The sequence below is a fragment of the Cuculus canorus genome, chromosome 3, assembly GCF_017976375.1.
Source record: "Cuculus canorus isolate bCucCan1 chromosome 3, bCucCan1.pri, whole genome shotgun sequence".
Classification (NCBI taxonomy): domain Eukaryota; kingdom Metazoa; phylum Chordata; class Aves; order Cuculiformes; family Cuculidae; genus Cuculus; species Cuculus canorus.
In genome coordinates this window covers 20,886,905-21,027,500 of record NC_071403.1, presented here as the reverse complement: position 1 = coordinate 21,027,500, position 140,596 = coordinate 20,886,905, and the positions used below count along the sequence as shown (strand labels likewise).

The 140,596-nt window shown below is 40.2% G+C and overlaps 3 protein-coding genes across 9 annotated transcripts in view; 2 read left to right on the top strand and 1 right to left on the bottom strand.

The window, feature by feature from the left end:
* The window catches only part of SYNCRIP (synaptotagmin binding cytoplasmic RNA interacting protein), a 26,105-nt gene extending 24,379 nt beyond the window's left edge, over nt 1–1,726 (top strand). For 2 of the 4 annotated variants that reach the window (XM_054061519.1, XM_054061518.1), the window contains exon 12: nt 1–1,726. This exon is cut by the window's left edge. The gene's annotated coding sequence lies outside the window, so the exon portion shown is untranslated. The other 2 variants (XM_054061521.1, XM_054061520.1) reach the window with 2 other exon arrangements.
* A 17,535-nt stretch (nt 1,727–19,261) lies between these two features.
* SNX14 (sorting nexin 14) lies at nt 19,262–72,752 on the top strand. Of its 4 annotated transcripts, none has more exons than XM_054061512.1 (29): nt 19,262–19,459; nt 19,553–19,673; nt 21,112–21,185; nt 21,298–21,376; nt 27,457–27,500; nt 32,282–32,369; nt 35,117–35,201; nt 37,012–37,168; nt 37,459–37,534; nt 38,307–38,351; nt 38,443–38,523; nt 38,665–38,779; nt 40,669–40,824; nt 41,113–41,237; nt 42,307–42,365; nt 46,288–46,314; nt 49,908–50,040; nt 54,846–55,047; nt 55,991–56,074; nt 56,211–56,311; nt 56,564–56,675; nt 59,553–59,593; nt 59,747–59,866; nt 67,548–67,671; nt 68,165–68,329; nt 69,392–69,487; nt 70,152–70,243; nt 70,386–70,442; nt 71,452–72,752. In XM_054061512.1, exons 1-29 carry the CDS (start codon nt 19,320–19,322, stop codon nt 71,488–71,490), a joined length of 2,838 nt encoding a protein of 945 aa, XP_053917487.1. In that variant the 5' UTR covers nt 19,262–19,319; the 3' UTR covers nt 71,491–72,752. The 4 variants fall into 4 exon arrangements, with proteins under 4 accessions (XP_053917487.1, XP_009563081.2, XP_053917489.1 ...); XM_009564786.2 differs by having other exon boundaries at nt 21,109–21,185; XM_054061514.1 differs by lacking the exon at nt 46,288–46,314.
* Nucleotides 72,753–72,899: 147 nt separating this feature from the next.
* On the bottom strand, nt 72,900–99,004 carry NT5E (5'-nucleotidase ecto). Its single transcript, XM_009564785.2, has 9 exons — nt 98,225–99,004; nt 92,544–92,766; nt 87,457–87,645; nt 84,121–84,318; nt 80,908–81,059; nt 78,969–79,077; nt 78,020–78,169; nt 76,237–76,437; nt 72,900–74,286 (listed from the first exon to the last, which is right to left on the bottom strand). Exons 1-9 carry the CDS (start codon nt 98,525–98,527, stop codon nt 74,129–74,131), a joined length of 1,683 nt encoding a protein of 560 aa, XP_009563080.2. The 5' UTR covers nt 98,528–99,004; the 3' UTR covers nt 72,900–74,128.
* Nucleotides 99,005–140,596: the final 41,592 nt, after the last annotated feature.

The window sequence follows — 140,596 nt, the reverse complement described above, 5'->3', positions numbered from 1 at the left end:
TGGAGGCGAGTGTAACTTATTTTTGTAATAAAGTTTTTATTTTTTTTATGTGTCATTAATATAAATGTGTGTTAGTACAGAGATCTTCTGGTTAAAAACTTAGAATCGCACACATTTCAGTATGTTTACTTGTATTTACATAATTTTTAGAATAGTGGTTGCCAATAGCCTGTATGTTTCACATTAATTGATTTTTTTTTTTGTTACCTTAATAAACCATTTTAGTATGTTGTATGTCAATTACTGGGATAGCTGGGACATGAAGTGTAATTTAAAATTGTCAAGTATTCATTGGAATATGTAAATGTGCCTTGCCAGTTTTGAACTTTAAGACAAAGTAAGTGAATGATGGTGAAATGAGTAGTCAATGCGTAAGAGACATTTGCTACCACAGTTTCATATACTGCCCTTGCTAAAGAAAAAGTAACTTTTTCCTCAAATTTAAGCATAAAAGTATACAGTTGCATTAGCTTCTGAATTTTTCAATTCTAGTGATAGAATTTTAGGCTTACAGAAAGTGGGTTTGCTAATTGTAGCCTTAAGTATAATTTTGAATTTCAATGTAATCCTTGGTGCTGGCATTCCCAGTGCCAAGGAGTTTAAATGCTCCCTTCAAAGAGGTTGCCATGCCTACTGGCACTTTTACTGTCATATGGTTTTATAAGGAACACTGTCAAGATGTGGAAACCAATTTTGAACTTGCTATGAAATGAATATGCTGGGGGCTTAAGGAGAGGGGAAGTCCTCAGTTTTCCTAATTTTGAAATCTCTCCATTGCTGAAAAATTAAAACACTTGTGGGATCACAAGTGCTAGTGATGGGGTCTTAGTCTGGAAATATGTTGGGGGAGGATAATATATTTATGGAATTTTAGCAGTTGATGGAAGTACATAGAAACATTGCCGTTGAGGCACTACGTGTGTTGAAATTGTGGATCATATCCTTAATTTCAGCTCAGCTAAAAGCATGGGTGACTATTTTTAAAAAAGATTTACAAAAAAAAAAAGGCAAAATTGACAGGGAAGTGTTTGTTTTTAATGGAATGCAAGCAATGGTGAGTAAGCAAAATATCGAGATCTTGACAGTGTTCCCTCTAATTATGAACTCAAGCCATTATAACTTTTAAAATTAAATATGATTTGCACTGTTCTGATATTGGTGCAGTTTTTTAGCAAAATGATCAGAAAACTAAATTGCATGTGGTGATTAATATTGTGGAAAAGAACTAAAATCAAAAAATGTTATTTTCAAGGCTTTAAATTTGATTGTGTAAAGAAAAAACGTTCATTATTAAGTGGAACTACTGATGAGAATGGGCAAGTGCATATATACAACATCAGATGGGTTGCACTTGGGTGTTGGTAAACTTGAAATGTTCTACAGCAATAATGCATCTCATATGGGGTGCTTTGGTGACAAATGGACATATAACACACAGTTCTTCTTGGCATGTTGAAGGCAAGTGTTCAAATAATGTGTTATGCTGCCTCTGTTTATTCTTATAAGAGGCTTTCTTTACTGAAACACCTGCAAAGGTTTGAGTGTAAGCTAGCATAGTTTCACATTGGTTTGTAATGTGTTCCTAAATTTGAAGCCTAGTTGACTTTAATAAGAAATTGGAAACTGCGGCTGCTGCTTAACACTTCTGGTTTATAAACACTCCAATACACATTTTTTTAAAGTATACTCTTGTTCTAATATTCTTTTTTGCTTGAAGGGTTTCAGGTAGAACATACAGCTGTGGGTTTGGTTTTTTTTGTGGTGGTTGTTACCTTTTAAAGGAGATTTTTTATTGCCCAGAACTTAAGTTTGTGGTTTTAGTGTTTGGAGGAAGGCTGTTTAACTAGAGATACTAAGACCACTTTCTGAATTTCTGCATTGTACAACTCCTACCTACATGATGTCTTAAAATCTAAAATAAGGAATACTATTTCTGTTCCTCTTTGGAGTGAGGGGTATGACATAGTCTAAAATAACTTAACCTCCTCTTAAGACAGGATTCCCAACTTAATATGTCAGCATAGAAATGTTTTGCATGGCTGCAACTTATTTTTCCCTGTGCCGTTGATAATTCTTCAGAGGCTTAACTCCTCTGTTCAGCCTAGCAGCTATTTTGATGGTTCCATGCATCAGTGAGGGGAGACTTTGTTTTTTGTTTCTCTTGTTTTAAAACAACCTGAAAGGCAACATGACATAAACACACAACACTTTCTGAAAAGAGTGAGTTGAAATTGATGGATTTCACAAAATTAAGACTTTTTCCCTCACTTGTATTACTTAGACTTAGTAGGAAATGTTACTTGTTTAAAATGCAGTAGCAAGAGTTGGAAGTAGGCAATGAACTTTACGGAGATGTATACTGAGAACTGAAATTGGTAAAGTTGGAGCTTGAGTTTGTGTTCACAGCCCGAAGCTTATGAATCCCAACGTTGTGACTGGCTATGATGGACTTAAACTCTGTCATTGCCAAGTGTCTTGCTGAAATAATTCCAGCACCAGTACATGACATCTCTTGGCTAGGGCTGGCTAGTTGCATTAGTTGGGCAGAGGAGACACCAGATTGTACATTGTCATTTACTTTGTCAGATAAAAATGGTATGTGGTGACAGGAGAGGAAGTAGAGCTGAAGATACCCTAATATGGGTAGTGGTGGGATAAGGAATAAATTGTTGTTACTTTACAGCTTCCTAGAAGTTCTGATGTTAAACTTTTTTCTGGGAGACCAGCTTTCACATAGCCATGTGGTCAAAACTTTGAATGCTTAATTATATTCGTGTTATAAAATCCACAGGATGAAAGAGTGATTTTTATTTAGCGCTTCTTTGCCTGGATTGTTACAAATAGATAGGTTGAAAAGTGCCAGTAGGAACAGCTTGTTAGTTTACTTGGAATTTGGAGAGAGAGAATTTTGAATACATACGTATTTTTAAGTGACCAGCTCTCGAGTACGTGCAGCACATCTGAGCTCATCTGGAAACTCTGGGTTACATTGATTATTTAAAGCTATCTTCACAAAAGCTGTTTTAGATGGCCAGACTTCCAGGTACAATGTAAAAAGGAAAAAAAGCATCTGTGGCAGTCTAGAAAACACATCGTATGTAGGTATTAGGTAATTAAATGCAGTTTGACTAGTTAAAAGTTTGAATCACAAAATGGATTTCAGTTTCAAGAGTTGTTTTATTCCTGAATGTTCATCAAAGTGTCTCCTCCAAAGCCAGCACTTTTGGACAGTCTCTTATTGCAGTGTCAGAAATTTGGATTCCCTCTAACCAGAGAATGATGTATTTATGATGGCTGATTTATGGTGATAGTTCACTATCTCTGCACCGTAAGTGTGGTGATACAGTTTTACTTGTTTTGGTCACTAATATGTCAAAAAGACATTGAACCTTACCACTTATTTTCTTTGCACTAAGGAAGTCATGAAATGCATTCTTAGTTTTGTCACGCAGCCAGTAGAATAGCCTATGCCGTTTGACTGCACAGAAGATAATGGTAAGTAAAAAAAGAGACATTCTGGTACTTAAAAGACTTAGAGTACCTAAGACCCAGCTTCAGTAGACTGTTTAATTTACTCCTCATCTGCAGGTATTAGGGAGGTTGTGGGTTTTAGCTCTTCAATTTTAGCGTGTCCACTTCAGTGCTAAGTGAATGTTGAGCGTAAATCTGTTGAGTGTATTCTGATACTGTTTAATGTTAAATACTTCAGATCTAAAATGCTTCAGAAATCGTTCAGTGTGTATAATTTAAACTGGTGGGTTAGCCATCAGACTAGTTGACGGGATTTACCATGAACACGGCCAGTTATTGAAAGCCAGGAACTGAAAGTATTGGGTACTGGGCTCCTCGTTGCAAGTGTAGCATTTCCAGTGTTGCTTTGCTGTTTTTCACATTTTTTTCTCATTAGTGGAATGAAGAATGCACCTAATTCCTGTCACTAGAAGTGGTTATTTAAAAACTACATCATGTAGCTAATTTGGGATTAAAAAGCTTCCTCTGAGAATTCAACGAAGGCAATTTTATAGATGGATATCCCATTAGTAAATTGGGGCTTTTCTTAAGGTGCAGTTTCAGCATGCTTAAGAACCAAGCTTTGTATTAGAAAACACTGCTGGTGAGAGCTAGTCTAAAATAAATTACAATTAATATTTCCATAATGCATATGCATCACAATTGGAAGCCGATTTTAATCTTTACTACTACAGCATTTGAGATGACAGGTAAAAATATGTAGTCTGTGCATCTGGAAAAGCTGAAGTGGCTATTGAAGGACTGTTCCTGTTTCAGATTGTAGGTAAAGGCTTCCATCAGATGTGCAGTTTTTCTTCAGCACAAACAGTTGTTTTAACAAGTTAGCCTCTTTCCCACCCACAGTTTTCAACAGCATTCTTCAGTTTTGCATATGTGATAAAACTGATATTTTTTAGCAGAAGACAAACCTCCAGTGACAATCACTGATGTATATGCGAGAAGTACTTTCACCAAGTGGCCAGTATGTAATTCTGATTTAAACTAGTCTAGTGAAACTGTCCTCCATTCCAATTACTACAGTTCTACAGAAATGCCTTAGGTTAGACTTGCTTTTGAATCTACACTTGCTTTTGGACCAGTGGGATGCTTAAAAGCTACTTTGAAGAAAAACATGGCACGTGCATTGTTAAAATACGTCGAAATTTGCAAGTGAAGAAACACACTACAGGTTTCATGCTAATGGAAGACTAGACTTGAATATAAAGTGGGGGAAGGGAGTGGGATTTCATAACTTCTTCAGGATTTCCAGTGAGAGGTACCCCAAACTTTCTGCGGCTTTAAGCGTTAAAAGCAAGTATGGTGGAATCACAGAATCGTAGAGTAGTTTGGTTTGGAAGGGACCTTAAAGATCATCCAGTTCCAGCCCCCCTGCCATGGGCAGGGACATGTCCCACTTTATCAGGCTGGCCAAGGCCCCATCCAACCCGGCCTTGAACACCTGCAGGGATGGGGCATCCAACCTCCAGGGACAGTGGAAGCTGGTGGAGCGAGTAATCTTTGCTGCCTTCTTCCACTATGTTTTCATAATGCTAATGCAAACTCTTAAGAGAATTGTTAAAAAAAAAAAAAATCCCATTACAGGATTAACTCCAGTAAGATGAATATTCCAGTTAAAATTTAGAAGAACCTGGAAAAAATCTTAAGTCCATTGGATTTGGAGTAACTTCCCTGTATGTCTGTGGTGTTTGCAACTTGGTTTTGCATAGAACTGATCTTACACTGGGAATGGAGTAATAAAATGGCTCTTTTTGGTAATGGTATGCTAATCTGAAATAAGTTTGGTTTGTTGATGCTCTTGAGTCATTCAGGTGGTCATGCTTCTCTCCAAGAAAACAAACTCCATAGTTTTATGGCATAAACTGATCTGTAAATCTCACACCCAATAGTTGCTTCGAGGCAGCTGGTCTTTTCTTGAAATCAGTACAGATTTCTAATAGGAAGTAGAGAGTTCTGTTTTCTTAACAGCAGTATCTAAACTTTCACTGTTTATTGCCGTCAGTGTAATGTTTCTAGCAAGTGAAGCCTCCCAGTCTGTCCTGCCCTTAGAGGTGCATTATGGTGTACTTGCCGCATGGATACAAATGGCATTGAGATAAATTGGGTAGTGGTTCGCATCTCAGCAAGATTAATGCTCAAACTACCTTCAATGATGACCTATGCTAAAGCAGATTATTTGGTACGAAGCTAAAATGCTTCTGTAGTTTCATTGTGGAGCTCGTAAAGACCAAGTAGGATAGTAACTCCAGCATAGCTGCAGGCAGATGATGATCCACTCTGATTTTTGTAGTCTCTGGAAGAACAAGAGGCAGTCATGCATATTTGAACAGCTCTCAAATTTCTAAGTCCTCTTGAAGCAACCTTAATATATGAAAACTGATTAGGTATGGGGCAAGTAAGATGAATATGATAATCTTGGAACTTCTGTCTCAATCATGTTAAAAATTTTGTAGAGAGATCAGATCTCAGGTTTCACAAGGAAAGTAAAATTGTGTTTAATGTTCAATTTAAAAAAGAACAGATGTGCCTTGACTGACATCTCAAAGGGAAGGAAGTGTCTCTGAAAAAGAAAACTTCCAAGGCTTTCTGTAAATACCTTTGGTTTTTCTAAAGCAGTGATGACAACTATGGAAGTTCTTCCTCAGAGGAATATAAAGGAGTATATTTGTCTTGTACTTAAAATATTGACCTAGGAGTGATGGAATCACAAACACTCCCCACTTAGGAAAGCTTTTAAGAAGACATGTTCTTGTTTGCCCCTGAGAAAACGTAAGGTGATGGAACAGCTGGGAAAAGAAACCATCTATCTGTGGGTACCAGATGGTCCCTGAACTACACTACAGGATAGTTTGTAGTCTAAGAGTTAAAGGCAAATTAGCCAGAGAAACAACCCAGAAGACCACAACATAGAACAACCTCATTTAGCTCTGTTACAGCTTTGTAGGATCTTTCCACTATTAATCAGTCTATCGCTCTGTGAAAGGTAGGCACTCTCTAAGCCAGGCACCATCTAGCAGCCACAGCGTGGTGTGAAGGGAATATCAGGTGATGGATCTTGTCCAGATTCAAAAAGAAGTTGAAAGCAGACCTGGGGTCCTTGGATTGCGTGTCAGAAGGTAAGAAGAGTCTGTCCTGGTTGCCATAATCATCAAGGCCACTCTATCTTGGTTAAATTTCAGAAGAAAATTTTCTAGAAGTATCCCTGTACGGGAGGAGGCTTTGAACGTGGCAAAATATAAAAACGGTGAAACAAAACTTACTGTGCTAAATGCTGCTATTTCAAATGTTCTTTTCTGAGAGGCAGGTGATATCCTAGAGTTGCTGTTTGTAGACTTGCTGTTTTGACACGGTGAACTAATAGTCTCGGCCCCTGGAAAGGAAATCTTGACTATCTGATACACGTTCCAAAGATGGACCCCATTTTCAGTATGTGTGGGGAGGTCTTTATCTCTCTTTACTGGTATGTTTGCCACTCATGGCCCTTAATAATCCCTTAAAAGGTGGACAAAATTAGGGTATTTGAGGTAATGTTTTTAATAGGGCCTGATGATGTCTCCTGACTTGAGTGCTGCTTGAGGGTGTTCATAGCAAAGCTTGCATGTGAAGTTTTGATTTGAATGTCTCTTAATGCAGAGGACAAAGTGAAAATGGGTGTTCTACTTGGAAAGCTGGGGTGAATTAATGTTGACCCAACAGCCCCTTTACAGATTTCAGATTCAGGAAAAAAAACTCCCAAGTACACCAGCTTCTTGTACTGATTGCATTTTTGTTCTGGAAGAGTGTGCAATACAAGCCTGGCATTCTGAGAGAGAAGTGGCTGATTGTTTCTCGGCACCAGGCCAGGACTTTCCATTAAAGATCTGATGGTGCAGGAAGTTCAGGTAGGTGTCTTCCATGCTGGAGGTGGTCTTTGTGTGCTCAGAAGTGAAGGCACTTGGAAAGAACAGTGTGTGCTTGGAAACAGACATTTGGGACTTTTAGATCAGATAGAGTTAAGAGCCAGTGTGAAGGTTGCTGAACTTTGAAGATGTTCAGTTTTCTGAAGTCTAGGCTAGAGCTTACTATAAGAAAATACAAAAGGAATTTTATTCTAAGACTGTCAAATGCAAAACCCTGTATCAGATCATAAGGTAGGAGAAAGCTAAAGGAGGAGTGTGGTATGGTAGAAGACTTTAGCTAGATTTTTAGTTTGCCCAGGTGGTCTCTCCTTACCGAGTTAAGAGAGGATTGAGTATAGGTAAGGCTTTCTGTCTTGTTCGCATCAGCAGTCAGGATATACAGAAACATTTGTTTTCATAGACAGCTTTCAGTGGGGAAAAGTTGTCATTTTCTCTGCAGGTGAGCATGGTAAGCGGCATCCCTGAAGACTCAGTGGGAGATGGGAGTGTTCTTGACTGTAGAAGTAATGTGAAGTGAGCATCCAATGGAGATTGGTGCATGTTCTAAGTTCTTGGTGAAACTCGGGTGAGCAGCAACTAAAACACCTTGGACTAAATGCGCTAACTCCATGTCTCCTCACTGCCAAAACTGCTCTTCCAGATAATCCACAATTTCAATTTTGTTCCATTTTTATTTTTGCTGGCTTTTAAATATTGCCCTTGGGCTTCAGGGAAGAAGAATCATTAATGTATAGGTAGATTAACTTCTCCAGCTGTAACAAATGACTGAAGGGGAAAATCGTGAGGGGAGCACAGCTTGGCGTTGGTCCCTGCCATTGTGGTGCAGGAGACGGGATACATGAGTGTTTCAGAATTGAGACTGACTAGTATTCTATGTTTCCTGACCTTAATATATCCCAGGAACACACTGGATATAGACAATACACCAAAGTATGGCAATAGGTTAGCACTTGATCTACCATATCCAAGCTGAATGGTGATCAGTGGAGAACTTACTGCTTGTCCTAGATAAATACTGTTTGTGGGACTTCTACGTGGGCTGCTAGGAACCTAGATGTTATTAAAGAATCCTCTATCCATTTTGATATCTTCCAGAGCAAATTCTACTTTCTCAGGGGGAAAAAAAAGCAAAATTTTCTTCCTTCTTGCATCTGAACTGTACTGAACCGAATTTAAGGTCTGTCTGAGGCGCCCCAGTTCTATGTGTGGTGTTATGAGCTATCTTAGATGTTATCTGTTCAAATCCCAAACCAAAGACCTCAGTCTTAACTTTGAACTCCGCTGGTGGGAGGGAGTGGGAAATACTGTGAATGAGACCTACAGAAAATATCCCAAACTCAAGATTAGACTGGAGAACTCACAGCCTTTTGAGGGGAAGAAAATGTTATTCCTTATAGTTTAATATGAAATATGGTAAGCTGATTTTCATATTAAATTGCCCCCTTATTAATAGGTTACTTTAAAATATGTACGTATCGGTGAAAGAGGAAAAACTTCATGCCTAGCATTTTAAACCGATTCTTTTCTACTTCTGTAGAACAACAAAGATAAGCCAGGTAGCTTATGTAGTAGCAAGTCATTCAGTTACAAGTTGGAAATTGATTTAGGAAGTTTTGGAGTAATATTGAGTGTTAATAATAGTCCCCTGTAAAATATCAGACCTTACTAGCTCCAATGCATTTCCTAGCTAGGATGCTAGTCACTTAAATAAAACAGAAAATAAAATCGAAGCAAAACTTCAAATAATGGAATTGCACAGAAATGAGCTAAGACTTGCAGATAGTCCTTGTGTCTTGATTTCACAATTTGTCCATTTTCCAGACAGCTCAAAGTCCTCTTACCTGCCTAAGCAGGCACTCTTCCCTCCACAAAGGACACTTCAGGGAAAACCACCATGCAAGTGGCAATTGTGCGCCATAACCAGGAACTGCATTTGCAGAACATCTGGAGGAATCGTAAGTAACTGTTCTTTGCTTTTCTGAAAGAGAGATGGTGACTTTCTGTCCTGCCACAGAGGGATCGTTTGATTCTACAGAAGCACCATTACTGCCAGTGCTAGAGGGGAAGTGGTATGCAATAAACCACTCTTCTGTTAAAAAATGCCAGCATTTGGGGCAGAAAAAAGGGTTTGGTATACCTTCAGGAATATGGGGCAGCTGTCTGATAAAGACAACACTGACCAGCTATGAGCTGTGAAGAAGCTTGGCCTTTCAAAGCCTGATACTGGGCCCCACTTATTAAATTCTCTCATTAAAGTCATTATATTCCTCTTGTGGTGGTGGTTTACTATGGAGCTATATGCTTGTGTTATACCACGAAATAAGTAACAGAGGCAAGCTGACCACATGCTTCAAAAAGTTTTTTTCAAAAAGCCTTAAAGTTCATCATTATGCATGAACAGAGAGGAACAGCTCTCTGTTCAAGCTCCTTTGGCATCATCTTGTGTATTTTGCCTGTTAGCATAGATCAGAGGGTGTTTTTTTTGCTTTTGTCATATATTCAATATTTCCGCTAGGGAAACAGCATTTATGTCCTTTAGGTTTTTACTTTTTAACTGTTCTGAAAATGCTTCATTTTATTGTTGTACATCATGTAGGAAAATATCAAATTCATTGCCTACATCCTCAGCCAACAAATGTTAAACAAAATGATATCATAGAATAGTTTGGGTTGGAAAGTCCCTTAAAGATCACAGAGTTCCAACCCCCCCCTGCCATAGGCAGGGACAACTCCCACTAGATCAAGCTGTCCAAGGCCCCATACAACCTGGTTTTGAACACCTCTAGGGAGGGGACATCCAGCCTCCCTGGATGGTGGAAGCTGGATTCATGTAGTGAGTAATCTCTGCTGCCTCCCTCCACTATGTTTTCATAATGCTAACGCAAACTCTCAGAGAACCAACTTCCTTGCGCATCCTGTGCCAGTATCTCACCACTCTTATTGGGAAGAAATTCCTCCTTATGTCTAGCCTAAAATTGCCCCTCGTCCTATCACTACAAGCCTTTGTAAAAAGTCCCTCCTTATCTTTCCTGTAGCCCCTTCAGGTACTGGTTATACAACTGATTCTGTAACAATTCCTGCAAAGTGTTTGATGAAAGATTTAACCAAAGCACAAATAACTTTTGGAGGGTGACAATCAGTGTTGCTTAACTCTTACCCTACACTACTTTTACGTACTTCATGTTGTTGGAGAAACTGGTTGCTCAAACTAAAAATACCTCTATGGAATTCTGACCTGGCAAAAACACTCAAGGCATTTACTGCTGTATCCACAGGAGGTGAAGCAATGGGCTTCAGGATACCAGCTTGCTAGTCACTAAAGAAATCCCCAGATCTTAGCGCTACATTTGCGTTTACATGATCATTATCAGCAGAGACAAAGTATATCGATAGAAAGCTTTTTCTGACATAAGCTGCTTTAAACAGCAACCTTTAGTTATAATTAGGCTTTTTCCAACTTTTGACAAATTTGCATGTTGATTGGAACTTCCAGAGTATCTGAAGACTTTAGGTGGGGAATTTTTTTTGCTGTCTTGCTCTTAAAATGGAAAAAAAAAATCCATCAAAAACAAGTTATGTCCTAATGAGCTAAAAACCATAGATCTGCATAGGCTGAAACATTACAATACACTAAAGTAGGGCAAAAAAAAATAGTTAATGAACAATTTACAAAGGTACTAGTAGTACTAATAAAAATCACTTTGAATTCTATTTGTTGAACAGTTTTTGTTCCCCCTGTTGCAGCCTGTCCTTACTCCAGCACTGTAAAACAGAGGAGATAATAGTATTGGAAAAGGATAGAGAGAGCAACAAAGATGATGAAAGGTATGAAAGTGCTGTCATGTGAAAAACAATTGACCAGAGCTGGAATCTTCATTTTGGAAAAGATAGTTTGCTTAGGTGGCCAAAGTATTTTGGTAAAATGACAAGCAGCAATTGTGTTGAGTAGAGAACGATTTTTCACCATCTCTTTTTATAAAACACTCAATAAAACACATGAATGTTAGGAGAGCTGTATCTTCACTCACACAAAGGTAAATAAGTGGTGGAGCTCCTTGTTACACGTTTTTTGTGGATGTTAAAGTTCATGGCTGTTCAAAAAGCAGCTTGAAACTGTGGTGGGGTGGGATTATTTCTCAGGATATCTCCAAGACTGCAAATCAGAGTAAAAGAATGTTCTGGGAAAGTATTATGATGTTCTTGCTATGTTTATACAACTTTTTCCTAGGTAGGTATGCCCTGATGGTCGCCATCACCACAAACAAGATGCTCACGTAGTTGACTCTTTGCTGATCCAGTACAGCTGTTCAATGAATCCATCAAGAATCTGTGATGAAAAACTAGCTTTAAACACTAGCTTTAAATTTTCCGGCTCTTACCATAGTTATGAGGTGTATATGCTGCAACCTCTGCAGTGTTTTAACAGAAACACAGGTCATCTTACAAGGATTTTCTTGACGCTTCTCAGTTCAGCTGAATGAAAGGAACATGGCCCAAGTTCCTCCTCAAACTCCCTGTTTGACAATTTCCCCCACTGACCTCAAACTTGGTCAGTGGAAATTCCCTTCAGCACCTGACATAGGTATTTTCACAAAGTATGTATCCAGGGCAAGGTTCTCTTTATCCCCATTATAAGTAAACAGCTTAATTTTCATTTAGACCAAGCTTTTAAGTATGTGCTATAGCATTGTTTTAACTCTTTGCACTCCCACAGCTAATTTCTTGTGCAAACTCTTTCTTACAAATTCTTAACATCCATCTATGCTTGGGTTTTTTTTCCCATTCCTCCTGGATCAGCCTAGGTTTTTGGAAGGAATTATGTTTCCTGGATCTCCCTGCACATCCCAGTTCAGTTACCTCACTTAAGACTCAATTATGGTGCATATCCAGGGAGCTTAGCTTTCATTCAGGTGAACTGATGTAAAATTTCCATAGACATACCTTTGCCAGTTGTTGCCACAAACCCAATATTAATTTCGTTAACCATTTTCCCAATGTCTTTTGTACAGGTCTAGTGCCTCTCTTTATGTGTATTTCTTAATGGTGGTTTTTTTTTTTTTCTTACTGTCTGTAGTCATCATCTACACCCGACTTGCAACTTTCAGCTCTATATCCTTGTCCTTTAATGTCCCATAAACTATAACTTATGACGGAAAAAATTATTTTTATCTCTAGTATCTAAATTCTTTCTGGTACTTGGTCTGCAAAAGAACACATTCGGCAAAATTCTTTTCATGTAAACAATTTGAAGAGCAGCTCTGTATATGTAATAGTGTTGCTTTGACCCCTTTTACTTTCTCCTGGGGAATTACAAGTTCCTCAACGCAAAACTGCCACTAGCACAGGGCCTTTTTTTTTTTTTTTCCCCGTTTTCCCAAAAGTACATTTTCCCAAATGGACCTTGCTTGTCCCAGTAAGACATTCCATGCTCCTCAGCACCTCTCTAGTTTGCCCACCATCGTTCCTATTGGGCGTACTAAACTGACCCTCTGGAAACCATGTCACTTGAAGTGTGTTCTTTTACTTGAATTTCCTTACCAGCATAGTCCCTGTGCCTTTACTCCCCTACAAGTCTTTGCCTGGTGGCAGTGACTTCAAGGCTTCAGTCCTAAATGCAGGATGGTGCGTATTTTCAGGTCTTCTAATTACATTGTATTTTACAGTATCCTGAAAAAAAACAAAACCACCAAACCCAAATCTAATGATGAATTTTGAGTGGCCTGTTGCAAACAAAAACCCTTAGCCCCTCCCTTCCAGCTTCAGTTCCCTGCTGAATCTGCTTGTAAACACACAACAAAACCTTTAAATTTGTGTAATGTCAGCTCATTTCCCTGCCATTGTGGAGACCAGTGATCTTTTCAGAAGTATGTCACCTATCTTCTTTTTTGTCAAATAGTTTCTCCTTTCCACCTGCCATTTCCCCTCTTGCTCTTCTGGAGCAGCTGAGCTCCCCTGTTGTCTAGAAGACAACTTGTGCGGGATTTTATCTGTGACTCCAAAGCCCCTGCTGCTGTATCCAGCAGGTACTTCTGGCCCCAGTTATCATTTTCTCATCCTGTTCATTTTAATATTACAATATCAAGGGTCAACCTATGGTCCACAATGCGATGGTCCGGGAAGCAAATTTAAGAACCTACACAAACTGCTGGCAGCACGCATTCCCATCCAGCGAATGAGCACAGGTCTGCGTGGGTGGTGCAGGGAGCTGACTCCCAAGTGCCATAAATTTGGTGATTAGCTCAATAATGGAGAAATGAATCTGACTGTATTTATAATGGTGATTAGCTCAGTAATGGAGAAATGAATCTGACTGTATTTATAGTGGTACAACTAATTTCATATACCTAAGTGCTAATAATCCTCCTACCCAAACCAAACCAGAAATACCTATCAAATGGTCAGCCTCTAATCTCCGCCAAAGTTCACTGTTCTTTTAATACAGAAAGGCCAAGAAGCGCTACTGAATATTTATTTTCATCTTACTTTTTTTGCATACAACCAAATTATCTCACAGACTGAAACCAGTACCTGTTGGTGGATGCCCTTAAAGTTTTGAACTTAAAAGTCATATTTCAAATACCTGCTAATGCTTAATTTTCTTGGGATCCAAGTCACTAACTTCAATTTCACTATTATATTTAAACTTAGCCATTTGTTAAATATTTTAAATGGAAGTTTCCTAAAGTTTTCTGCTAAATGGCTGAAGTTAAAAGTTAATATGAAGCCTTCTGAATAGAAGAAGAGAAGTTCTGTAAGGGATCCACAAAAATGATCAGGGACTTGTGGGGCATTATTTATAAAGGAAATTTAATTCCTCATTGGGCAAATATGAAGGATTACTTTATGTAAGTTAGCCTGGACAACTGTATCCTTGAGAAAGATAAGTAAGGCCTTGAAAAGAGTAAAAGCAGGCTTGCAGAATAAATTCAAATGCAGTCAGCTGATGAGAATCTCTGTATTACAGTTCACTGCCTGGCTTATTAAAACAAGCAGGTTTTTAAGCTTATAAAAAGGTACTTGGTTAAATAGAATCTGAGCCTTATAAATGATATTATTCAGTGAACAGATGTAGCTGTATATTTTAAGTGGAAAATCTACAGTACTACATTTTTGAATGCTAAAATTACGATCTTCTATTGCTATATAAAAACATAAAAAATATGGAGAACTGACTCTGTAAGATAACTTGTATTATCAGTGAAAGAACTTTTTACATTCCTAATAGTAAAATAAAATCTAGCTTTCCAGAATAACCCATTCCTGGTGATGTTGCTTCAGAGCCCATCTCCAGGTGCATCGTTTCCCCTTCAATTCTCCACTTAGCCAGAGAATATTCCTAAGAACTTACATGAAGAGAGAAAAAATATGAATTCAGCCTGGAGAAGGGAAGGCTCTGAGGAGGCCTTATAGCAATCTTCTAGTATCTGAAAGGGCTGCAGGAAAACTGGAGAGGGACTGTTTGCAAAGGCTTGTGGTGACAGGACTAGGGGCAATGGGTATAAACTGGAGAGGGGCAGATTTAAGCTAGACATAAGGAGGAATTTCTTCCCGATGAGAGTGGAGAGACACTGGCACAGGTTGCCCAGGGAAGCTGTGGCTGCCCCATCCCTTGAAGTGTTCAAGGCCAGGTTGGATGGGGCCTTGGGCAGCCTGATCTAGGGGGAGGTGTCCCTGCCCATCGCAGGGGGGTTGAAACTGGGTGGGCTTTGAGGTCCCTTCCAACCCAAACTATTCTATGATGCTATAAAATTCTTATTTCTCACATAAGATTAACAGGATTTTGAAAAGCTTGGTGTTGTCAATATTTTACTTTTGTTCTTCCATGGTTTGTTTTGTTGGAAAACATACCTCAGCTATGTCCTTCAGCATAGCAGAATAATCTGAGTGGGCAAGGGTTACAGAGGGTGATGGGCAATGCTAATGCTGCTGTCTTGGAGCAGGATGAGATAAAGGAGGTTGCTGTAGTGTCTGTGCAGCTGATTTAAATTCTGTGAACTAAAGGAAAGCACACAGCTTCTCAGATTATAAGGCACATTTAATGCCAAATGTGAATGTGGCAGTTTTAAGTAAATAAACATAATCCTAAACAATGAAACTACAGGTTAAAGAAACTTTCCCTAGAGTAGAGAACACAAATGGAAGCAGAAGTTTGTCTTCTCTTCCTCCTGATCACCTGGGCAAGTCACTTGCTGTGTTATAGAGATGTGATGCTTTGTTAAGAATTCCAGATTTTAAAAAGTTAGTCCTTGTTGAAAACATTGCAAAATAAATAAGTAAAAATAAGCAGTAAAGCTGAGGTTAAGTAAGTAGGTAGTAAAAAAACTGCATCTTCTGAGGAAAATTAATTTCCACTGAGTGGACTGTATGGAGATTGGCTTTATGTATGCACCTTATTTGTTTGGGTTTTCTCTAATAGAAAACATGTGGACTGACATGAAATGATACTGTGCAGACACTCTTAAAGAAATTCAAGCTGACTCTGGCCTTTTGCCAAGCTCTCTGAGAAAGGTCAACATGCTGAAGTCAAACTGCAGCGTTTCACCTACTCTAGAGGTCACGGGAAGCGTTGCATAAAATGACAAAACTTCTGAGCAAAGATTATGAAAGCTGTTTGCAGCTTTCGATTTCTAGATATTGACTCCAAATACTGACTTTTTCTCAACAGTGTTGTTGCAGGGCTTTCACTGAAGATATGTAAATGCGACTCTTCTGAACAGAAGTATTTCATGTGCACTCGCATACCCTTTGCTCAGTTACGCCTATGCAGGACTAGTGCAGATGAATATAAAAGGCAACAGCACCTTCTCGAAACAGCTCGAAAAAGCAGTCGCTTCTCCTTGAACAGGTCTTTTTTCTATCTGCAGCTTGGAAGCCCTCTATCAGTGAGATTTCCCTGAAGTTGTTTAAGCACTTTTATTTTGTCCATTGAACTGATCTTCCAGTATCCAGTAGTGTCGTATTTACAGGTTAACTCCGGGCTTAGTAAGACTGAGTAACTGCAGAGAAAGCATTCAAGCAGTTTGACAGCTTGTGACTCGTGCTGTGTCTGAAGGCAGTTATTCAGTGAAGTTGGCTTTAAACTGTTCTCAATAGCAATAAACTACATTCCAGAATTAGTGCATTTTCAGCGTCTTAACCTTATATACTTATGATGTTATGGAACGTCTGTTACATTTCCTATCCAGTTCCTTTTCTATATAAGCAAGTTTTGAGAGGTGTTTGTCCCAGTCACTAAATGATTTAGTTTAGTCATCATCTAAATATAGAGCATTTAATCAGATGTGGCAGTTTCTGGGAGCCCCTCTTGCCCCGAACCTATGTATTTATAACTAGGTAAGCTTTCTGTCACCAGAGATATTCTATTTACAGGGCTCAGCACAGCCTGTCCCCCAGCAGCACTGGAAATGCCACGCAAGCGTGTTGCCACAGGGGCTGCTGGCAGGATCTCCACGGTAGCTGCCTGCTCGCAAATATCCAACAGAGATGCTGCTGGGAGGACCTCCTGGGAGCTGCCTGCTTCCTAAGATCCCACCAAGGGCTGCTGGCAGCATCTCCCTGGAGCTGCCTGCTCCATAAGATCCCACTGAGGGCAGCTGGCAAGAACTTCCGGGAGCTGCCTGCTCCCTAACATCCCACCGAGGGCTGCTGGCAGGATCTCCACGGGAGCTGCCTGCTCCCTAAGATCCCACTGGGCTGCTGGCAGGATCTCCCGGGAGCTGTCTGCAACCATCTGAACGGTGGGTGAGGGGAGGTGTGTGTTGGTCTCTTCTCCCAGGGGACAGGCAATAGGACAAGAGGGAATGGTCTCAAGGTGTGCCAAGGTATGTTCAGATTGAATATCAGGCAAAATTTCTTCACCAAAAAGTTTTATCAGGCACTGGCAGAGCTGCCCAGGGAGGTGGTGGAGTCACCGTCACTGGAGGTATTAGAAAACGGGCAGATGAAGTGCTTAAGGATATGGTTTTGATACTGAAAATGCCAGCAAATAAATTCTCTATGACTCGTTCTGGAGTGTTACAAAGTCAGCATCCTTTATCAGCCTGGGCAATGTGAGGGAGCGATCTCTGTCAGTCTTGTGCAGTGAGACAGAAGCTGGTTACAGAATGTATTTCCTACATGCGTGCATATGGATACACATTCCCAGAAATCTTATGGATATTCTATTACTTCCCTAGGATTAACTTTAATGTTATTATGAAACTTCACAACAGTCAAATCTCTTGCTAATTTGGAGCCTTGGAGCCAGCTCCGCCTGATCTTGCCTTTAAGACAGCGAGACTGCAAACAGAGGTGATCACAGAAGACACAACTGTTCAGCACAGACGATACTTCATACAAAACATTCTCATCTTCAAAGAATGAACAGTGTGATGCCATGAAAAGCCAAACTCGATAATCGATGCCAATTTGATTATTAAGCAGGTATTCCTTTAATAAATGATGCCAGGGTACACATGGGGTAATCTACCTAATGTGTCCCACTGTTGAGACTGTTTACATGACTTTCATACTGGATAAACATTCATATAGATTCCTGGAAATATGTTATATGTCCATTGCTTTTCCTGGAACTTATTATCAGTTTATCACCCACTCTTGTACACACATCACAGTTTCTTTGTGTCTTCTGAAGCCTCTGATGGTCTTTATCTTATCTCCATCCTCATTGTGTCCTCTTGGTGAGCTCAGGTCTGTCCTTTATTCCTGCTGCAGGACTGTCCTTTCAATACTTGATTTGTTCCCTGTTTCAACCAATTAACAAGCTTAATTCCTGTTAGAATCACATTGTTTCTAACTGCAAGCTGGCCAAGATTTGGTTCTTCTTATTCCTATTATTATTGCTTAAGCTAATTCATCCATGTTGATTGACAGCTGACTGACGCAGCAGTGTGCCCGGGTGGCCAAGAAGGCCAATGGCATCTTGGCTTGTATCAGAAACAGCAGGGCCAGGGAGGTGATTCTGTCCCTGTACTTGGCACTGGTGAGACCACACCTTGAATCCTGTGTTCACTTCTGGGCCCCTCACTACTAGAAGGATGTTGAGGCTCCAGAGCATGTCCGGAGAAGAGCAACAAAGCTGGTGAAGGGGCTGGAGAGCAAGTGTTATGAGGAGCCGCTGAGGGAACTGGGGTTGTTTAGCCTGGAGAAGAGGAGGCTGAGGGGAGACCTTATTGCTCTCTACAACTGCCTGAAAGGAGACTGTAGAGAGGAGGGTGCTGGCCTCTTCTCCCAAGTGACAGGGGACAGGACAAGGGACAGTGGCCTCAAGCTCTGCCGGGGAGGTTCAGGCTGGATATCAGGGAAAAATTTTCACAGAAGGGGTCATTGGGCCCTGGAACTGCCCTGGGTGGGTGGTTGAGTCCCCATTCCTGGAAGCGTTTAAAAGACGGGTTGAGGAGGTGCTCAAGGACATGGTTTAGTGGCAGATAGGAATGGTTGGACTCGATGATCTAAGAGGTCTTTTCCAACCTGGTGATTCTGTGATTCCCTTAATGTAATGATTTATTCCTTCCTTCAAGTGTCTGGGAAAAACACCGTTTTAAAGAAAACACGCTCTCAGAGGGACAGTTCTGCCTAACTTTAAACTCCTTAGACGAAATTGAACTCTAGCTTAGGTCAAAAATATTTCCCTTTTTGCAACAGTAACCGCTTCTAGGGTCAGTTTAGCGGTGTTCAGGTACGCCAGAGCTCGACTTCGAAGCCCTTTCCCACCCCCTAAAGCTTCAGCGCTGCCCCCTCCGCCCGCGTGGGAGCCGCTATCCCCTGCGTCACGTGACGCGGGCGACACCCCGCCCCGTCACGTGACAGAGACGCGGCTACCGTCCCCTCATCACGTGACTCGATCGCCGCCGCGGAAGGTCACGTGGTGCTTGTCCCGGAAGCGGCGAGGCGATGGGGTGGGCGCGGGCGGCCGCGCTGCGGCTGCGGCAGCGGGTGAGGGGTGCTGGGGCGGTGCGAGAGGTCTGCCGGCAGTACCCGCTCTCCTGCTGCCTCCTCCTGGGCCTCGGAGCCGCCACGCTTCTCCTCAACCGGTAAGAGCGCCCGGGAGCGCCGCGGCGGGGCGGGGCAGGGCAGGGCAGGCGCGGCAAACGGCGGTAACGCCTCCTCCGTGTTTCCTTCCCAAGGTATCTTCACGTTCTGATGATCTTCTGGTCGTTCGTGGCCGGTGTCATCACCTTCTACTGCTCCTTGGGACCGGATTCCCTCCTGCCCAGTATTCTTTTTACGATAAAGTACAAACCTAAGGTAAATTCGGCTGCGAACGCGCTGCTGCTCTCTTTAAATCTTGTTATTCAACACCTGTCGCTACCAACTGGAGTGGAATTGTGCCCGCTTTTGGAAGTCCTGCATGTCACTATGGTGCAAGAAGTGGTTACTGTTACAGAAAGTGGAGTATTTTTCATTAAAGCAGAGTTAGGTTTCAGCTCAGAAATTTGAAAGTTAGACAGAATGTCTCTCTGAAAGCGTGTTTTCTTTAAAACTTTTTTTCCAGACACCATTCATTCTTTCGAGATGATATATGAAATATGGTCTGTGCTGAACAGAGGTGTTTTCTGTGATTATCTCTGTTCACAGTTTTTCCCCATTTGAAAGGCCAGGTCGGGCAGAGCTGGAGCAAGCTGCAAGTTAGCAAGAGATTTGACTGTTGTGAAGTTCATAGCAACATTACCATTTGTCCTTGGGAAGTAATAGAATATCCATAAGATTTCTGGGAAAATTTATACGTATGCATCTAAGTAGGAAATACATTCTGTAACCAGCTTGTCTTGTTGTACACGACTGATCGAGATCACTTCCTCACATTGCCCAGGCTGATAAAGGATGCTGGCTTTGTAACAGTCCAAAACGAGTCAAAGAGAATGTATTTGTTGGCATTTTTGCTACCAAGTGCAACTCGTATCCACTGGCTGAGAAATGCTCTGTACCATCATTGGTTCATGGTTGGACTAGATGATCTTAGAGTTCATTTTCCAGCCTTTATGATTTTATAAGATACATAATGATTAAGGCTTTGGATTCTTCGTATATTTGTGCATAGTCCCATCAAATCTGTTTGTGGCTCTAAAGCCGGTTGTAGGGAGAGTTCATGCATGTTAGTTTATGCTTTGCCCATTTTTTATTTTTGGCAGCTGAGTAATAAATAGCTGAGAAATTACCTCGTCATATTCATTTTTATTAATCTTTTTCTAAAGATGCTCTTCCTTTGGCAAGTCAATGCTAAGTCTGTTTTGCTGATTGTAGTCAAACTATTTCGAGTGATACTGCATTTCAAAGAAAAAAAATCCTAAAGGAAACTGTTGTTTTCTAACTTAAAATAGTTTAATGTAGAATTTCATAGGACTAAAGGTGTTATAGTTCAAGGTTATGAGTAAGGCAGGTTTTGTACAAACTAGTTGGTCTGTTACTAAATCAACTGATGTACAGGGAGATGACTGGAGATGTGAAAGGGCATGCATCTCCTCAAACTTGGTTTTAGTGAGAGCGATTTTTCTGTTAAATTCTCAGCTGTTTCTCGTACCATGCCTTTTTATCTTGTTTTCCTGTTGGGAGAATAACTTTGTCTTTATGCTGTTCAGTTCTCTGTAATTTTATAGTCTAAAAGGAAATGCATCAATGTATTAGTATGTTAAGAGAGTCAGCATTGTGAAGAATATAAACTTGTCTAAATATCTTTCCTTAGCAGTTAGAATTGCCGGAACTATTTCCCCATGGTCACAGTTGTGCTGTGTGTGGCAAGGTCAAATGCAAGAGGCACAGGTAAATTAAATATGTGGTACTGGTAAGCTTGCTATTTCTTAAATTTTGTGTGTAACAGTAGGAAACTTTCAATTAAATATTGTTTCATCAACTTTTCTATGCTGTCCTACAGACCTACTTTGCTTCTAGAAAACTACCAGCCGTGGCTGGATCTGAAAGTGCCTTCCAAGGTTGATGCATCACTCTCGGAGGTAATTGCTGGTTCATTTCTTTAGTGTGTTGAAATTCAGTGAGTTTATATTGTGTCTCTTAGACTTATTGCTTCTGGTTCAGTAGGTCGTTCAGAGGTACTTCCCGTGTATGTTCATTTGCTCCTGTAAAAGACGAATTGAAAGATTATGCACAGGGAGCAGAGAGGCGAGATATCCCACTTGTTAACACGGACGTGACTGTTCCTGTCCCGTGTGCCTAGGACGTAATAGAAAAATTCATGTAAATCACGACATATATGAAAGACCAGTTAAAATTGAACATGTCTGATTGTTGAAACGGTAAGAATTTCAGCCTCCTTAGTTTGCTGAAGTGGAAGTAAAATGATGATTTGCTCCAGCTACAAAATTTGTGTAACGAAGATGAAAATGTGCTGGTACCTGATTAAAATCATGCGATAGAGTTGTACAAAATCTGTCTGAAAAAGAAATTAGTGAATTCACTTGAAGAGGAATAGCATATGTACCTGTTGTTTAATAAGACTGTAAATCAGAAATTTTGGGGTTTTTTTTTTTCCTCTTTTAGAAGAGCTATTGAGGGAACAATTTCTCTTTTTTTTTTTCCTTGATTCGTGTTTGATTAAATATATCGGCAGCTAAACAAATAATCTTTTGTCCTTTTTTAGAGGTAGGAAAGCACGTAAGCCCATATGTAGCTTAATGTCCATTTATTTAGAATTCCAATTTAGGACTTTTGTGGTCGGAGGATGAACAACTGGCATGTCAGAAGTGAGATGATTCTTGCATGTCTCACAATTAACAGCATGGTATATGTAGTCCAAGCTGTGTGTGTTTGTGGTACAAGCTAACACTTTAATTCAGCTGTGCGTGATGGTGCCATGGGCATGGTAGACAGCAAGAGCAGCAAAAGAGTGAAAACCTTAAGGGAAGGAAGGGATGGCCACTTGAGGAATATTTTAGAAAAAACACCGATAACTTATTGACTTACTTTGGTTTACTGTTGTGACTTCCTCTACGGTTTCAGAAGTGAATGTTTGTTGTTTTAAAATTACTTCATCTCTTATTTTTTTAAATAAGTTTGGGCTCAAGTGTATTAAAGTAACTATATTATTGAATATCATTTCAATAGGCTTTTTTTTTTTTTAAACCTCTTGTTTTAATAATGAAATGTACATAAATGCTTCTATGCATGTACTATTTTTAGAAATTTGGGTGGCAAATGGCTGTGACAGTTACCAAAGAATGTGATAAATGCGTAAGAACAGGAAATCTTCTTGTTTAGCTTAAATGAGTCTTTAATGCTAAAAAAGTTATTTGTAGCGTGTTATTTGTAAGAAATACGAGCAGATACCAGAGTTGTCTTTTAAGACTGATCTTTAAAATGTGTTGCTACACGTTGGTATTTTGTACTGGATTGTTGTTGCTGTAGTTGTGTTTTTACTAGAGTGGCGTGGGCTTTTGCTTTTTGTTTATTTTTCTTTGCCTTCAGTGACATGCACCTGGTCCTGTTTTATTTAGTGGTGTAGACATGGCTTTTGTATATCTTATGTTGTGTTTCTCATTCTTTTCTTTGGGTGCTTAACTAGAGGGAAGTGCGAGACCCAAGCTCTGTGCCTTCTTGGGGCAGTGAGCTAGAGTGGTCCTCTTTGATGGACCCAAACAAACAGTTTGCTTGATGCACCATTTTTGTCTGTGTAGGATACTATTTGGGATGAGAAATCGTGTTGCTTTGTTCCCCATTGCAGCTCTTCTGTGCTGGTTACAAAGGTAGTGGGGGTTCTGCCCACACTGTGTTGCACTTGACCATCTGTTCTGGGAATGCAGCTTGTAATGTGTGCTTGGAATTGGATAGCCTGCTTCGGGCTGGAAGGAGAAACTGTTCGTATTGTCTTTTGTGGGTTAGTCATGCATTAGAGGGAAGCTGATACAGCAAGAACTGAATTAAGATTAATGAGGTTCTAAAGGAGTGCAGAGTTCAGGCTGCTTCTGAAAAGCAGACTTTTCAATAATTCCAAATTTTTTTATTCAGGATTAGTTTTTCCAGTTCTTCCTTTGCAGGTTGAAGAACTTGGGCAATTTTCTAATTTCAAAATGTTTCTAATTTGAATCAGTTGTATAGTCTTTAAGCTTGTGTTTCCAAGTGCTTACAGAATAATTTAATACACACTCAAATCAGAAGAAATCGCAAGTGTTTCTCACAAGTATAGATTTTTCTCTCTTGGATTGGAATGACAGTTTTTCTCACTTCACAAATTCTTGATCTTTTGCAGCCTTGTTTTGGTTATCTAGCTGCTGTATATGGTTTAGAACAATTAGAACAACCTGTGCTTGAACTTTCCTTCTCCCTTCATTTATGTTTATTGTTGTAGTTGAACTCTTATTTGCATCAACAATGCATCTATCAATATTTGATAGTTTGTGTTGTATCATGTGCAAAAAATAGCGCAGTGACCTAAGTATAATTTTGTTTCCAGTTTCCAATTTGTTGTGCGTTATGTTAGTTTCTGCAATATTTTCTTTCTTTTTGAATTAGGATATGATATCTGTTGGTCAGTTCTATATATTTCAGGTGCTACAGACTGTATAAAGGAGAATTTCATTATATTATTCAGTTAATGGACTCTGCTCTTCCCCTACAATCACGTTTTTGCTATGTGAGGGATGATTGCAAGTCAAATCTGTGGAAGGCTGCTCAGCCTCTCTTGACCAGCATCATGAAAGAAGTACCTTAGTGGATCAAGGTGCTGTCTGTTTTCCTTAGTTCTTAAATTCTCAGTTTCTTGACTTGATTATGGGACCAGAATTTTATGTCTCTTTTTTTTTTTTTTTTTCCCCCTAAAAGTAAGAAACGGACAAACGCATCACAGGAAACCAGTTATTGTGTACCTGCTCCTTGCCAGTCCTGAACTCTTGTAGCGGCACAGTGGCCTGCACGCTCTCTTACAGGGACTTGTTTATTCTGCCCTCAGGAAGTGGTCTCAGCTATCTCATTGTACCATCTTTTAAGGCTTTCAGATTGTCTTTCATCAAATCCTTGCTCTTTTCCAATCTAATGCAACCTGGTAGTTCTGACCTGCTACCAAATCATTCTTTGCTCAGCTCTCCAGTTCCTCCTGACAATTGGGGTCTGTTCTGTGACATTCCACAGAAAGCATATCTCAGCAATGATAAACTGTCCAGCTTGCAGTGTTGCAGTGCATGCTAGAAAATAATTTGTTTTTTCTTCAGCTGCTGCTTATGTTGCTACCTGCTGCATTTGGTTTTACACTTGCAGTCTCCTTCCAATTCAAAACCATTCACATAGAGTAGTAACCAGTCATTTTGCAAAATGCTTGAAGAGTAGGTAGGCTTTAGAAGAAATGACTCATCATTTGTATCTCAAAACAGACAAAACATTACAGGAAAGGAAATTGCTTATCATTAGCTGTCATTCTTTGAGATGTCCTATTTCCTCTGTTGTCGTGTGTGTAGTGTGAGCAATTGAGCTGGAATAATATTGTTGGTGTTGCTAGGATGGAAGTGGGTACACATGTCCTGCTTTCCAAGTGCTTTGCAAAAGTGTGGTGGATGATGTGACAGTTTTTTTCTGACTTACAGAATCACACTGATACAGTCTCGGGGCTTGTAGGGTTCAATGGGAAAACTGCATGGACTGTATGTCTGGAACCCCAGTTGCTGCCAATCATTTGCCTATTATTCCTTCTGTGCTTGTATTTTGCAAAATTTATGATTTCATATTGTAGGTCTCCCTTAGCTTCACTACAGCAGCCTGATGCAATGGAGCACCATGCGTGCCTGCCTCTGCCACGCCATGTGTTCAGTAAATGTGCAAATGGGGACTGCTTTCTAGGATGAGGGCTATACAGGGGACTTGAGTTCTAGTAGAATGTGTTGACCTCCAATATCAGGACCAGTGATGTGTGGACTTCAGGTGTATTTTGAGTTAGTTGTCTGTCTCTGTGCATACTGCTCTAGGTTTTTGGCAAGTGGATTATCTGCTTGGCATAGTCCCATGGAATCGTTACTATAAAACTCCCTGTCGTGGTTTAACCTCAGCCAGAAACTAAGCACCACACCTCCTGTTGTCTGAAGATTAACTTCCACGTGAGATTCTCTGGGATTTCTTGATCTCTTCTGGCCTATTCTTCCACCCTGCTTTTAATGGAAATACGATTTGGGGGTGGGGCATGATGTTTAGCTTACCAATCCATCATCAATATGTGTTCATATTACAATTTCAAGATCTATTACTGCGATAGCCCATAGAAGTAGGAAAAAAAGACATTGATAACTTTTTGTGATACATAACATGGACAGCTGAAGTTATCCTAAACTGGAAAACATCCCTTCAAAGAGAGGGTGAGGGAATAAAATCTCTCCTTCACCTTTAAAAACAAAAGGGGGAAAATCAGTAAAATGGAACAATGGCAGAAGGAAGAGTATCTTATAAAATTTGTGTGGGTGATATTCTTAGCAATGACGACAGAAAAAGAATATTCATCAGCTGCTCAGATCTGAAGAATTGAGAGAAACTAAAAAGGCTGTGGTGTGCATTTTACTGAGCCTGCTTTTATAATCATGAGTGGAGCAGAGACATGGAGTGCCCTAAAGATAGTGTAAATTTAGCAAGTCTTGAATTCTTGGATTTCACTGTGAATGAGTGAAGCAGCAAATCTTGTAAGAAGAGTAATACTTATTCTCATAAATGACACTTATGTATCAGCTGTTATACTCAGCTTTCCTTTCAAACAGATTTTACATTTTCCTTTGAACACAGTGACTTCTTTTGCAAAACATTCCCTTCTGTAGAATCTGGCACAGCAGCTTCACATAGTAACACGCATTCTCTCACACTACCCTGATCAGCACTGATGCTGCTGAGCACAAACTGATCTCTAAAGCAGTGATTCCAACTGAGGGACAGGCTGCAACAGGAGAAGGTAGTATGGAGTGTATCTTGGGGTCATAGAAGAGGAGGAGAAATCTCAAGAAAATCTTATCTTTCCTTCTTCTGGACACTGTCTGGTGTTTCCTTGTCCCTTCAGTTTTCTTTTTGGTGATCATGGTTCAAGGACTGTGATGGCTACTTAAAACTTCTGTGTAAGCGTAAGGAAGGGTGCCCAAGCTGCAGTCTGGCTAGTGGTAGATCTTGTCTGTGTGGTGGTGGCAGACTGTTGGTTGAACAGGGACTTGTCACCTCCCCTGCTCCCTTTCTGCTGTGACATTGGAAGCCAAGCTGGACCAGGGTGTGCTGGTTACATGGCTGCAAAGGCACGAGTTCTTTGTGATTAAGCCATGTTTTCTGGTATGGAAAGGCACCCATGGACTTAGCATGTGAGAAACAGGTTTGATGGAAAGGGTGGAAAAGATTGTCCTACAGATAAACATGTGTGTGGGATATAAGGCGGCTGAGAACAGCAGACAGGAGGCCATGAGGATATGTGTAGGACAAGGGCTTCAGGAAGTAATCTCACTGGGGCTTCAGGAGATGGCTGGACCAAAAGGCAGGCTTTGAAAGCTGTGGTGCAGAGTGTGGAGAAAGGGGAACAACTTTCCTAGCAATTGCTTTTTAGGTTTCTTCTTTTCCATTCTTTGCGAGTGGTGAGCATACAGGATCAACTGTTCCACTTGGAGGGTGGGAAAGAGTTGAAAAAGGTGGAGGTTTGGATAAAAAGGGTTAGAGGTGTGTATAAATGTAGGATGGGTGGCTATGCCTGTGGGACACTCCACAGTACATGAGAAAAGAACAGGGAATGATCTGAAAAATTACGGAAGGGCTCCTTGAGGTAAGATTGCATTTCTCATAGCATTCACTTAGCAGAGTGATTGTGGCACTGTGCTGCACATTGAGGATAGCACTAGTGGCAGCTGTTTGACATCGATATCTGGTGAAACTACTTGTTTGTTGCTGTTGGCCCAAAGTACTGATTATTACGCAAGATGATTGATCTCACAACTTACAGAGTTGTACATTACAAAGTTTTATGATGTATGAATTATGTTCTACGTATTTTGGAAGGTGTTTGTGTTTTTAACTTTTCTTACAAGGATTTACAGTAAACTGTTTGTCTTGTAAATATGGTTGTCTTTGTTCTGCACAGGTGCTTGAGTTGGTGCTGGAAAACTTTATTTATCCATGGTACAGGTATGAGCTTTACCTAAAAGTTACTATTTTCGAATATCATAAATGTTTGTCAGACTGTTTAAAAAATAGTCACCTGAAAATAAACATTTGTGTTTCTTTAATTAGATATGAAATGTACTTTTAAGTGCTATTTTCATGTTTTATTGTCTCTTGGCAGGATAGAACAGATCTTTTAATAATCTAGGTATGATAGTAGTGTTTCTAAAATCTCCGTTTCATTCTAAAAACGCCTTTAGTTTATTCATTTTTTATATGGTAATTTCCTAATAACTCTTACTTGGCAGTACATAAGGCTTGATGAAAGCCTGTGTAAAAACTAAAAGATCCCTACAAATTTATTTACAGATGAGAGACATACTGATCTTGTGTATTGCTTAAAAAAATACAGCTTTTTAAAAACAAAAGTTCTACTTTCAATTAATATAGAAAAGGTATTTTGAATGCTTTGTGGCCACCTTCTTGCAGAGAAGCTGGTGGTTTGCTGAGTTTTAAGGCTTTGAGTGGTTATGCTGAGCAAAGTAGAGCAGTACTGTGTAAATAACTTCAGAATTGTGGATAAAGAAAAGACAACAGCTATCTTTTTTTTTTTTTTTTTGCCTTATGCCTTTATGTAGTAATTAGTGCTTCAGAGTACTTGTAAGAGGTTACTAAATATATTTTTAGTTGATCATGCTGGCATTAATGTATTGAAATAACATTTTGCCTTAATTCTGAATTTGACTTTTTCACTGGATGGAAAGGTTTTATTTTGTACTAAAAGAAATTTATCCTTTTTTCCTTTTACTCTATGTTGGGTTTTTTAGCTGTCTGTCTGGGATCTGAAATTTCCTGTGCAGACTTCTTTGCCCGATTGGTTTTTAATTGTGGCCAATAGCTGTATGCCTTACATTTATCTGTACGCTGAAGTATAAAGCTTAACTGCTTATGCAAACAGCAGAGGGAGCTTTAGGACTGTGTCTTGTAGATGATCAAGCTGGAAAACTCAAGGTTTTTAACTTTCAGATGTGGAAAACTAGAGTATGTTCTGTTGAGCTGTTTGATTAAAGCAACATATATAAGGGTACCATCTTCTCTGTTTCATAATTTGAAATCGGATAGGATTGTTTGGCTGGTGGAAAGTATCTTCAGTGTCTTCGGTTTGGACTGACAAGGAAGCTTGGATTCCACATATTACTCATCTCTGACACCCAAGATGGTGGAAGTCTGGAATACATCGTGTGGTGGGATTAGTAACATGCAGTCAGAAGCGCAGGGTAAAATATACTTTCTGTGGAGCCAGCCAGCCTAGATTCTGCTATATCTCACCCTCTGAGCTGTAGAGATGTTCCTGCGCTGCCTTTCATTTACATGGTTGCACTTCCAGATTTTGAACTAGCTCCATAGTGCAAGTGTTTGTCTGTCTTGTACAGTATGTTAGTTCTGACTTTTCCTACCTAGGTGTACCTCTACTGCATAGCTCAGCTTACCCTGGAGTAAGGATATTTGCATTTATGAGATGTTTTTTCTGAGCTAATGAACCTCACTGGCTCTGGATAATTCTCCACGGAGCCAAATCAGAAGCCCCTGCATGCGGACTGTCCTTATTTAGCAGTGTGGGTAACTACCAGCAGGCGATTCAGACTTGCCAGACTAGGTTAGTAGAAGTTTGCTGCTGGTTTCCCTTGCAGAACTGTCTGGGAATAATTTCTTACACTTGCTGCTCCCTTTCAAGTGAAGGGAATTTGTGCAGAAGCTACCTCTCTTTTGTTTTTTTAAATTCTTATTTTGCTTATTTTAATTTTTGTGCCCTGCCAGCTGATGCTGCCTTGCACACTCTGGATGTTAGAAAGGTGAAATGACATTTCTCATCCAGAAGCCCAGTAACATGTCCCAGAAATGTGTGTTGCAAGATAAAATCATAGATTTATCATTGAAGAAATAACGTGCTTTAAGTGGGGAAAAGCTGTGGTTTGTTTGTTTCATTAATAAACAGTGTAAGAATGTGTAATGTTTTATTAACAGGTTAAAATTTAGAGGCAAACATCCCTAATCTTGGGACTTCAGGGGAATTAAGTTTAGTGCTGAAAATACAGTGAGCTCTACTAAAATAGCTGGTTATACCTGTGCATTGTTGTTTCAAAATATTTGTACTGGTTATATTTAAATATCTGTGGTTGAAGATTTCTTTCAACTACATGAGAAGAGTAGAACATAGTTGTACGTAATCCAAGTTTGCAGAGCTACAAAACATTGGTCTGAGTTTATTATTTATGCTGTTTGCTGTACAATAAATCTATAATACCTCATTTTAAATTGGAGGCTTCAAAGTTTGAATGAATCACTATGTTTACTGAATTTTTCTGGTCATTGATGTTACTGCAACTCCAATTCTCTCTGATTAGATTGGAATCTACTAATTACTACATTTTTGTAATACATTACTGTGGAAACATTTTTCTTTGATAGTGACTAAACCCAGTGTTTTCGTGTATGGAGCTGGTTCTGTTTTAAGTGCAAGTAATGCAAGAAACACCCAGGGTTTCTGTTGAGCTACAAACCATAGTTTTACAGTTTTAGCTGCTTGCAACTTATGTTCTTCATCTTTTTCACAGGAATTGGCCAAATTTTGTAAGAGTAATTGGCACACATAAGGAAAAAAAAAAAGTCACTCCACTATTTGTATATGGTTTTAATTTATCAATAAATCCCGTAAGACTTTGCGTGCACAGCAGTTGGGTGTATCTTTTTGAGACATTGGACTTGGTTACTGTTTACAATTAACAGACTGAGACCTTTTAGCAAATCTCTGTTATACTGACAATTATGTTTTTAATTTTTTTTTCCTCAAATTCTGGGAAAATGCAGCCAGTTTTAAAAATGTTTCCAAGCTAATTATTTGGACCTTCCACTGTGTCACTAGATACTTGAGATTTTACAGGCTTTTGATGTTTTGGGTTTTTTTTTGCCACTGGTCTTCAGTCTGCTGGTGATTAAAAGAATGTTTCTACAAACCTATGGCATGTTGTAAAAGTACGTGGCATAAAGTCTTGTTCAAGTAGAATTAGCCAAGATATGGTTATCCAAGTGTCAATAAAATAACAACTTCTTGGTCAAAATTACTTCATATATCTTGTCTGTCAAATACTAGTAATACAGTCATACAATTTGTTTGCTAATTCTTTGGCTTCCTTTGGCAGTGTGGGAATTTGCTAACCATATTGCTTCCAGAATGTTAGCTCCTTGTTGTAAAACAATCTGAACCTTCCCCTGCACTATTCTTATCTGTGTACGATTGGTTCTTGGATGATTGTATTCCTTATGCCAGGCTGCTTTCTTTGAGATGCTTTTTCATGCAATTAGTTGCATACTTTGACCAGGTCACTGGTATCTGTATGTAGCGCTTAATCTTCAACATACATTTGAATGCTGTATAATCCAGGCTAATGTTGCTTTAAAATGCTGAATTATGAAAAATGATGTTATAGACATAGCAGTTTTATTTTCTACGTGTACTTTGTTGCTTGTATTGATATTTTTAATGCAAATAATGCCTTTACTACATATGCAAATGCTTCTAGAGTCATAAACTGTGGTAGCTTTTACATATGGTCGTTGGCTAAAGCAAGAAGTATCTTTCTTTTTTTGTGTCATTACTCAGCTGTTATAATAAATATTTACCATCATCTTTAGTCATACTCTAATGTCCATATATGCTTAAATGCTGTTAGGTTTTTGTTCTGTCTGTTGCCAGATAAAAAGTTTAGATGATACTTTGACGTAGTGATTTGGCAATCTGTTTAAATTCTTCTTTACTTCTTTTTTTCCAAGCAGAAACCACATAATTTCATTTCTGTTCCAAGTGCCCATAGGTTAGGTTGATATTCTTTTCTTTTTTTTTGTAGTTGATTTGACGTTTCCTGCTACATCAAAAATAGATCAGCTTTTCAAAAAATAAATTCTGTCATTTGTTGGTTTCCTGTGCTATGCTTTCTCTTCTGCGAAATGCTAATATGTTTAGACCAGAAATAGGCCCAATTTTATATTTTAAAAAGAGAATGTTATTGTATTAAATGGTATCTAAGTATTAGAACTTGTTGAAAAAATACTAATGAAAGTTCTCCTTTGGAAGAGGCTGAGCTGAAATACGAGGGATGTACCTATTTCATTAAAAACTACATGAGAAACTGTCAAATTTATAGTTTAACTTAAAAGAGGTGAGCAAAGCCAGATTTTTACTAGAACAGAAGAAAATTATTTGAAATCTTGGGGGATAGAAGGTCTTGTGTGAGTAGAGAAAATCCAATTTTGACAAGCTTAACTGGGACTTCTGGTACTCTTGTTCTAAAGGCTTTGCTGACAGTAATTTGGTTTCACTTCATGCCACTCGAGTAGGAAACATTCACATGTCTAAACTAAGCTAGACTTTACTCAGTCAGTATCATGCAGACAGTATGTTAGAGCAGGAATTGATACATAACTCTAATTTCTTGGAATTACATATCGTAATATATAATTTCTTAATTATATATTATAATTAATATAATATATAATATAAATGTAATATTATATTTCTTAAGCCATTGTTGTGTGCACAAACACAGTGGGAATGGTGTATATTTTACTCAAATAGACGACTGCTTACTCTCTGCCCACGCTTCGTAGCTTTCATTTCAGTTAATACCAGTTGCAGTGTCACTGTTGAAAGATCTGATCCAGCCTTTTAGTTGGCCAAATGTATTGTGGTTGGATTAATATGAATGTATTTTCTGTTTTCTTACATGACATGCTTTACGATACTGCAGAAATATTACTGATGATGAATCTTCAGTGGATGAATTGAGAGGAACGCTGCGGTTTTTTGCATCTGTATTAGTTCGGAGAATTCACAAGGTAAGGTGACTTAAAGGCATTAAAAAGTTTTTTCCATCAGAAATAAGTGGTGTCCATCTGCAGCAAGTTATTTATTTTTTTTAAAATGGCAATTCCAAAGTCAGTCTTACAAAGCATAGGTGGTTTACATCGAGGTTTCTTCTTTGCATTATCGTTCCCTCCTTCTGGAGCTTCTCCTATTCCTAGTTATAAACCATCTTTGAAGATGCTAGTATCATAGAATCACCAGGTTGGAAAAGAGCTCTTGGATCGTCTAGTCCAGGCATTCCTATCTGCCACTAAACCCTGTCCCTGAGCGCCTCGTCTACCCATCTTTTTAATACCTCTGTGGATGGTGACTCACCCCCCTCCCTGGGCAGCCTCTGCCAGTGTCCCATGACCCTTTCTGTGAAAAATTTTTTTTGAATATCCAGTCTGAACCTCCCCTGGTGCAGCTTGAGGACGTTCCCTCTTGTTTGACATCAGGCTGGACATGTCTTTGAGCAACCTGATCTACTGAAAGATGTCCCTGCCCACAGCAGGAGATTGGACTGGTTGATCTTTGGAAGTTCCTCACAACCAAAAGCATTTTATGATTCTTGCAAATGAATGTATTTTTTTACACCAGTGCAAGACATTATTAAAACCTTGAGGTTATCTTTTTCCTGTATTTTAGTGACTTAATTGAAGTAGAAACAATTTTGACAATTATTGACAAAGAACTGTATGAAAATGGGTAGCAGCATGTCTTCTTCATAGCTTCTGCTTGCTTGATGTTTTACAATGCAGGCAAGGTCCTTACCTTGCCTATAAAGAATAGGCTGTCATTAAGTGAATAGCTTACTATAAGAATTAAAACAGGTATGATTCATAGATTCATAGAATAGTTTGGGCTGCAAGGGACCTTAAATATCATCCAGTTCCAACCCCCCTTCCATGGGCAGGGACACCTCCCACTGGATCCCAAGGCCCAAGGCCCGTTCTGAGATTAATGTAGTTTTTAAATGTTTTGAAGACTAAAGATTCAAGTTTTTTTATTTAGTATGTTTAGTGTGTTAGCGCATACATGTTTGCTGGTAAAGTGCTTCAAGCCTCTTTTACAGGAGCTAAATTTCTGGCTATTCTAAGCAGGAAGAGCTGCTAACTCAGTTTCCAGGTTTATTCAGTGCTGGCCCCTCTGTTGGAGCAACTGCCATAAATGTGTGTATTTTTCCCTCTCCTTAGTAACAGCAATTTTTCCTGAACTACAAGATGTACGTGTCCTCTGTAATGAGTTATTAACAGCTTCATTCTGTCCTTGTTATATATCAAATCCAGATGAATTTCTTATTTACTCTGGCTTAAGCACTTTGCTTTTTAAAGTGAACATGAGGGAAGATCAGGAAATGTCTGTGTCACGCGGACATTATATAAAGGTATGAGAGGGAAGTATGTATTTCAAAGTGAAAATATAGAGTAAGGCCTTAGGGAGTTCTAATACATGCAAGTGTTAGTTACATTGTTTCTACATCCCTTGTTTGTTTCAGAAAATGGTGATAACTCCTGCTGATCATATTAGAAGGTATTCATCATGTTATTTCAGATCAGCTATACCGGTATTAATTTACTGTATCTGCATTTGACAGTAACGAAGTAAATGTAATGCCTCAGTTCTGTGTATCAGGGAAGACAGCATTTGCAATAAAAACTCAAGATGTGTTGTATTAAGCACTGTCAGGGGAACTACAAAATCAAGGCCATCAGATAAATGCATTTCTCTTCACAAATTTATAGATTTATTTCTATCCATCCTAGAGAATAATGTACTTTATTTTATTTGTATGTGAAGTGCTATAGGTATCGCAAGCAAAAAGATACTGATAACAACTTTGTTTTGGAACAAAATGGAAATGTGGTGTGCTAAGTCATGCAGGGGAGCATGGTATCTCATGCCATGGTACATTTTTTTAAGCTTATGCTTTTTTTTCTGCTGTGTTTCTGTGTGCACACACACATACAAATTCAGAAAGCCTCAATAAATTGCTGTGATGCACATACTACTAAAAACATTATCTGTAGAAGTCAGAGTTGATACCCAAGTTGTAAATGCTACCTGGGCACACTGCTGGCTCATGTTCAGTCGCTGTCAATCAACACCCCCAGGTCCTTCTCTACCCGGCAGCTTTTTAGCCCCTCTTCCCCCAGTCTGTAGCACTGCATAGGGCTGTTGTGCCCCAAGTGCAGGACCCAGCATTTGGCCTTGTTAAACCTCGTGCCATTGGTCTCAGCCCAGCAGTCCAGCCTGTTCAGATCCCTTTGCAGAGCCTCCCTACTCTCCAACAGATCCACGCTTCCACCCAGCTTAGTGTCATCTGCAAACTTGCTGAGGGTGCACTCAGTGCCTTCATCCAGGTCATTGATAAAGACACTGAACAGGGCTGGACCCAGTACCGAGCCCTGGGGAACCCCACTTGTGACTGGCCTCCAGCTGGAGTTAACTCCATTGACCACCACTCTCTGGGTCCGGCCATCCAACCAGTTTTCAACCCAGGAGAGTGTGCACCCATCCAGGCCAGAGGCTGACAGTTTCTGAAGCAGAATGCTGTGAGAAACTGTGTCAAAGGCTTTACTGAAGTCCAAGAAGACTACATGCACAGCCTTTCCCTCATCCAGTAGTCGAGTCACTATTGGGGACATACGAGAAAATAAATATGTTTGGTTGTTGTCTGTAATAAATTTGAATTAAAAAAATAGCCCAATTCTGTTTTTATTTTAAAAATGTTCTTTAGGTGGATATTCCAACTGTTGTAACAAAGAAAATGCTCAAGGCAGCAATGAAACACATTGAAGTGATAGCCAAGGCCAGGCAGAAAGGTAATGTGAAGACTTGATATGTTGTCAGTTTCGAAGGGAAGTGTAAATATTTCTTCTTGTATGTTTGTTAGTGTATTTGCTAAATATTTTCATCCTCACTGCCTTCTCTTTAAAAACAAAAAGTGACCCCTTTGCATTTTACTTCTGGAGGTTGCAAAGACAAGTAGGGAAAAAGTTACAGTACAAATAATTGCTCAGTTTTGATTTTCATCTGCACACATTGAAAACACTAAATTTCTTTCTCTGTATGGTAAACAGGAATGTTGAGATTTTTTTATCTATTCAGAGCAATCGTTTAGCACTGCTTCTTGAACTTTTTCCTCTGTATTCCAGATGAGCAATTATAATGAAATGATTTGCAGGTCTGTGCAGGGTACTGTAAGTAACTCCTGTAGCTAGAATGATTTTCACATCTGCATGCTAACATGAGTTCAACATGTCAAAGAGTTAAGTTTATGTTTATAAGCTACTTTGAGCAGTAACATATTTAATTATTACCCAATTAAAAATATCTTCACAATCCTAATTTAAAAATTACGTTAAAAGTGGACGTTGAAGGAATGTTTGGAAAATATTCCTCCTGGAAAATAGTTCTCTTTATAACTGGCTGTGTTCCACAATGCTATGTCTACCAAATGTGGTTTCATTCAGCTTTTAAGCATAGATGTTTACTTTCACTGGAGTCATGAACTTTCCACCCTTCCCTCAAAATGTCTGCTTGATATGCATAAATAAATGATGTTGGTCCTATGAGTAGTGGGTATGAATAACAGGAATATTGAGACATAAACATCCATTGTGATCCCACTTTCATGGCACAACAACAATTTCAGGATACTAGATTATCTTGCAGTGCTGTTTATGCCAAATTTCATATTTCCTTTGATTTCTACTAAGGAGTTGGAAACACTTTAGCAGCAGAGAGCTGAATTTTGAATGTCCAGCATTGAAATTATTGTAACATTCTTCAATGTTTTAGAGGAAAAGACTTCTTCCCTGAAGGCAGGTACATGAAATAGCAGCTGAAAATTACTTTTACTACCGCTTTCTGATAAATGTTGCAAAATCAGCCACCTGTAGTACAAGGGTCAGGGGCAGCTTTCAGGCCTTGCTGTGGTTGCTAGTTGAGCCTAGTCCTTTCCTACTCTTCTTATCCTTACATCTCTTAGTAACTGCTCACTGTTTGCACAGACACCTCCATGATTAGAAGTGATTAGAAGGAATTTAATATTGTTGATATTAATTAGTATATGTAGATTTTCATCTGATAAAGCAAATATCCTTTCAACTCAGTACTGCTGTGTAGAAGAGGCAGATTCCCATGCATTGGTTTGATTTATGATGTGTTTCAAGTGTACATTCTTTCACGTTTGTTTCTAAGTGTTCTAATCGGGAAACAAGACATTGATTTCAAGTTGTGTTGTAGGTAAGTCAGTAGGTAGAAGTGTAATAAATGGGAGACCGTGAAGAAGGTGAGGAAAAAAGCAAGTGGAAACAGACTTCAGGTAATGCAGTTGTTTAGAAGAATCAAAATGTTGAGTTCTTCAGTAATTATAAATGAGAAATATTCTGGAAACTGCATACGGCAATTGTCTGGTGAAGGAATTCTGATTTCAATGTGAGGTTTTACTTTTACATAGACAGGCTTCAAAATCCAAGCCAAGGTTCTTCTGTGGAGTTTCAACATTGAATCAGCAGTTGTGTATGTACTTAAAAGTATTAACTGATTAGCTCAAAGGAAATGCAGTCGCCTCTTACTTCATAATAAGAAAAAGCAGAAACATCTCATAATACTGTTTTTCACTTGCAGTAAAAAATGCGGAATTTTTACAGCAAGCTGCTCTAGAAGAATATGGACCAGAACTCCATGTTGCTTTGAGAAGCCGAAGAGATGAACTTCACTACTTAAGAAAACTTACTGAACTTCTTTTTCCTTATATTTTGCCCCCAAAATCAACAGAGTGCAGGTATAGAACTTTAGAATTTTATCCTTTAAAGTATCTGCATACTGTGTGGTGCAGTAATTCTGGGGAGCGAAAGAATGAACTCTGAAGTTATCTGGCTCATCCCTCCTTCTTATCTCTTTGCTTATGAATTTTTTTGTTTTATCTTAAAAATAGTCTAACATGCATAAGGTATTACAAAATACTAAAATATTTCCCAGTAAAATATAATGGCATTGGAAGCTTCACTTAGAAAATGATGCAATGTAGCATCGGTTCTTTTTTTTTTTTTTTCTTCTTTTTGTCTTTTTCAGATCCCTGGCTCTTCTGATAAGAGAAATTCTGCCTGGTTCTGTTTTCCTTCCCTCAATGGATTTCTTAGCTGATCCTGTAAGACTTTGGAGCATAGGAATAATTTAATTTATTCAATATTACTGTTTTCCTACTAAGTACGTTGCTTTAAAGCAAATGATGCACTATGATTTACTTGCTGTGCATTTTGACAGAGTAAATTAAAATGAGATCCTGTAGCCAGTGTTTTTAGCTGACTGAACTAAAATGCAGTATTGGTGTGGTGTCTTAAGCATGTATTTTTAAGGAAGGACTACAATTCCTGTCAAATGGGAGAATGCTGTGCTAGTAAAAGCGTCTTCACATTGCTGTGACTACATTTAAACAGGAGCTTAATTACTTGAACTCTGGCTGTATGTGTCTTTGTAGCAGTGTAAATAAATCAGCCTTTTTTGCAACTGTGTTGAAATAAATTCTTTTGTCCTTTGTTCTGCAAATAACAGGGCACCTATTTCTAAAGATGGAACATCTTTGATTTTATTTATGCATATATTTGAATAGGCAAAATTGCAATACTTACTAAGGTATCAACTCAATGCAAGGATCTGCACTAGCATTAAAAACATTTTCTGCAGCTTTCCTCCACTGAGTAAAGAATGTTTCTGTGCAGGTCTCCTCAGAAATTCCCTGACTTGTCAATATTTGAAGAGACCATTGAAGGCTAATTCTCGAATGTGTTGCCAGGCTTTGGGTTTTTTTAAAGTATTATACATTCACAGGTTTGAGCTTGGGCGTAACATAGTTGTGAAATTATTTTAATCTAATTTGTTGAATGTCTTTCATAGTAATTTTGTGTTGTTTTTTCCTCCAGGACACTGTCAATCATTTGTTGCTGATCTTCATTGATGATAGTCCAGTGAGTACTGACAAAATTGAAACAGTAGTACTTTGTTTACCCGTTAAGGAAGCTTTCTTATGCAGTTGTCCCTTGTATTTTTATTCTGCAGCCTGAGAAGGCAACTGAACCTACTTCTTCATTGGTTCCGTTCCTTCAGAAATTTGCTGAGCCAAGAAATAAAAAGCCATCTGTAAGAAAAGGCAACATTTATTACCTTTCCTGTTTTGAATGTGTTTTGCTTTACCTGCTGTTTTTGTTCTACATCTCCTCGCATTCTTTATATACTCATGAAAGTTTGAAAATTGGCTGATTGCATTTTTAACTTACTAAGGTCCTGAAACTGGAGCTAAAGGAGATCAGAGATCAGCAAGACCTTTTATTTCGGTTTATGAACTTCCTGAAACAGGAAGGGGCAGTCCATGTGCTGCAGTTCTGCCTGACCGTAGGTAAGATTGCGTATGTGTGCTGAGGTGTATTTGCTGGTCTTCAAAATGTTTAAGCATTTGCATGTTGAAGTGAATATCAGTTTCAGAACTAGGCAGTGTAGTTAAGCAAGAGGTTAGCTTTCAGGATCTGTGTTGACTTTAATGCGTGCTGATTCTTGAATGCTAATCTTGGCAGTGTTAAGTGTCGACGTGGGTTGTAGGTCTTAATTATATTTCTGTTTAGTGGTAATGGTTGGACGTTTTAAAATAGAATATTGTTGTAAGCAAAAAATTAGGACACAAATTACAGCTGCCATTTTTTAATATGTAGTTACTAAAATATTACTAAAATGAACTGTTCATAAATAGCTACTCATGTTCTCTTAGCTTTAAAATTCTGATTTCTGTGAAGAACAGAAACATAATGGAAGTGTTAAGTGTTGAAACCTATTTGGTAAACTGTACCTTGGTTATAAAGCAGGCATTTGGTTTTACCATTACACAAATGTTGTTTGAAAAGCTGCCTGAATTCCAACGTTAAGGTTTTCTGTGTAGTTTCTCTAAGTTAGTGTTTTATTTCAAGTTTTTTTGTCAAGTAGTAGTTAATTAATGGCTTAGCAAAAGCATGTTGTTTTTGGGGTTTTTTTGTAAACAAGTATTTCCGTGTTGCATAGGAAAGGAGTGTGCCTTCATATCCAGAGCCTCATCAGGAAGATATGAAGTTAAATTAGACAGACATTATTTCATAAAATACCACAGAAATCATTAGTCATTATGAGAGAAATATAAATGATCTCTGTGCATGCAGCTTCCTATGTGCTCATAATCGTTCCAAACATTTTGGCTTTTTGTCAGGAAAACTTCTTGCCAAAAACTGACAAAGCAGTCACCTTTCAGCGCTGGTAGTGCCTGCAGGGGGTTATAAAGGTGATGCTTCTATAGTTCCCTAGAGCTGCTTCCTCTAGCAGGAAGATTACTCAAATTGAGGCTGTTGCCCATTGTTAGTCTTTTTTTTTCTGGGTAAACTTCAGTGTCATTTTCTTTCTAAACTTCTCTTGCACTCTCATAGGTGACGAGTCTGTAGATTAGCTTATAAAACAAAGAATGAGATTTCCGTCTCTAGTTATTCTGTCCCAAAGTGTCTGCTGCAGGTGGTTCTTCACTTGACAGAAATATTTTGGATAAGAAGCACTTACTGAGGAAAATAAACCCCCAAAATCCCAGAAGGGTCATTTAGAGTTTCTCTGGAGAAATTTGGTTTTGTGTATTAATTGAAAAATGAATGGAACACTACCTTATTTTCCCTTCTTTCTGGCTGGTAGTCAAGCTATTAAGAGTATGGTCCAATAAATCAAGTAGGATTGCGCAATAATTGCGCTGAATAGTGTTTTTATTAGGAGAAGTTAATTCTTGTTAGTCTGACATTAAAGATATTATTGAAAGTATTTTCATGGGTTGGGTCTTAGCAATGTAATAGCAGCTGAATAGGCTGATGACTGGTGTAAAGGGCTGCGGGGCTCTGTGTGTGTCTAGCATGAACTACAAATCCTGCTAGAAGAAAGCCCTACATTTTACAGTTTGGTTACTTTGAATAAATAAATTCACTTTTTTTATTCATTCTTCTGTCGGGAAATAACTTCGTGGTTTTATCCTTACTGAGATGAGGAATAATTAGTTTTAATTGTAATGTATTTTTAGCAATAATTTTTTTAACAAATCTGAATTATAGTTAATAAGAAGGCAGCTACCTTATTACCTGAGATTTTGAGATGTCTTCTGTTTGTATTCATTTTAAAGATTTAAAAATTACTAGATCTGCTGCAAAATGAGTTGATGTTATAGGATGCTTCAAGATGCTGTTTGTTAACTTAGTTGATCAGCAAATGCATTTTATCTCCTTTATTTCTCAGAGGAATTCAATGACCGAATTTTGCGACCGGAACTGTCGGATACTGAGAAGATGTCTCTTCATGAGGAAGTACAGAAAATTTACAAAACTTACTGTTTGGATGAAAGCATTGACAAAATTAGATTTGACCCTTTTATTGTGGAAGAGATTCAAAGAAGTAAGTTAGAATTTGAAAGGAATAATTTACACTGGAAGTCAAACAGCGTTCTGTAATAAAAGGAGGACTGATTCATCTAAATATGATCAATATTAACTTTTGTCATAGTTTTGAAAGTTGTTACCCCTTTGATAGATTGTGATTAAGTTTGTTTTGTCAATTCATTTTTTTTGTATCAGACTTACAGTACCTTCCAAAGCAATCACAAACTCAGACCATAAAACCCCTGAACTTTATATGCCCATATATATATATGTAACTATTTATAGTTAATGATTTTTTTTATAGTTGCTGAAGGTCCCTATATGGATGTCGTGAAACTTCAAACTATGAGGTGTCTTTTTGAAGCTTATGAGCATGTACTTTCTCTACTTGAGAACGTTTTTACTCCTATGTTCTGTCACAGTGATGAGGTAAGTGTGAAAGATTTGAAGAGTAATCTTAAAGCAAGACTGAATATTTTTAGAATACCCTATTTACAGCAGCCATGTGCGTGTGGAACTGAAAAATATGTCTTTATTTTCCACTTTAGTTAGCCCACCAGGGCTGGGACCAATTTCAGTAAGGAAATGGAATTTACTCTACTTTGATACAACATGAACAGAAAGAAAAAAAAAAAAAACCCTCTTCATTTTTTGATGCAGCAATTTGTGTATATCTCTACTACTACAAAATCCTTTCCCACCCCTTCCTTTTCTGATTGCAGATTTGGTGCAGAAGTAACATGTGATAGGCAGAGAACACTTCAGGATCTTTTTATTTACTTTTTAATATATGTAATATATACTTAAAGAAAGAGACTTGAATTGTGTTTAGGTATCTTCAATGTTATGCATTCCAGCGGCTAAAAGTCAATTGTCTCTTTTCAGGTGGGCCATTCAGAGCAATTTACTGGGCACTTGAGATTTTTCTATGATTGGACTCTGAATACAAGTTTAAAAAAAAAATTTCCTCACACTGGGCCGATGGCTCCCTAAAGCCTTTTAATAGGAAAACACTTTAAATGCCATGATGAGTCTGAATACTTGTCCTTTTTAGGGTTTATATGTGTAAATAAGATTGCATGTTAAACTTCTTGTTTATATTTGAGGCAGAACTTACTGGCTTGTCCTTGGGATGGTAACTTACCTTACTTGACATTATTCACGATAAAGTGTATTTCTCAAAAATGATATTGATGCTTGTCTTTCCAGTAATAGCTTTAAATGCTTGGTTTTTAAAAAGGAGGATTTTGATGTTTAATTTTAGTATTATTTCTGTTGGTTTTTTAATCTCGAGATTACGAAAAGTAAAATAAGTAGTCCTAGGAGCATGTATTGCAAATTTAGTCTGTGCTTTTCCACATCAATACTCTGTCTGCTAGATTGTGGTCAGCTTGCCTTTTCCTTGTTCTTTGTTCCTGAATTCTGTAATGTCATTGCATAGTAGCCCTTACCTCAGTTATTCCAGTATTTGCTTTGATACTTAATTTGTCTGTTGTAGTACTTCAGACACCTTTTAAGAGGAGCAGAGTCACCAACACGTAACTCAAAATTTAACAGGTAGGTATGGTAGAATCGTTAAATGTTTTTCTTTCTTGTTATCAGTTAAAAGTGTCAAAATATTAAACCATAGGAGTTTTGCTACTGCCTGATACTAATTTGGCTGAATTTTAAGCCCTATTTTTTTAAATTGAGAAAGTACATACTGATGGAGCAAACTATTTTATAAGATGTCTCTTTGCTTTGAAGTGATTTATATTAAAGAATTTAAAATGTGGTTTAGACTTCCAACATTTGAGAAGGGGGAAAGGAAAAATAAATGTACCAGTGACAATAAGGTAACGTGGAAATAAAGGGACAATTTAATTGATTTTGTTGTTGCAAAGCTAGGTCTTGGATTTCAGGTCTTACAGGGAATAGGTATAGTGTACCCTGTTTTTAACCAACCTGGTTGTGCAATGGGAATCTCCTCTTGTTGTGACAAGGAGAATGTGCCATTTCTCCTTCATCAGATGTGTTTTCTATCCCCCAACTCTCCCCATTCATTGCAGAAATGCAGCATCAGAAGCCTTGTTTCTGGGTTTGGGCTGTATATTTACAGGCGACCTTCAGGCTACTTAAGGCCTGTGGAAAAGGAGAAGAATATCTCTTGTGTTATTGATGGGTGATCTTCCACTGTGGGTTTGGGTTGAGTAAGCTTAAATTCTCATCGTTTCTTGTCTTTTGTTTCATGACGATGGCTCAGTCATAGACCAGCTCAGCTGAATTACTCTTACGGTCTAGTCAAAAGAAGGAGAACTTCAGTGAGGCTTGGGTAGGCTTGGTTTCTTGGTATGGAAGATCATCTGTGGTACTGTAGAAAATGCTAGTTTATCATCCTAGAGAAGTAACAGCAATTTATTTAACTTTTTCTGCTTTCATTCGAGATATACCTAACAACAGCCTTCTTGATATGCAGCATTATGTGCATTATTGTGAGATCCCTTTCTCCCCTGCTAATGTTCATCTAAAATTACATGATCATTCTCTTTATATCTCCACCCGTGACATCTCTTATGTAGTCTATATAGTACTTGTAAATCCAGGATTCAAGTTTTGCTGTAGTGCTTTCTCAAATTGGTGCTGACAAGCTGCTGTTTCTTGGCAAAGAGATGTGAAAGGCAGCTAAACCAAACTGCATTTCTCCCCTCTGTGGTACTCCACTAGGAAGGGTGACCTTAAATGTACTGCAGCTTCTATTGAAGACGGCTACAGGGTTTCATCCACACTTTAAAATCTGCCTTCTGGTATCTTTCTCCAAATTATTCGTGTCAAGGGTTGAAAGTGTCCTGTCTTACACTTCTTAAACTCTTTCATAATTTGACTAGATTTAGGACACCTCCTTGATGCTTTGCTTTCCAAAACATAAAGGGTGAAATTACTAGCAGTCTCTGCCTGGGGTTTTTGAAATGCATCTCTGGCAACAAAATGATCGAAGTTTGTTTGTAGGCAGTTACAACATATCCCCCTGGAGTTCAAACAGCATCCATAGCATTACTGCAAATGTATCTGGTTTACATTTTAGAACAATTTGAATGCCTCGAGTATATGTGGTGCTTTATCATATGAGGTACTTTATGTTCCTAAAGTGGAGCCTCAGTAATTATTTCCATGAAACAGAGGTCCCATCTGAGGTCCTATCTGAAACTAGTTTGCTTGTTACTTTGGAGCTTCCCTCTGAAGAATCTGGTACAGACAGTCACTGCCAAGGAAAATAGAATATAAAAAATGTTACTTACGGAATTATTCCAGATGTTATCCACATGGATATAGCTTATCCTGCCTTCTCTTCCCTATTCTAGCATTAGTTCCATTTGAGAGAAATTATATGCAAAGAAATGAATTTGCTTTCCATATCCTTGATGCTTTGCTAGGGTACGCTGTGTCTATTGCTTAGTTTCTGCTGGTTAAAAAATCAATCAAGTAGTAGATACAAAATCCCAGAGGAATGTATATGTGCGTAAGGTGTTGATAGATTTCATTTATTGTCAGACAAGAAAATTATAGAGCAATTTCTAGAAAATCCACATGGGAAAGTAGGAAGAGGTGACTATCAGTGTATAATTTCTGATTTGAGTCACTTGGAACTGTACAAAATAATTATTGCTTTTTGTACACAGAATAAGTGTGCTATGAAGACTGCTGAGGTAATACGTTAGAAGTTCCAAGTATTTCACCAGTGTAAAGAAGTCACATTGAGGATGTTCTGATAATTTGATTACTAGCTGTGGTTGTCAACAGTTTAACTCTGTAACTGGTACTGTCCACTTAATGTTTAGTTCATGTGGCCAGTAAAAACTGATGTTTTAAGTTCCAGTTCTGACAACTCAATTTTGGGTGTGTGGAAGAGAGGACAAGAATTCCCTCTCTCATGTTTATGTATTCGTAATACATTACTTAAGGGTATTCTGTGTTGGAAGTCCAAAAAAAAAAAAAAAAAAGCCATTATGTGATATAAAATCCCAGATTTCTGGATAGCTGTATGTCTGCCTTGATATTTCTACACACCATGACCACACAGAGAAATAGTTTCTCATCATTGGGGTAGCAATAAAATTAAGACACTTTAAGTACAGGACCAAGCAGAAAAGATATTAACAGTTTTGGGGACTGGTTAGGTGTAAAACCCACAGAATTAAGTCTGTAAACAATTGTGTGCAATATAATTGTTTGTAACCATCGGTTCCAAGTTGGTAGGTTGTGTTTCCAGTTTTGCGCTTAACACATCTAGGGATAGTGTGAGATGCCTTAGAATCAGTTCTTGTAAAAGAAAATCTAAAATTTTAACATTTTAATCCCATATCAGTTTGTCCTGAATTCAGTAGCTCCAGTGAATTACAGTTAGGTATGTGGTGACTGTTTATGGTTAATCCATCTAAACATCTCTGCTGGAATTACTCACGACAAGAAGGATGTTGAAGCTCTGGAGCATGTCTGGAGAAGAGCAACGAAGCTGGTGAAGGGGCTGGAGAACAAGTCTTACGAGGAGCAGCTGAGGGAACTGGGGTTGTTTATCCTGGAGAAGAGGAGGCTTAGGGGAGACCTTACTGCTCTCTACAACTACTTGTTGTTCTCTGTAGATTGGTAGCTGCTTGCACTGAGTGCCAGTTAAGCTCTGAAAGTTTCAGTAACAGAGGTTTTAAATTCAAAGACCAAGATTGTGTTGGTGAAATGTGCAGGAACCATTGGTGTTTCACTTTCTTAGGTTTTCAGGTCAGGAGCTCCTAGTTGTACCATGTTTTTTTAAATCTGTGATGATGGTCAAAGCCTATTCAGTTTTGTAGGGATAGGTCTGTAAAATTCATAGAATCATAGAATAGTTAGGTTTGGAAGGGACGTTAAAGATCATCTAGTTCCAACCCACCTGCCATGGGCAGGGACATCCCACTAGATCAGGCTGCCCAAGGCCCCATCCAACCTGGCCTTGAACACCTCCAGGGATGGGGCATCCACAGCTTCCCTGGGCAACCTGTGCCAGTGTCTCACCAGTATCATGGTGAAGAAATTCTTTCTACTATCCAGTCTAAATCTGCCCCCTCTCCAGCTTATACCCGTTCCCCCTCGTCTATCACCTTTACGAATAGTCCCTCTCCAGCTTTCTTGTAGCCCCCTTCAGGTACTGGAAGGTCGCTATAAGGTCTCCTTATAGCCTTCTCTTCTCCAGGCTGAACAAGCCCAGCTCCCTCAGCCTGTCCTCGTAGGGAAGGTGCTCCAGCCCTCCGATCATCTTTGTAGCCCTCCTCTGGACCCATTGCAACAGTTCCATATCCTTCTTATGTTGAGGATTCCAGAACTGAACACAGTCCTCCAGATGAGGTCTCACAAGAGAGGAATAGAGGGGCAGAATCACTTACCTCAACCTGCTTGTTTCGGTTGCTTGTTTTTTTCTTTTGACATTATTTTCTCCTGGGTTCTGAGGTAATTTATATGCCTGTTGTTGCAGAAGTAGCCTGAGTTTGGATGACTTCCGGTAAGTCCATCTAATACTCGATAAATGTTGTGTGTTAGTTATGCTGCATCTGTCATGACTGCATCATACAACCTTTATAATGGCAATTAACTGTCTGTTTTATTTGTAAAAAAACTGTGAATGTCTTCTTCAAGTTTGCTACATGTTAATATTGTTTGCTGTTAATGATTTGTCTGTTATTAGTTTTGAAATACATTTGCATAACTTGAAGCTTTTTTTTTTGCCATGTGACTGCAAGCTGCTCCAAAATTTCCATTGCTCCGCATCACATTTCCAGACCCTGTTTAAGGTTTTACCCACTTAACTGCTTGTTTTATCTTGCACAGCTGTATCTATGATGATCATTGCCTAACATTGCATGCAAATATAACCATTTTATGAATATTATCAAGCACTGAAAAGCAGCAGTTCCCTAAGTTAGTTCTCTGCAGCTTCTCATGTGGCTGTAACAGATTTGATTACAACGTATGCTTTTTTTCATAATTTGCTCTAGGTAGTCTGTGGTCACTCATTAATACCTTAGTAGCGATTCATTGAGGATTTTTTTTTTGGTCATTATTTGTGCCTCTTTAAGTACATACTATCCACAATCAGAAAACAACTTTTTCATGATGGACTTTGCCTTAGAATTTATTGGATCATGAGCATAAATATATTACTCATGCCATTCTTGAGGGAAATTTATCAACTGGGTGTCAAAGTTTGTAGACAGTTTATCTTTTATCTGCTAGTTCAATTATTCTGTAACTTGCTAGCTTGTTGAGCAATAAGAAGTACTCGACGTGCAAGTCCAGTTCATTGATTTTTAAGTGCATCTCTATGCACTCAGCATTTCTCTTATTTCAGTGTAGGGGTTTTAGTGAACTGAAAGAAAAACAGTACTTTCACTTCACGTGCATGTAAATATTTAGCTTGTCTGATACGTGCAGCTTCTCTGGTACTTCTTGACCCACCAAGGTTCATAGCAGCATTTCTCAGCTGCATAGCCCTGGCTGATCACTTCTGAAGATCTGTTGAGTGTGCTGAGTGGGGCTGGGGGCCTGTGCGAAAAGTATTTTACAACCATCCACAATTAAAGCATACCACAGTGCACGGTAGCACTAATGCAGTCTCCAGTCTGCAGTTCCCAGCTGTAGAGTGAACAATTGCAATTTTTTAACGTTAAGTATGTGTGACTTCTGGAGTATTAAAAAACCCACAAAAAACAAACAACAGAACAACAAGAAAACAAACCTAAAGGTATTCCGGTCTCTTGTCATCGCATCATTTATCAGGAGTGCTGGAACCTGGAGACTCTTCACTCAGGGCCCTGCCAAGAAAACAACTGTAGAACAACAATCTAGTAGTGCTGTTAGGTGGATCAGCACTAGAGGGAGTGGGATACTTTTCCCAAGAAGATAGGTCTTCAAAGACTTGGTCTCTATTCTAACTGACCACCGCCTCTCCTCTTTCTTCTCTCATGCCTTTAACCTGGTCATATCCCAGTCTCGTCTCTTCCTTTCTATCTAGCCTCAAGTCTTTTCTCCTATTTCTACTTAACCAGTGAATCTTCTAGATTTTCATCCTGGTGCTGGTTTTTTTTTTTAATATATGTATTTCATCTTTCTTGCTCAGCCTCTTCAAATGTTTGATTGTCCTGTTGTCTGTCTGCCTCTAACATCCAGAGATTTTTTTCCATGGTCATCCAATCTCATTTGTGTTCTGCTTGCTCAAGGATTTTTGCCAAACCAGTCCTATGTTTTCTCCATACATTGTCCACCAAGTGTCTGTGCACCTTCTTATTCACCAGTGTTTATCCTGAATTTGTCTCTTGCTGTCTGAAGAATCCCATCCTAGTTCGTCACTTTATAGCTGTTTCAGTTTAGTGATTGCTGTGTATCCATTAAGTGTAATCTTTCGCCTCAGCAGGAAGGGTGCTTCCTAGGTATCAGGTTGGAACCAGCTCAGTACTGCAGTTAGAAGCAAAGATGTGTTCTGCTTTCAGTTGAAGCATGGGCAGTACAGGAAAGAACTGATCTGAGCCTGGAGTACTTTTATCAGATCTTTAACCTTGTACAAATTAAAAGTTTTTTCTGAAAATCTTGAGAACTACAGAAGTTTTCACAGGAATAATGAAAACTTCAGAGTCAGGCCAGACCCTTCTATAAAAGCTATCCAGTTTTGTCTGAATAAGGTTTGTGTTTTGCTAGCCTAGTGCTTAAGCTCTTGAACAAGATTCAGGTAGGTCCCCAATGTGAAGAAGTTCAGTTCAGCACAATAACATGTGGAAGTTGTTTAAAAATTCAGTAAAATTGTTCAAACATGGATTTAGACTACAAACATCCAAGCAAGCTTATCTTTGGTTAGCAGAGATAAATAAGATAGATGGTGGCTGTCTTCTTTGGAGCTGATAATAATATGAGATAGAAAAATCGAAAGACTTGGAAAAGCAGTAGATTTATGCTATTTTAGGCATGTATGCAGTTCAGATAAAATTATAAACAGGAAGATAGTAACACACATGCACGTTTCAAGTCAGCAGTTGATGTTGTCAGTGTGGTTTTACAGGTGATTGAGACACTTTACTTACTGGTGTCTGCTGTTCTGTTGGTACTACTGCTCAGAACTTTATTATTTTTTTGTTGTAAAGGAAAAATAAACACTTGGGATATTTCTTTGTCCTCTAAAGTGATAATTTTGGTTTTAATCTCAGTAATTTATGAAGTTCTTTTGAGTCTTTGATTTTGCAGATCATTATTGATTTTTAATTTGCCTTTCAACTGTATTTATTGAATAAACATAAGTAACTTCAGGCTGATTCCTTATTAAACAGAAACATTTTTTTCTTTCCAGAATTACTGGCATTTCTGAGTAAGAAATAATCTTCAGTGTCAGGTCTCATGTAAGAGCATAAGAATGCTCTGAAATCTGTTCTCTCAGTAAGGAGTGTGCTTCCTGCCCAATTGCCTTTTTGTTTTTTCCATACCTTGTTGCTTTTTGGATGTTTTGTCATAAATAGCAAGACTTTAAAAAGTCTTCATCTTTCAGTCGTCGGACCTAGCTCTTCAAGCCAAGATTCTTCAGTTGCATCTGTTTTCTCTCATGTTCAGTCTTGCTTCTTGCACATGCCTTTTGTCTGTCCCTAATGCTTAAAAGTCGAGGTCTATCTTGAATCATACATGCTTGTAAACTTCTAAGGTGTTTATGTTAAAAAATGCATCTCACTACATCACTCAGTACTTGGCAAGAGTGGATAAATATTTAAAGATCAGTACACGGAAAAGGACAGTTTGTGACCTTGGTGTGTGTGCCTGTAGCAATGCGACAGTTGCTGCTGTCGAAACAAAAATTGTTTATTCTGTGTCCTGCATTACTGGGATACCATTATAAGTGCTAATGTTTGCTCATGGTTAAACATATGGGAATCCCAGAAATTTTGCTAATCACCAGAGAACAAATTTGCCATAAGAATTTCAATTTAATTGGAATTGTAACTATATTGGCTACTTGTTTATAGAGCTGTTTGCGCATCATTCACAGAGAAGAGAATGGCCTGCTGAGCTGCTGTGTAAAAGTATGCCTTGTGTTGTGAACTCTGGCTTCTGTAATCCTAGGACCACACAGAAGAGAGGAGAATCATTTGGAATCAGCAGAATAGGCAACAAAATAAAAGGTGTATTCAAGAGTTCTGCGATGGAAGGAGCTATGTTACCTAACTATAACTTAAATGAAGGAGAAGATGACTTTGTGAGTAAAAGCTTTAGATTTGTCTTTAAGTCTTTGTTTTTGGTGGGTTTTTTTTTCCCCTTCCTTATCTGAAAATGTTAAGTTTCTGCCTTTTCTGCTATCTTATACTTCACTGCAGGGTTTCCATGTACTGGCTTCTGATTAAGGTGCACTTATTTTCCCTGTATTCATTCAGAAGTCAAGGCCACATCCCCAGTTGGTGTGCGCCTCTTAGATTACTGCTTTAATGTAGAGAAGTACTGAAAGTAGCAGTATCGGACATTTTTCTAGTCAACGAATTTTTCTCTAAAAACTTGCCATGCTATTTTATAATTCTGGGTAATAAGGCATGCATAGGACTGCATACATGGCTTTTCATGTGATCATCATCTTTTGCACTAGCACTAGTACTGTTTCATATCTTCATCAGTGACATAGACAGTGGGATCGAGTGCACTTGGGAAGCTTGCAGGCAAGACAATGGGTTAATTTTGCACCATTGCTTTTGTAGATCCTGCTAGCCAAAGGTGTGGAAGTATAATTCCCCTATAGTAGAGGTATAATTGAAGTAGTGGAGCTCAGAGAAAGAACATGGGTTTGTGCTAGAGCACAAGAAGTTACTTGTGCGAAGTTACTGAATTTGGAGAGAGAAGCAGACAATATAGAGTCTAATCTTTACTAAGAAAGACTTTCAGATGGACAGAATCATTTTAACTTAAGCAAGAATGGAAAACTTGAAGTGCAGCATTGTCTCAAATCCCTTCATTAAATAAAAAGAGGATACTACATCTTACTAAAACCACCTTAGACAAAGTCTCAGAAATACTTCAGTATCTTTGCTGAAGTAACTGTGAGTAAGAAGAAATGGGAAAACACTAAACTGTTCTAAGGTTACTGTGTTTCCAAAGAGCTGGACAGAGCTGTGACTTTGTGGATGAATATTGAACATACAGAATTCAACACTAATAATGTTACAGTAAGTGCTGAGGTGTAGTTTCCAAACAGGCGTTCATAAGGTCAGAGAAAGAGCTCTTTGGGAAAGGAAAAACATGACCTGGGAAAAGACAGTATAATTGTAAGATGGTGGCAGTGTAGCAGACAAACTTAGCAACTTTTCATGAGTTTAGATATGGGGGATATGGGAGCTATTTCGTCCTGCACAGTTTGTGGTTAGGTATTTAAGTAATTTATGTTGGTGTAAGCTTGGTGGATTCAAGCTAAGAATCAAGGTGAAATTCAAGGTAAAGAATGGTAGTGGGATGGACTTCTGTGCGTTGTGACAGAAACTGAACAATGTCCTTTTTTGACACGGTCGTGTTGATTACAGTTAAAGCCTATAGGAAACATGCATGTGATTTTAGGAAATTGCATAGGGAGAGAAAGATGTGTTAGCGATGTCAGCTATGTTTTAAATATAACAAAAGATATTCTGCATATTAAAGCATAAGTATTGTTCTGAAGGCAGCCAGAAGACCTTGTAGTCTTGAATTTGTGGCTTTGTTGGATGAAACAAATGGAAGTAGGCTGAGACAATTTATAACTATTACAGGTTGGTAATCTGTTTGGAAAGAGTATTAAAAACTCCAGAAATCCATACTTCGTGGCTTGCAGTACTGTGTGTAGTGCAGGTGCTGTGGTTGTCATAGGGGAAAAACCTATAAATTTACATAGGATTATTACCAGACCCAGGCTAGACGTCAAGTGAGGAATCTGGTGAAGGAGGTTAGGAGCATGTAAAACTTTGCTGATGACTCAACCCAGCCCTTAGAAGGGCTGAGTGAAGAAGGCAGGCAAGTAGGTTATCATCCTTTCATGAGCAATTTAAAAACAAGTTCCCTGTACCTGCTCAAAGCCTTATATTGACTCTGCAGAGCTGGGAGTATAATTACTGTATCAGCTGATGGAATAGTCCAGTGTGTGAAACTAAATAAACGGGAAGAAATGACAACTGCAAACAGTAAAGAAAGAACTAACCAGAAAACATAGGCAGGAATTGTGTTTTGATCAAGTCCATACATAATCATTTATTTTAGTCAAAAACTACAGGATCAGGTAAGTTTCAGTGTTTCTAGAAAGGCCTTGCATTTTCACAAGGAGGTCCTAGTTGAGATTGTATATTTAGTGCTAATGCAAATATACACGGTTAGTCAGGATAGATTAAAAAGTGATGATTTTGGCAGCCAGTAGCTCAGTCCTCACAGGGTGAGAACAAGTGCAAATTCCACCCAGTTCATGCTGCCCCATTTGCAGAAACTCAAGATGTTGACTTGGAGTTGCTATCATGAAATGTTATTCTACTATTTCTGTTATATCTTTTCTATCATGTATCTGCTCTATTATTTTTTTTTTATTTTTACATGGTGACAACAATGTAAAGCCTGGGAAAGGTGGAAAATGAAGGTAATACCTCTTACAGAAGACTTCGTAGATGTAAAGCTACCTGACAACCCTGTTGTTAGGGTTCAAAAAGCATCTGTCCTATTTATTCCATTCTCCACTAAGTTCATCCTGCAGTTTGTGAGCCCTAATTGTTCATTTGAGGCTGGGGTTAGTTTTGTTTGCTTTGCGAAAGAGCACAGCCTGTGATTTAGCTCTCACATTGTGAACCACCTTAGCTGAGTGTGACATATGTGCAGTGACAACTGAGACTGCTCTCCGCTTGTCACAATTTCTCCCTTTATCAAATGAATCAGGTAAGTGGAAGCAAAAATGCATTTTGGAAAGAAGAGATGTAGTTAGTGGATCTAGAGAGATCTGTTCTGGAAGACAGCGGTCCACACTGTAACCAGTTCAAGGATTGTTTCAGTATTATGCAAAGGCAAAACAAAGGTGAACAAAGATTACTTATGTATGTTGAACCATATATGTTTCAGCTGCAGTTGAGTCATGATCGTGTGAATATTGTAGCATAGACAACGGCCAAAATGATTTCAGGGATAATGTGTTGCCTTAATGCATTTATTATATTATCCCAGGCAAAACCTGTTAAGTCACCTAGGCTTGGCCTTTGAGGGGTATTTGGCTTTAAGTTATGAAGCTAAGGGAAAAGAACTTGAAAGTGGGATTCATGCTTTTCAGTTTGCTGTAGTTTCATGTGTTGTAAATTTATGTTTAAATCTCTTATTTTGACTTTAACAAGTGGCAGTACTCTCAAGCTGCTATGTGAGACTTACTAATAATGCACTTTTGAATCGTCATTTAACTCTAACCCATCTCAACATAATTAATAGTTCTGTAAATTGTAGTGGGAAGAGTGAGGTGCTGACCACCACAGTGGGGGGTGCAGGCTGGAGGCAGGATGATGGGCTTGAGAGATGTTCCATGTTAGGCAGCGCCTGCCTCCCTGATGGGCTGCGATTTTAGAAACCCTTACAGGCTAGCAGCAAGCTAAATTAGATTCAAACAGTTTCAGTTTTATAAGGTGACAGGACTGCTCTTTTTACATCTGCTTGTTAAAGTACAAGAACTCTTCCCCCCCACAGTGCATCTCTGGCAAGGTCTGACTTCCCCACAAGTTCTTCATTCTGCTTTGCTTTGTCACCTGTTTGAGTCTAGGGTGAGCCCTGCCCTTCCTTCTCTCGGGCTCCGTCTCCTCATTTGCAAAAATAATTTTCATTCCTTTGGGTCTTTTTCTTATTATTCTTTTCTGCGTGGTAAAGATGAGAACGGGTTAAACATTCTTTGGACAAATAAATATCTTTCCAAGAGTAGCTGTCGAAGCCTGGATTTTTCAGTCTAGATATTTAAGATAATCTTTCTGTTTATAGTCCTAAAAGATCTGTAGTGCTTCCTTTGTCATTGCCAGCAACATGAGAACTGGGTGTGCTGTGTGGTACTTGGGTCATTCATTACCTGTGGGCAGTTCAGCCTGTCTGTGATAAACAATGTCAGGAGCATAAAGTGAACATCACTGTGATGCTGAGACTGCAGTCCAAGCTTGGAAGGATTTCTTCAGTGTTCACGCGGCAAGGTTTCTAAGATCTGGTTGCATATGGAACAATCAGCAAGGATTAGGTCCATGTTGCTCCATGGTGCATCTGTTTCTGGGAGTGTGATGCTGAAGCTGGCGCTGATGAGAGTGCAGTAAGGCTCGCTAAGGCTTTGCTTAAAAGTAACTCTGGGCTGCAGGAATGGTTCCATCCCAATTGTGGCTGTGTTGCACCTTGCAGAGTAACTCAGGTTCATGTGTGTTTAACATTCTGTTGCACTCAGCTGTGGAGGTGGGAGACCTGCTGTCTTGGTGCACTATTTGCTTCTGTCTCTTGTTGTGTTTAGAAGGCTTGTTGGCCAGACCTAGTATGATCAAGTCTTTGGTTTGGGTCCTGGTATGCTGGAAAATGCAAGGTAGCTAAACCTGTTGGACCCAAACTGGTTCCTGTAGGATTCAAGCTGTGTCCAAGGCATTCTTCTAGCTGTCTCTTTTAGTACTTCTATTCCCCTTCAACCCTTTTGTTTTTTCCTCTGAATTATCAGATATGGAACTTAATAGTGCTAGGAAAACTTTCAGATCTCACTAAAGGTTCGTAACTTTTTGCAGTGGATGTGAAAATATAAATTAATCTACATGAGAATTCTGTTAATGAAATGGATTTTTTTGTTCTTTGAACAAGCTGATCTAATGGGAGGTGTCCCTGGCCCTGGCAGTGAGATTGGGACTAGATGATATTTAAGGTCCCTTCCAACCCAAACCTTTCTATGATTCTGTGATACTTAGTGATGTGTACATAAATACTCAATTTGTGTTTTGTTATTGCATGCAAGTTTTGCTATGGTAGACCGAACCAATTGAAATAGAACTGTAGATCTTGATGTTTGAATCTTTACAGATTGAAGAAGGTGTTATGGTGATGGAAGATGATTCTCCTGAGGAGGCTGTTAGTACCCCAAATACACCCCGCAACCTTGCCGCATGGAAAATTAGCATCCCATATGTAGACTTTTTTGATGATCCCTCCCTGGAAAGAAAAGATAGAAAGGAAAGAATTCCTGTGTTCTGCATTGATGTAGAGAGAAATGATAGAAGAGCAGGTATGCAGTGTTACGGATAAATAAAATGTCATTTAAAAATGAACTAAAAATATTCTACTGTGCTGTATTCTGACGGCTGTTGCAGTGTATTTTGCATGCATGTTTTTCTGATTTTTAAATATGACTTGAAAAGTCTGACAAAATGTGTTCGATATCTAAATGATCACATTTAATGTTTGCAAGTTGAGAATTGACTCCTTTACATGAATCAGTTCTGTTTAGACTTCATGCCAAAGTTAGAGATTTTCTCGTCCAAAAAATAATGATCCTGCTATTCATATAATAAACACTAGGCATATTTTTCTTTCACCTACTCTGAACTTTGAAATAATGAACAATAAATAACATTTTATAAAACGTTAAAATATAATTTTTAGGAAATAAAAATGTATTGCTTATTAGGAACCATCCTGGCTTGCGGATGGCTTATCATTATCTAGATAGCAATGCATCCATGCTGAGTGGGGAAAATAGCATCGTCCTGGAGCTGCATAGATTTGTGTTAGTGAAACTAATACTTCCACAGTAAGCAGGTAGTGGTATCTTCAAGGAGGAGTAATGATCAGGGTTCAACTGAAGGTGCAGAGGACTGTATTCAAGAAGTACTATTTCGTCAAATCATTTAGTTAAAAGTTTGAAAATAGATCTAACATAGTCACCGCTGTATAAATCTTGGAATGATGCAGCACTCTACTGTTTAGATTTTAGGGATCCAATGGATGAGGTGATAATATAGCTAGTAACATAGATGTCTATGTATGCGTTTTAATTTAACACTTAAATTACTTGGCTGGGGTTTTTTTGCAATGTTACTGCAAAATGAGGACTCATATAATTGAGGTGTTTCCTATAATAATCCATCATATGTTTGCTATTGCTGTTGTCTCTCAAGTGGCATAAAAACTTTGTTAATTTTTAATGTCATCTTTTTGTTTCCCCTTAGTTGGGCATGAACCCGAACACTGGTCTGTCTACAGGAGATATCTTGAATTTTATGTACTTGAGTCCAAGCTAACGGAATTTCATGGTATGTTCCCTGTCATCTGGAAAGCTACTTTTCCACTGCTGTGATTATCATTCAGTATGGATCTGAAATTTAAAATAATGAAATCAATGTTTGCTGTGTTGCAAGATTAATTTAATCTCCTTGATATCTTTATCAGGTACATTTCCCGATGCTCAGCTTCCATCAAAGAGAATTATTGGCCCCAAGAACTATGAGTTCTTAAAATCCAAGAGAGAGGAGTTTCAGGAATATCTGCAGGTATCAGACAAACTTTTGGAGCAAAGAATATTCTAAAATTAACAATGTAAAACTAATAAAAGTATATATGCTTTATTTTTCAAGTAACTTGAGTCACAGAAGGAGTTCGGTTGATCAAGTAAAACTGTTTAAAGTTTCATGTGATTGAAGACAGAAATCTTTTGCAAATGACACTTATCTTTTTGCTCTAGAGAAACTAATTAAAGATTAATTTAAATGTACTTATACTCTTTCTTTCCTTCTGTCTCAAAGAAACTTCTGCAACATCCAGAACTAAGTAACAGCCAGCTTTTAGCCGACTTTCTATCCCCTAATGGAGGAGAGACTCAGTTTCTTGATAAAATGTTGCCTGATGTGAATCTTGGTATGTAATACGCTAGTTTTTTATACTGACAAATTTTAATACTGTAGATACTGTGGTTGATGATAGTAGAAATGAATAGATAAGGATATGGATGTGGAAGATAAGAACTCTGCTCTTCACTGCAGCTGAAATTATAGCTCAGCAAGCAAGATATAGAATCACAGAATCAGACAATAGTTTGAGTTGAAAGGAACCTTAAAGATCATTTAGTTTCAATCTAAACTGTGGGAAGGAACACCTTCCACTAGGTCAGGTTGTTCAAAGCCCTGTCCAGCCTGGCCTTGAACACTTGCAGGGATATGGGGCATCCACAGTTGCTCTGGGTAACTTGTTCCACTGTAAAGTGTTTCTTCCTTATAGCTAATGTAAATCTACCCTCTTTCAGTTTAAAGCCATTATCCCTTGTCCTGTCACTACATGCGCTTGTAAAAAGTTACTCTCCAGCTTTCTTGTACACCCTGTTTAAGTACTGGAAGGCTACTATAAGGTCTCCCTGGAGCCATCTGTTCTCCAGGCTGAACAACCCTAACTCTCTCAGCCTTTCTTCATAAGAGAGGTCTTCCATTCCTCTGATCATCTTCATGGCCCTCCTCTGGACCCACTCCAAGAGATCCGTCTCTTTCCTGTGCTGAGGGCCCCAGAGGTGGATGCAGTACTCCAGGCGGGGGCCTCATCACAGCAGAGTGGAGGATTTTAAAATTGCCTCCCTCAGCCTGGTGGCCGCACTTCTTTTGATACATACCAGGATATGGTTGGCTGCCTCAGCTGTGAGCACACATTGCCAGCTCACATCCAGCTTTTCATCCACCAGTGTCCCCAAGTTCTTGGTAGGGCTGCTCTCAGTCCCTTCATTCCTCAGCCTGTATTGATACCCGGGGTTGCCCTGACCCAGGTGCAGGACCTTGCACTTGGCCTTCTTGAACCTTATGAGGTTCACATAGGTCCACTTATCAAGCTGCTTCAGGTCCCTCTGGATGCCATCCCTTCCCTCCAGCGTGTTGACCGCACCACACAGTGTTGTCTGCAAACTTGCTGAGGGTGCACTCAGTCCCTCTGTCCATGTCTGCAACAAAGATGTTAAACACTGGCCCCAATACTGACCTCTGAGGAACACCACTTGTCACTGCTTTTCACTTGAACATTAAGTCATTGACTGCAACTCTTTTCATGCAACCATCCAGCCCTTTCCTTATCCACCAAGTAGTTCATCTGTCAAATATGTTTTTCTCCAATTTAGAGACAAGGTTGTCATGTGGGACAGCATCAAAATATTTTGCCATATGCTTATACTTTATCCTCGAAGAAAAAGGATGTTTTAAGGTTATAGGAAAAAAAGTGATTAAGTGGTTGCTTTTGAATCTTTGTGTAAGCAAGCAAGGTGATAAGATTTCTCTGACAAATTTTGTAGTTCAAGAAGACTTATGATATTGTCAGGAGTCAAATCTGCACAAGTCAGTCATTGTTTACTGGTGTGATACTATACTACTTCTTAATATGAATTACCTTTGGGATTAGCTGATGAAAATCTGTTTATTTTAATATGAGAACTGCAATTTTTAATGTTTCTAGTATTAACTAGACCTCTAGATTAAATATTTTTAGTATTAGCTAGATCTCTTTTAACTTGAGCTACTTAATGGAATTTGAGGCAGTGGTGTATGTGCTGTAGACAGGCCAAATGGAAATGAGAAGCTGAAAAATTCTTGCTGTCTTACAAAATAGTTGATGAAAAATCCAAAAGGCAGACTGAAATGCGACTTTACAGCTTGGCTGCAATGTAGCTGTCTCGGGATAGTGGGCCTGAGCTGGTAAGGTCAACCTCATGACCATTATGTCTTCATGTATTATAGCACTTGACATTCTGTGACCAGTGTGGTGCAGAAAGGCCGTCTCTGAACTGTGCCACTGCAGTTCTGTTTCTCCTGGTCATAGCGTGAATCTGCTGAGGTGGCCATTCTCTTAGTTGCTTACTAAGTTGTTAAATGAGTTTTCGAGTGTCATCCTCCAGTTAAAGGGCTTTGTTTTGTTTCATGCCTCCCCTCTAGATACAATAGTACATAGTTGAAAAAAGCTTATAATTATGTTGTTTACTGTAATGCATATCATGTCTGAGAATGTCTCACTTCTATAAACATCGTTAAAGAAAGTCTTGGCATTTCAGTAGGGCTTTCTGTGAGAATGAGCAATTTTATTATCATTTGATCATTCTACGTGCTTCTTGATGCAAGTTCCAAGTTTAATGACATGTAGATAAGACAAATGTTATCGTAAATGTAGTGCTTAAAATAAAACTGATCCGAGATGCTTTCATTTTTCGATGTTCAAAGTTAATATGCTGTATCCTGATAGCCTTAGTAGGACAGAAGAGCTGATACATAAGACCACAGCTGTAGCCTGTCCAATTTGTAAAACTTCTCTCACCAGTATTCCGAGACTGGATCCTTCCAGAACCTCTCCAGGTTATCTGATTTTTTCACGGAAAGAGGAGAATCTCAGTTTTTGTGATTTCTTGTGTGATAAATGTTTATAAAGGATGAAGAAAAATACAGAGATTTACACCTATACTGGTATCATAGAGTAGTGCTGTTGTGGTAGTGTAGCTATTTATGTTTGAGCCTCTAGAAAAATTATGAAGGTAGATCTAGAGTGCTTTGCTTTTTTTGGGAAAAAAAAAAAAAAGTATTCAGATAATCATAGAATCATTAGGTTGGAAAAGACCTTTGAGGTTTTTGTACCAAATTAAAAAAATGCAGATTTAAAAAACTATTGTATATTTGCATTAAATACGGGACAATGAGTACATATAACGTAGCAGAGCGAAATGTCTTTAAGATCAAGCAGTGATAACAGAAAGCTTTTGTTTGTTTCTTATTATAGGAAAAATTATAAAATCTGTCCCAGGAAAGCTGATGAAAGAGGTAAGTCTTCCAGATTGCCAACATTTTAACTTCAGTAACTAATTTTATGTGCTTACTAATTCATAGGCTAGTCAAAAATTTGTTTAGAAACTAAGTATTTTGATTTTTGTTTTATAAATATGCAAGTGACAGGTCACTCATATCTCGTTTCAGAAAGGTCAGCATTTGGAGCCATTCATCATGAATTTTATCAACTCCTGTGAATCTCCGAAGCCTAAACCATGTAGGCCTGAGCTTACCATTTTAAGTCCCACTTCTGAAAACAACAAGAAGGTACAGTAAGTCATCTTCCTTCCTCACTTCATAAGAGCAGGGAAAATTCGCCATACTTTGAAAATGCAAAGAGTACACAGAAAAAAGGCGTAACTGTAACAGCTTAAGGTCTTACCTGTTTTGTGTTGTCTTTTCACAGGAGAGAGTAGTGCAAATAGCTTTTTCCTCTCCTGTCTTGCAAATTTCTTAGTCTGAATGAGTCTTGAGGCTTGTGGCTTGTTTTTTTTTTTTTTTTTAAATCTTGGTGGATTTTGGTGTGAGGATACAGAGTAGAGAGCCTGTGAAGTAGAGAGAGAAAAGGAGGGAAAGCAAAGGTGTAAAATTGGGGGAATGTTTTAGTGCCTTAAGGGAGCTTCCTTTTCAAAGGGAAGAGCTGGAATGTTTGATGAAAGTGTGACTTAATTGTCAAGGAGCTGGTAGGTGTTTATCAACATATCCTCAACATAAGAAGGATGTGGAACTGTTGGAATGGGTCCAGAGGAGGCTACAAGGATGATCAGAGGGCTGGAGCGCCTTCCCTACGAGGACAGGCTGAGAGAGTTGGGCCCGTTCAGCCTGGAGAAGAGAAGGCTCAGAGGAGATCTTATAGTGACCTTCCAGTACCTGAAGGCAGCCTACAGGAAAGCTGAAGAGGGGCTATTCATAAAGTCTTGTGGTGGTAGGACAAGGGGGAACAGGTATAAACTGGAGAGGGGCAGATTTAGACTAGACACAAGGAAGAATTTCTTCACCCTGAGGGTGGTGAGGCACTGGCACAGGTTGCCCAGGAAAGCTGTGGCTGCCCCATCCCTGGAGATGTTCCAGGCCAGATTGGATGGGACCTTGGGCAGCCTGGTCTAGTGGGAGGTGTCCCTGCCCACGGCAGGGGGGTTGGAACTGGGTGATCTTTAAGGTCCCTTCCAACCCAAACTATTCCATGATTCTATGATTCTGTTTGCCCAAGTCTTAGTATGCAGTTCATTGTCTGGTGTACATAATATGTTAGCTATATAAAGTAAGTATAGTTTCTCCCTCTACCATTGCCACAGCTAAAGCCCAGCACTTTCAATTTCAACCTTTTACTTGACTGTAGGATATGGTAGTTCCTTTCTTAATCCTCCTATATGTGTGGCTAGAGCCTGGTAAAAATTACTTAGACGTCTTCGTTAGCTTCAGGGGCTTTAAAAAGACACTCATCTTTATATTTCTGTTGAAATATAAAGTTCTATATTCTGTTGAATATAGACTGCTTGAGAGTGCTAATGTATTTGTTTAATTTACAGATGAACATTGTTTCTGGACTAGGATTTCAGAGACCCAAGCTCAACATTAGAGTTGATGTGATTTGGAACAAAATATTTAATGCACTTACACTTTGCCGTGTGTGAGGTTCTAAAAGAAATCTCAGTACTATATGGTTTTCTGCTGTCTTGTTTGCTTTGGGGAGACGAGTTGAAACTGGACTGTGTAAGCTGGGACACTTCATTTTGCAAAGTGATAAAAACTGTAGGTGTAAAATAGTCTAAATAACAAAGAGTCTTTTTACTCTCTCTTAAGTGCAGAAACTGAGAGGCTTTAAAATAAGGTGGTAGAAGCCATGTTCAAGATAAAATGTAGTAGCTCTTGCAACGGTTAGTAGATTTGTGGAGCTCTGCTGAAAGATGATGCGAATACTAGAAGTTGAAACAATGTTAAGGTGAGAGTAGATGATTTCACAAAAAGGAAATATATTCAGGATGAATACCTGTAGGGAAACAGCATCCAGCTCTTGAACTTTTTTTTAGTTGAAAAATAAATCGAAGGCCGGAAAAGTATTGGTGAGAAGTTCAGTCTATGCTCATTTTCTTCTTGTAAGATCTAGAATCCTTGGACCCATTTATGGTTCTTGTGGGTGATAAGTTGTTCTAAAAATGGACCCTTTGTTTTTCACTATGGACATTTTTACAGTGTTAGGACACTTACAGAATTTGCAGCTGGAAAACTTTTGTACTGATTAAGTACAATGGCAGTTAAATCTATTAACTTGTTTAGATTTCATCTTCTAAACCTGAAGTCTGAATTGCTACAGCCAGTGTTGTAGTGTTAGCTTATATGTGTGCACAAACAAAATTAGTACCCTTCATTACAAGTCCTTTCTTACCTTGGACACTATTTCCAAGGTTAAGTTATTTTACTGTTGCTGTCTGTTCACCAGAGGATACAAATGCATCAACAATTCTAAAAATAAGATGTAGAGGTTTTGATGTGCTGGAGACAAGACCTGTGTAAATACTTTGAATGTTTTTTATGAAACAGCTGACAACATACTACAGCATGGTATGAAAATTCGGTTACTTTTTTACTGTGATCTGTCAAGATCTACTGATGTTTGTAGTTTTAGTAAGTTTAACATACTTAAAATATTGAGCAACAAGATTTGTGCTCTAAACCATATCTAAGAAGACAAGTTTTTTGCTTTAGTTTGCTTTAGAAACTTCATTAAAGGGTCGAAATTATTCCTGTAAAGTGGTGTTCAAAACCACTTTAGATTGTAAAAGGTTAAACAAATTTATATAGCATTGCTCAGTTAAAATACAAACTCATTCTCCGTACTATCAATATATTATTCTTGTAAAGGAACATCTGAAAAGAAATTCAGAGTCTTAAATGAAGTTTTCCCAATTCTTTTCAACCATGGCGAGCCCAGGGAACCAGAGAGCTGGCTGCACTTTGGCTTTCATTTTGGAATACTGAAGATTCCTTAAACAAATCATAGATCTTTAATGTCTGCTGTTTTCTAATGTCATTTCCAGAATAGTATAGTGGGGGAAACTTTCTCATCACTGCTGACTAACTGCCAACATGTGCACTCCATTGGAGATACAAGTTTGTGGAGTCAAAGCTGTTGCTAGTACTTCCAATTATTCTGTAGGAGATGCTTGTGTCATAGCATAGGAGTTTCTTTGCAGAGAGCAAAAACAGATGAGGCTAGACCCAGTCCTCCACTCCTCCTCACTATCTATTGTGTGAGTTCACTGTTTTTCTAAGCAACTTCATTCTAATGAGCTATTTTGTGAATAAGTCATTGTTTCTACATATATTTTAGATTTTCTTTTTTCTTTGCCAGAAGAAATCTGGTTTGTTTTGGGGACTTATTTGCTGTAAATGGATCTGAAGTTTCAAACTTCAGTCTATCTCCTGCACAGCTATGATTATTATTTAATGATGGGCTCTCAGGATACTTCGCCTCTGGGGATGCTGCAAGACAATTCTATGATGAGGTACTCAGTACCTGTGTTCAAGTTATACCAGAACTTTTGACCAGCAGAGGCATGTATGCATATGGAATTCATGTACTGCCTGCCTTCGCACAAATGGAAACTTCCTATCTATCAGTTTAGCCAGAGCACACACAGTTACTCACGTGTTACCTGTAATTATCAGTGATCTGATATCCAAGGTTGTGCTGTGTTATGGTCTCTGCTGAGTCTTCCCATGCACATTGTGTAATTCATGCCTTTTGCTTATTTGTTGGGGTGCTTTTGCCTTCTTTGGAAGACACTCTTCTCTTTTTCAAGTTGGCCCATGCTTGGGCAGAACTTTATGCCGGAACACTACGCCGTTTACATCTTGTCACTTCTTGGATTTGATTTGTAAGCCCCACTGGTTTCATCTGCCAGACCGTTTTATTATAGTTCAGGTCAGCTGCTGTTTCTTGGAGGCAAATCTCCTGATCATCGCTGCTTATTGCATTTTCTTTCCGTACTAGGATGCTGTCTTAGAACTCATTAACTGAATTTATTTCAGATGAAACTAAGCTGGAAAATGCCATCTAGGAGTGCAGGCACCAGGGGGTGCTCAGTTCAGACCGAAGGCAAACTGAGGCACCTATTTCTACCCCACAGCTACATCTGGCATGGATTTCAGTTGTTCAGTTCTGCAGTTTTACTTCTATTGTGCAATGTGATGTATTTTTGAATATATAAGCACTGTGCAGTAGCCTGGCACCCTTACCCAGCAGAAGCTGGTGATGGAGATGAATGCTAAATGTGTGTGAATGCTACCAGGATTGTGTGAGCTACCTATATGGAGTCAATGAGGTGTATCAAGCAGGTGAAGAGGTGGAACGTTGGCACTTTGAATGTACATCTGAAAGAAGATGTGTTGTCTCATAGCAAGAAAGTTCCTCAACACGGATTTTTTTTCTAAATGCTAGAGTTGATTTCCAGCTGACGGCTGTATTGCCAGAGTGTTGCCATATACTTCAACACAGATTTATTTATTCTAGTACCAACATGTTGGAATCTGCTGAGATTTTTCAGTGTTTGTGTTGCCAACTCCTTTTGCCATGAATAGGGTACACTCAGGCTACCTTTTTGTCAACAGGCTGAATAAGAAATACCTGAAAGTCTGTCAGGCCAGTGAAAGCTTGAGTTCAGTTGGAAATGTGTTTACTTCTCTGAAGGATTTTCAGCATGCTTCTTCCTTTTGAATATTCCCAGTGCGTGTATATGATTATATGTTTTAAATAGTGGTGGAAAGACTTCTAGTTAAAAATGCATGATGAACATGGGTAGTCAACCTTAGTACTGCAAGTAGCGGTTGGATTTTATCCAGTATCAGATCCCCTAGATTGAAAGAGTCACCAACATCAACAAGTGAACAAAAAAACCCTGCTTCCCTCTCCTTAGGGACACCAACAGGATTTCTGGCTTCCCCAGCTATGTTTCTGTTCTGAAGGTCTGTAAGTAGCTCATTCGTCTTCCAAATGTACTTTCGTCAGACTTTCTAGAATAGGTTAGGACTTCTCAGCTGGTGCAGACTTTGTAAAATCTGCCTTCAAAGGTGCATTGTTCTGCTGGCTTGTGATGGTCTGCCAACAGCAATAAGAACTGCTTTTGGAACACCAATAGTATGATGCATGTTTATACATAGTGACTTGGAGGAAGACACGGTTACTTTTCAATACATTAGCTGATGTAATTCAGACATTACATACGTTCTTTCTTCTTACCTTTTTGATGTTCTCATATGTGCTTTGCAAATGAGCAGAAAAAAACACTGGAGAGATTCGTGCCTCTGGCTGTGGATATTGTTCATAATCATGGAATTGCTTCTATAAACTTAACACCTAGGCTGGAATTTATAAGCGTATATTTGCATATGCACTCACTAACTGCTGAGTAAATTTCTGTTTTCTATTAGGTGCTTCCTGTAAGCATTTATACTTATTTTGCTGACTTTTCCCATTGAGCCTATTGCACAAGGGATTACTTTGGTCTTTTTCTTAATACAGGCCTTTCACCTTTCACCTGCTTCAGGAGCTTGGCTTTCATTATTAACCGGTACCAATCTGTGGAATTTACTTACTGAAAGCCTCTTAAGAATATTTCACGCTTATAATCACTGTTACTGGTTAAGTATATCGATAATGATTGCTTGTCTTTTTTTAGTCGATTTACAACAGTGAGCATTATATCATGTCTCAAATATTAACATGCGCAGAAACACTTAAAAGCAAAATCCCATGCTTATCTGAATTGTGAATATAATCTCAACTTTTGTATTAGATATCCGGTTGTATGTTTTTCACTTGGCTTTCATCTGAGCCAAAATCCTGCAAAGTGCAAAACACCTTCTGGGTAGAGATACAATGTAATGCCTCTTTGTGTGGTGGTTACTACACCCTTCAGATTTCCTCACTAATGACTGTGGAATATGCACTTGCACTGGAATAGTGCAATTCTTCATAAAAACTACTCATTGGCTCCGTATATTTCAAATGCAGTGATCTGCTGTTGCTTTCTGAAATGCCCTCTGCAAGACTAAGCTTTCAAAGATTGTCAATGATTAAGGAACCATTATATTTAAGGTGCAAGATGGACTATCCATGTGCAGAGGTACATACACCATTCAAAAGATACTGCTTCCAGTTTGGAATGAAAGCTGGAATAACTTTTGGAAGTCAAAAAGCTTTTGCCTTAAGGTGATTTCATGTTTGATTTTTTTTTTTTACGAATCACCTTCTGGTCTGCTGCTACTGATGTAGTTTGGCCTGAACCTGTATCTGCACATGTGATGGTGTACTTTGAGCTGACTCAGTATGTACTGCTTCAGTCAGGTCATAGGGTGTGTCTAAAAAAGAAATGAGGCTCTTGTTTAAATTACAGTAATTCATCTAAGACTTTTCCAGTGTCCTGGCTTCAGTATTGAGGAGGATATAGACTTTGGTTTATACAGGGGTTTTTTAAACTACATACCGTGTGCGCTTTCATACGGTAGGCGTGAATAATTATATGTTCTTTTTAAGTTTATTACTTCCCTGGATGCCAGGCATTCAGCAGTGCGTTAACCGAATTTGCTTTTTCATGTAACTTGTGTAATAACTTAATGACTTTGTGAAGATAATGCCAGCGGTTCAGCACTTAACAAAGGAGAGGGCCTGAAGAAGTACAAGTCAAAACCTGAGTCTTGCCAGACTTCCTGATGTGATTTCTCCTAAGAGTGCAGAGCATTCTGTTTAGGGACTTGCGTGATTCAGAGCCTGTTGTGATTTGCCTTATTTCAGGAAGAATTGCTCTACAGAAAGTGAACCATCTATAAGCAAATCACTTCCTGTTCCTTGGAATTGTTTTTAATTTGGGAGCGATACTGAAAAATCTGTGTTAGTAGCAATCGCCTCAGGCGATCGCCTCAACGTCACAATTACATTGCATTTGTTCTGGGAATTTTTTTTTATTATTTTATTTTTTTTAGAAACTTGGCATAAACTTTTGAACTTGCTTTTCAAAATGCAGAGTATTTTGTATAATTTTTTTTTTTATCTTTAGATCAACAGTTTTAGGACAAGATAATTTAAAATGAATGGTTAATGGTGGCTGCTAGGTATTGTCGAATGTGGAGAGCCTCAGGATTCAGATAACTCCTTTTCAGCTGTGGGAGCACAAAGATCTGAGAAGTGGGGGGAGGAAGGAGTGATGTGTAGGTGGTATGGCACTCCTTACAGGATGCAGGGAAGAGCTGAGCTGTTTGGGATTTTACAAATATTATAATGATATCTTTTGGGGAAGAACCAAAAGCAAGGAAATGCAAGGATCGTGGTGGTGAAAATGGGAAAACAGAAGGATAAAGGAATAAAGTGAGAAATGGGATAAATGGAAGGAAGCCCAGACTTCAGTAACTTACAGAGATTTGTGAAGTCTTTGCTATAAATAATCAAACTGGCAGGGGTAAAAAGTATTTCTCTGTGTAAAAGGTTGGCTATTTCATCCAGAAACCATTGTATTCATTTCAAAAAGGAAGCCAACAGGAAGTTTTAGGAACACTTGGATGTTGTAAGGTTTCTCTGTGACTTAAGGCTGACAAACGCGATATTCTTTATGCTCCTCATTGACAGAACAGGGGACAACAAAGGAATCAAAGCTTGTGATAAAAGTCTAGATACGTGAAAGTATCAAGAGCAACGGAGCTCGCAAATTAATGCCTTGGTCACCCTGCTGATTTGTTCTGAATCTGGGTTATTTTGGTTGTCAGGTATTTAGGCAACATGTGGCATGTTCTTTATTTTTTCTGCCCTTTGGAAAGTGTAGCGTTTAAAAAACAGATTAGTTCTTTGAAAGCTCTGGAAAAAAAAGCTAGTTCTAATTAAGAAAGACACAAGGAACTGATGGCTATCCTTTTGCCTTTGAATGCGGTCTTTTCAGTCTTATGTTTCTGTTCGTAGCTTTTCAATGATTTATTTAAGAATAATGCAAACCGATCTGAGAATACAGAAAGACGACAAAATCAGAACTACTTCATGGAAGTGATGACTGTAGAAGGAGTCTATGACTACTTAATGTATGTTGGTAAGAAGTGATTTCTCTTAATTATTCTTAGTGCAAAAGTTTTGATTCTTTGTTAAGAAATAAAATTCTATTGCTTTAATCATAATTAATTGCTTGCAAGCTTAACAATATACAACTTAAGAACACAGTCATTCTTTAAAAGGCTTTATTGCTGTGCTATAATGTCATAGGTTATCATTCATTGTTGCCCAGTTGTTTTGTTATATCTCTTTCTTTCTGCATCTCAGAGTATGAGTTTATGGGATTAAGTCCCTTCCCTTTTCTCAGATGTGCCTGGACTGCTGGCACACTCTGGGAACTGATTAATAAAAATAGTGAAATATTTTATAAGCAGTCTGGAGAAGAGCAATTCTTTGGCATTGCACTAAGAAAACTATAATAACATTTGCTTGTTTGCAATCTTTACTTTCTTTCTTTTCTTTTGAATAAATGACTCATTTATCATCATTAGCAGGAGAATGTTATTAATGTGCATTAATGTGTAACTTTGCAGGTAGGGTAGTTTTCCGCATTCCCGACTGGCTGCATCACCTCTTGATGGGAGGAAGAATTCTCTTCAAAAATACATTGGAACTGTACACTGACTATTACCTGCATTGTAAGTTAGAACAACTATTTCAGGAGCACCGGTTGGTTTCTTTGATAACACTGCTGAGAGGTTAGTAGAAGTCACATCTTCGATGTGAAAATAACGCTTTAGTTTGGTGTTTGAAATCTCATCTTTTCAGTTCCCAAATACTAAACTTTGCAATGCTTGACTAAAGCTGTCAGAGTTTTAAAAGCCAGGTTGGCCTATGGAAAGATTCCAGAAGTTTATTGTAGAACGATGACGAATCAGCTGTGTTGTCCATCAATGATGATTACAGAAAAAAAAATTATGTATAGTAATCTGCCGCAGTGTACGAGGAACAAGAAAAACGGAAAAAGAGCAGTTCAGTTTATCAGAGTACAAATATTTTGTGCAATCTTTAAATTACTTTTCACTTCTCTGCTACATTGCAGTCCTTTGTTAATCTTTTTGTTGCCTTTGTGGTGGTGGGCTTTTGAGAGGGCTTGAGTGTTCTTGACTAGCAGCTTGAAGAGAGGGGAAGGAAAAAGAGGTAAAAAAAAAATGAATTACAAATACCTTACAACTGTAGATAAGTGTTATCTGGCTACAGTCTAATCCAAATTACGCATCTGGCCAAAGCTCTGGAATCAAGATAGTTCTGTCCTTATCAAGCCAAAAACAAAGCTTGTGAAAGGCAGAAGAGGAAAGGAATAAATCCGAACCTAAAACTGAAACTGAGTGCCCAACATTTCTGATATGCAGCAATTCTTGTTTTTTCATGCACAAGTAAATCTGAAATTTTTGATAGTTCCAGACAGTGTTTTAGCACAAGGTATAAATACTGCTTATAGTTTTGGAAGTATAAGGGAAATTGTAAGTAAGGAGGTCATAAGTAACCTGAAGTAGAATTGATTGAAGCCTAGAAGATAATGCTTTAAAAATTTGAAAAGAAAGGAAACAAATTGGCAGAAGATTGTCCTCCATGCAGAATTCAGTAGGGCCAATGTAAGCAAAAGACTATTGTCTGGCAAGGCCAGAATTCCCTTCCAGTCAAGATCATATGGGAAAGAAGCTCAACTTCAAAACCGTAATCAAAACCATATTTTACATGTCAGTGATGCGTGGCTGCCTGAGGACTTATTCTTTTTTTTCAATGTGTCTTTGCTGCAGATGCTGTGTTCTGTGAGAACACGGAACCTCGTTCTCTCCAGGATAAACAGAAGCGAGCAAAGCAGACTTTTGAAGAAATGATGAGATACATTCCAGGTTCTGTATTTTATAACTCTCTCATTACGAGTATAGTTAATTGGTTTCCAAATCAAATAATACTTACGCTGCTGCAATTTGAGTGGGCTAGAATATTAGGTGTAAAAATCCTGGTGTTTAATTTCATCACTTAAGTATTGCTGACTAAGGTTGTAGCATAGTGATTAATAAAGACATGATGGAAATAAAGAGCTTTACCGTTGCACTTTATACCTAAATTTCTTCATCTTTAGAATGTTCCTATGGCTTGATTCTATCCAGATGAAAACTGGGTTAAAAAAGGCACACCACGAAGCCAGAAGATAAATCTGAGCTCTCCTTACACTGCATAAACTAGGGAAGAGGGACCTGTTTGCTAGGTTATTGAGAAAGTAATGAAAAATTTTCAGCTTGTTGTTTTATTAAACAATGCATTAGGGCAACACATTGATATTATAAAATGGAATAATAACTATTTAAATGTGCAGCCCTAAAGGAAAGGGAGGAAATAAGAAGGAACCAAAGGAGTGTTTGTTTTTCCATTTACCATTTTGCATGGATAAAATTGGTAATTTTTATTATTTATGTTTTATTTTTTTAATGACTGGAGTTCTGTAGTGGTACTGTATATTGTTTTGCATTGCTTCCTAATGACTTGTGTACTTGTTGTTGGTATCTGGTCTAGATTTAATAGGCAAGTGCATTGGGGAGGAGGCTAAATACGAAGGCATCAGGCTTCTGTTTGATGGAATGCAGCAACCAGTGCTCAACAAACAGGTGAGAAACTTTGCTTTAGGCACAGGATTTTCTGAATTGAATGTGTGCCTGTAGCAGAGAAGCGAGCTCTAATTCAGAGTTAAAAATAAAAAGCAGTAGCGTTGTCTTGGAGGGTTCTTAATTTTCTTTATTTTTCTTTTAGTTAACTTATGTTCTGCTGGACATTGGAATTCAAGAACTCTTTCCAGAGCTTAGTAAGGTATGTGCTAATTCCACCCAAGAGCTGCAGAATTCTTCAAGCTGCAAGTGAGCCTGGTCATTGGTACATTTTTGCTGTTGTTCTCCTGTAATAATCTTAAATTTTGGAGAAAATCTGTATTTTACAAATGTGTTGAAATCATCAAAATCTGGATTATTTGCATTTTTGTTAATTAACTCTTTCCAAATCAGTTTAGGCCCATTTGTCTAGCATACAGCAAGTCTGAGCTGCCTTTCGGTAAGCAGTGAGGTGGATGCTGGTCTCTTCTCCCAAGTAGCAAGTTACAGGACAAGAGGAAGACGCCTCAAGTTATACCAGGGGAGCTTTAGACTGGATATTAGAAAAAAATTCTTTACCAAAAGAGTAGTGAAGCATTGGAACGGGCTGCCCAGGGAAGGGGTGGAGTCTCCTTCCCTGGAGGTGTTTAAAAACCGTGTAGATATGGCACTTTGGGACATGGTTTAGTAGACACGGTGGTGTTGAGCTGACGGTTGGACTGGATGATCTCAGAGGACTTTTCCAAACTTAATGATTCTATGTCAATGTTCAGGCAGTTAAAAACAAACAAAAGAAGACCCAGCCAACCAAGGGAATAGGGAATAAGCCTGGGACTTGTGTGCTGCAGCAGAGATCTGACTTAACCCTGCTGTTTTACTCCATTGGACTGTTTTCATATCTCAGCAGCTAATAATAAATATATAGGAACATTAGTCTTTCTTCAGTTGGTGCTCAAAAAACCTAAAGATGGTGTGTGTTAAGCATTTAAATAATACTTAAATTGGCTGTTAGGAATGGAGGAGGTGAGGACTTCCAGAGAAAGAAGAAAATACCTATTGTGTTAAACACTAATAAAAAACCTGAAAGCAGTAGCCTTCCTTTCTCTTAACTCTGATTTCAAGTGGATGTTTCCAAATACCATTAATCATTGCAGCTCAGTTTAGTCAGTTGTATGTAAACATGCGTTTTGAAACTTAAGTTTATTTTTTTTCCCTACATTACTGTTTAACAGGGTCCAAAGGAAGTGAGCTCTACATCAGGTTGGATGTGAATGCAGGGATCCTGTTGGACACACAGTAGAAATGTCTGCTGTGCACTGTTGTGATGGACATGGGACCTTTTAACCTTGCGGTGTATATATTCTTGTAAATAAAATAAAATTCAAGTTCTAAAAAAAATCTCTTTATGCAATAAAGACATTAAAATTTAGTACCAATTACAAGTAATTATTATTTAAAATTTGTTTTAGCTGTTATCAGTGAAAGTTCAATTAATTTGTGTGTAAAGTTGCAGAATGACATGAAGTAATGAGCCAACATATGCTTTGCTAAAAGAGCAATTACTGTTGTCATCCTTAAAGGATATGTAGAAAAACTGTTTGGAAGAAGTCGTAGAATTCTCCCATGAAGTTATTTTTAACTGTCTTAATATATCTTACTAATTTTTTAGAACAAAACTACATTATTGGATCTTTTGCATACAAATCATCTCAGAACTATCTTTGCCCTTCATGCTTTCCGTGAGTGTGGTAAATCATGTGTGTAATTTAGTGTATTTAATATCTGACCTTCAAATCTAAAGCACTCTTAATAACAGGTGTGAAAAGTGGTTTTGACTTTTACCTTAGCCTTTATTTTTCTGCAATTTCTTAGCTGCATTTGTTGTTTTTTTTTTTTTCCTGAGATCCTCTTTACGGATGTGAGTCTGCTCATAGCATTTGCAAACAATTTATTAGTATAAACATGCGTGGAAGATTTTTCCTGTAAATCTTAATTTGTTGTCCCAGCCTTTGTACAAGAGACTTCAAAAAGGATTTTAGTGCATGGATTTTGAACACGTTTTACAGAACTGTACAGAGATATTTTAATAGGCGCTTCTCAGTTTTTCCTTTCAAACAACACCGATTTTCTCCTTTTTCACAAGCGGACCGGGCTAATGCTGTAGGAGTGTTCTTGGTCAATACAATTTGCGTTATTTGTCCGTATTACTTTTGCAGACCTTTTCTTTCTTTTTGTAGAAAGAAGGTAAAGGTATTATTTCTCTCTGGCTATGCCAAAGGAGTTGTTATAACTCAAAAGCTGGCATGCAGGTACTGCTCAGTCCATAAGTGCACTCCTTTGTTCCTGGTTTTATGTCGATTTGGAGAAGACCATTCTGTAAATTAATAACTTTTAGGGGCTGGTATTGACAAATCATCAATGCCATGTTGTAACTAGTGGTGTGTTGAGTTCAGCTGTTGTTTGTCCCCCTGTTTTAAACACCATTTACCTAATGCATACGAAAAAATCTGGACCACGCCGCTGCAACTCTTGAACTTACGGGGAAACTAATGAGGTCTTGAAATTGAAGCATAATGAATGTTTATCTTAAGTTTATCTTAAGGCACTTTCTCCTTGAAACCTGCATGTGCAATGAATTTAAGAGGTGAATAGCTTGGGTCTGAAAAGGAGTGTAGTGCGCTTTCCAGAAAAACAAAGCAGGTTTATTCAAAACATTGAAAATACAGCCATAAACAATACGGAAACATGTTGATGTCAAAATTCCAAAAGTGAATGATCTTAGAAAAATAATATTTATTCGCAGTCATTTATAAGCAATTGCTTCTTGATAAAGTGTCAGAAATGTACACTTAGCAATTAATCCAATTTTGTACTCATTAGTTTCTCTCTAACAACCGTGTATCTTTTAAGCACAGCCTTTCCCTAGAAAAGACAGGCTTTTGAGTTAGGGTCACAATTATGATAAAGCCAGGTTATGGTGTGAAAAGCCACATTACTGGACAACTTCCAAAGGTTGCCACAGTGCTGCAGGAGTCAATGCCCATATCCAACATTATCTCTGAATGTTCCTGATGCAGAGTAATGGTCAGGAATCCTGTGCTTTGGTCTTTGGAAAAAGGTGTAAAATTGAGCATATTTGTATGAAACGTAACCATAGACCGTGTTCTCACTCCACATACTGTCCCCAAACTGGTCATATCAAATAGCGAGGTGTATATATACTTAATTTGCTAAAACTGATCCAAATCAAGTCTCCATTCTGTCCTTTATTAATGGAAAACACAAGTGAGATGCTGCATCTTCAAAAGTAAAATGGAAGAACTTTTTAATTGCATGTAAATGGACCTAATGCTTTTAATGACTCGGAGTTTAAACCAGCTCTTTCAGGCATTGGTGTAGATATGATAAATATGACTGGAAGCAACGTAGAATTATTAGATTGAAAGCTTTAACCTTTAATGGCAATGAAAGAAAGGTAAATAAACCTATAATAAATCCATTTCTAGAAGCTTGTTTACATAACTCGCATCAGATTCTTAATCAACTAGCTAAATCAATTGGCTAAAGCAGCTAGAAGAGTTGGACAAGTTAAAAATATCCCATTTGGGTCAGTGGTTGTTTTATGATGGAGATTAGTTTCCACTGGTATTTTGCTTTTTGAAACATCAAATTGAAGAGTGGGTTATGCAGGTTTCTTTGTACCTGCTGATTCAAATTAAGAGAAGTAATGAATTCTGCCCACTCATTCTGCACCATTCTTCAGTGACTTTACCACATTAAAGCTTGTGCTTCTTACCTAAATGCTCATTCATTTTAAATCGTAAGAAAAGAGAACAGTTCTCTTTTCCCTTGGTCAGCACCATCTCTCCTCCTGCCTTCCTCTATACAAAAAAACATAGTAAGCAAAAATCAAGAATGCAAGAATGTTACAGTCAACAATACATAAATCAACGTCAAACTTCCTTCAATAAGGCGTCCAGAAGAAAACTTTATTCGACCTTCAATTGCTGGGTAAACTCTCTTCACTGTCTGGAGGTAACGGGAAACAACCTCAATATCAGATTCACCTGAACAAAGAAACAAACAAAAGATACAGTGTTCTCTACAGCAGCCAAGCCTTCAACCAAAATTAAAGAAAGAACCTGTCTAAAACTCAAGTTTTAGCTCAAGCCTTAAAGCAAAGTCTTTCTACGGTTTGTCATTCTGAACTGCAACCTGCCATCAGGGCAGTGCAGGGGTGTGAAGAGTTTCTTGTGCACAGAGGAAAGCATCTGCCCTGGGTTTGTAGCCAGAATTTTTGGTAGTAGTTCCCATTTTACTGGAAAAGAGTTCAGGTTGTCTGGCTTTTTTGTTGGGTTGCATCTTTGTTGCAGTGGTAACTTCCAGTCGAGTTCAGGCAGGTTAAGATCGTCTTTCCCTGTCCTTTTTGGGACAGTGCTTTAGGTCTGGCAAAGCATTGCTCAAACCTTATCAAATTTAACTTCACTTTTTATGAAGAATTTCTAGTCTGTGCACACGTAAAATATGATGTGGACTTTCTACAGTGGAAGACCCCCTTGAGTTAGTGCAGCCAGTCAGGTCATATGAGCTCTTTCTGATCTGAGCTTTTGCAATCCTAAACTATAATGAGGGTAAGTAGTTATGGTTTTGTGCCTCTGCTATACTCGCCTACTAGAACTTTCCAAGTTGTTCCCTTTCACTATTCCTAAGGATTTTTCTCTATGTCAATTTATTCTACATAAACGGATTTTATTGAAAACTAAAGCCCCTGCCCCCCAGTTTTTTGTAAAAATATGCCTTTACCATCCAGAATCAGAACATGTGAACTTAATGTCATACATTTAGCCTTGAGAAGAAGAGGCTGAGGGGAGACCTTCTTGCTCTCTACAACTGTCTGAAGGGAGGGCGTAGAGGGAAGGGTGCTGGCCTCTTCTCCCAGGTGACACTTGGGACAAGGGGGAATGTCCAGGGGAGGTTCAGACTGGACATCAGGAAAAAAAAATGCACAGAAAGGGTCATCAGGTACTGGCAGAGGCTGCCCAGGGAGGGGGTTGAGTTCCCATCCCTGGAGGCATTTAAAAGATGGGTAGATGAGGTGCTCAGGGACATGGTTTAGTGGCAGATAGGAATGGTTGGACTCAATGATCCAACAGGTCTTTTCCAACCTGGTGACTTTATGAGTGTATAAAGTGCTGCAAGATATAGATGCACTCCTAGAAGATATATATATATATATATAAAATATATATATATATAAAAAATACAGCACCACATCCTTTTTGTGTTTTCAGAAATAATTTTAATCTCAAAACTTGAGTTTCCCTTCGTGCTAAAAGATGTCCGTGTCAGTTGTATGAATGCTGAATTTCTAACAGTTTGAATGCAACTTTAGAGGGTCTTAGGACAGCATTAGAAAATGCTTCCTTTTTACCTCTCCAACAGAGCCTCTGTTGGCACCCTGTGTGCTGCTGCCTACGGAACTTGCCAGAGTCCTGCTGCTTTTGGAGCGGCAGGCCAATTCCCGCAGGGCAACTTGGCATCTTTCCCCTTACTTTCTGTGCTGCTCGCCTCAGCCACATGCCCTTTAGCAGAAGGGGTGATGATTCTGCATTTGCAAATACTTCTATAGATAGGAGGTTTGAGGTTTAAAGAAAGTAGCACCTTTCTTTTTGATGCACTGTTGAGTAATAAATACAACTGCCAGGCAGCGCATGTAGTATGTACTCTTCATAGTGTTCTTTCTGCTTTTTTTTTTGTGGTTTACTGTGGTCTCAGAATCTCAGAACTGCTCTTTAGGCAGTGCTGAATCGACAAGGCTTAGTTTTTGTTTGAAACTTTTATGATTTAACTGAAAAAGAATATAGTTGCTTGCTACAATCAAAATTACTAATTGGAGAAGTCAGATTAGAAGCAAATTCAATCTGTCCAGTAAAAGCAGAAAGTGCTAGACTTGTACTCTAAAAAGATTTAACTGTTAGGAATTGTTTGCCTGCTACCCTGCTGTAGCCTCTCCTTACCTTTAGTGTATCCCAGATTTTTGTCTTTCAGCATATTATAGCCATCTCCTCCATCTAACATATAGGATGGAAGAGTCACATTGTATATTTCATCCATCTGGAGTGGGACGTAGGCTGGGACTCGGCAGGCTGTGCAAAGCACTTCTAAGCTAACGACTCTGCTTCCTGGGGCTCTGGAGATATCATAGACCACGCGGATGCCTATGAAAATACACATTTGAATGCCACTTTATGCAGTGCCTATTGAACATACAGGGCTAGAAGCAGCATCCTCTACTGTTTTCAACATATTCTTCGTGCTGGCTTATGTGACTTGAGAGGTTATATTGCTCTGAGTGATACTAGCTAATACTCTGTTTTCTTTGCACAGTAATCAGCTTTTATCCAAGAAAATTCATGAGATCAGAGAATTGCTGAAGTACTGTCCCATCATAGTTACTTCTCTGGTGGTCTGTTCTCATCAGTACTCCACAGAAGGAAATTACTAGTCAGGGGATTAGGATACTGCAGGATAAAAATACCTTCCCTTATTTCTGCAGTCATGTGCTTTCTTATTGCACCAACGTGTTGTTGGCTGAAATGACCTCTTTTAAAACCAGCCAGCCACCCTAACTTAGCAGCTATTATGGATAATGAGTACCGTCCTCAAAAAAGAAAGCCACGCCAGGGCTGAACTTTGCGGTTTGTATTTGCTGTAGAAGTGACGTTTCTAGCTGTGAGCCTTCCTCTGTCAAAGCCAGGGGAGAGTTACGCCCCCACAACAGCCTTGCCAAGAAGTTGCTGATTTGGATGAAAGCTACTAAAGCTCATCCCAAAGCACAGAGGTTCTTCCAAGCCTGGCATGCTTCCTGCTCTGGATCTTCTGTCCTGAATCTTTTTCAGAGCTACTAGTTATTTTTCTTCGTGAAAAGGCAGCCAACAGAAGGGCTGTTGCTGCTTTACTTTAGCGGTACCTAAGGACCTGGTAACTTACCCGTCAGTCGTAAGACATGGGTTGTGTTCTTGGCATGTAGGGGTTCTGGATCACATGGGAGGGAGGGCAGTGCCCCAATCACCTGGCTATGTGGTGGGAGAGGTGTGGAGAGTGGAAAAAAATGTCTCAGCCCCTGCCCTTTAAGCTTAGTTTTTCTGCTAAATAAAAAATAAAATCTGCATTGCATCGCAGAGAGATCAGGAATAAACCTGACTGTAGCCTAGTAAACATCTGGGTAAATACACAAGGAACTGCAATTCAAGAAACGCGTATGCTTTTAATACTAACTCTTGATACCTGAAATATTTAGAAATTCACTGAAACAATTCCATAGCCTGCTTAGATTAGCTTCAAAGCTCTCAGCGATCATTAGACAACAGCGCAAAATGATTTTGATAACTGAAATTTGGCAATAACTGGCAGAGACATCCAGTCTTGGGTTTCAGGTAGGCTGCTAGTGAAGAACTGAAAAACGGAGTTTGTTGTAGCTATTACTGTGTTACAGCTATAATTGATTATATCTTCCTGGCATTAACTGAAGTGTTAAACTGCTGCCAGCATGGGTTACTGAACCAACTGGGAATCCTGTCTCTGCGGAAGGGAACAGTGATGGCCTGTGTGCTGCAGCAGCTTAATTAAACTCACACAGGATAAACAATGTTAGTTAGCTGGCAGGCGTGGAGCACAGGGCTAGAATGTATGGCCAACTTCATTTCCATTCTTAAAGGGGCTTCCAGGTGTAATACAAAGGAGGTCAACAGAAGGGATGGCTGGCTTGGAAAACTGAGAATAGGAAGGAAGAAAATGTACCTCCAACCTGCAGCAGCTCTCCGCTTCCTCCTCCGTATCTGTGCACACTGTGCTCAAAAGCTTCTTTCAGAGTGGAGCCTTTAATCCTTACCAGATCAAAACGACCTCCAAATGGCAAAACAGACAGCAAATCTTCCACAGTAATGCTACCTGGGGGAATGAGACTTCATTCACATTATTTTTTTGGAAAAAAAAAAAGTTTACAATGTTATTTTAGGATTGTTTAACATTACATTGTGACAAGCAACATGGCAAACACAATATGAGAACATGGGGAATGATGTAGGTGAGGATCACATATATTGTCCCAATAAGAGAACCTGCATCTCTATAATCTAGCAAGTATCAAGACCAATAAATCTGAGTTTGACATAACAGCATGTATTGCTATTCAAATAACGCTACTAAAAGATTTTACAGACCACCACCCTAAGATGAAGAAAACCAGATATTCTTACCAAGGCAAAATTCTTAATTGCTTAAGATATATAAACCTACAGAAAGATTTAGCTAAATTTAAAAAAAAAAAAAAAAGTTGTTTTCAGTTTTGATTTATGTGATATCAGGAAAATAAGAACTGTACAAACTTATCATTCAGAAAACCTAGAATTCACTTATTCTTCAGCAGATTACAGAAGGCTCCCAGCAACCCTCTACAGTAGGAAGTGAAGAAATAACCACTCTCTTTCTTTGTTCCAAGGCAGCAAGGAGAGAGAGAAATGATAAAAAAACACCGTGTACAAACAATGATAGGAACTTCTATTAATGTCAACCTGAATGCAGTTGGCCTGTAGTGATGGGTAACCATTTGAGATGATAGTTTTAAAATTGCTTCCATGGTGCAAATGCCATCAAAACAAGCCCATATCTAACACTGGGTTCAGCCTCACACAATCATTTGGTTCTTCCTTTCTGATAAAGTTGTCACTCAGCTTGTAATTTTGCATACCATTAGTGCTCTGCTCATCAATGGGTGACCGTATCCCACCTCCATTCAGGATGCATATTGAAACATGGTTCCATGACTTTTTATCTGGACTTCCAACATTCTCATAAAGCTACCAAAGCAAAATAGTTAAAGTGATTTTTAATCTTCACTGAGTCTAGGCTCTGGAAATTTACACCCAATGCAATCTGACACGGAAAAGAGTGAAAAGTTTTATATCTTCTTTGACATTACCTTCAACCCCGCTGTAAAACATTAAAAAAACCAACCCCACAGTAAAACCACATTAAAATATGTTTTGCTTTGTTAAAGTATTCGTCTTTTCCTGTAATTAACTCAAACTCTCCCATAGTCTGTGTGTGCATGACATGACCAGGGCAGGCCAGCTGAACAAAGGAAGGATAATGTTTTGTTTCCAACAAATGTGATAAAGACAAATGATTTGAGCATATTTGCAGAACTGGGAAGTGGAGGATCTTAAGTACAGCTGTACATTAGAAACATGTAGGAGAATGCATAACTTAATCTAGCTCTTGTTGTCACAGGGAATTAAGATTTTTCAGCTTCTCTGAGATTGGTTTTTAATATTTGGAATGGTCTTGGCAAACTAAAAAGGTGTAGAAGAGTGGAGGAACAGGAAACAGGCATACTAGGGCAGTCCTAAAAGTCTGTTCTACGCAGCATCACATCTCCAGCAGTGGGAAAACACTGACAAAATGCAAGAACAAGACAAGATCTGTTTGTGGCATCCTATCTCATGAAGATCCTGCCTCACAAAGAGACGTACAGAAAGGACATGAGAGAAGTCTATAAAATCAAATAGGGCATGTGGGGGCTGGGTAGGAATCGGTGTGGTTTCAGACAAAAACCTAAGAGAGATTCAGAGAGAGGAGACAAGGACGGTCAGACACAGAAAGGTTTCTGAATGTAGAATGATGACGCAAGTGAGGATTGTCTGATCTGATAAAGAGACAACAGAAGGAAAACATTTGAGAAGCCATGAGTGGCATGAAGAGGGTGGATAGGAGCCAAGTGTTCCAGTACAAGGACTATCCCTCGGCCTCCAGCAGGCATCCAGCCAGTGGGCAACAGGCTGTACGCAGACAGAAACGCAAGGTCTCTGCAGGATGTGCAGGTCAGGAGTAGGATGCCCTGCCACTGGCTGTTGTGAAGGCTGAAGTCAAGAGGAGATGGGGCAAGTTCAGGGAGAAGTTCCAGCAGAAACCAGTAAGTACCAAGACACCACTTCTGGCTTGGGAAGTGCCTGAGCTGCAAGCTGTTGAGAGACAGGGGCAGATTCGAGTACAGCATCCCCAAAGGCTTGCCAGGTGTACGCTCTTCCCACACACTCCTGAATCTTAATCTAATTTGGAAATTAGTACTAGGTTGCTGAGTTCTTTTACCTGTTCTGTGCCTGGGTGTGTGTATGGTCGTTCCCTCTCCTTTGCTTCAGCTGGCACCTTTTGGACACTTCAGGAGAGCAATTCATACCAATAACTAACTCAGCATGTATTTTTCTGGGCTAATGCATTAAAAATGGGTGACAGCAGAACCCAGTGAGTAATGACAGGGCAGAAGGTAAGTGCTGTGAGCTGGGGACCAGCAGCAGGACGGGAATGGGGCAACAGAGCTGAGCTCTCCTCCTTGCTTGAGGAATGTGCTCTTAGATCAGACTGCAAGGGCTCTTAAAACCACAGCCTCAGAGCCAGCTGTGAACAAACTGTTCCCTGTATGAGGATATACACAAAGGATCAACTGCTTCTTACTCTCTACAGCAAGATCCATTATAGCCTTGCTTCTGCCAGATCTTCCTAGGGACGCACTAGATGTTAGGGTGTTGGAAAGCAGCACTGAGCCTGTGTGCTGATAGTTGGGAGCCTGGGCATGTTTCTCCTGATAGAACACTTGGATGGGATTACTGCCTGTGGTGGCAATGTCTTACCACAGCATCACAAAGCAAATTTCCCATGTTACATTCTTGGAAACGGCATGCTTGGCTTGTACCATTCAGGTAAACACTAGTTTTTCCAATCTCCTTAGAATAATCCCCCAGGTCTTTCCTCCATTTTTCCACTTCTTCTTTAATGTTCTCATCTGTAAAGAAGTATAAAAGTGTAAAATAAGCATTGCACATATCTCATATGAATAACACTTCAGTGAATACAAAACTTAGGGAAAAAGCCTGCTCTTCATGATTCAAAATGTTGCACTTTCCCTAAAGGTTCTTCAAGCAACAGGACATCAACACTCACTTCAAACAAAGCCCGTAAAGGGAGCAAGCAGGATGGGGCAATCAAGTAAACAACCTCACTGTGACACAGGAATAGCTTATCTCTATAACACTTAAAAATATTTTTGTCCAGTCCTTTTTTAACCTCTGAACAATGGTGGTTCTAGCACCTACTTCAGCAGATTAGAACTTCTATACAAGAATTTCTAATATACAAGTGAGCTTCGTCTTTATTTCACATAATATTTTTTTTTGGTCCTAATTATAGCTTCTTCCCCTTTAACACAGTGCTAACAGGAATACTAGCTCAAATATGCCAAGGAATACACCCTTTATAGAAATTAATTCTCTATCCACATCTGTCTGCCAGGTGCAAATCTAATTATTTCAGAAAAACAAGATACAAAGATACTTGTATATACAGACAGACAATGTCACAACTGTTTCATATAAGCTCATAATTTTAAGGAATTTGCGATATAACTGTCAGCAATAGCAACATTTGTAGAATGAGAACTCCTACGTATCTGATTTTTTTCTTTTAGAGAGAAAAATCAGAGAATGTAAACTCTTTACATCATCTCATTAGATTAATAGATAACTGAAAATAACATAGTAAGAAAGAATATCTATGAAGGTATCATTTTTAAAGGATCTATTTTAGAAATACTCTGGTAGAACCTAGGAAGTCTCAGAGCTTCATACAGCAAACAAGATGGGTACCCAGCCTCATGAGCCAGAAGACAGGGAGGGAGAGCAAAATGAAACTCCCATGATCCATGAGGAATTGGTTAAAGACCTGCACAGCCAATTAGACACTCACAAGCCTATGAGGCAGGATGGGATCCATCCAAGGGTATTAAGGGAGCTGGCAGAGATGCTCACCCTTTCATCTACCAGCAGAACTGGCTGACTGGGGAAGTTCCATTGGACTGGAGGTTGGCAGATGTTACACTCATTTACAAGAAGGGCTGGAGGGAGGATCCAGGGAGATACAGGCCTGTCAGTCTGACCTCAGTGCCAGAGAAGATCATGGAACAGGTCATCTTGAGCGTTATCACAGCCCACACTAGACAACCAAGTGATCAGGCCCACTCTGCATGGGTTTGTGAAAGGCAGGTCCTGCCAAACTAACCTGATCTCCTATGACAAGGTGACCCACTTAATGGATGAGGGAAAGGCTGTGGATGTAGTGTACCTGGACTTCAGTAAAGCCTTTTATACTGTTTCTCACTGTATTGTGCTTGAGAAACTGGCTGCCACTGGCCTGGAAAGGCCCACCCTCTGCTGGGTGAAAAATTGGTTGAATGGTCGGGCCCAAAGAGTGGTAGGAAATAGAGTGGAAATGGCCCAGCTGGAGGCCATTCACAAGTGGGGCTCCCCAGGGCTCAGTACTGGGTCCAGTTCTGTTCAATATCCTTATCAATGACCTGGATGAAGAGATCGAATGCACCCTTAGTAAGTTTGCAGATGACACTACACTGGGAGGAAGCGTGGATCTGCTGGAGGGTAGGGAGGCTCTGCAAAGGGATCTGAACAGTCTGGACCGCTGGGCTGAGACCAATGGCATGAGGTTCAACAAAGCCAAGAGCCACGTCCTGCACTCGGGACGCAACAACCCTCTGCAGTGCTACAGGCTTAGGGAAGAGTAGCTGGAAAGCGGCCTGGTAGAGAAAGACCTGGGGGTGTTGGTTGACAGTGGCTGAACAAGAGCCAGCAGTGTGCCCAGGTGGCCAAGGACAACGGCATCTTGGCTTGTATCAGGAACAGCGTGGCCAGCAGGGCCAGGGAGGTGATTCTGCCCCTGTGCTCAGCACTGGTGAGGCTGCTCTTTGAATCCTGTGTTCAGTTTTGGGCCCTTCATTGCAAGAAAGACATTGAGGTCCTGGAGCATGTTCAGAGGAGAGCAACGAAGCTGGTGAGGGGGCTGGAGAACAAGTCTTAAGAGGAGCAGCTGGGGTTGTTTAGCCTAGAGAAAAGGAAGCTGAGGGGACACCTCATCACTGTCTACAACTGCCTGAAAGGAGGTTGGCCTCTTCTCCCAAGTGGTGTGTGATAGGACAATGGGGAATGGCCTCAAGGTGCGCCAGGGGTGGTTCAGATTGGACACCAGGAAAAACTTCTTCACAGAAAGGGTTATCGGACACTGAAACAGGCTGCCCAGAGAGGTGGTTGAGTCACCATCCCTGGAGGTATTTAAAAGACAGGTACATTAAGTGCTTAGGGATATGACTTACTAGTGGACGGGTGTGGTTGGACTTTGATCTCAAAGGTCTTTTCCAACCTAGGGATTCTATGATTCTATGAAACAAAGACTTAAGAACCAGATGCTGGTAACTACAGACCTGACAAAAAGCAGGTAACAGAGGTCGGACAGAATTACAAACAGAAAACAACACAGAGACTCTCTTCCTCTCAGTTCTTTAAATGTTTCAGAGCTGAAACATTGAACACACCCAGCACTGAAAACAAGAAGCTGTGGGGTTTGTATATTTGCACACTGCCAGACCATTCCAATGTTTTTCTGGAACATACCCACTGTCCTATATTACCATAAACTCCGTTCTGAAGAACCCAGCCCCTGGCAAAACAGCATAAACTAGTCATAGAATCATAATTACAGGGCTAGCTAAAACGGGCACTGCTAAATGGTAAGGGAATGCATCACCTGAGATCCTACAAAAGGACTTTCAGTGATTTTAAATAGACAAAAACATACACTGAATTTATACATATTTAAAGGCTGCTGTTCAGAAAGAGAAATAGGGGCAAATGGGTAACACAGTCTGAATGATACACCGAAGATAGCAGCTAGCTCAGGAAGAAAGCTCAACTCTTCTATGACATTGTACTGTGTATTTAGCACGTTAACACTTCAATTGTAGCAGAGTGCTGCAGGCAGATTAAAATGTCTGGTCCACATACCTTCAGGAACACTGTTGTCTAACAGAATGGGATTGCCAACTGCTTCTACTACATTTCCTTTCTCATCAAATGTAACATTTAAGTAACCAAGATATTTTCCATAAGCATAAGCTTGTACCACTGGCACCTTCCTCCCATCATCTGAGTCCACCATGAACGGGTACGGGCCAGCTGGCTTTTCCGTAGAGGGTGGGGTGCCTGCATGGAACAAGCATGTGAAGCAGGTCTTCAGTTCATGTGACCTTCAAGGAATTATTAGAATGACATTGCAAATGTTTCTCAGCCTAAAAAAAAATCCTAAATAGGATATTAAGCAGAAACAACAAAGAACGTATTGGATGACAAGCACACATTTGATTGCTCAGCTATGTTATTTCCTAAGAGACAATGTTGTTTTCAGGACACAAGCTGTAATAACTGCCACAGTGTTTCTTAAGTTGTGACAGCATGCATCCCCATGATATGTCACAACAGCAACAAAGGAATTTTTCATTCCAATTATTTCAATGTAAACCTAGGTCTCAGTAATGCACACATACCAGCTGAAAAGTTTATTGTTGAGCCTTCACACTACATTATTCTGCATCAGATAGAAAATTAGTATGTTAATAAAACATAGAGAGGATGTCTTGATATGAAGCAGTCTAAAATATTTTTATGGATAATATGCAGTCAGCATACCTACAAGCAGTTCTGTCAAATTGTGCACATACCCAACTTGGTTTTCTGCACTATATTAAGCAGCCTCTAAAACCTCAGACAGGCTGCAAACCCTCTGCAAAAACAAACTTCATTAGCACCAGAGTTATGTGATCATGGATTTCAAACTATTCTCAACCTGTGAAGTTTGAAGGGGGATTAGATGTAGGACATGGGAACAGGCAGGTTAAAACAAGGCATTTACAGAGAAAAGTGATCTCAGCTTATTTGGCATAGGCTACCACGAGATTTAGAAACCACACAGGGGGAGGAAATTGGCAAAGAAAACTACACAGCACAGCTCTTATGTCAAGGGTACCAGCCTTCTTTCTGTCTCCTTGAGACAATATTGTCTGAGTAGCATCACTCCCCCCTGTCATTCCTATAAGTATTTTTACATCACTGTCAGCAAAGACCAAGGTGGGGCAGCTCTGAGAGGCATCAGGTGCTGCGTCGCAAACCCCACTGCAGAGCCCCCTCAAACCCTGCTGCTCACTCCTGTTCTAAAGCCAGCAGCATTTCCCATCCCTGTGTTGGCAAAAGCTGGGGTGCCAGCAGGGCTGGGACATGGGGGAGTGGGCGCAGAGGATGTGGATCCGGAGGAAAGCAGGCTCTTCATTTCCACTGCTCACAGAACAACTTGTTTCCTTCTATTTACAGTTGTTTATGTAATATGAAATCCTGGGATAAGCAGCATGATAGATGTTCCTTCTGGAACTGCAGTACAGTTCATATCTATCCCTAATCCTCCCTCTTCTAAAGGGAAAACAGTGTAAGAAACTAAAAAAGGTGAACCAAATTTACTAGAGAAGTAGTTTTTCTACTTTCAGTCTGGCTGACAGTTTCTTTGTGTTGCCTCTTCACTATTCAACATTTATTTTGGGAAGAATTTAAGAAATACTGTAACTAATGAGAACCCTGCAGGATTTATGCATAAAAGTGGCTTTGGGTTTTTTGGAACTGAAAGAAGTAAGCAATTTTGATCCCTTGCCCTTGTGTAGTCCTCAAATGAACAGAGCATTAGCAAGAGAAAGTTATGCTTTCAGCTCATCATTTCAGTTTACATCAGCTGCCCACAGTTAAGTGTTTGTTCAGTGCCTTATTTATTTCTTGCTTCCTGAAGAAATACTTCCTGATACTGATACTTTCTTGCAGGATTAACTATCACTAGGACACTACTCCACTGTAAGATAGATGTATTCCTTTTGAAATTAAAAGACTTTTCAGTGCATCTTATCCGCAAGGAAAAGAACGCTAGAATTCATGCACACATCTCAGTCAAAGTGTGAGATGCTGTTTCATTACAAATGCACAAATACTGAAGGACTCTGTAACACTTTCCTATTTTCTTACCTTGTTTTAGCCAACATACTGTGTTCTCAGAATATCCTTTCTGACGAAAACCAGAAATTAAATGCTCGGACCTAAAACTACCTTTACTGTCTGAATCAGTGCTACAAATCCAAACCACACCTGAGCAAGTCAAGACCGCATTTGCCACATAATCTGTGGATAAACCAGAGATTTGTAAAAGTCTTAGAGACAGATAGGTTGGACTAGTCCAAGATTGGGCCCTTGTATTAACATATCTCTATAGAGGTGTCTGCATGTACAGTATGTTTCTCACTCTCTGACAGCCAGAAGTTCAGCTGACCAGCTGGTATGTCTCTGCATAGACTGAGCTGAAACATTCTAGCAAATTCTCCTGCCAGTTATGGATTACATCATTTGGTTTAAATGAGAGCTTATAGGCTTAACGTACACATAGACACTCACACAGTTAAAATTAGACAGTTTATGCTGCAGTCAAATCACCTCCACAGATGTGGCTACTTCATTGTGAACGCTGGCTGATGGATTTTACTCTGAAGGGAGTGGTTCACAAATCCTAGATAGATTAGCAAGTGCTTCTCAGCACTTCGAATAAAAATTATAGACCCAGACACCACTCTGTCAACACCCATATTTTGACTAAATAGGTGGATATGTATTTCTCGGTGTATTTCCCCCAGATATCTCTTCTGTTACTTGTGTCCTTATACACTGGCCCAGGGAAAGCAGCAGCACTGCAGAAGCTGCTGATGGCAAGTTTTGATGAAAGTAATTTTGCTGCAGAAGAAATCAGATCAACAATGTTTATCTTTGGAATAAGACGTCTACCTCTAGGGAAAAGAAGAATAGAGTGAGAGATTAAAAGAGGGACTGAAAAAGACAGAGTAAACTTGGGAGAAGTTTTTTAATGGCAGGGCTGACAGAGACCTATGAATACAGAATCAGATTATATGGAAAATCAGCATTAATATCCCTTTTAAACATCTGTTTTTCTCCCTTCTATATGTGAGCTTGAAACACGTACAGTATGTTTGGCAGTAATTCACTGGTATTATTACCTTTGTTTCCCTGCCCTGCTTTGTATAGGTCACCTTGAATATCCACAGCATTGAGGGACATTTGAGTGAGTTAGGGTACTTTTTGCTGTTTTAAATTAGTTTCTTCCAGGGAAGTTATGGGTAGGTACCAGCTATGAATCTGGTCCAGTACAGCCAGCGGGAAACTGTATTTGTGAGAGTTTTTCTAGTTCAAAAAGAAAGAGTTTCAACTTTGCTTAAGAAAACACTTTAGTAAGAGTTAAGATACCTGTATAGAGAAATGTGTTTGTGTGTCCTCCAATTACAACATCCACTCCTTTCACTTTTTGGGCAATATTTTTGTCCACAGTAAAACCAGAATGTCCTAGTGCAATTATTTTGTTCACTCCCATAGCAGTAAGATCATTCACCTTTTCTTGCAATGCTTCAATTTCATCTTCAAAAATTACATCATCTCCTTAAAAAAAAAAAAAAGAACAAACATGAATGTATTTACAAAGTACCTTAATTACTAGTTTAAAAAAAAATAGTAGTTAATATTGGATTCCATTTCATATAAGTGACGGAACTTTGAATGTCAGTGACTTTCAGATGCCCTTATTTGGTTTAAGCTCCTGATCTGATCTGATGTTCTCCACTCTCTCAGGAGCATTTGTGTGCATAGACTAATACAACATTCCTGCACTGAGCCGTATGCACTTGCCTATACTAAACTAACTGTAACTCCATAAAAAAAATTAGTGACACCAATTGTGCGATGAAAAATTGAATGGCTTTTATTATTTAACTAGAGAAAGGAAACTAAATATGTTGGTGTTTGAGTATAAGCACATGTATTGTACCATAAAGCTTTTTTCTTCCCAATTTGGATTTCTTTGAGATCTTCTCATGAGTAAATCTCTCTCTTCTTACTCCATGCTCACTTCATTTTTTTCCCCACTCCCTAAGGCTTTAAACAGCAATTTCTTCCAAGTCCCGCACTAAACTCTGACTTGCCTTTTCATGCAAATTATCTTACCTAATATGAACCATTCTCAGTAATACCAATGCAGCACAGCACGCAACTGAGCTACCATCCTGCAACGAGAACATAAAGAACGGAAATTCTGGAAAGGAGAAATAATTTCCGGACCACAGCGTTGGGAAACTCACAGTCTTTCTGCGAGGTTTCTGTGCTCACTGAAATTGTTCTAACATGACAAATCATTACAAGAGCACTAGACAATCATGCATTTTTTTATCCTGGGCACAATGTATTGAGTTGCACAAAAGGACTTCCTATGTAAAAGGCTAGTTTATTTGACAAAGTTTCAAACCAGAGTTTAAGAACACAGTCAACAAACTGTAATCCTAAAATTTTTGGTGAAGACAACAGAGTAACATTTCTACCAATTACTCCCCACGCCTAATTCCTCTCATTCCTGCAGTTTGTTGATCAAACCATTCTGACATATGCCTTTAAAGTCAAAAGATTTACATTATTTCATAACAAAAGGAGGAGTGAAACGAATTCACAATTCAGTACAAAATGTCTCAGGAAGTAAAGAGGAAGCTACTACAATGGAAGAGATAATAGAGGGTTACACAAATTGGTTCTCCACTACACCCATTGAATAGTTTTGTTACTGCCAGAGGGAATCTCTGTACTGCACGTTGCAGAATGAATTGTGCAGTGCATCCCCACGTTTTCGTTGTGGATCTCTTCTTAGAATCAAAGAGGCATAAATTAATTGAGATTGGAAGAGACCGCCGGGGGACATCTAGTCCAAAACACACTCAAAGCAGGAACTCAAAGCCAGATGAGGATGCTCAGTGTCTTGTATGAGCAAGCTGAAATTCCACAGCCCCTCTGGGCAACCTCTTTCATGGCTTAACTGCTCTTACCATGACAAAATTTTTCCTTACCTCCCACCATAATTTCCTACAGTACTTCTTGAGCCCATTGTCTCTTGCTCTTTCTCTGTTATCCTCTGGGAAAAGTCTGTCCTTGTCTTCTCTATAAGACAGTGGAAGACTGCACTTAGTTCTCCCTCAGCCTTCCTTCTCCCGGCTGAAGGAAGCCACTAGCTTCAGCCCATCTTTGTACATCGCTGCACTTGACAGAAGCTGGGCCTAATATGGAGCCACTGGCAAAAGAGAGTCTGAGAAATGCTCTTTGAGCGTAAGCCCTTCAGAAGCTCATTGCTCCAACCATGGACCAGCGACATTTGCCATAGGCACCACAGCATGGGGACCAGTTCTGGAAGAGAGATGAGCTTTCTAAACAAAGATCAAGACGGAGCCATTGACTAGCTGTGCTAGCACACAGTTACCTGCAGGCTAACTTCTCCTATGGCATGCATCCAGGTGGCCCATGATAACCAAACTCTTCCCATCAGCACCGAGCTGTTAACCCTCTACAGCACTGCAGCTGATAATGCACCATACAATGAAGACATATTATCATTAATCTTCAACCCACATTAAGCCAAACAGACCTGCTTTCATAATGAGGGGAAAACCAAGCCCTATCTCACACGAGGATGTTCATCTCTCTCCTACAGCTGTTACTGTGGCACTGCCAACCCACTCACCCAGCAGCTGCCTGCTGCCCACCTTGCCCTCAGAAAGAGATTCCTGCTTGGGGGCTGCACAGGCTTCTTGCACACCCTCTCTGCGACCTGGCCACGGCATCTCACACAGCTTCATATCCTACTCATCTCAGCACTTGATCGAATTGAGCTGAAATGGGCCAGCAGGTTCAGAAGTTGTACAGCAGGGGACTCTAAGAGCAATTACACAGTGCTCGTTTCCCTAAGAAACCAGGCATAAAGGAATACTCTGCTTACCATTCAACTGTGCGTTTTTCAAAATAATCTGGCTTGAAATAAAATGCTTATCTGAGAGTTAGTTATCGCTCATGTCAGTATTTCACTTCACTTTCAAGGCATTAAACCGAGGTGATATCCTCATCTCTTTTTAGGTGGGATAGATTTTCAGATAAAGCATCCAAATCGTGCTATAAGTGAAAAAAGAACTGGCTGCATGTTAAAACTAGCCATAATAAAGTGGAATAAATGGAATTTTAAATTCCATTTTTAAAAAACGCTGTGAATTTGATAGTTTTAGTGAATATTTTGCTGCCTGCAGGGTTACAGATAAGCAGTTTATGGTTCCACTTTATAAAAAAAGACAGTGGACAAAACGAGATATATTATTTCACAGCACTGAATCTGTATGTACCATCTCTCAGAACAGATAAAGACACCAACTGTTTGAAGGGGTTTACAATATCAGTGCAGAACTAAAGCAAGTAAGCTGGTACCACCAAATACTAGAAAGACAGTCTTGGGATTATCAGTGCAAAGCATATACACAGTCAACTCTGTGTATGTGCCAAGTTATGAACAACTCTTGCAGGATGTGGAAAAACTGGCTGGACATTCAGCTGACATAACTGTATATGGCAAAATGGAGGAGAACTATAGAAAAACTGCCTATTTGCTATAAACTCTACATTGTGCTGAGTTCACCATACCTATCATTTCAAAACAATAACATTACCAGTACCTTCAGTAGAGATTAATTTTTCAGGTATTACATCGATAATTGTCTTGCCACTGACCTACCCACCTCTGCCATGATTTTATCAGTCTGAGGGATTGCTAGGTCACGGGTGATAGACAGTCACTGTTATATTAACACACCCTGAATTCACATTTTCAAAGCTTCCAAGTGTTTCTCCACACACTGAGAAGGCAAAGTGGAAAATTATAAAAACTCTGATTATTATAAATGTTGCTGTTAGAATTTGCTGTGCTTTTTGTTCAATTCAACTGCGGGTTGTACATATCTTAGGGCTGCTTCAGCTCCACCTATACAGCTAACAAGCCTTCCCTTTTAACACTACTATTTCTAGTTGTGGTCTGTGTTATAATGTCTCAGCACTCTACGGCTTTCATTATGATGTGTAGATATTATTGGGAATGTATTTAAATGTTTCAGAGAATCATTCCAACACTATATGGATTTTCCTTTAATATATTTATTTGCAAGAACGTTAATTTGATGACCTATCTGCACCAACACAGTTGTTTGAAAGAAGAGCTGAGATCCATTTTATTAATCCTTAGTGAAGAACAATATTGGCTATTTTTCTGTTTTTCAAACATAGTGTGATATCAGATGATATCTACCCTCAAGCACAGGTGAAATTCTATTGCATACCCAAAATACAAATAAATTTTCTTCTTTTTTTGGAGGGGAGGAAACATAGGACACCAAAAATACATCACTATAAACTAGAAGTGAGATATAGAAGTCTATTCTGACCTCAGACGTCCACTTCCTATAGTTTAAAAATCCATCATAGGAATTAAAAAGCACAGAAGGAACCTTTTTCTATTCCAATATTTCCTCAAAGTATTGAATATTACTGTTCTCAAGAAATCTATGCATTACTTCCTTATTAAAAACCAATGAAAAGAGAAGTAATAATGTGAAGTCCTTTTTCAATGTGGAAAATGTTTTAAACCAATGCTTAAGACATTGCTACTGCAAAAAACAGGGAAGAAAGTCTGATTTTGTCAGGGAGGGACTGAGCTTTGAGGAGGCAGAGACTCTGATCTGCTACAGCTGATTTAAATCTGTTTCTCATTCCAACAGACCATTTTATTTTACTAAAAAAAAACTCAACAAACCAAAACCCCTTAAATGTTGGAAAAAATGGTCAGAATTTGAGAAGTCTTTTTCCTCATCAATTCTAATTTTACTCATGAATGAAGCAATTGTGCTAAAAGCTGAACGAGTGTTCCTTCTGTAGTCTAATTTCTAGAAATATTTGAGAGGCTAAAAACATCTTGAGCAACTTCTGCTTCAAAAACGCATACAAATTTCTCCTTGCTTTTACTAGGGCTTCAGCATGGAGGCATCCAAGAGCAAAATTTCAACACACAGAGAAATGTCTTGGTTTGAACACATTTCACTCTAGATACAAGCTGTATTCATGTTCTAAAATTTGTTTAAATGGATAAATAATAATAAAACATAAAAGAATACAGACTTAAAATCCCAAACAATATTAAAAACCTCAAAAGCCCCCCCGCTGTTCTCCTGCAATCTCACTGACCTTCTTATATTCTTAGATAATTCAGTAATGCTAAATAATTCAGGTCTGTATGCAAATGGCTTTTAATGTTAATAAGCCTTCTCCAGTTTAAAAATCAGCCAGTTAAAGTTGAATAACCCAAGTAAATACTGATAAAACAAAAAACATCTCACTTTTCAGCTGAAAACTTTCATTTTTAGACTCAAATAAGTGGGCAAGTAATAAAGTAGTAACAAAGGAGATAAACTTATATACTAAAGCAAACATACCTGGTTGTGAAAGAAAGGAAGTTTCCTTTGTAGTGTAGCCAACAATTCCTACTGGTTCCGAGTCAAAATATACTATTTTAAAAGGATTAACATATTCCATCATTTCATTTCCTAATGGGGTTTTTGGCTTAATGTTTGCACTCAGGACTGTAAAATTAGCATTTTTAAGAAAAGGATCCAATAATCCACTCACACCTTTATCAAACTCATGGTTCCCCAGAGCCTGTGAAAAGCAAGAAGAAAATATAAGAGCCTACCTCCAAATACTTACTCTAAATTCTCTCATAAATGATATACGAGGTATATTTGAGAAAACAAGGTCTATGTTCAAGGGAAGAAAACCCTATCTTGCCTAAAACAGAACATTTCTGTGTCTCATGAACACAGAAATATTACTTTTTGTAGGTATGGGATTTCTTTTTCATACTCTGCTCTATCAGATATGCAAGTCAAAATCTAAAACCTACCTAAATAAGTGTTTGTAATCATATGCCAGATTCAAACCCATATTGTTTAAAAAATACTGAAGAAAATGTTAAACGCTAATGACAATATTTGTTATCTTAAATAAAATATGCATTTTGAGAGCTTGTGTTTGGACTATAGTTTTTTAAACATATTTAATTCACATTTAGTAAGAGTTCTTGTGTGCTTCAACATGTAACAGGAAAATGCAATTTTCTAGTCACCTGTGCAGGTGTGTGCATAACTCTGAAGTGCTAACACTATCACACAAAACAGAATCACAGAATCACAAGGTTGGAAAGGACCCATTGGATCATCGAGTCCAACCATTCCTAACACTCCCTAAACCATGTCCCTAAGCACTTCATCCACCCGTTCCTTAAACACCTCCAGGGAAGGTGACTCGACCACCTCCCTGGGCAGCCTGTTCCAGTACCCAATGACTCTTACTGTGAAGAATTTTTTTCTGATATCCAACCTGAACCTCCCCTGACGGAGCTTCAGGCCATTCCCTCTTGTCCTGTCCTCTGTCACTTGGGAGAAGAGGCCAGCTCCCTCCTCTCCACAACCTCCTTTCAGGTAGTTGTAGAGAGTAATAAGGTCTCCCCTCAGCCTCCTCTTCTCCAGGCTAAACAACCCCAGCTCTCTCAGCTGCTCCTTGTAAGACTTGTTCTCCAGCCCCCTCACCAGCTTTGTTGCTCTTCTAAAACGAGCAGTCCAGTTTTTTTATTAGCAAGGTAATACCAGCAAGATGAGAATGTTTAGTTGCTCCAGGTTGGTTAAGCAGACAAAAATGGACTTACCTTAAAGGACCATGGAACTTTCTGTTACCCACCCCTTTTTCATGTTCAGCCTAAGCTGTAGCATGCCAGTGCCTGCAAGTTCGGCAATAGCCAGGAAAACCCCCACAGACAGCAAGTTTGCAGAAGCACGATATACGTAACACTCTTGTAGCATATTTAGGCGTTAGTGAAGGAAAAGATATCTATAGAAACATGGTAATAGCATAACCTCGTACAAGTTTTCAGCTGGCAACTGGAGCAGAGCATGAAAGGGTGCTAAAGCCAATGGGACAACTCTTCCAAACAAGTGTGATCACGATCTCATCCTGGAGATTAAGTGGAGAAAGTCACATTCATTATCTAAACAGACTTACATACTTCTCTGCTCTACTTAGACAAACAACCCCTATGTGTTCGTTCCAAATTTTATTCCCTAAGCATATGATATTAACCCTGATTACATTCCAACCCAAGCAGGACCCTGAAGTCACTACAGGCATGGAAGCTCAATATTTCAATCAACTGCTTGGCAGTGTCTTCCTTTTGGGGGAGACAATGGCTCCTGGCTCCTTTGATCCCCACAGACAGGTAGTCAATGACCCTGTGGAAAAATCAGGATACTGGCAGTAATGTGCATTGGCAATCAACTGCTCCGGCTAATGCTTATGAGAACATTACTCACACCCCAGTGAAGAAGCCAAATTGTTTGCACGCTGCTGCAGCAATTTTTCAAAAGAACTGAGAACTGTGTTTAAGAAAATCCTGACTTGGGAAGACACAATGCACTCCAACTATATTGTATTTTTAACTATATTCAAACTGCAATCTAATTTGCTGGGGGTGGGGGAGAAGAATAACACTCTAAGGAAACTCATTTTGACATTGACTGATGTTCTGAAAAGACATCCATGGACTAGTAGAGCATCTCAGAATAACAAACTATTTCCTTTTGTCTGATGCACATGCCCCCTGTTTCTCCTAAATACGCAATTAACCCCCTGCCTCTCAAAAAAAAAAAAAAAAAGTTTGCAATTGAAATATGAATTTGAATTGGGTGTAACTGCCATTAGCTTGTTGGGAAAAAAAACCCCAAACAACTAACCACTTATGAAACCCTGTTTCTCTTGGCTTCATATCTTACATTTGGGTTATTTCATGTCCATTAGGATACAATCTTTGATCAAAACATTTCAAATGGTGTGAATGGTTATAAAGCCTCTTGGTCAGGAGAAATTACTGGTGGGTAGTAACACAGTTTTATTTCTAATGCCACTCTTCCTGTGGGGAGGAGAATGTGGATTGTTTTGGGTTCCTGTACTCTACATAACTACCCTTACATACAGAGATTCCAGGACTCTGTACCTGTGGAACACTCCTTCACCAAATCTGAATCCATTGGCCAACATAAGTTTAAGTCACAAGGGGGAATAAACAGAAATATTCAAGCACACAGCATGTGGTCATATAATCCTTTCACAAGAAACCAGACTAAAAATATTTCAGCATCAGGGTACAAATTAACAGAAGGATGCAACCCAAAAGTAAAACTAGGAGACTTCTATCACCCCTCCAATTACTGCCTTTGCAGTAGTTAATTTGTATTTTAGTGGCAATTACACTAAAAAGCAAGGCTATTGCCAAGAAAATTTGGAAGACAATACCTAGCTAAACAGGAGAAAATGGGCTTGAGGTAATAACATACAGGCATGAGAAAAGGGTAAACCTAAAAAAAAGGAAATTTGTCCCATTCACAGAACAAACCTCTAATGCTGCCCGGCTACCCTAAATCCTCCTATAGCTCCTGCCCCCATCTTGTAACAACTTGTATGATTCATGTTCCCTCCTTCATCCTGTTTGTAATCCTACTTCTGTATCTCACTTCTAACCATTCCAGTAATCCCCACCCCTTCTGTTACAGACATGACTTCCAAAATTTTGCTGAAAGAAACACTAGCTCACCCTTCTGAAGTGTGGCTCTTGCCTTGCTCCCTGTGTCTCCTAAGCCACCATCCCCACTGCATGGTCTCCATGGTATATAAACAGAAGAATCAAAAAGAATGCTGCAGCACTGCTCAACACTCAGCAATTCTGTCCTCAGACTCTTTGGCAGCAAAGAAAGGTCCTGAAGTCCCTGTGGCTTCCCAGTCTATCCCACCCCCCTCTATCCACTGACAATATTCCAATTACAACATGCAACACCTCCACAAAGATCAAGTGGTTGACTACTTCAACTAAGGCACTGGAATCCAGTACAATCCTCTGGATATCCAGGATGGTGTGGATTTTTAAAAAAATCAGATGTAAGAGCTTACGAATCTCTTAACCAGCTTACAGACACTTCCTACATAACATGTTTCTAAAACCAAGCACTAGTTCAACACTGCTGATTTGCCCAAAACAATTTCTTCCTGCGATATGATCAGGAAATGTACAAGCTCCTAGTCTGCCCATAAACCAGTCAAACCAGCAAATGCAAGACTGAGAAATGACAGCCAGCAAGCTTTGGGAAGAAACGTAGGAAAAGTCAGCTTGAGATAATTCTACACCGTAGAACCACAAAGTGCTCCCCAGCTCTCAGCAAGGACAAGTCCTGAATGCACACACCCCTCCCTTTCACCACCAGGAGGGAAAATCCTCTTAGTTTTACAGAATCACAGAGTGGTTTGGGTTGAAAGGGATCACAAAGATCACCCAGTTCCAAGTCTCCTGCCATGGGCAGGAACACCTTCCACCAGACCAGGTTGCTCAAAGGACACCCACACAGGCCCACTTCTCAAGCCTCTCCAGGTGCCTCTGGATGGTATCCCATCCCCCAGGTGTATCAACTGCATCATCAGCTTGATGTTGTCTGCAAACAGCTGAGGGTGATTAGGGAACCATTTGTTAGGCCATGTGAGCAAGGAGAAGCACCCTTCATAGACCTGCCAGTCTGGTACAAAGTGCGTTTAGCCAAGGAGTGGTACAAAGTGCGTTTAGCCAAGGAGTGTGCATTGGGGTATCCCTTTCTTTCCTAGAGCTGTTCTGAGTCAGAAGGAAGAAATGGGTTAAGCCATTTTTAACATGGGGAATGAAAGTGCAGTCCTTTCCAGAGAAAGCACAAGAAAAAGATGAAGACAGAGGGTATGATACACAGAAGATTTTCCCTCCAGGCTGTCAGTTGGGACAAACACTCTTCAACGATGATCACTCCCAAACATAACTTCAATGTCTTTCCTCCTTTACAGGGCTGTACGGAAACAAACCAAGCCACAATAATTCTTTATGTATTAATAGGCTATTGCCCTGAGACAAAAGATTTAAGGACATGGAATGACATCTCCCAATCTCAGTCTCAAATTCTTCTACCTCTCTCTCGGTTCTCAGATCACCAAGAGACAGTGGGACTGTCACCATCTCAGATAGCTGTCTCACAGATGTACTATTACCAATTCCCTGGGCCACTTCCACATAGTCCCATACACCCTATTGTGGCCACAGCTCCAGTGGGACTGGGCACAACCCGGGTGGGACTGATGAAAACTAAAAATCCTCACCCTTCAAAACAGCACAGCTAACCATGTGCCAACTGTCCCTTCCAAGAGGAATGAAGCCTGACCAGGGTTAACCCCTCTGTTGCAGGCCAGGCTCCCTGCCTAGCTTTGGATTGTCTCACTTCCATGCCTCTGCCCACCTCTTTCCAACAGAGCCTGTCCAGCCCCCGACTCATCCCAAGCTCCTGCCTCTCCGAAGAAGAGCTCTTCCACTGTGTCACCGCCTTTTCCTCTGTGTAGCCTTGGTGTTAGCCAGGCTGAGGAGCAAAAGCCAGGTTTCAGGCTACCCACAGGTCTGCCCCCACCCACCCCAAGCCTTTGCCTCTCCCAAGAGGAGATCTTCCACAATGTCACTATCTTTTCCTCTATGTAGCACTGGCATCATCTCCCTGTTTCACAACTTCATTTGGCTGGGTGCCCACTACCTAGCACATCACTTCTCTTCTGCCTCTCCCAAGGGGAGATCTTCCACTGCGTCTCCATCTTTCCCCCTGCGTAGCCTTAGCATCATCTCCTAGTCTCTGGCTGCCCTTAGGGCTGGCACCTCATGACTTCGTTCAGCGGAGTGCCTGCCACCTGGTACATGGCTTCTCTTCTGCCTCTCCCAAGGGGAGCTCTCCTACTGCATCTCCGTCTTTTCCTCTGCCTAGCCGTGGTTCCTGGCTGCCCACGGGGCTTCCAGCTCACAGCTTCACTCGGCCGGGTGCCCATCACCTAGCACATCGCTTCTCCTCTCCTTGCTTATCTCCTCGGCACCTTTCACGTTTTAGCACGACCTGCAGCCTCTTCTGATGTAACACTACGCGCTCATGGAAGCAGCAATGCAAAGCAAGGCAGTAAAGGAGGAGAGGGAAGAACAGACCCAGCACCCAAGCGGGAAGAAGCCCCCCCCGCCCCGCTTTACCATGGCGTCGTAGCGCAGGAGGTTCATGAAGTGTGCCGCCTCCCGTCCCTGGAAGCGGGAGAACCACACCGTGCCCTGGAACTGGTCCCCGGCGTCCAGCAGCAGCACATTGCGGTGCGCAGCCCGCTCGGCCGCCACCAGCGCCGCCCTCCGCGCCACTCCGCCGAAGCAGCCGGGCTCCGCGCATCCCCGCGGCCCCTGCTCCTCCACCTGCCCGTGCACATCGTTGGTGTGCAGCAGGGTCAGCCGCAGCGCCGACACCGAGCACAGGCACACGCACAGCGCGACCAGCCGCCCCGACATCCCGCACGGGGCGCGCCGCGCGGCGCTCCTCTGCTGGGCGTGTGCGGGGATCGGGAGCTGCCCTGCCTCCCTCCCGCCGACAGAGAGCCCCGGGCACCGTCCCGGCCCCGCTGTCCCGTCCTCGCTACCGATGTCCTTCGCTGCGGCACAGCCGGTGCCGGGCTGGAGACGGGCTTAGAGGTCAAACGAGATGGAAATTCAGCCAGCAGCAAAAGGACAAACTCCAGCGCTCACATAGGAAGCCTTGGTTAATGTTTAGTATGCTGAAAGGAGTTTCCAGACCTTCCCGTGGAAGTGTGTACTCAACCTCTCTCCTTCTCTTTCTCCAATAAGGCTTCAAGTAGAGTGCAGTTTCAGCCCCGAAGAGTTACACGATTTTAAGAGTTGATTCAATGATGGCTCTCTGTTTTTAACTCCAGGGATAACAGGAAGCCTTGGCGAACGTTTAGTATGCTGAAAGGAGTTTCCAAACCTTCCCACGGAAGTGTTTAAGGGTTCCACTCAACCTCTCTCCTCCTCTTTGTCCAACGAGCCTTAAAATAGAGTGCAGTTTCAGCCCCGAAAAGAGTTACGTGATTTTAAGAGTGGATTTAATTATAGCTCTAGTGTTTTTAATGTAGAGTCATGAATTGCGTTCAAGACTTCCCTTCTGTGGTTACATGCTAAGCTTTTCACTGCGGTTTGGCATATGCACACTGAGGAGGAAACCTGCCAATGCCTTAAGAAAACAGCTCTTTAGGGGTACAGTGTGGGGTGATTGCCACTTCGGTCAAGCACACTGACCGGTGGCCCCATCTGCTCCTCGAAGTTGTGAAACCACAGCATGGGCCCGCATCTTCTACCACTGTTAAATGCCAAAATCATCCAGAGAGAGGAATTTTTGAAAGTTAGCTTTTGGAGTGCTGTAACTTCTGTATAGTTTCTTGCAACTTTTTGACAATTGCACATTGTAAGCAGTGACTGGTAGATTTTTTTCCTTAAAAACAGAACTTTCCCTGCTGTGCAGAGAACTGACCATTCCTTACAGCATTACAGAGACTGTGTGAGTGGCCGTCTCCTTTCTGCTGGCTGGTGTCATGCCCCGGTTTCCTGGGTACCCAAAGTCCATGAGATGGAATCTGAACCCATTTGGTCTGTTTGTTCCCTCAGATGGCTGGAAAGTGAATGAACCTGTATTTTCTTCCACGATGGCTGTGGTCCACTATCCTCATGCTCCATATGTGACTTGAATTAAAACAGCTGTGAAGTATCATCTCATTCCCTTGGATGATGGTGCTGTGTACTGCTGCCATCCCCATCCTGGTATAATCCCTAATGGCATGAGCTGTGCTAGCAAAAACTGTAGTTGTGCTTCCTCTCCTCCTTTTCACATCCCCTTTGGATATATTTCACCCCTTCACTGGCCCGTGCTGACAACTTGGCTGGGATTCAGTTCAAAGCCAAGACACATTTAGGTGTTCACAAGTAGATGTCTACATGTGCTCTACTTTGCTTAAGCTCTCACTGTGGCCAACGGATACTCACTGGTGCTTAGAGGGTGATAGAATCACTTCAAAGGAGGCATTTTGACTGGGTTTCATCACCTAAAGAAAGATGTAGTAGTCTCCAGGTCTTCCTTCAGAGAGGGAGATCTTATGTTGGTGTTATGTCATATCTGCCAGCCTCATGAAGTTGTCCTGGATGATTGATGTCTCATTTTGTGCAACTGAGTGTCACCTACAATGGCTGGTCTGCTGGATTGCTCTTCAGAGTGCATTCCCTGTCCTGACTAGATCTCCATTGACTTTATGGGAGTTTGAACAGTTCATCATGTGTAGAAAGTAAATGCTGGTCCTGAGTTCAGTCACAACACCTTCATCCTGATCCAGCAGCCCTGCTCTGAACCTGCCAGACAAATAGCAATGCCAGCATTACCAAGGAGCCCAAATCTGCTAGGAAGTCAACTATGTTAGAAACAAAGACAACTCTGACAGTTGTTCTGCTTCTGGATGGCCAAACTTGCATGCATGTGTGCAGCAAACACCATTTATCTCATTGACATCTATCTGGCTTTATTTTCTTTCCTCTTCAGTCACTGTCCCCAGCCACACCATTTCCAAATAGATGCTGGTTCTCCCCACTGCAGCTCTGTGCAAACACAGAGAGACAGAAAAACCCCAAAGGAACCAGGATGCACTTGAACACACAATATTGTCTTTGGCTTGTACAACAGAGCCTTACCCAAAATTCCACAGAGCCTGGAACAGGCTTACTTTGGTCTGGTCTGAGAGAGTGTATCAAAAACAGCCTGGGCTGTCCTGAAAAGACACTGCACCTCATGTATCAGGGATGGGCTATGGAGTGCTCACTGGGAGGACCACCTTACGTCTTGTGCCTGCTGGCTCTGGCCGTTCATTATGTCTCCATTACCAAGCTTCTCATTCTCATTCTGCAAACATCTCATCTCATGCAACATTCATTTGTGAGGTTATCAGACACACAAATAGGCATCCTCTTGCTGTAGGAAGGGCTCATTGACCACAGTGCCTTATTCTGCAAGGCAGCTTCCTGGGTATTTAATGCAAGAAGAGGGAGAATATGTAGGACCACCCTTGTGATAAAAAGGCCTACTCCAGCACCATGCCAGGATGCCCAGAGCAGGGATCTGTGAACCAAGAGATGGGCTACTAAAAGAAGATGTCCACGATATATCCACCTGCTCCTACTGCAGCCTCTCAGACCTACCACTGATATTTTAAGGAAAAGCATAACATTGTGAAAATGCACAGAAATACACGAGGCTCTGGGAACTGAAGTTAGAGAAGATAAGAGAACACCAGAACCTGTGTGTCTACCAAGTCTATGAGAAAGACAGAGAGCTAAAGAGAGAAAGAAGGTGACTAAGGTGTAACTATTAGCTGACTCCATCCTTTCTCCCCTTCTGCTCCTCAGAAAGATGTGATGAAGCCATGCTCCAGGATGCCAGTGCCACACCCCATGATAGTGGAGATCAGTCTTTGTATTCAGCACTGGCATATGTCTCAGGAAAGCTCTTCCAGACCTTCTTTAATAATTTTGGAAACTCTCACACAGGACAGGATCACACATGGGAAGAAGTGTTGCAAACCTTGGTTAGGCGAGGGTGAATTCCACAGCCAACTTGCAGTACCTTGAGAAAGCACGGGCATTGTGGTTTCCCTCTAGGAAGTGGGTTGCTCTGTATTGTTCCTCTAGGCCACTCAGCAGAGCTGCATGGGCATTGAGCTGTTGGTTTTACTTTGGAAGGCAGCATGGAACAAAGGATAAAGAATGTATCTTGACTTTTTGGATTAAATGCTACTAGCAGGAATTTCTGGAGTTTCTGCAGAGAGCTTCCAGTGAAAGGCTTCTTTTGCTACTATATTTCTTCCTGGCATCTCTGTTGCAGGGCCAAACAGCTCAGATCAGGCATTGCAACATTCTTGGCTTCAAAATATTCTGGAATGGGCCCAGAATGAGCCACTTAGCTACACCTGATAGCTTCTAGAGAAACTTGGGGTACTGAGGCCAAGGAAGCCCTTTCTTCAGGGGCTAGCTTTGAGATAGCTAAGAGCTATCGCATGCTCTGGCAGCCACCTGGGTAAATGTCTCACATAGGTGGAATTTTTCATGCTCAACCACAAGTATTCTAGGATGATCTGTCTCAGCAATCAACTGAACTGCTAGGAATGGTGGTTTCTGGCATTTCTGTGCTTGGAGATGGTACAGGAACAGCAGGGGCCTTCTCTGTTGTCCTTTTAGCTGTATGACTGAGAAAGTCTAAACTGAGGTCAGCCACTTCTTACCCAACAATGAGAACTCAGAAACATGAGCTGTCTCAGCGGACTTCAGAAGACTGTCAGTGTCATAAACAACATCACTGGCTTCTCATACAACTCGTCATCACCATGCATAGCTTCATTTTGCTCCCTCAGCAAGTTCGCAGATGACACCAAGCTGAGTGGTGTAGTTGCCACATCGTAAGGACAGGATGTCATCCAGAGGGACCTGGACAGGCTGAAGAAGTGGGCCTGTGATAACCTCATGAGGTTCGACAAGGCCAAGTGTAAGGTCCTACACCTGGGTCGGGGCAATGCCCGGTTTCAATACAGGATGGGGGACGATGTGATTGAGAGCAGCTGTGCGGAGAAGGACTCAGGGGTCCTTCAACACGAGCCGGCAATGCACGCTCACAGCCCAGAAGGCCAACCGTGTCCTGGGCTGCATCAAGAGAAGCGTGGCCAGCAGGGCGAGGGAGGTGATTCTGACCCTCTATTCCTCTCTTGTGAGACCTCATCTAGAGGACTCTGTCCAGTTCTGGAATCCTCAACATAAGAAAGATATGGAGCTGTTGGAACAGGTCCAGAGGAGGGCTACAAAGATGATCCAAGGGCTGGAGCAGCTCCCATACGAGGACAGGCTGAGAGAGTTGGGCCTTTTCAGCCTGGAGAAGAGAAGGCTCCGAGGAGATCTTATAGCGACCTTCCAGTACCTGAAAGAGGCCTACAGAAAAGCTGGGGAGGGGTGTTCGTAAAGGCTTGTGGTGATAGGACGAGGGGGAATGGGTATAAACTGGAGAGGGGCAGATTTAGACTTGACATTAGGAAGAATTTCTTAACTGTGAGAGTGGTGAGACACAGGAACAGATTGCCCATGGAAGTTGTGGATGCCCCGTCCCTGGAGGTGTTCAAGGCCAGGTTGGATGGGGCCTTGGGCAGCCTGATCCAGTGGGATGTCCCTGCCCGTGGCATGGGGGTTGGAGCTGGGTGATCTTTAGCCCTTCCAATCCTAACTATTTTATGATTCTATGATTTCGCCCCACCTCACATAATCTCCAAGATAAGCTATCTTTGCTTTTCCAGGGCTGAGCAAGATGCGTTTCCCTCCTTGGTTGCACTCCTACCATTGTGGCAGTGGGCCCATAGGTATGCCATAGAAGTCAGAATGATCCCCTATGCTGTTTCTTCCCTCAGTAAATAAAAAAGAGCCCTTAGGCCAGAGTTTACAGCCCAGACTAAGAGTACATAGATTAGGCTGTTAAACAAATAACTGAGTAGGAAAAAATATCTGATGGAAAAGAGGATCTGGGAAAGACAATGTAGAAATCTAAAATAAAACAAGCTTTGAGAACAAAGTTGGAATTTACTTAGGCATTTATTGTTTGGTCAGAAAATATGGTTTGGAAATCAAATCCACAGACTAGCTAGGTCTCTTCTTGCCTGACCTGTTAAATTGGGTAGTTGTATATTTTGCACCTGTCATTAATAAAATATGTCGATTGTCACTAACAATGTGAAAGATCATAGGTTTTTTTAAACCATGATGCAAAATACCTAGTTCTTAAATATGTTTCCCATGAGGAAACAGCTAACAAGTAGTCAATGCAGAGGCTGGTATCCTACCTCTCATAGGCACCCGTTTCAGAATAAAATCTCTATTGACTGGAGAAAGTCCAGGCAACCTTAATTAGGTCAGACAAATCCGACGCGCATACAGGATGTGAGCATACCTTTCAACATACATATGCAACCTTTTACACATATAACATGCATCAAAATGGTATATAAAATTAAGATGAAGATGTAAAATAATCTTAAAAGACAGAAAATCTCACAACCAATGTTGGCCATACAATGTAAATTTGACTTCACTGTGCATATATATTATGACTGTGTTTTAATTATAAGATCATAAAACATCCTTTTCAATTGGACTTCTGATTCATGTACTGTGCACAACAGACTGTGGGATCCCTTGCTGCTATACACCTCAGTGTTACCAGAATGTTACCTAATTTCTAGACTACCCCTCTAGGGTAATGTCATCTAGGGTAATCTCATCATGGTTTTACAAGTCAGGGATTTATGATGCACAGAAATCATAAATCATCACAAAGAAACAGTGAAATCATAGCAAGGCAGGTGTTGGTCTCTTCTCCAGAGTAACAACCAACAGGATGAGAGGAAATGGCCTCAAGTTGTGCCAGGGGAAGTTTAGATTGGCTATTAGGTAAAATTTCTTTATTGGAAGAGTTGTGAAGCATTAGAACAGGCTGCCCAGGGAAGGACTGGAGTCACCTTCCCAGGAGGTGGTAAAAATATGTGTAGACATGGCACTTTGGGACATGGTTTAGTAGGTATGGTGGTGTTGAGCTGATGGTTGGAATTGATCTTAGAGATCTTTTCCAACCTTAATGAGTCTATGCTTCTACGATTCTATTAAATTAAGATTTTTATTTATTTATTTATTTATTTATTTATTTATTTATTAAATTAAGATAGAAGCATCACCCTCAGCAGCTTCAGTCTCCTAAGACATGGCTTTTCAGAGTTCTCAGGTGGGTATAGTTCTTTACGGAAGCATGATACTACTTCAGTTGTAGCCTTTGTTAATCCTACACACTGCAGACCACTTACCCTCAAGTCAAGCACCAGATGACATGATCATCACTTAGAAAACAAAAGTGAGCAGTGACTAGCAACAGTTTCACTAAGTGAATTCCCAAATACCATGGCAAACCTATGAAGGTGCAAGGGTGCTGAAGTAAAGCGGTGTTCTTAAGCGTTTGTCCAGTGACTCTAACCATGACTCTTTCTTTAAATCCCTGTCTCATGTCTAATGGCCTTTGTACTTCTACCACAAATGATGTACGACGAGAGGGAACTGTATGAACCCTCCTTCACTGTATGAACCTGTCTCCCCCCCAACCAGGCTTTTCCATACAGACAATGAAACAAAATTCCAGTGGAGAAATAGCAAGCAGCCATGTACTTCAAGACCCCACCATAGTGGCCTTTCACAGGGGACTGCGTAAAATCAACTTTTTATGCTGGCATTATTACCTGATTTTTCTCTATGACTTTAACAAGGTTTTTAAAAATAATTTTGTCTGCAGTGTCCTAGGGTATTTAAAAAAGTAAATGAGAACAAAACCAGACGTTCTATCGTGTGGTAGGATAGTATTATCTCCATGGTACCACAGCTGGTTTGCAACCTCTACATCCACAGTTTAGACCTCTTCCTGCTGACTCCTGACAAAAAGACAGACAGCAACAGCATGTTTTCATCCTTCAAGGTGCAGTATTATACTAGGTTTCACAGAGACTTACAGGAAGCAGAAGAGTGTCACATATGCATCCCAAGGCTTCTGTAGAGAGATGGGCTTTACTGGTTTACAAAACACCCTTTCTGTTTTTTTTCCTTCCCTCTTTGATTTCTCCTGTCTCATTTCTACCAGCATAGTTGGGGTTTATTTTCCCCTCACTCTGGCTCCAGGTACTAATCCCATTTCTTTTTTTTTTTCTGCCTGTACTACCTCTCATTTCATTCTTTCCCCTGTCAGTCTGATGAGTTAGTTTGATTTCAATGTCCTGCCCTACCACCACGCTACCAGTCAACTCCTCTTTCTTTGGCTAACCCTCTAGTTCTCCCCACGTGTCCAGCCTTGATCTTTCTGGCTCTCACTTCCAATTCCAGTCCCAGATTCATTCTACTTTCCATCCTCAAAGCATTTATGTTGAAAAATACGGTCAATCACTTAGCATCTAAGTATTATTCAAGATGCATAAATGGAAAAGTTATCATTTATTTTCTGGGAGATGTGCAATTGACACTTAGTATTTTTTACGAGGCAAACGGTTCACAGCCGTCGTGCTCATACACTGTTCACCTAGGGCGATGCTGCACTCTGCTGGATGCAGCTAGTTCCGTCACTTGAAGTTTTTAGTCGGCCGTGTTTTCCTGCAATTAGTTTGTATTCAAGAATTTTCAGTACAATTTTGGCACAAATCATTTATACTTTGCAGCATTGTTTTTCAAGAAAGCTGGCTGACAACTCTCTGATTTGGCTTCTATTATACTAAAATTCTAAGATATAAGAAAATTGGAGGAAGCAGAAGAGATGAAGGAGTGGAAATACATCTGACCATCCAGGTGTTTCCTTTGGGTTCGCCATAACTCAGTTCTGCAAGTGGCATCTCTTCTGAGAGAGGTCTCCATAGTCCATGCCCCTTTGACCAAACATCCCAACTATGATAGGCTCCAGGCATCTTTCTCCAGCTCCTCTTCCTTAGAAGTACAGCTAAGGAAAAGTCTGCATGAAATCTGCAAACAACCAAGGACTCAACTGGTCTAATTAAAACAGAATGTACTAAGAATGTACAGGAAAATCAGAGTGGACCAAAGAGAATTGTCTGAGTAACTAACTCAGTTTACTCAGCAAAGGTCAGGCTGGGGAGGTACACCTTGGATTCATTACAAAGGAAGCAATATCTTACTTGTCCTTCGCTCCTGTCCTCGGGCAGCTGTCAGCAAGACAATCTCTTCCTTTCTCTCTTTTCTGATCCTCTTGACTACAGTGTCTCAGAGACACAGCCTCTAGTGTCCAACATTTCTCGACCCTACTGTTCCCACAATCACTGTTCCTTTATAGCCTGTGACCACTTTTGATGTTCAAGTTGTGAGAGATTTCATTACCTTATAACATGGGCTGGTCACAGTTATGTTTCCACAATGAAATGTCTGCACCATCTGGGATAAGAATCTCTCTTCTCTCTACAGTGGTTAACACCTTCTAACATGACCCTCATCCCTGCCCCCTCCAACTAAGTCTGGAGTTATATTTCCCAATTTCCTTTCTCAGAACTTGGCATTTCAAAAGCCTCTTTGATCTTGCCATCACCTCAGCATGCCTGAAGGGTAAAGATGTGTAGACTGTGGTTTCCATGTCAGTCTCCCCTCATTCAAGGTGTTGGACTGGCTAGGTCGATTTGTCCATAAAGCAACAAGACTGGAATTTTCATGCTGTTTTATTATTTATACTTCTCCTTCATAACACTGATGAATTCCTGACAAATTAATGTCCATTCATCTCAGTGGCTAGGGGCTTCGCTACCTTCTGGTCCATGAAGCTCTGTTTCTGGATTGTATTTAATTCTCTGTTTCTCATATCTAATGTGTCTGATTCGTGTGTGACCTAAGCTGTCAGCAAAACCAAAGAAGATTGCATTAGTGGAATGACAAGCAAGACAAAAGCACAATACTGCACTTCTGCCTCCTTATTTATGGCAGAGATGGAGATGCAGGATCTGAAAGGCCTTACCTATAAAAAGCAAGTCCAGTCAAACTTTGGATTAAAAATTAAAATCTCTATTCACATACGAGTGATGTCATACTTCTTAGCTGGTAATACCCTGATACCCTCAAAGTATAAGTGGCATTAATTCTGTTCTTCCAGTACTAAACAGCAACAAATGGCAGTCTTTCATTCTGCAGAAGCCCAGGACAATTTCAAGTGATGAAGATTCCAGTATAGGACAACCGAAAAAAATCTGTAACTCTCCCTGGCTCCAGCTTTCCTTCAGATGCTGTCAATAACAAATATTTCTCTATCCCCAAAGGCCCTGAACATGGGAAGGATTCAGCAGACTTCTTATTTTTCCATGCTATTTTGCACACTCATAAACCAGCTGCTGTTTCTGAGCTATTCCCATACAGCTTAGCATGACTGCCAGAAGACTCCTCAGAAAATTACAGGTATTTCCCCCTAGTTCATCCCTTTCACCATCTATCCCATATTTTGTAAACAGCTTTTATTAAGCAGCTATGTGCTATTTTGCCCGTTGAGATGCTGCCACCATAGCTAAACAGTAAGTATTGCACACTGATAAGCATAAATACCAGAGACACTGGGATTTCAGAAGAGAACTGGGATCTCCTGGTACTTGTGATACCAAATAGTATTAGTGACATTATTACTAGTATTATTTATTATTTATTATTATCATCCCACTAGTCAATGCTGACTTTTGCAACAAAATGTCATCTTAAAAGGATTCATTCTTATTAATCTTGACTGAAAAGTGTGTTGGAAAGATGCTAAGAGTTACCAGCATAACCTGTTTCACATTTTAAATTAAAACTTTTTTTTTTTTTATTTGGAAGTGCCCACTCAATTGAAATTTTAGCTAATTTATGATGAAATGGATGGAAGAGTGTTAAAGTCAAAACAAAACATCCTTTCAATTTTTCAGTGGACCCAGTTTATTTTCTTTTCAGATTATTACTTCACAAAAATGTTTGAAGTGTTGTCTTTTTGACTGGTTTTAGAGCAGGACTCCCAGTTTTGTGCTATAAACCTTTTCGGCACAGCTACACCACTCTCCAGGAGTGGGTAGGTGCAAGTTACCAACCAGACCCACAGATGACAGTAGGTGTGTGGGTGACATGCTTGCTTGAGTTGAATGCAAGAGAGTACAAAATAAACATGGAGATGCGTTAAGGCCATAAGGCAAGATCTGGACTCATATGGACTTGGATCAATTTCTGGAGGGTGTCAAGGGCACAGAAAAGCCCCCAGTCTTGGCACAGCACCTCAGCTTCTTCAAAACTTCCCTCCCTTTACTTGGTGCTGGTGAGGATTCTCGAATACTGTGTTCAGTTTTGGGCTTCCGACTACAAGAAGTATATTGAATTGCTGGAGCGTGTCCAGAGAAGGACAATGAAGCTGGTGAAGGGTATGAAGCACAACTCTTACGAAGCGCAGCTGAGGGAACTGGAGCTGTTTAGTCTGGAGAAGAGAAGGCTGAGGGGAGACCATATCACTCTCTACAGCTACCCAAAAGGAGGTTGTAGAGAGGTGGGTATCGGTCTCTTCTCTCAAGTAGCAAGTGATAGGATGAGAGGAAATGGCCTTAAGTTGCACCAGGGGAGATTTAGACTGGATATTAGGAAATATTACTTCACCAAAAGCATTGCAAGCATTGGAACAGGCTACCTAAGGAAGTGACTGAGTCACCATAGAATCATAGAATAGTTAGGGTTGGAAGAGACCTTAAAGATCACCTAGTTCAAATCCCCCCTGCCACGGGCAAGGACATCCCACTAAAGCAGGCTGCCCAAAGCCCCACCCAACCTGGCCTTGAACACCTCCAGGGATGTTCTGTGGACGTATTTAAAAAACATGTAAATATGGCACTTGGGGACATGCCATGGCTTGGCAGTGTTAGGTTAAGGGTTGGACCTGATGGTCTTTAAGGTCTTTTCCAACCTAAATGATTCCATGATTCTATCATCTAAAATGGCAGTGCCAGTGGCAGTTCCCTCCAGGCCATCTTCCCACCTTTTCTAACAGTTCGAAGGGCACAGAGCACTTCAGGCAATGCCAAGTGCCCTGGTCCAGCTCCCATTGCCCAGGGCACTCCCAAGATGTGCTGGTGTATGTAAGGCGCTGCAAAGGCTCACTGCAAGCGCCTAACTGGGCTCTGCCGCTCTCTGCTCCCATTCAACTCACTGCCACCCCCCAACATCTGCATTCTGTCTGCTGCCTCCTGTCACACCACAGCCACCATGGGTGTGAGATGACCACAGTGTGAATCACTAAGAGCAGCAGCCCAAAGTGTCCTCCCTGATGCTGAGCCTCCAAGCCCCACGTCAAGGCAGGGTGTGTGCAGATGGGAAAGGCTATCATAGAATCATAGAATGGTTTTGGATGGAAGGTCCAGTGCTCCAGCACCCTCTGAGTGAAGAACCTCTTCCTAATATCCAATGTAAACCTCCCCGGGCACATCTTCCTGCCATTCCCCACGGTCCTGTCACTGGGCACCAGGAAGATAATAGAATCACAGAATCAGAATGGTTTGGGTCAGAAGGGAACCCAGAGCTCACCCAGTTCCAACCCCGCTGCTATGGGCAGGGACACCTCCCACCAGACCAGGCTGCTCAAGGCCCCATCCAACCTGGCCTTGAACACCTCCAGGGATGGGGCAGCCACAGCTTCCCTGGGCAACCTGTGCCAGTGTCTCACCACCCTCATGGGGAAGAATTTCCTCCCAATGTCTAATCTAAATCTTCTCCCTTCCAATTTAAAGCCATTCCCACTCATTCTGTCACTCTGTGCCCTTGTAAACAGTCCCTCTCCAGGTTTGTTGTAGCTCCTTCAGGTACTGGAAGCTGCTCTAAGATCTCCCAGAGCCTTCTCTTCCCCGGGCTGAACAAGCCCAACTCTCTCAGCCTGTTCCCATAGCAGAGGTGCTCCAGCCCTCTGATCTCCCTCCTCTGGACCTATTCCAACAACTCCACATCCTTCTTATGTTGAGGATTCCAGAACTGGAAACAATACTCCAGGTAGGGTCTCACAAGAGAGGACCAGAGGGGCAGAATCCCCTTCCTCGCCCCGCTGGCCACGCTTCTTTTGATGCAGCCCAGGACACGGCTGGGCTCTGGATTGTAAGCACACATTGCTGCCTCACCGGGAGCCGCCAAAGCCCTCCCTCGGGGCGCTTTTCCCCCGCCCTCCATGAGAGGGGGCTCCGGCTCCGCCCGTGGCTCGCCCTCCGCCGCTGCATCCTGCCCCGGAGCGCGGGGTGCCCTGCGGCGCCGACAGCCCGGGGCGGAGCGGCAGGAGGGAGCGGCGGCGTGAAACCTCGAACGGGGCGTTCTGGGCAGCGAGGAGGGCAGAGCAGTGCGTGTCGCCTGCCCCATCGTGCCCTCTGGGCAAGGAGCTGAGGGTCACAACAATCCTGAGCAGCGCTGCAGGGGTGGGGAAGAGCTGCTGGAAAGCCGCCTGGAGGGGAAGGACCTGAGGGCGTTGGTTGACAGTGGCTGAACAAGAGCCAGCAGTGTGCCCGGGTGGCCAAGAAGGCCAATGGTACCTTGGCTTGTATCAGAAACGGCGTAGCCAGCAGGGCCAGGGAGGTGATTCTGCCCCTGTATTGGCAGTGGTGAGACCGCACCTCGAATCTTGGGTTCAGTTCTGGGCCCCTCACTATAAGAAAGACGTTGAGGCTCTGGAGTGTGTCCAGAGAAGAGCAACGAAGCTGGTGAGGGGGCTGGAGAACAAGTGTTATGAGAAGCAGCTGAGGGAACTGGGGTTGTTTAGCCTGGAGAAGAGGAGGCTGAGGGGAGACCTTGTTGCTCTCTACAACTACCTGAAAGGAGCTTTTAGAGAAGGTGGGCACTGTTCTCTTCTCCCAAATAACAAGTGAAAGGATGAGAGAAAATGGTCTCAGGTTGTGCCAAGGGAGGTTCAGATTTAGGCATCAGGAAACGTTTCTTCACCAAAAGGGTTATCGGGCACTGGCAGAGGCTGCCCAGGGAGGTGTTTGGGTCGCCATCCCTGATTTAAAAGATGGGTAGATGAGGTGCTTAGAAATATCGTTTAGTAGTGGACAGGTACAGTTGGACTCGATGATCCAACCAAATGATTCTCTGAGGTGTGGAGGCCACAGTGGGCACTTCTGACTGTGGGGCGGCTGGACCAGCTTTGCTGAGGGGGATGGGGGAAGGAAAGCACCCACAGGGCTTGGGGAGCTGTCCTGCCATGTGGGGACTGGACAGGCTGCTGGGCTTCACACAGGAAAGCCAGGGATCCTTTGGGAAGGGATGTGGCTCATACCCCGGGCCAGTGTTGGGCTCATCCCAGTGTGAATCTCAGCCGATTGTAATCCCAGGTGGAAAAGGGACACCTAACTCAATTCCTTGGTATTGCCGTACTTCAAAATATTTAGGGTTCCGCACTAGATGTAAACTACTGTAGGAGGAAAAGCTGGCATGGGAAAAGCTTGCTGCTGGTCTCTTTCGTCCAAAGTTGTTATCTTCTCCTGCTTTCCTCATCAGAGTGAAAATCTAAAAATGACATTTGGTTTGGATTACAAAAATAACAATAAGATAAAGTAGCCGAGAGAGAGCAAAGCTGGTGTGTCTCCCTTTGCTAACAGAGTGCAACTGACCAAGGAACAAAATGGCTGCAGTGGCAATGGAAAAGTAAGGAAAATGCACACAGCTCTCTGCTCCCCAGCTTGTTGCCATCCATCCTCCTTTGCAAGCCTGAGGAATAGGGTTCTGCATTGAAACTTGTGGCTGTTAGCACGTATAACTTATTAAACAGTGTGCAGTTCCTGGAATTCTGCACTGGTGAGACCACATCAGCAGAGGCTGCCCAGGGAGGTGGTGGAGTTCCCATCCCTGGAGGTATTTAAAAGACGGGTAGATGAGGTGCTGAGGGACATGGTTTAGTGGCAGATAGGAGTGGTTGGACTCAATGATCCAAGAGGTCTTTTCCAATCTAGTGATTCTATGATTCTGTGAATTTTGCCTAACTGACTGTTTTTGAGGTTCTTCAAGTGATCGGACTAGTATTAATGCTAAGATGCAGTTTAGGAATATTGTAAGGGTTTGGATATTGTAAATTTGCTTTTCTTTTCCCAATATGTAATACAGAAAGAATGCAGTTGGTATCAGCTCGAGAGGATTTTGTCTCACCAAAGGTGTTATCTGCAGTCCTTCAGCTGAACTCTTTCATTGAAAAGAGAGACATGAATCTATTTTGTAGTGGGCATAGTGGTCTTCACAGGAAGCTACAAGTCTGTGGCTCTTTTGCAGCTACCAACTCTGTTTTGAAAGGACGGTTGATAATATAGGTGATAAAATTTAAAATTATAAGTAACCCTGAGATGCTGAATACCTGAAGGACGGGTAAAGTCATGCATGAGGGGGAAAATAAATAGATTTCCTGTTTTCTCATTGTTCTGTTGTAGATTTGATGTTCTAAGGGTAAAAAATGAGGCAAGGTTTGTAGAGAGAGTTAACGTGTTTTATTAGGCTAGCTTATAGTTGGAAAAATGTACAAGCTCTTGGGCACATAAGTACTTCTTCAGAAAGCTTGCCTGTTTTTTCCAGTTGTATCCTCTTTTCTGACATTTAGCTGAGTATCTGAATTTCCAAGTGTCTGAATTTGTCAGCTTTTCAGGGCCTTTCTCAGAGCCTGTCACAGAAATACTCTAATTTATGTCTGAAATTCCTTTCAGCTTATTTCTTTTAAAATTAGGTGTATGCATAAACCATTCTCTGGTTGCATCCCTAATATGTGTGTGTGTGCACCCTCAAACAAACAAACAGATGAAATGGAAAGACAAGCGTGCAAAAATTATTGCCAACAAAAAGTTTGGTTATCGAAATATTTAAGCACACTGTATACGTATAGTGCAGCAAGTGCGAACATTTTATATTGCGTAGACAACAGGATGTGCCACTTTGCAGCCAACTCTTATTTCCCAGTAACAGACGTCAACCATCAGAGGGCACTCCTAATCCTACAAACAAATAACGTGGTTTGCTAGAACAATAGCGAACAGTCAGACTTTCCTAATCTGGAAACATGCTTTACGTGATTTATATTCCATTGGCATCTGGATTATGAGTCAACAGATGATAAAGTCAGATATTTATGACACCTCCATTTACCACCCTTTACAATACAGTGCTAAATACCATATAACTGATGCACTTGATTTAAAAGTCACTTGCAGCGTAGTAGTTATAGTGATTTCTTCACAATTTAATATAGTACTTAGCTCAAACTGTGAAGGAAGTTTGCTAAAAGAAATTATTCACACTAGAGTCTGTGTTTCTTTAGCAATGTCCTTAGCGTCCATATAAGAGTGTTAATCTGGGTCAAGATGCTGTGTCTGGTATGGTATAGTCTGTTCTTACTAACATTCACCTAGGAGCAGCTTATTTGGCTGTATGTGAGAGGAGACTCTGTCGAATAGGTTAGGTGTGTGCTTAGCAGAGAATTGTGTTAAGCTTTAGTATTTTCTTTCATATGACCTTATACCCCTGCAAATTTTGCCTTATATGTCCTTTTGTAGAAGTGTCTTTTTTTTTTTTTTCCTGTGAGACACTTTCCTAAAGTATGCATTTCAGGTTTTTTTAAGTGCACTTCTATCACACTTTCAAAAGGAGGACTTTTTTTCTCCTTGCAAACACTTGAAAACAGTGCAATTTCTGAGTTTATAAGAGAATGCTCACAAAACCAATGAATCAACTACTAAAATGTAATTTTTTTTTCCCCTCAAGAAGCTTTGCATGTCGTTTACTAATGTTTTACAAGCCTTGATGGCAACTCCTGACTCTTAAGACAGGCCTGGAAAGTGGGAGGAACCTGTTATACCTTTTCTTTTCCCAGTCTCAGCCCCACAGCATATTAGCGTGTCTATTCCTTGAGAACAGGCAACTTCATGGGATTGGTTATACACGCTCTTCTTTAAACGGTGTCAAGACGGCATATAGGGATATGTAGGAAATAGGAACGTATCCAAGCAGAGGAAACAGCAGGCACTGCTTACGTGTATAATTCAAGACCTCAGTGATAAGGTTCATGTTTGGTCTCTGGTCTGGACTCTGTATTCATTCCAGTGTTCCCATCTGTGTTTTATCTATCACTGATGCTGGTGTTTGAACCCAGCAAAAGATTTCCATTTTAATGGTTAGATCCTGTCGTATCTCTTTGGGAGGGGACAGATTTGGTCGCTGTGTCTAGAGGTCTGTTGCGCCATTCAGTTAGCTACAGGTCTCTGCTGTTTGACTGTTAAGGTGAACATGTGGTTTCAGCAATGTTGATGTTGATCCGTGCTGCTGTGCTGGTACAAACTGGATTGACATCTAGCTTGACCCAAAATCCTAAATCACAGCCTGAATCAGTGGGTCTCCAGAAGAGTTCTGGAGAGAATTTACTGGCTTTTGCCACTGCAATTCTGTGTCGGCTGATGATTGGAAAGCTGACATACATAGGCAGTTTCAGAGATAGTTTTTGTGTTGCCTGGAGTGCAAAAGAGAAAGTTGTCTCCTTCAAATTGTCATAATAGGCTTATTAAATTAGATTTTACTTTTCTATAATTCGTTTGTATGCTAAGATGGTGAGTATATAATGCAAAAGAGGTCAGATTACATATTACTGTGCCTCATATAGATGACAGAAATACTGAATATGAGACAAGTAATTTTTTTATGACTAAAACCATCTTGTTTCCTGTATATAACTTACTGTTGAGTACTTGGGGTTTTAGGAAGTACCACTGTTGAGTCATCTCTCTGTTTACAACGTAAATGCAGAAATGCTTTTAACTAAGCAAATTAATCCAGAACAATTCTGTGGCTTGTTAAAATGTCTTCACTGATAGCAAAGAATATGAAAACAAAATGTGAGTTGGGAGGTCTGAAGGGAGGACATGCCACAGGTTGATTTCTCTTTAGCGGGTCAAATGTTTCCAAGCTGAAAACAATATAAATTTTTAGTGGGCAGGCATACTCACAGGATGCTGACAGAGAAGTGTGTGTGTATAAACTGTACTCCCAAAGGTTTACTAGAAGCTTGTGAGCATAAGTAGCCCATGGACTGGGTGAGTTTTTGGCTAGATCAAGGATGCATGGTGACTCAGGTGAGCAGAGCCAAGCAGTTGCCACTCGTTGGCAGGATACTTGGACTCTTCAGGCCACAGTCAGATACCTAAATCCCATCTCAGCCCCTCTGTCTAGCCTGTGGGGAGCTAGGCAGCTCTGACAGCTTCTGGAAAGGAACACAGAGTCTAAAGAAGACACTGCGCAGGGAGATTCCTGAAAAAATAGGGAAAAGGAGTTATTTTCAGTCGATAGGAAACATGGACTGAATGTCCTTATGTGTGGAGAATTGAGACTTGGGTGGAATTGAGGCTGTTAGAATATGTTTTTTCTGTCCTGTAGTTGTCTCTCCCACCTTTAGGAGGGAAGTACACAGCTGAACTATTGATGAAGAGGACAAAACAAGTCATGCTACTTGTGACAGGGTTAATACTCTGGAGTATTACAGGGGGCTGGAGAACAAGTCTTATGAGGAGCGGCTGAGAGAGCTGGGGTTGTTTAGCCTGGAGAAGAGGAGGCTGAGGGGAGACCTTATTACTCTCTACAACTACCTGAAAGGAGGTTGTGGAGAGGAGGGAGCTGGCCTCTTCTCCCAGGTGACAGGGGACAGGACAAGAGGGAATGGCCTGAAGCTCCGTCAGGGGAGGTTCAGGTTGGATATCAGAAAAAAATTCTTCACAGTAAGAGTCATTGGGTACTGGAACAGGCTGCCCAGGGAGGTGGTCGAGTCGCCTTCCCTGGAGGTGTTTAAGGAACGGGTGGATGAAGTGCTTAGGGACATGGTTTAGGGAGTGTTAGGAATGGTTGGACTCGATGATCCAATGGGTCCTTTCCAACCTTGTGATTCTGTGATTCTGTGATTCTGTGTGAATACTCAACATGTCTCAAGATCCATGCGGTCAGGAGCCATGACCTGATGTAGACCATTAAGCTATGTGCAATTAGAAAAGCACAGCACTCCTGTTTTGACATCACTTCTAACCTTCCCTTCGAAGGACAGTATTACAGGTTTTCTGTGGTTCAGACTTGCAAATTACTACATGTTTGGGTTTGACTTTTTTTTTTTCCCACCCATGGGAAATTATGGCAGAGAACTATTGCAATTCGTTGGCTAGAAAATGACTTTAAAGCGTCTGGTGTTGACTGTCCATTTCAAAAGTATTTCTCTTATCAGTGTGTCCTTTCTTTTTCATATTTTCCTCACACTTTAGCAAGATTTATTAAATGTCTGCCTGCTGGAAATAGTTCTGCAGGGATTTCTGCTCCTCTTAAATCAAGAGCTGCAGTCATAGGACTTACACTACATCTGATCATAGGACTGTTTTTCATATATCCTTGAAATGATCCATTCATGAGGGAAAATGATCCAGGAATAATGAGATTGTTTGAAATTCAGGGGTAGAGTCCATCTGAAAATGGACTTCAAAGGATTTAGGTGTGGTGATGGCAGCCGTTATAGCCCCCATGGTCTGCCACCTTCTGTGTCCTTCAGTGCAGAGATAACTGAAGAGAGGTGTTGGGGCACCAACAGAAACCACAGGTTTCTGCCATCTCAGTGCTACTGATGGTCACCTCTGGGAAATGGCATATGATGGGGCGCTGGTGTCTCAGGCTGCCTAACAGAGTCGATCCATGGAGCCTAAGGAGGGTAAAGGGGTTGTTCAGTTGTTTGAGCAAACCTGATAAAGCTGAAATCGTTCTATTCATGTAATAAGTAAGTTTGGTTGAAGCATTGGGAGTATAGAAATACTGGAAAGGACCTAGTGGAACTGTACCAAGATGGTCAGAGACCTGGAAGACATGCCCCTTAGAGAAAGATTAAAGGTTGGGTTTATAGAGCCTGATGAAGAAGCAGCTATGGGGCAGGCTAACAGCCTGCAACTGCTTGAAGACAAGCTATGGAGATGGTGAAACCAAACCTCTTTGATAGTTTCAAATGGCAAAAAAAAAATAAAAGGAAGCCACAGCACCAAATTGTGGCATTGGAGGTTAGAATGGACATTAGCAATACTCTTTTCTCTTTGGAGAGTGGTGCAGGATTGGAGCGGGGTATACAGAGAGGAGATGGAATATCTATCCCCCAAAATTTTCAGGGCTTGGCTAAACAAAACCATGGCTAACTTGGTCTGGTGCTGATGATAGTCCTGCAGGCAGACAGTTGGATTAGATAAGCTCCAGAAGACCTCTCAATGACAAAATTTCTGTGAAAAATATAGAGATTTTGCTCAAATTTGACTCTAAAATAACATTGTTTGCAAGCAGTTTAGAAGAAGTGATTCCTTTATTAAAAATGATAGGCAAAAGTGTTCACAGAAAACTTACAGTGCCGTTTCTCCATATTTTAAACAATGCTAGTGCAGATGTAGGCTTTGCTTTAAAATTATTTTATTTTCAAGCAATCTAATAAAATGAAGTTTTTTCACTTAATTTGCACAAAATAACTCCTTTTCTTTAGTTGCCACTGAGTAAGCACTGTAGTTGATTAGGTACTTCTTAACCAGCGTGAATAGCTGCTGCACATGTATGTGTGTATATATAGGATATCTCTAAAAAGGATAAATGCAAACATTTTTTCACTCAGCAGACTGCTAGCTCTCAGTTTTCAGCTCGTAACTATAAATAATAGCTTTGGAGCTAGGTATATTTCAGACAGAGGCACAGAAAGAGTGAGCAAATAGAGTTATTTTTTTCCGTATCATTGGCACACCATTGTTCCACTGTGGTCAGTGGTAGGATGTACAAACAGCATTTCAGATTCCACAGGAACCTGTTTTGTATTTATGCTAGGCCAGCGTCATGTGTTACTCGACCGAGCAGAGGGATGGGAATGATAACCAGCAGCTTGCTTGGGCAAGAAGGAAGAAGTGCCCTTCCATAGTTAATAAAGAGGCAGGAACCTGAAACAAAATCAAGACTAAGATAGGTATTTTTAGAACTCAAATTTGCCTATATCAGCTAAGTTTTATCATGGCAAGAGTGCAAAGAGGAATGTGGGAACATTTTGACCAGGTTGTCTTCATCTGAAAAAACAAAGCAAGAAAGTGAGAAATTTTAACCAGAAATTGAATGTTAGCCCTTCTGTGAGTCCTTAAATGTTAACATCTAGGGAAGAAACACTATATCGCTGTGGCTTTTCCTTCGTGCATTTGCAGGAAATGCCGAACAGTAATGTTCTCCAGTTTAAAACATGAGAATCATGTGATGGAAGGAAAACGTACATGTAAAGCTGATCACTGGACTTTTATGATATATTTTCTGCCTGCTTTAATAAATTTTAATGAAGAAGTTAGCGTTTTTGTTGTTTGTTGAAATCAACTTTTTGCTATAATTTATGCAGAGTAGTAACTGCTACTGAGTTATCACTGGAGAAGAGCAGCACAGTGGCTGCACACAGCGATACTTGGCAATGTCCTGCTGCTCAGATGCAGCCCAGTTTGCTGCTGTCACATTAAGGGTGTTTTAAAACAGGCCATCATTTACAAATTCCACCTAAAGGAGTTTTCAGCTGGCCCTGCAGCACGTCTTTATGACCATTTCCTCCAACACGTATTCATCCTCAGAGAATTACAAAATGTGGAGACCAAGTGGTTGTTCAGGTTCACTGAAATGCACAGGAAGGATTTTTACTGATAATTTCAAATCCTGCATGGAAAAAATATTTAATATCATTAGTGATGTGACCATATAACTCCCCTTGCCACTTTATGGTATATTTTCATGCAGTTTTAAAGAAGGAGAAAGCAGAAGCCATAGTTGAATTTGACTTCACTTATCTAAACTTTTAAAAGATTTTTTTCACAATGTTAACCTGCCATCTCAGATTCAGAGAATAATTACAAATTTCTAAGTTTATGTCAGTGCAGATCAATGCTTTGCAGTTTGCCCACATGAAGCTGAGCTGGCAAAGGAAGTGGCTTTTCTGTAGTACAGTGGTGCCCAGTCAGCTATGCAATTGATAAGTGGACTTCAGGCACAGAAGGTCACAAGTAGATACAGATGCCTGAGTTGCACAAAAATTAAGAGCAGTGTGCTCTCTTCCCAAATAGGTTACTTTAAGTCAGGTTTCAGTTTAGATTCAGGATTATCTTCAAATTCATTCTTGTGGAAGTTTTCTTACATCAGTAATTCAAGTGCTAAATGTTCTGCTCAAAAGTTGCATTTCTGCTTATTTCATGCTTTCATTGTTATCATTAAGAGAATTCTTTGGTAAAATTACAGTAAAAGTTAGTGGTGTTTTATAAATGTATCAGTACTCTCCTATTTATTTCCCTACCAAAGGGCCAATGGCAGTTATGTACAGTAATGCAAGTTCTTGCACACTTAAGACTGGTCCTGTGTGTGTAATAAATGAGATCTACTCCGAAGAATTTGGAAAGCCAGGAGGTTGCAGGGTTAGCCTGCTATGAAATACCAGGGGACCGAGGCCCTGATCCCCAGTCCATTCTTATTTGCAAAAGCACTTCAGCACATATGTATCTTTAGGCATGTGTTTAAGACCCATTGACATCAATGAGACTTTAGCTGGTGCTTAACCTCTGAGCATATGCTTAAGTTTCCTGCCGAATAAAGAGGGCCTTGAGCACATGCTTAAAAACACCCCGCTGAATTGCTGATCTCTCTCAGGCCTCTAGCCTGCCCCAAATACAAACTTTTACTTGCTTCTCTAGGTCACTTGTTTTGGCTTGGACTTCAGGGTTTTTTTTTACTCCTTAGCATTTCCTTCTCACTCAGCTGGCCAGATCTATTTTCTACAACCCCTATTATCACACACACATGGTGTTCATTATCACTCCACATTGCTCCACATTACAAAGTCAAGTACCCAGTTGGCTAATTTAATGCTTTCAGTAAAAGTGCTATCTATTTATAGTTTTCTGCAAATTTAAAGTTGTGTATAGAAGCTCTTGTCAGTTAAACAAACATATTGTTTGTATTCAGGTGCTGTGGGGATATAAGCCTTTTGCAATAATCCTTTCACACTCTTTTCACTGTGCAACATTATTACTACATTAGGTGGGATATTTGAAAGGTTCCAAAAAATCATTGTAGCTTTCCCAGACTTTTGGAAAAGTTGTAATTACTGTTGGCCACAGTATTAAGTGCAGAAAATTTTCTTACCAAAACCACTATTTTGTTTAAGCCAAATTTTTATAGTGTTACTTTATTTCCACTGGAAATTTTCAATTTCCCTCCAGGAAATACATTCAAAAGTTTTTCCATATTGAATCAATGTTTCAAAATGAAATATTTTTTATTTATTTTAGTTTAGGATGTTGGTTCTTTTTGTGATGTTGGTTCTTTTTGTGAAAAATAACAATATTTTAAGTCAAAGTGAAACAAAAACACTCATAAAATTATAAAAAATTTCCCATGATAAAAACCTACAATCTCAAAGGAAAAAAGTTCAGATAAAGATTTTCTTTCCATTAAGAATTTCCCACATTAAAAGGAAGTTTTCCATTCACCTCTAGTTAACAACGTAAAATTTTCCTGGTATCTTGTATTACTACTGAAAAAATCTTGTGAAAAAATGTCGTCAATATGGGCTCACTATTTTTAGTGTTTTATGGAGTTGTCATTGTGTTGGAAGACCAACTGCACTAATACAAGTCAGTACCGTCCAAAATTTATGACCCTCAAGATAAATGTTTCTTAGGTTTAGTGAAGGCAAATGAGAGCTCCTGAATGTGCCTACAGCCATGGGTTTCTGTTAGAACGTAGGATAATCTTAGCAGATACCTGGGCATATGCAGAAGGATAAATAAATGTCTCTCATTTCCAAGAATCGTCCCTTTGGAAACAATATGGAATTACTTAGCTGTTGTTTTCATTGTCTTATGTCCACTTTCAGATGTTCATTATTGAATATTCATGACTAAAAATGGTTTCCGCTGCACATACTGTTTAAATACATTTCTTGGATGGATCCAAAAAACCACCAATCAGTGAGCTGAAACTCAAGCTCGTACTCTGCCTGTCAAGAGATTCTAGATCCTCGTGTTACACCGAAACATAACAAACTGTTAAGACCATTTCATGCTTCATTGGCTTCAAGTAAACCAGAAGTACTTAGAAAAAGGTTTCCTCCAACTCTCATTTGTCCGCATCTGAATTTTCCAAAATTCAAACATTCTGCAGGCTTTGCTTCTGGCTTTAGTCACTGTGTCTTACTAGTAAGGCAAAGGATTTTGTTGTGCTTGCAGGTAAGGAACAGAAGAAACATTTTTTCACTGAAGCATTGCAGTTCAGATGTAAGAGGGTGTTTGTATTTTACTGCCCACCCAGGCCCACATTATTAGCTTGCAAGATGTTGTCCTTGATTAATGGAGTCCAAAGCCTCCTCTTGATAGGGCAGTACTGCCTCAAGCTCATGGGTCCTGTGCGAGTGCAGGTAGCTGGCACAGAGTGGGGATCCCCCAGGACAGACAGAATCCAACATATTTTATAAGATTTGAGGGCAGACCAGATTCTTAATTCAATGAAAAATTCCTTTTGCCTCTTTTTTTGCTGACTCAGTGTATTATTTGCAGCTGGACCAGAGTGGGAATGACTGTGTAGAAGAGTTATATGGCTTTCTGGCAAAACTAACTAGTATGGAACTAATTGCAGCCCACCCAAACCTAGCAGGAGGCAGGGTTTTCCTTTCAATTAAAAGCATTCTGTTAGAAGGCAGCATACAAGATCTAATGTGTGTGTTCAGATGAATACTTAATAATAGCTTTCAGGGGCTTTGGAAAAAAAATTTCTTCAGGAATAAAGTCAATCAGGCAATGGAATTGAAGGAAAACTATTAACTATAGGGTCCAACTCCAAACCAGAAGCTGGGAATATCTTTCCTAAGAAACATTTCTCATCTACTGCAGGACAGATCTGAAAGAGAATCTAGGAAGGCCACTGTTAATTGGGCTGCTCTTGTTTGGTGAAATGCCTATAGCAGGCTGGCATGGCTGTTCTTCACACCCCCTCTGAGCAAATTTTGAACCCTCGGTTCCTGCGATCTTTTGTAGTTTTGGCAGGTGTAAGACACTGACTCCCTTCTGGTTGTAAGGCAGAGCTGGAGGAGGGGGCAGCAATTAGCTCCTAAAACACAGAGAGCTGTGATTTAGGACTGGAATTTTACTGAGGAAAGCTCAGGAACAGTTTGGGTCATTTGACAATTGTGTTTGTGCTCTTTACTACTCAAATTACCCATAAAACCATCTCACCCCTAGAAGGCTAAAGGATTTGGATTAAATATGGTGAAGAGAAACTGTTCAAAGGATGCTGTCTTGTCTACCAGGGGGTAAAAATGAGGTTTAAAGCTGTGTGCTGCACAAATGAATTTGTGAGCAGGGAAGTTGGGAATGGAAATGAAGCAGTGGATGGAAGAGGAGGGGGAGGTGATCTGATCTCTGCTAAAGGATAAGCTAGAAATGATGATGACAGAATGGTTTACTCCCATCAAGTGAGACAGGGATACTTCACAAAGAGCCATAAGACAGGGAAGGGTAAGAGAGCTGAAGGAGTCTGTGTAGAGCTGGCCTTGGTGGGAAAGGGGCTAAGGAAAGCCCACAGTACTGTGAGGAGCTACCAAGGAAAAGCATGGAGTGCATATGAAAAGTGCTGGCCAGACTGAAAACTAATGTATCAGAAATCTCTGTGCTGGAGGGCTGAGGGAGGGGGCAGGAGCCTGTGTTCAGGGAAAGGAGAGCAGGAACCTCTTGATAGGTTAAAGTTGAGGACCACAGCACTGTTGCTGGGTAGGCATAGCCACGTGTGGGGCAACCAGCGGAAGACTTCGGATCTACTGGAATTTTTGTGGTCCTACTAGAAGGAGTTGAGCTATTCTGCCATCATAACCAGCCATTTTCCACCTCCTAAGTCACTCATTATTTGGGGCATTGTATGAAGAACCTCTCTTTCTCCTCTTCTAGAAATGTACAAAGTATTTTTAAATTATTTTTTCATGTTTTTGGGTGCTAAGTGAAAAGGCCCTGCTATCTGCTGTCTACCTCTGGCTCCCTGTCTTTGAAGACTGGTATTTGAATAAGGGTTATTTTCCATCCACTAATAACAGAGAAAGATGTGCTCTTGGTATTGCGGTAAAGTTGCAAAAATAATTTCTGCTTGCTTGGTAACACCATCCTTTGAAGTATCCAGGTTCTCTCAGGGGTGTATGTGACCTCACCTTCTAGTTACCAAACTTTTCCAAATGTCGGATTACACTCAACACCAGATTAGGAATGCGCTTGACATTTCTTTATAAGGTGCAGGAAAATATCTGGGTAGAGATGAAAGCAGATACAAGCATAACTGGGATATTGGAATAAATTATATATTGCTACTATTACACTTCTCTTCCTGTGCTTTAGCCTACCTATGTGCTGGAGCATTGGCTAACGTTCAATTGTCTGCATACTTTCTGAGAACTCATGAGAAATGTGTTCATTACAAGTCCAAATCACGTCAGAAAAGAAACTGCAACCGTTTGCTTTGTGGCATTCACCTTCAGAAACAAACTGACAATCTCCTTTTACAGTCTTCGTTATTTTTGTCTACATCTTAAATTACAGGTGGCATTGCTAGTGCAGCAGATTTGCCAATTTGGTGACTATGGACTACTGGAAATGCCAGTAAAGTGCTTGATTCTGCTCCTATTTGTATCCAAAATTTATGTGAAAACTGTAGACCAAGACCTGAAAGTGCTCCAAAACAATTGTTATAAAAATATAAATATAGTGAATATTTTACTGAAGAGTGAATGACTGATTATATACCTCAGCAAGACATATTCTTTGTCCTTCAGGGATAAACTTTTTTACCACATTGAGACAAAACTTCACAGTTTGGAATAGGAAAGAAACAGAAGTTTGCAAGGAGGTTTGCAGGGCTACTCTATAGGAATGTTCCACTCTGGTTATGACATGAATAATGGAGGCATCATCAAGATAATAATCTCTGAGCATTCAATATGTCTTATTCATTCTTATTCAATAGCATTTCTATGGACCATTCAGTATTGTTTTGGCATGGCTTATGTTGGTTTTCTTAGGCAGAATGGGTCTTAGTATTTATCATAATTCTAACTTGTTTAAATGATTTGGATTCAATGAGCAGAAAAATAAACTAGATGTGTCTGTTGAATGACATATGCTGGTCCGTTTACTTTTCTTAGTATGTCTTGTACATATTTGCTGCTCTCATTTTTTTCCTGAACAGTCTCCCATTTCCAGATGGGTGGTTAAAATGACCATGTCATTAATCTCTTGTGTCTTGACTTCTCTTCCTTTGTTGACTCTTAATTATGGCATTTTTAAAAATTGCATGTACCTCCTCGCCAAGTGCTGCTTCACTTTTCTATCTTAGCGAGTTTCTTCTTTATAGCCACTGTCTCGTTACTTTGAGCAAAACATCATTCCTGTCTTCGATTCTGCTCTTCACACAAAGCAATGCATGTATTCTCTCTGCCATTTTCAGGCTCTTTTTTCCTTACCTTATGGTGTAGTAGGATTATCTGATTGTGAGTAGGTATGCTGTTTAAACTTTGAATGATATCTTACTCAGAATTAATATTCTGATGTGGTTGAGTTTGTAGCTGCTTATTCACTCTGCTCCCTTCACAGTTCTTGAATAGCTGAGTCCTTCTGCCAAGCCTGAAGTCTGTCCTGCCAACATCACTTCAGTGCAGTGGTCTGTCTTGGATTGATGCTGCTTAGCATCTCCCAAGGAAGAACACATGACCTATGGACTTCTTTGATCATTCAAACATATTTTTTATTTCCTTCCAAATCACTACAACCCCAACAGTGTATTCAGAGCTCTTCTTAGCCTCCAGCAGACTAGTGGGAATGTAATGGCAAATTAGCTGGATTCAGGACAGGGGCTATTCAGTCTGTGTCAATTCAAGTCTGTGGCCTTGTCTTACCACTTCCATCTGCTGCCACTCACCCAGGGACTCCCAGCCTGGTAGTTTATAAGACAGAAGGAGATGATAGAGAGGACCTTCAGATGGATAACTTTGGGGTTTGCAGACTATGATATTAAAAGCTGAAGCAGCACTTTTAATTTAAACGACAAACTTTTAAATGGTAATTTCTAATAACTTTGAAGCCTGCATGTTTCTTTGGATCACCTTGTACTAGGTTTTATCTCATGAGGCATTAGATGTAATCTTGATTTCTGATCTGAGGGTTGTTTAAGCAAAGGATTCCCAAGAGCTTCTTAGCAAGTGAAAACAATTTATGACCAGGTGACTACAGTGGTTTTTTTTTTCCTTGTTTGTAGAAGTGATGGGGGTTGCACACATGCATCTGGGGTTCATGCAGTGCCTGTGGTCTAACCTGGAATGATCCCTGTCACTTGTCAATTCTGCACATGCAATAGAGACTGAAGGATCTGCACACAATAAGACTAGACAAAATGTTTTGCAGCTAGCCTACTCTTAGGAAAGTGGGAGGCTCAAGGGCATGTTCTGTGGTCACTGAACCTGCAAGAAACCCATACAGGGAAAGCTGAACCCTATCACTGGCAGGAACTTGAGAGTGGCTGTGGGCCTGTTGTTATTGTTGACCTCTGTCTGTCAGGAATTATGTTTTTGTGTTGTTTTTACTATTGGGCAATGTGCCCTACTAATCTATAGCTAATTTAGAAGAGTCTCTGAGGTTTTTCTGGAAGGCAAAAAGACCACATGTTTTCTTGTGCAACTATTTAAGAATGACTGCTGACTTGTGGCTAGTTTTTAAACCTGAGGGAATGTTACAGAGAGTACCGGTTTCTGCCAATCAGTTAGCATTGATTAGAAAGACTGGTGATGAAGGACACTTGTGATACTGTAATTGCATTTCCTGAATAATGGACCTGGCTGTGATTAAGACCATGACATTCCTCATACACACCCCTGGAAGCCCGAGAGATTCAGTAGAAATTCTTGATAAGTTCTGCTGGTTCATAAGTAGGAAATAAGGGGCAGGGAAACAGCAAGAAGGAATGTGAGTCTGTATGGAATTCGCAGAGTGAGGTCTGGCATTTGAAGAGATCAGAAAGGAGAGATCATAAGTGGACTGGAAAGAGCGTGAAGCTGTTTATGGCAGCAATGGAGGGAGTACACCAGGATGGGTACACTCAGCTTTGGGGAACTATTGAGGCTACTCTTGTTAGTTAGACCAGTGAGGATAGCCCTGTTCTGAATGTGCAGCTAAATGAGCTATTCTCTACTGACTATAGAGAGAGCCAAGAAGAATTAGCATCTCTAGGCTAAAATTACTCTTCCTGAGTCCTGGAGTAATATTCTGTTGTAGGAAGTGACTGTGAGAGCTCACCTACACCACCATTTAGTCCAAGGCAATTATGTACATTAATGCAGGCATTGATGAAAGCTGTTCTTATAACTCTTTGTTAATAGATTGGGACTGTTGAATTTCCACTGCACCACCTCACTAGTCTTGCAAGAGAAAGAATCTCTGATGTCTAAATGAAACCTCTTTTGTTGCAAGTTCAGAGCATTCCTGTCCGATTTGAAATGAGCCATGTTCATGGTAACTGGTTAATCCCGATCACTTTGCACTATAGTATCTTTCAAGTACTATCATCATTTTGCAAATCAATTTGTTTTTTTCTAGACTTAAATAGCTTGAGGTCCTTCAGTAATTCCTAATTTTCCTCATCTAGGCATCTTCTCTAGACTTCTCACAGGACATTCACATCTTTCATGGACTGCTTTGCCAATATCTGACATTGAGACGTGGACTGGAAGAATTATTGTATTTTGACAGTTCCCTCCTATAACTGCATCAGTTCTATACGTTGTCCATCTAAATCTGCTGTCTCAATGAAGTGATAATTCTGATCTTAGGATATTACTTTGGGCTCAATGCTCTTATTCCCTTTTTTCATGGGGAACATGACCACCATCCTTTGGCCTTCTATAACCTTAGTGTAATTTTACCTTTTATGATTTTAAACCCCTCCTGCAGGCTGCCCTCGTTTAACCCTTCCTCAAGAATTTCAGATTGTAGTCCCTATCCGTTCTGGTCTAAAATTCTGCTCATTATGTTAGCAAGCCAATGTACAAAGCTTCTTTGTTACTAGAAAGCTTAGAGTGTGAGGGAGGATATTGGGCTGGTAGGCCGCGGGGGAGAAAGCATGCGGAAGAGGTCAACACACAATCCTAAAACTGTTTAACTTTGAAAATACTTCTCACCAGAAATTTGAGGCAGAAAATAAAAAAATCAAATTTCTGTGCAAAATTAACTGTTCTGGCAAACCTCCTCATTAAAGTAAAGTAAATTGCTAGTTTTTAAAAATGTTAGTCAGCTCACAGGGAAAAATAAAATCAGCTTTATTTTAGTAAAATGGTGGATTTTTTTTTTTTTTTTTTTTTTTTTGTGTGATTTGTTCCCATTCTCTTTCATACTGTGCTGATGCTTAGAGAACTTGACAATGTAGTAGAGAGGAACTTGAAAGTGTATATGAAATATAAAAGAACAAGGTAGAAGTTTTTCACTGAAAATCTTCTATTGCAGAGCAGCTTGAAGCAGGATTTTTCCTCATTCCAAAATTAGTTTGAGTCTGAGAGATCTTATAAGAACAAACCCGTATGCTTGGCAGTGATCTCTGTGATTTCCATCCTGATCCGGTGTGAAATGTCTTGTTCTAGGCAGGCAATGATATTCCCTAATGCTCTCTTTTTTCCCATTTTCCCCTCAGAAAAATGGAAAACCTGTTCATGATGGTACTTCATTAAACAAAATAGCTGTTAAACAGTGTTTCAATATATTCTAGTTAATATCCAGTTACTAGACAACTGGCCCCACCTAATGTGTCCCATCAGATTTAAACAGCTTAAACGGTTTAGTGTTCTGCATCAATTTCAGACTTTCAAGTGATTGTTTGAATACCAGATTTACAAGTAAAATATGGGACTGAATTGGCCACTTCTTGTTAAGAGGCAGAGCTGTTTGCAATCTCAGCCTGCATATCACATCAAACTCTTTGTAACTTTTTCTGTTATGTGCTGAGTGCTTTTATAGATGGTCCATCACACCACTCAAATCAGGTCTAAAGTCTTCTGTTAGTCCTTCTGCTCTATACTTCTGATGGATTCGCTGCTGGTCTCTTTTGACAGTAGAGGAGTTTGCCATATCCTCTCTTCTTCTGTATTAGTGGCAGCCACGGGGATCTAGACCCTCTCTGGGCTTGAAAAATTGCTAGACCTGCTGAGAAATGCTACCAGTGGATTAGCAGACTGCCAAGAATGAAGTGTGTGTATATGTGGCAATGAAGGAGAGATTGCCGATGGAGTTGTTTTTTTAACAAGTGAGCTCATAAGAACTTGAATTCATGTGTGCAGAGTAGTAGTGCTTCAGAGACTAAAGTAAAATTTCACATGTTGATTTCCTTGCTTCAAATGTTCATGTTGCTTCTCTGTAATTTATGGATATGAGTTTTGTATGTATGCAAGCCTGAAGCCTGGATGTAGATCTGGGAAAGGGTACTTTTATAGGATATCTCCTACAGAACTTGATCCCTTATTTATGAAAACAAGAAATTTTATGTTTTTAGATGTTTATAAATACAAATAGTTCATGGATCTATTCTGTAATCACAGATTAGAAAAAAGTGAGCATTTTTGTGCCTTGATTAAGGATGAACTATGTAAGACCAAGCTTTTATTTATAAATAGGACTCAGAATAAGGCTCATTAGGTTAGTTTCTGTAAGATCATGAAGACTAGATCCTCAGCAGATTTGAAAGTTAAATGAACATGGCTTCACTGAAGTCAGAGAAGCTGCATCCATTTATGCCGGTTGACAATAATGAATTTCCAGGGACTGGCAATGAGAGGCCTGGAAGTGGCTGGAGGAACAAAATTACTTCAGTATTATTACTTCAGCAAGGCCTTCTGAAGATGTTCCTACCATGGGACCACCATGGAGCATTTGTCTGAGGAGCAGTTCTGTTATGTCCAACCAAATGTGTTTTTGTTGCTTCTCTCAGCACTCAGTCCCATCAAGGGCCCTTATGTGTCTCCTGCTGTACACAAGAATGCATTCAGGCAGGAGTTGTGATCAAAGCTTCCTGGCAGTACCAAAAATGGGAGTCTGGACACAGGGCTGAGACACTTCCGCAGAGCAGCACACCCAGGGCGCGTGCTCATGGGAGAAGGCAGAGGTGAGCTGAATACGGATGGCAGGCGTGGATTCCAGTTCTGTTCCAAATTACATGCCTTCACTTAAGTTTCCTTCAATATGAAATGATGTTTATATGTATGTATGTATTAATTTAATTATTTACTCTAATTTGTATTTCCTTATTAGACTTCATAGGAAAAAAATATAAACTCTGTATCAAAGCAAATGCCAAGCCTACTGAACTAAGATGCCTATTGTAGGTTTTCCAAGAGTCAGTGACTGGCACGAATTATAGCCTTGGCCTTATTTAGTTTTTCAGATTTTGCTGGGACTAGAGGTAATCACTACGGACTTCCTGCTTACAGGTTGCAGCAGATGCCTCAGCTGGAGTGAGCTCCTTGCTCCCCAGAAATGGAGCTTTTCAACACCAACTGGCAATTGAGCAACCAGTTTCATGAGAAAAACTGGTGTCAAAGAGGTCCCACTCCCATTCCGTGTCTGTGTGCTGCAACCACATACCTTGGGCTGCCTGTGGGACTGAGACCCCACTGGGAGCTGATTCAGCTCACTAAAGTGGCAGAAAACAAGCCCAGCAAAGAAGTGGATGGTTTTCTGCTGTGCACTGAGTTAAATTGCCGTACCAAGAGTCCCAAGAGCATCACAGCTAGCACAAGAGAAGGGATGGCATTGCATGGCTGGGAGGAAGAGAGAAGGGAAGGGAAGTGAAACACCCTCTCTAACTCCTTTTGGGAGTGCACTCACTTGGCTCTGCCAAATATGTAACTGTAAAGTAGTTGCCTAAGGAGTTTGTACACAGAGGAGGGAAATGCTTGATGAATTCAGGCATATGAAAGGTTAGGCAGTTCTGGAAAGCAGGCAGAGTGGATCACTGTTGATGTACATGGGTTTTAGATGGTGAAGTTCTGTCTTTGGCAGGATTTGAGCAAGCCAGATCCGACCCTGAAAGATCTGCTTATAAAACAAACAAACAAAAGAGTTGTTCTGCGTTTTTCACTGGAATGCCACTAACTGTGTTAATGACAATGGGGACCACCAATAGTGTGAACTCCCTGTTCTAATGCAATACTTCCAGGCTTTTTAAACTGCATTTTATAAGAGGCATCAAAGGCAAAAAAAAATTCTGCATTAGCTCTATGGGAGCTCTGTGCATACATCAGAGGACAAATTTGGCCCCCAGTGTTCTCCCTGCAGTGAGTTTGAGTCTCTGATAGCATCAGTGCAAGAAGAACAGAGCAGTAGCTTAGGAGGCATGTGGCATTTCCTGGCTGGGTGCAGTGGATTCCCCAGCTGAAACCAATAAAAATCAGTTCAGGAAGAATTTTTCAGAAAATCAGTGGTGAAATTGACAGTCTTGAAATGCTCACACAATTCTTGCAGCTGTGGAGTCCTTAAAGTCAATGAGTTCCAGGAAAAATGACAATAGTTTTGGAAACTTTCCCATGACTGCCTCTGGGCAAGCATTCAGAATAGCTCGTTTACTCAACGATGCTAATTCATTAATCATTAGAGATACTTTTGTTCCATTCCCTTTGAAGTTGGCCACAACTTTTCTTTTCTCCTAAGATGAAATGTGGTCAATTATATCCATACATAGATTTAACACGGGGCAGGTTCTTCTCTTTGACAAATTATTTACTAGCATTGTCAACCCAGACTTCTCGCTCTCTGATGTTTCTCAGTTGTATAGACTGACCAGAAAATGTTGCAAGTCATCCAGTTTTACCATATTAGATCAGCTTTTCTTTCAGCTCAGTCCTTAATGCCCTCAGTTGCTGTGGTAAACTTTGATGTGATTGGTCCATAATTTTCCTATTACAGGACACATCATTTTTTGTACTCACAGCCAGCCATAGCGTTCTCCTTTCAAAGGCACGACTAGTCCAGCCGTACTCCTTCTCCAGGAATTGATAGGTTTTGACAACCTTCCTTGCCTTTCCTGCCTTTCCTTCCATTTTTAAGCTGATGGGTGACCAAACTCAAAGCCAGATGGTGTCATAGCACTCCTCTGAAAAGACTTACTCTTACCTTGCTCTGCATTTCTATGGCCCTTCAGCACTGCAACTGGACGGAAAAGAGCTTACTCTATCTCTCCTAGTCCTTTTTTGTCTATCTGGCCTCTCGAACAGGTTTTCTCCTCTCCTGTGGATGAAGTTTCATGAGGCAGCTGAGTCAGCCCTTGAACTTGCTGCTGGTGAAAGGGGCAGGCCTGTTCCTGGGCACATGCTCCATTTGTCTCCCTTCTGTCATCTCTGGGATGTGTCTGATCCATTAGCTCACTAAAGTGGTGAAAACTATTCACTTTTTCTTGATTTGTTGTGTTTGTTTTGTTGGGTTAGGATTCTGCCAGTTTAGTGAGCTAAATTCACTTTCTAAGGAGTGAGAGCTGGTGAAAGAGAAGGGTAGGTCTCCACAGCTGGCAGCAAGAGAGGGAGTGGAAACGATGGTGGTTAAACTGAGCTGTTTTGTAAGAGGATGGCAGCTGCTGCTGCATTTTGAGTGTTTCTGAGAGAACTTGCTGCACTGAGTGTCAGGATGGACTGAGAGACAATGCTTGGTTTGTGGATCTGAGCAGGGTTCAGGCTTAAGGTTGCTGTTGAGCTGCTCAGGCAGTTCGTCCTGGGGTGCTTCCCAGTGGTTTTCCAGAAATGAAGTTCGAAGAGTAGAGGGAACTATGGATTTCAGGCATGTGGCTTCAGTAAGTAGGCATGTTTGGGGCTGGCAAGAGGCACTACATACTGCCATTCTGGATGTTAGTGTCTAAATTCTACCTAAGGTCTCTTTTGGCTGTGGACATTTCTTCTTTCTGTCTAGCCAAAGAGGCTGTGGTGGTGAGGATGGCTGTTACAGCAGGATACCATCCTGGTACTGAGAGGCTGTATTTGGGCTTGCAGTTTTAGCGTGTAGTGCTGAAAATTACCAGAAAGAGACGCTCAACAAATTCTGCAGTAGGAAAGACTTTCTAACCTATGGCAGAGCAGAGGAGCAAGCTTCCACCTCATTGTAATATCCGAGACCTCAGTAGCAGCAGATCCTGCTACCCATTATTTTGGGCAGAGCAGGATTGCCTCTGAAAAATAACAGTGTGAGATCCAAGGATATCTGTCACTGGCTGGGATCCCAAGCCCTGAAGGTGTCTGCATCTTATTTTTAGGTTGTTCTAGATGTCTGCATCTCACCTAGTCACTCGAGGTCAAGAAAAGTAGACACGTAAGGTCACATGAATAATTCCTTATTTTAGATGCTTATCCTACTAGATAGGTTTTGCCAAATGAATACTCGGTTTTCTCCATTATCTAGAAAACCTAGCTTGCACGACAAGTTTCCATACAGATGTCTACATCTAATCAGACGAGTCAGGTTTTGGGTAACCACACTGAACTGTCCTCATCAGCATGGGCACTTTCTATGTCATCACTTTCTATGTGATTAATTCCAGAGCAGGAGGAAAAGAGAAGTTCACCGATACTTTTTCCTTGCATGTAGGACTGCTGCATGTGTTCCCAATGACTGCATTCAGCAGATTTCTGGGTAATTTTGTGGCTGTAGGAAGTCTTCACTTGAGTGGAAGGGATCAGAGTCTGGACAGAGCTACAGGCAGTTGAAGCCAGATATCCAGGTTTGAATGGAACACTTTCCTGGGGAGGAAACAGAGGTCTGAAATTCCCATAGCAGATTAAAAAGAAAGGTAGCAGCTGGTCCCATTTTCAGTAATCTGCTCTAGAAGAAGTCAGACAAATTAATTTCTTTCAATGTTTTAGCTGAGCAGTTGGAATGCTGAAACTTAGTCTCCTGAAACAACATCTTCACGACAGAAGGGCTACTTAATTCTGACTGATGACTACATGTGAAATTTTGAGGCCAAATAGTTTTTACAAGGCGTTTACAGACACAGGAATTAGCTATTCAAATAGTGAAGTCCAGTAAGTCTTTAAATCTGTTTTCTTTCTTAATTGTGTTTTTCCAGTTAAACTGAGCTCCTGGCTTGGACCTGTGGAAGTTTTGACGTTTCTTGATAGGTTCATCAGTTATATTTTTCTGTTTACATCTTTTTACTTTATGGAAATAAGCAAGGTTAATTCCTTATATAAACCAAGGTGAATTGCTCGTGTGTTAAGCAAACCTGAATTTCTTTGTTCTTTTGGAGTCCTGGGCTGTTCTTTTCCAGCACATGGAAGTATCTTTTCACTTCTCTATTTTCTCAGTGTCTTAATACAGCAAGAACTGCTGAACAAACTCAGTTGGTAGCTGCTTTGACTCTTGGACACAACTATTTTTAATTATCGTAATGCACAGATCAGTCAGAATGACATGTATAAAAATAATGGTGCCAAATCTTTTTCTCCTCCTTCATATAATAGACACTTAGGAACATCTCATTTGTCCCAGTGTTAAATAACTCTTGTGAAGATGTTTGCTCAATGCAGTATAGAAAAATGCAGATCTGCTAAATATCATGGATGTTATTTGAGATGGCACATCAGTGGCATGAGCTTGTCTTGGAAGGATAATCAGCCCCATTGGACATTTTGACATGAAAAGTAAGTGACTTACACATTTGATGGGGGGCAGAAGGAGAAGAAGTAATCAAGAAGTAGCAGGCAGAGAGTGAAAGAGAAAGCAGACCTCCCATTTATTTAATTTGATGTCATGGGATACTTGGGCCTCCTGAGGACTATGTTCATGCACCTGATGCATTCAGCCGCTCCTACCAATGAGTTCGAGTGTTACACCCATCTACACCAGGGGATGGAAATGCTCCTCAAAGAATACTTAGCTTTGGGGCTTTGACCTTTAGAGTACTCTACTTTGTCATTTGTTTTCTGACCAATCCTGTTTCTGTGATTTATTTCTAATTGCTGCAAAACTTGGCTTATAGTCTACAGAACCACACAAATGAAGCAGAGGTAACTTTGCAAAACTAATTTTTTAAGGAATTAAATAATTAATTAAATAATAATTAAATTAAGTTAAAAAACTTAATTATATAAGGAAGCAACTATTTTAGTTACAAAATAGAGCTATTTTCCTCCAAATCTTAATGCTGAGCCTTCTCTGCGTGTGGTTTTTTTTTTTTTTTTTTTTTAAAGGTTAACTCATAAAATAACACAGACAAGCTTTCAGGCCTGTGAGCCCTCTTTCAGATATGAAGCAGAAACGGCAAACGTCAAGTTAAGGGCATAATTAATTGTGTGTGTCCATGCCCCTTTCCATGAACGCTTGTTCTTCATGCCAGTCTCTGTCTGCTGACTCCAGTGTTGTGCTGACAGAACTGTTTACAGTAGCTCCTACTGAATTAGATCAGGAAACCGAGGCAGGTGAGGTGTGTTTTCTTTCTTACTTTTCAGACAAGCGAACTTTTCGGTACGTTGCTGCATGAATGCTTGTGTTGGCACAAGGGAGTAAATGACCGAGTATGGAGTAAAATAGGTTGATGCTGAAGATGGGTGGGGTCTGGGCAGACCATATCTAGCAGCAGGCTTTGCTCAACACGAAACTAGGATTTATCAATATGGTGTAGAACTTGCACTTAGGAGTACTGATCTCAGCTTATGTGGCAAAGAAACACATCCTTTGCCTCTAGTATCTGGTTCCCCTCTCCCTTTTCAACTCAACCTACTTATCCTGGCAATTTCAGATGTCTGTGTTGCTACCTATCCCATGCATCCCTGCTCTCCTTTCCCCTGCCTTTCCAGTCTGTCATGCATATTTTTATGTGATACCACCATACTTACAAACAGAAAATGCAGGTATTTCACCATTCTTTTATTTTATAGCTATGGGACATTTCTTGTTACCTTTGCACATTGTCCTCTTTTCCACCCATGCCTCTTAAAACTCTTTCCCATTAACTGCAGAAATTTGTCCTTGAGTTATTCTTCTGTATTTTCCTTTTTTCAATATCTGCCCATGTCTCCTATAGATTCCAAGAACATCTGAAACTATTCAGAACATTTGAGAACTCTGGGGTGCTTTTAAATAGATGCCTGAAAATAGATTTTATGAAGAGAAGGTAGAAAAATGCTACAGAAACTGATTTTATGGCTAACTCATCACAGCTGGTCCAGTAGGGGGTGGTGGTCACGATCTCCACCTTGGTGTCCCATCACAAGCACGAAGGGCTATTACACAAAAGATGAGAGTTGTGCTGCGATGGATATTATCTGTATGCAGTAATTCTCAGCTTAATTGTGTCCCTATTTCTGAAACTGGGAACAGTACGTTCCTGGGAATTATGTTTCTGAGAAACAACGACAGTACAAAATGGCATGCTGCACTGCTGGGAGTGACCCTTTGAAATAAAATGAATGTTCTCTGACATTCTTTCTCTCTTCATTGTAGCTTAACTGGCATCAATACAAAGGTTTACATCTGTATTAAAGATGTTGGTGATTGCTGAGTGCATGATACATGGATGGCCATTATCATCTGCAGAGAGTTAGCGTACTATGCATATAATCAATCAGATTCTGGTCATGTCAGGAGCTGGCCAGCTCATTACAGCCCATATCACATTAACCCTTGCAGTGGAATGATGAAAGGCAGAAATATTCTGGAACAGGCCAAGTAGTGATCCAATCTACTCACTTCTTGCCTCACAACCCCATAGGCACATACGTTTGTTAGACATCAACCCAGAGAGTCTGAACACTTATGCTTAACCACTCATGTCCAATCTTGAGTCTGTTTCTCACTTACTCAAGAGAGGAGTTCATTTCCCACTTAGCACTGTCCTGATATTCAAATTCTAGGCAATCTGGTACTGGATCTGTTCAGGAAAGCAGTCATCATATGACATGCTGTCATCTGCCTTTTGAATGGTGGACTAATGGTCCACGCACCTGGGAAATGGGAGGTGGAGAGTAATAGGCACGAGGGAACCTGACTAGAAACATACTGTGGGCTGTGCCTGGACCAAGATTAAAACTGGGACTGCAGGCCATGTTCCCAAGGCGCTGTTGTTTTATCCAATGGAAAAACATTAGAGTAAAAATAGAATTGAGAACATGGTATGAAAGGCCAGCTTTGTAATGTGCACACACCTCAGTGATCAGCAAAGTGAGCCAGTAAAATATTAGAGGAAATAATGCACTTTCTGGAAGAGTTAAATAACTAAATAAAGCTACTTCAGCTGTGAGATACTTAGATTTGAGGACTTCAGGAAGGAAGGAAAATCAGATGGTCTATCTGGCCTTATAATCTATGAAAAGCTTTGGATCCCTGGCTTTGCTGATCTACTGAAGCTTCACAGCCATGATGCTGGCTTAATTTGCCATATCAAGCATAGGAGGAGACTGGGCTTCAGCAACAGATGGAAAATTATTATCTATCAATAAATCAGTCATTTTTCCATGACTTTTTCAAGGGACAGGAAAAAAACAACCTCCTGTTTCAACTATCATGGCAGAGTTAGGCTACTGTGACTGTGGCTTTCTGTGCTCAAGTCATTGCTAATTTCCATAATAATTCTCAGGCTTTACAGGATACTGAACTTGCATTGAGAGATAATTCATTGCACATCTGAGAAGTCCAAAGATGTCCTCAGACATGCTTCCACCTCTTGAATTGACTGTGCTGAGATGTGAATCCCTATAAACAGCCAGAGAACCTCTTAAAATAGCCTTAATTTTTGCAGTGAGATGATGACATTTTTGAAACTGTAGTCAGGCTTTGAAGCTGACAGTAGCAAATCTGAAGCTTCTGAAGCTGCAGCCCCAGATCCTGGCACAGATGCTCACTCTTCACCCTGCATTTGGTTTATAGCTGTTGGCATAATTTTTGAGTTATTGGAATTTCATGAATAAGGAATTCTTCTAATCTAAACAAGTAAAATAGGGCTATAAATAACATTTAATATTCATTGTGACTAAATAAAGTGAAACAAGAAGTTATTAAACACATTTCAATTCATTGTCGTAGCTTCTCTTAAATTTTATGTGAAGCAGGAAGCTGCAGCTGAAAGCAGGCAAAAACAAAGGTTTCTGACTGAGCCAAGGATGTGGCACAGCTGAGAAAAAAATAAATATAAATCTCAGGCGAAGTACTGCTAGCAGAGGCATTAAATAAAAAAGGAATTTTTCTTTGTGGTACCAATATCACCTTTGCTGACTTCTTATGCGATTTTATCTGCTTGTGTTAAAAAAAAACCCCACAAAAAAGATTCAAACTGGAACAGGTGCGGAGAATGATGGAAGAGGAAGTCTTGCTTTAGGAGGGCAGACTCAAAAAAAGTTGATATTTAGCCTGACTCGTGAAAGTCGACAAGAGATCTGAATAGTTTATGAATACATTTTCTGGGTTGAGAAAGCAGAGAATAAACCCTATTGGGAACTACTCAGTCTTATTCAACTCTGGAAGGAAGGCAGATGGCTGCAAACTGATGATACAGGTACATTTAGGCTGAAAGTTAGAAAAGCATCTGTAACTATCGGAACAACAAGATCATGGTTATTTTGTCTTTTTCCTTTTAGGACTAGTGCCCAGCCCTCATCAGTGTCAAGTCTTCTCCAGCTTAGGTCCTGTGGACCTGTGGGCACAGTTTGGCCAGGGGCAGGAGGACATCATCGAGGAGAGATCCTACAATTTGGTGGAAACTGCCTTATAGTAGGACTCCTAGAGGCTAAAAAATTGCAATTACGTTGGGACTTACTTTCTGTACAGGAAAGAATTGTATGTTATAGTTCCCTGTACAGCAAGGTGACAGTACCCATAGGAATGGCCCGTATGGTTTTCGGCCCCTTGTCTCAAGAAAAAGCCCCAGTAAAAACAACTCTTCCTCCAGTCAGCATTGTTAATACTACAGTCTGAAACCTTTTTTTTTGTCACAAAAAGAACTGATTAACTATGCATAACTTTCAATAGAAACCTCCTGACTAGCATTATTCTCCAATTATATCTTTGGGAAACCTAAGTCTTTTCTGGCTGTTCTATTTTCCTTTTTCTCAATAGGTATGGCTTCAGGTTTCATATCAAGCTCTGATCACAGTAATAAAGCTGGACAGGGCTGGTTGTAATGACAGCTGCCTGTGTGATATTGACATACAGCAGAGTTTGATTGTAAGGTTCTTTTAACCTAAAAGTGGAAAAATGCTTCTTGGATCAGGTTCTTTACATGTTAGTATTTCATTCACTGCATAGAAATGAGTAAGAGACCAGACAGCCTTGATAATGGTATGTATCAGAATCTGTCTTGTGAAGACATCTATCAAGCACTTGGCATTGTTAGGTTTTCAGTGTCTCTAAGAATCAGATAAGAATAGAGAGAGAAACTCAAGACATTGCAGCAAGACCCAAGTGCAAAATTGCTGAAGCTTTCTCAGCAGGAATGGAAAAGAAATGATTTCCCACTTTCTTTGAGAAACCTCATTCGAGTTCACAGCAGATTCAGACTGGAGGACTAATACCAACAATGCTGCTTGAAGGTGCTTTATAACTACCCTTTCATCTTTCCTTCTCATCTCTGCAGCTAGTTCCAGTCTCCATGAATTCACTGGAAGAATGGATGCGACTAGAGCTATGCCAGCTTACATGTCCTGAGGAACTCTTGTTCTTTCCTCAACAAAATCTCTTCAGTTTTCATTTGACATGAAATAGGTTGCTTCTGTAATATGACAAGAGGCTATATATTTAACAGGTAAATAAATGTATCGTTGCTGTTGTTGGATGACCTTCTGGAATCAGTCTGAGACATCAGAGTTACTCTGGTTTATTCTTATTTTACCTGAACTTATTTTTCAAACCCTAATTGTTAAACAACCTGGAGTATATCCTTAGGAGGACACAGATTCACATATAATAACACTAACTGAGAGTGATAATTTTTATTGAACATTTTGCTATTAACCATTTGACAAGGAAAGCAAAAAAATCCCCTCAAAACTCTCCATATCCAACCCACGCTTAAACAATTATATATTAACCTCTCTGGGAAATCACGCTGCAGTGTGATTCAGTATTGAAAATGGTTTAGACAAAACCACTTGCACTGATACAAGATTTAAGAGCTAGTACTCAGCTTTGAAAGAAAATGATTCTCAGAAAGACAAGAAAGGGCTGTGAATCTTGGCAGAAGAAAAGAATGGGCAAAGCATTGCCTCTCTGTGTCACTGTAGCCCAAAACAGGTAACTGTCCCTGTCTCAGTACTTCCAGATATTGTCGCACTCTAAGGGGCCCATTCAGGGCCCTTGGTTTTGGAGTCTTCTCTGCCTGTCATTACTGTTGGAAAAGTTTTCCTTTCTGAATTGTCTTTTGTTGTTATTTGAAAACTGTCCCTTCCTGTCCTACTGTTTCCAAAGACACAGAACTGGTTTGGTTTTCCTTTTGCCTTTTACCCTTTTGAACACTGTTACTTGCATGAGTAACAGTGGTTGAAGATGAAATCCCACCTTTTGCTCTGGGTCTTTTACACTCAGTAACGGAGTTGTTAAGGGGTGCAGGTAGCTTCAGCCATCACTTGGAGTAGACACTGATGAAGGCAGCACCAGGCAGACTTTATAGAAGGATAACTGAGTGACACACAGGATCTATGCAAAGAAGGGAAGGACTTTCATCTTCCTTAACCTCTAAAGCAGAATGATTGGCAAGTATTGGGACTTAATTTGTAGGAAAACAAGTGATCTCATACTTTAAATGGCTTTGTCAGTGAGCACAGCTAGAATTATGAAGATGCAAATCACAGGGAATGAAAGAAATTTGATTCCAGATGGTTTTATTATCTTGAATATTTTTAGTAATGTATTTACTGTAGTATCCTCTATGCTGATAGACAGT

Excerpts from the sequence above, each read along its gene's own strand:
- NT5E (XM_009564785.2), bottom strand. The coding sequence starts at position 98,527 with ATGTCGGGGCGGCTGGTCGCGCTGTGCGTGTGCCTGTGCTCGGTGTCG. Across the intron at positions 81,060-84,120 it reads AGACAACAGTGTTCCTGAAG|ATGAGAACATTAAAGAAGAA; the intron begins GTATGTGGACCA and ends ACTTCTTTACAG. Across the intron at positions 79,078-80,907 it reads ATTTGCTTTGTGATGCTGTG|CTTTATGAGAATGTTGGAAG; the intron begins GTAAGACATTGC and ends TTGCTTTGGTAG.
- SNX14 (XM_009564786.2), top strand. The coding sequence starts at position 19,320 with ATGGGGTGGGCGCGGGCGGCCGCGCTGCGGCTGCGGCAGCGGGTGAGG. Across the intron at positions 37,169-37,458 it reads CCAAAATCAACAGAGTGCAG|ATCCCTGGCTCTTCTGATAA; the intron begins GTATAGAACTTT and ends TGTCTTTTTCAG. Across the intron at positions 38,780-40,668 it reads GCAGTTCTGCCTGACCGTAG|AGGAATTCAATGACCGAATT; the intron begins GTAAGATTGCGT and ends TTTATTTCTCAG.